General features: G+C 35.2%; 14 protein-coding genes, 1 long non-coding RNA gene and 1 pseudogene across 50 annotated transcripts; 6 read left to right on the top strand and 10 right to left on the bottom strand.

Moving 5' to 3' along the window:
- Positions 1-11,071: 11,071 nt before the first annotated feature.
- LOC109149245 (protein FAR-RED IMPAIRED RESPONSE 1-like) lies at positions 11,072-12,748 on the bottom strand. The gene is made up of 3 exons (XM_019296905.1): positions 12,546-12,748; positions 11,867-12,179; positions 11,072-11,773 (listed from the first exon to the last, which is right to left on the bottom strand). The coding sequence occupies exons 1-3, from the start codon at positions 12,746-12,748 to the stop codon at positions 11,072-11,074; spliced, it is 1,218 nt and encodes a 405-aa protein (XP_019152450.1).
- A 277-nt stretch (positions 12,749-13,025) lies between these two features.
- LOC109149244 (protein FAR1-RELATED SEQUENCE 5-like) lies at positions 13,026-14,007 on the bottom strand. The gene is made up of 2 exons (XM_019296904.1): positions 13,974-14,007; positions 13,026-13,618 (listed from the first exon to the last, which is right to left on the bottom strand). The coding sequence occupies exons 1-2, from the start codon at positions 14,005-14,007 to the stop codon at positions 13,026-13,028; spliced, it is 627 nt and encodes a 208-aa protein (XP_019152449.1).
- A 4,708-nt stretch (positions 14,008-18,715) lies between these two features.
- Positions 18,716-20,759, bottom strand: LOC109149617. 5 transcript variants are annotated; one of them, XM_019297488.1, is made up of 4 exons: positions 20,652-20,759; positions 20,131-20,294; positions 19,936-20,034; positions 18,716-19,104 (listed from the first exon to the last, which is right to left on the bottom strand). In XM_019297488.1, exons 1-4 carry the CDS (start codon positions 20,685-20,687, stop codon positions 19,101-19,103), a joined length of 303 nt encoding a protein of 100 aa, XP_019153033.1. In that variant the 5' UTR covers positions 20,688-20,759; the 3' UTR covers positions 18,716-19,100. The 5 variants fall into 5 exon arrangements, with proteins under 5 accessions (XP_019153033.1, XP_019153030.1, XP_019153031.1 ...); XM_019297485.1 differs by having other exon boundaries at positions 18,716-19,085; XM_019297486.1 differs by having other exon boundaries at positions 18,716-19,082.
- On the bottom strand, positions 20,736-26,997 carry LOC109149616 (annotated as a pseudogene).
- A 3,949-nt stretch (positions 26,998-30,946) lies between these two features.
- Positions 30,947-36,558, top strand: LOC109149615 (peptide chain release factor PrfB1, chloroplastic). Of its 2 annotated transcripts, none has more exons than XM_019297483.1 (7): positions 30,947-31,299; positions 31,555-31,620; positions 31,721-31,941; positions 33,058-33,261; positions 34,683-34,898; positions 35,457-35,643; positions 35,930-36,558. In XM_019297483.1, the coding sequence occupies exons 1-7, from the start codon at positions 31,059-31,061 to the stop codon at positions 36,229-36,231; spliced, it is 1,437 nt and encodes a 478-aa protein (XP_019153028.1). In that variant the 5' UTR covers positions 30,947-31,058; the 3' UTR covers positions 36,232-36,558. The 2 variants fall into 2 exon arrangements, with proteins under 2 accessions (XP_019153028.1, XP_019153029.1); XM_019297484.1 differs by having other exon boundaries at positions 30,949-31,310.
- LOC109149618 lies at positions 33,300-34,671 on the top strand. The gene is made up of 3 exons (XR_002048974.1): positions 33,300-33,555; positions 34,355-34,357; positions 34,438-34,671. It is a non-coding gene; the product is annotated as an uncharacterized LOC109149618 (long non-coding RNA).
- A 493-nt stretch (positions 36,559-37,051) lies between the features above and the next one.
- LOC109149269 (U11/U12 small nuclear ribonucleoprotein 25 kDa protein) lies at positions 37,052-41,190 on the top strand. Of its 24 annotated transcripts, none has more exons than XR_002048930.1 (8): positions 37,053-37,168; positions 38,528-38,573; positions 39,254-39,472; positions 39,553-39,658; positions 40,057-40,156; positions 40,557-40,652; positions 40,827-40,876; positions 40,986-41,190. XR_002048930.1 is itself a non-coding variant. In XM_019296944.1 (8 exons), exons 1-6 carry the CDS (start codon positions 37,163-37,165, stop codon positions 40,650-40,652), a joined length of 573 nt encoding a protein of 190 aa, XP_019152489.1. In that variant the 5' UTR covers positions 37,053-37,162; the 3' UTR covers positions 40,653-40,657; positions 40,845-40,876; positions 40,986-41,190. The 24 variants fall into 24 exon arrangements, 8 of the variants coding, with proteins under 8 accessions (XP_019152493.1, XP_019152489.1, XP_019152492.1 ...); XR_002048938.1 differs by having other exon boundaries at positions 40,978-41,190; XR_002048937.1 differs by having other exon boundaries at positions 40,827-40,879.
- A 1,374-nt stretch (positions 41,191-42,564) lies between these two features.
- LOC109149271 (CRIB domain-containing protein RIC4-like) lies at positions 42,565-44,067 on the top strand. The gene is made up of 3 exons (XM_019296949.1): positions 42,565-42,796; positions 42,890-43,006; positions 43,554-44,067. Exons 1-3 carry the CDS (start codon positions 42,646-42,648, stop codon positions 43,808-43,810), a joined length of 525 nt encoding a protein of 174 aa, XP_019152494.1. The 5' UTR covers positions 42,565-42,645; the 3' UTR covers positions 43,811-44,067.
- Positions 44,068-44,412: 345 nt separating this feature from the next.
- Positions 44,413-56,959, bottom strand: LOC109149256 (sister chromatid cohesion 1 protein 4-like). Its single transcript, XM_019296916.1, has 15 exons — positions 56,153-56,959; positions 55,214-55,475; positions 53,728-53,825; positions 53,567-53,610; positions 51,951-51,997; positions 51,144-51,231; positions 50,134-51,019; positions 49,641-50,057; positions 49,366-49,507; positions 48,653-48,789; positions 46,530-47,611; positions 45,764-45,797; positions 45,511-45,622; positions 44,840-44,969; positions 44,413-44,721 (listed from the first exon to the last, which is right to left on the bottom strand). The coding sequence occupies exons 1-15, from the start codon at positions 56,274-56,276 to the stop codon at positions 44,623-44,625; spliced, it is 3,702 nt and encodes a 1,233-aa protein (XP_019152461.1). The 5' UTR covers positions 56,277-56,959; the 3' UTR covers positions 44,413-44,622.
- Positions 56,960-57,815: 856 nt separating this feature from the next.
- Positions 57,816-68,038, bottom strand: LOC109149255 (sister chromatid cohesion 1 protein 4-like). Of its 2 annotated transcripts, XM_019296915.1 has the most exons (16): positions 67,227-68,038; positions 66,347-66,608; positions 65,956-66,053; positions 65,793-65,836; positions 65,126-65,172; positions 64,270-64,357; positions 63,236-64,106; positions 62,719-63,162; positions 62,444-62,582; positions 61,756-61,892; positions 60,249-60,986; positions 59,905-60,146; positions 59,561-59,594; positions 59,231-59,339; positions 58,343-58,475; positions 57,816-58,240 (listed from the first exon to the last, which is right to left on the bottom strand). In XM_019296915.1, the coding sequence occupies exons 1-16, from the start codon at positions 67,348-67,350 to the stop codon at positions 58,142-58,144; spliced, it is 3,609 nt and encodes a 1,202-aa protein (XP_019152460.1). In that variant the 5' UTR covers positions 67,351-68,038; the 3' UTR covers positions 57,816-58,141. The 2 variants fall into 2 exon arrangements, with proteins under 2 accessions (XP_019152460.1, XP_019152458.1); XM_019296913.1 differs by having other exon boundaries at positions 59,905-60,986.
- Positions 68,039-72,547: 4,509 nt separating this feature from the next.
- On the bottom strand, positions 72,548-81,495 carry LOC109149257 (type II inositol polyphosphate 5-phosphatase 15-like). 2 transcript variants are annotated; one of them, XM_019296918.1, is made up of 11 exons: positions 80,505-81,495; positions 78,833-79,082; positions 77,512-78,307; positions 77,076-77,206; positions 75,262-75,346; positions 74,987-75,152; positions 74,844-74,884; positions 74,479-74,743; positions 74,235-74,358; positions 73,581-73,941; positions 72,548-73,258 (listed from the first exon to the last, which is right to left on the bottom strand). In XM_019296918.1, the coding sequence occupies exons 1-11, from the start codon at positions 81,403-81,405 to the stop codon at positions 72,902-72,904; spliced, it is 3,477 nt and encodes a 1,158-aa protein (XP_019152463.1). In that variant the 5' UTR covers positions 81,406-81,495; the 3' UTR covers positions 72,548-72,901. The 2 variants fall into 2 exon arrangements, with proteins under 2 accessions (XP_019152463.1, XP_019152462.1); XM_019296917.1 differs by having other exon boundaries at positions 74,844-75,152.
- Positions 81,496-86,330: 4,835 nt separating this feature from the next.
- LOC109149262 (beta-hexosaminidase 3) lies at positions 86,331-92,379 on the top strand. 4 transcript variants are annotated; one of them, XM_019296924.1, is made up of 15 exons: positions 86,331-86,441; positions 87,875-88,233; positions 89,170-89,244; positions 89,619-89,654; positions 89,738-89,849; positions 89,911-89,981; positions 90,051-90,181; positions 90,284-90,349; positions 90,619-90,719; positions 90,808-90,867; positions 90,950-90,983; positions 91,219-91,317; positions 91,389-91,448; positions 91,638-91,888; positions 92,085-92,379. In XM_019296924.1, the coding sequence occupies exons 2-15, from the start codon at positions 87,880-87,882 to the stop codon at positions 92,249-92,251; spliced, it is 1,617 nt and encodes a 538-aa protein (XP_019152469.1). In that variant the 5' UTR covers positions 86,331-86,441; positions 87,875-87,879; the 3' UTR covers positions 92,252-92,379. The 4 variants fall into 4 exon arrangements, with proteins under 4 accessions (XP_019152469.1, XP_019152468.1, XP_019152467.1 ...); XM_019296923.1 differs by lacking the exon at positions 86,331-86,441 and adding an exon at positions 87,504-87,663; XM_019296922.1 differs by lacking the exon at positions 86,331-86,441 and adding an exon at positions 87,521-87,659 and having other exon boundaries at positions 87,874-88,233.
- On the bottom strand, positions 92,380-96,838 carry LOC109149259 (endoglucanase 12). The gene is made up of 5 exons (XM_019296920.1): positions 96,421-96,838; positions 94,128-94,435; positions 93,453-94,050; positions 93,102-93,274; positions 92,380-92,868 (listed from the first exon to the last, which is right to left on the bottom strand). The coding sequence occupies exons 1-5, from the start codon at positions 96,836-96,838 to the stop codon at positions 92,467-92,469; spliced, it is 1,899 nt and encodes a 632-aa protein (XP_019152465.1). The 3' UTR covers positions 92,380-92,466.
- Positions 96,839-103,365: 6,527 nt separating this feature from the next.
- On the top strand, positions 103,366-105,276 carry LOC109149267 (LOB domain-containing protein 6). The gene is made up of 2 exons (XM_019296937.1): positions 103,366-103,935; positions 104,427-105,276. The coding sequence occupies exon 2, from the start codon at positions 104,445-104,447 to the stop codon at positions 105,123-105,125; it is 681 nt and encodes a 226-aa protein (XP_019152482.1). The 5' UTR covers positions 103,366-103,935; positions 104,427-104,444; the 3' UTR covers positions 105,126-105,276.
- An 8,896-nt stretch (positions 105,277-114,172) lies between these two features.
- On the bottom strand, positions 114,173-117,194 carry LOC109149263 (mediator of DNA damage checkpoint protein 1-like). 2 transcript variants are annotated; one of them, XM_019296927.1, is made up of 5 exons: positions 116,664-117,194; positions 116,503-116,563; positions 116,169-116,283; positions 114,927-115,757; positions 114,173-114,300 (listed from the first exon to the last, which is right to left on the bottom strand). In XM_019296927.1, the coding sequence occupies exons 1-5, from the start codon at positions 116,815-116,817 to the stop codon at positions 114,181-114,183; spliced, it is 1,281 nt and encodes a 426-aa protein (XP_019152472.1). In that variant the 5' UTR covers positions 116,818-117,194; the 3' UTR covers positions 114,173-114,180. The 2 variants fall into 2 exon arrangements, with proteins under 2 accessions (XP_019152472.1, XP_019152473.1); XM_019296928.1 differs by having other exon boundaries at positions 116,503-116,557.
- Positions 117,195-117,511: 317 nt separating this feature from the next.
- On the bottom strand, positions 117,512-120,342 carry LOC109149268 (ycf20-like protein). 2 transcript variants are annotated; one of them, XM_019296939.1, is made up of 4 exons: positions 120,067-120,342; positions 119,904-119,967; positions 118,310-118,545; positions 117,512-118,148 (listed from the first exon to the last, which is right to left on the bottom strand). In XM_019296939.1, the coding sequence occupies exons 3-4, from the start codon at positions 118,477-118,479 to the stop codon at positions 117,692-117,694; spliced, it is 627 nt and encodes a 208-aa protein (XP_019152484.1). In that variant the 5' UTR covers positions 118,480-118,545; positions 119,904-119,967; positions 120,067-120,342; the 3' UTR covers positions 117,512-117,691. The 2 variants fall into 2 exon arrangements, with proteins under 2 accessions (XP_019152484.1, XP_019152483.1); XM_019296938.1 differs by having other exon boundaries at positions 118,310-118,515.
- Positions 120,343-120,897: the final 555 nt, after the last annotated feature.

Genomic DNA, 120,897 nt, shown 5'->3' with positions numbered 1-120,897 from the left:
GGTATTAATTGTATTGGGACAAGTCAATATAATAAATGTGGAAAAGCCTTTATCAATCATCATTATATCATGAACCATGGTACACATTGTAAGATTAATCACCGATATACATGTTCATTTTTTGTATACCAAAGATTCATTTTTTATGTACTACATGTACGTTATATTGTTAGAATGTTTATTTTTAGTGTACTGAATATTCATTTCTAATATAATATTTAAAAATGAATCTTTAATATATTAAAAATAGACACTTATTAGTATTTCACCTTATTCTGTGAATCATGATCCACAATATAATTTTCTGCCTTTAAGTTTATATCAGGTAAATCACGAGCTCGACCTTATTGAGTACAAGCCAATAAGTTTGAAGAGCATTAGATTTATAGCAAATAAAGTAACAAAACCCATCCCCAACCGAAGCGGCGTTAACAAAAATTAAATTCATCATGAATTTTAGATATAAAAATCATGTTCAATTGACTTAATTACTATTTTTGAAGCAAGTCTTTCTTATATTATTGTTCCCAAAAGGTTGAATTCCCAAGGGCCCATACACCTCGGCCCGACAGAGCAGTTAAAAAGATGTAAATCATGATCACTCAGCTGAACACAGAAGCTAGACATTTGCTTACTGCGCATAATGAACCCCGTAACTTACCTCCCCTCATTTTGAGAAGTTGCTCCCGAATTGTCGTTAGTGAGGCTCGATCCTACAAGTGTTTCCTATATTATTTAACATAGTAATGGGCAAGTTTAGACGTTCTAATTTCTAATCAATAATTACTAATTTATGGATAGTTTAATTACTATTTTATTAGTAATTTATGGATAGTTTATTACGACACGTATTACATTATGTCATAATATTTGTTGTTTAAATAGTATTTTATTGGAAATATAAAATATAAAAATATCAACGACTCATAAAATGGTTTATCCATTATGTTGCAGAACATTGTGTGTGGACCGTCGAAACGGCATTTGTTTTTATTTATAGTATAATTATTACGATGTATCTTATGTAGTGATCCGATGAATGCTGCGTTGAAGCACTATGGTTGAAGCACATTGAAGTGGGCACGTCAAATTTATCTTTTTTACTCGGATAAGCAAATTATATAGTCCGTTTATATTAGCCAGCTCTAGCCTGCTTTAACCTTTTTTCTTTTTCTTTTTGAGTTCAACTTTTGATTGATGATTCATAATTATTTAATTTATAATTTAATAATTATTGATATTGAAGTTTAAATATATTTATTTGTTTATTTATTCAATGACCTAATCTTATTGATTGTTGTGTGCCTCGTACGTGCACACCAGTCAAATACAATATAAATATTAATACTAAAAATAGAACACTTCTAAAAATAAATGTTCATTTATATCTTTTTTAAGTGACGAAGAAAATATCATAGCGTGTGTGTGTTAGGTAAAAAAAGAATTGAGATGTTCTAGAAAGATCGACCTTGTGTGACAGACTCGATTGAGATGTTGATAATAATCAAACTCGTAACATTTTACTACGAAAATCATTCTTCCACTTTTTTGGGCACAATTCATTTATTTGAACTTTATTTACATGTAATTCTTTTAAAGTATTCATAATATCTAAGATATATAAATAACAAGCTAAGGAAACATGCATGCATATTGTGGTTAGGGTAACGTGCGGAATGCTGCACACTCAAACTCCCCCCCCCCCCCCCCCCCCCCCCCCCTCTCTCTCTCTATCTATCTATCTATCTATATATATATATATATTAGTTTTTTTAGTCTAAACAAATTGAATTGTCTCGGATTTAAAGAGGCATTCAAGTCACCATCTAATCTAAACATATAAAAATTTTCACCACCATTTATGTTGTTGAACTATTGAGTAACTGTGATTTACATTATCTCAAATACTTTACCGGGGTGGGGTTGGAGATTCAAACTTTTGGGAAGGAATAAAATTAAAAACATTAAGAAAAGCAACAAAAGTATCCGAATAAATTGCATAATGCTCCATTCAATTAAGTTTAGATTTCCCCCGAATTTTTATTCTTTTATATATGAAACTTAAAAATGTCTTTCAAAACGCAAATGGGAAATGCCAAAAAATAAAATTATTTGTATTAAACATTATATGAAATTATATTCCAAATATATTTTAGCATTCAAAAATATATTTGGAATATAATTGTCACAACTTGCTCTTTCTTTTTTCTTTTTTTCCCACAACTTGTTCTTCATATTCATTAATTATCTCTTATTAATTTAATTTTACCGCCAGTTACTATCTCAACCTAAACCATCCAACCCATCAATTATGTTTCTAGTTTAAGAAAGCTGTTTGATCCTGTAATTGCCATTTGACTCAGCATTCAATTATTTACTTCTTTAAAAAAAATCATAAATAAAAAATATAATTATATTGTGCATGGAACATGCTGCAGAGTGCCAAACTATTGAACTAACATGCGCACCAAAATGAAAAGAAAGTCGTTTCAGACTGCGCGGAAATAAGAAATGTGAAACCGAAACGCATATTAAAATATAGAAATGAGATGCGGGCCGGGGAAAATGTATAAATATTAAAAATTGTAAGCATGTATTTATACGGCTGTCTTTAGTTATTATCTACCTAGAAATTTCATTATTCTAACACATAAAATACATTATACATTATTCTAACTTATAAAATATTTTTACCCAAAAAATTCCATTGTTCTAATACATATAAAGTACATTATTTTAACACATAAAGTATAATATTTTAACTCATAAAATACATTATCTTATCCTAAACTATTCATTATTCTAACACGCGTGTAAAATAAGATTTTTTTTTTTAAATATTAAAATAACGTTATTTAGCTATGTGGATCGTGATCCACACAATAATTTGCCCGCATAGGGTGTCCCCACCACAAATTATGCCATGGAATCGTGTTCACCGAGAATGGTGAACACAAGGCAAAACGATGTCGTTTTTAGGCCAAAAAAAAAAAATTTCGCGGATGTGGAGTTAACGGCGCGCGTTTGATCAAATTATGAATTTTCTGTTATGAGATTATGAATTTTATGAAAGTTCATAATCTCATAACAGAAAATTCATAATCGCATAACAGAAAATTCATAATCTCACAACTGAAAATTCATAATCTCATAACAGAAAATTCATAATCTTATAACAGAAAATTCATAATCTCATGGTTCCAAAGTGAATGTGTAGGCATGGTTCCAAAGTGAATGTGCAGGCATGGATTCATAATTTATGAATGTCCGTGATTTCGGACGGGAATATGTAGGCATGGTTCCAAAGTGAATGTGCAGGCATGAATTCATAATTTATGAATGTCCGAAATTATGAATGTAATGAAAATTCATAATCTCATAACTGAAAATTCATAATCTCATAACAGAAAATTCATAATCTTATAACAGAAAATTCATAATCTCATGGTTCCAAAGTGAATGTGTACGCATGGTTCCAAAGTGAATGTGCAGCCATGGATTCATAATTTATGAATGTCCGTGATTTCGGATGGGAATGTGTAGGCATGGTTCCAAAGTGAATGTGCAGGCATGAATTCATAATTTATGAATGTCCAAAATCTTTGTTCACCTCAAATTAAAATGAAACCGCAAAATGTGAAAATAAAGAAGAAAAGTCACGCAATTAATTATATAAAAAAAAAAAAAAAAAAAAAAAGAAGAAGAAGAAGATAACGGTGTACTAACACCGTTAGAACCGTGTTCACCATGAATGGTGAACACGGTTCCATGGCATAACGTCTGGTGTCCCCACTCCTACGACATGATACATGTCATGGGCCCTAAATGGGCTGCGGAAAGCCCAACACCGCGCCGCCCCTCAACTATGCACGCTCATTATTCTGGACCACCATAATGATAAAGGAAAATAGTAATTAGGTCCTCTAATTTTTTGATAAAAAATTAATTAGACCATCAAACTTTAAAAAGTTTCAAAGTTTTCATTAAGTACTATAGTTAGTTATTTTGAATTTTTTATGCATAAGGCCCATTCGCTAGTAATTCAGTTGTTATGCCATGGAACCGTGTTCACCATGGTTGGTGAACACGGTTCCATACGACACCGTTTAGAGTGAGTGGGACTAACGGTGCCCGTAAGTGGCACCGTTAACTCCCACCACTCACATTTTTTTTTTTTTTTTAAATTAAACGCGCCATAGCGTTTCAGCTTCTCCACTACGCCATTTCACTTCCTCTCCATGCAACCTCCATCGCTCTGCTCTCTGGAACACCACTCTCGAGCTCTCTTCTATCGCTTCATCTTCCCCAGCCATTTCCTTCGATCACTCTCAAACACTCTGCTCCACAGCCATTCACCTCTGCTCTCGGATTCCTCGTTCTCGCATTTGTAAAACAAAATTTGACGTTCTCACGTAGCTATCAAAGGATACAGCCTCTCCATTGCTCATTCTCAACGTTCCTTCACTTGTATTACAGGTATTTTCGTGTTTATGATTTAGGGTATTTGTATTCTGTGTACATATTTCGAAATTTTGAAATGGGGTTTTGAATGTAATGTTATGAGCTTATGAATGTATATCTGTAGCATTATATACGTGTAGATTAACCATTATGAATTGATTCGTATATGGTTTTTACTGCTGTTTATTCACTTTCTATGCAAGCTTTGAATGTCCATAACGTCCATTCACTTATGTATTTTATGTCATGCAAATATGTATTTTATGTCATGCAAATATGTATTTTCTGTGTGAGATTATGAATTTTCTATTGTGCCTATGAAATTACATTTTTGCTGTTATGAACTTTCTTATATGTGGTTATGTATTTTCTGTTAGAGATTATGAATTTTCTCGTAGGAGAGTATGAATTCTGTATTGTGAGTTGTCAATTTTATGTTCTGTAGTTATGAATTTTCTATGTTGCAGTTATGAACTTTCTGTTTTGGAGTTATGAATTTTCTGTCCTGAGGTTATGAATTTTCTTTGTGAGATATTATGAATTGTATGTTACTATACTATCAATTATATGTGACTGTTATTGATGGACAATATGGAATTATGGATTTTCTCATATGAGATTATGGATTCTGATCTATATTGCAGTTATGAACTTTCTGTTCTAAGGTTATGAATTTTCTGTTCTGGTATTATGAATTTTCTTTGTGAAATTATGAATTTTATGTTACTATATTACCAATTATGTGTAACTGTTATTGAAGGACATTATATTCTTTTCGGTAGAGCATGGCTGGATTTATTCGGCACTCCCCATCCCCCCTCTACTGAAATAAGGAATATATTTTCCTTCCATCAATCTATATTATATGTTGTATATGAGTTACTTGCTTTCTAACGTTTTTAATAAAAGCAATGGACACTGCTCAACGAAGGACAACACGCTCACAAACAAAGGCAGTCTTGAGCTCTCAAGCTGCAGAACCATCACAACCCTCACAGACGGCGGCTGAACACAACACTGCAGTCACCCCTACAACAAAAAGCAAGAGAAAACGAACAACACGGGCTGTACTTGACTCACAGGCTGCTCAACCATCCCAGCAGCACTCTGATGACCTGCTCGAGCAAGAAGTTATTAGAGAAAAGAGGTCAAAGCAAATAAATGACAGACATAGGGGCAACACAGACATTGGAGGTGATTGTGCAGAGGGGAGTTCTACTCCCTACTTCAGCACACGGATGGGACCAAAGACCATGTTTAGGCTTGTACAACAACTACTGCCAGAACAAAAACAAGCTGTCCGTGATATTGGATTTGGAGCCCTGTTGGACCTTCAATTGTGCGCAAATGAGTCACAATTAGTTCAGTATTTGATAGCCAACTTTGAGGTTTTCCAAACACATTTCAAGCTGGAGAACGACAAGCTCACAGTTGATGAAGAGGACGTTGAGTACACTCTTGGCATTCCAAGAGGAGAAAAGAAGGTTGTTGAGGCCCCAAAATATGATGAACAGGGGACACCAGAATACAGGGCTCTCTTGAAAAGCTGGAGGGAACGGTGGAATATTAAGCTTGGTTCCCCAGTCACTACCCAGATGGGAGATGTCATAGTTCAGAGGGGAGATTCTGGAGATGACTTTAAGAGAGACTTCATGGTCTTGACTGTTTCGTGCATGATGAGGGGATTTCAGAACCGCTACTGCAACAACAGAATCCTCAACTCCTTGATTAATGTTGATGAGATAAAGGAGTACAACTGGTGTGGCTACACCTACAACTCTCTGATCAAGTCCATCGAGCAGTACAGGAAGAAAAGTAATAGCTTCTTTACTGGACCAATGACATTCATATTGGTAAGCTCTAGCTCCACTTATGAATCTTATGATATTCAGATTGTAGATTATATGTGTTAGATTATGAATTTTCCTCTATGTGATTATGAATTTTTCTCTATGTGATTATGAACTTTCCTCTATGTCTCAGATTATGAATCTTCCTTTATCTGATTATGAATTTTCCTTTATGTGATTATGAGTTTTCCTATATGTGATTATGAATTTAGAGTATGTGCTTATGTATTTTATGCTATTCAGATTTTATGAGAATTATGTGTCAGATTATGAATTTTCCTTTGCCAGTTTATGAACTTTCATTTACCAGTTTATGAACTTTCCTTTACCAGTTTATGAATTTTCCTCTATGTGATTATGAATTTTCCTCTATGTCTCAGATTATGAATCTTCCTTTATCCGATTATGAATCTTCCTTTATGTGATTATGAATGTTCCTTTATGTAATTATGAATTTTCCTTGTTATCATTATGAATGTTCTTATAGTATTATGCAATAATGAATCTCATAATAGAAAGTTCATAATTGCATAACATAAAATCCATAATATGATAGTTGAATATAATGTTCATATGGATTATGAATTTTCTATTATGATATTATGAATTTTCTGTAGTGTAATTATGAATTCTGTGATTATAACTTTTTTATTTTACCTTTTTGTTCAACATTGTAGCTATTCTACTTTGATCGGGTCCAATTCAAAGGAATGAGCATTCAAAGAACATATCCAAGCATTACTGCATGGACAAGTAAACTTGCACGGCAAAGGGTTTCCGCTGAGAAAAGGTCGGGCGGATATGGTAAAGGGAAAGTTATCCCTCGTATTGCAAAGCCTACTGCTGATTGTATCGCTTCTACTTCCGCCCAACCAGTCCCAACCATCTCTGTGCCGCCGTCTAGTGTTGATAGGGTCACGCGGGTTCTACAACGCCTTGCTGCTGATGTCTTGGAATTCGGTGAGGCTATGGCTGAAGTTGGCAGACAAAACGCACCGGTGGATGTTATGAAGGCCGCATTTTCTGGAATTTCCACCATGATTGGCGTTGCAAGCACAATAGAAAGACCACCAACTCCAACCTCCTCTCAACTAGACGACATCTTCTTTGGCCAAGAGTCTTTCACAAAGGCTGTTGATGCCTTGGTTGAAGCCTTCCATAAGACCAATCGGCAAATGGAGATTGACCCTCCCTCATTTGATTTAGGGATCTCTTATACCCCGGCACCATTGGTTGATGAACCACGTGAGCAAAGTGCAATGGATGAAGATGAATTGGATGCCCTTGTTGAGAACATTGTGAAAGACACTCCCGGTGCTGCTGATGCTGCTACACTCTCCACTACTCCTACCGCTATCCCTGCTACAACCCCTGCTGATACGCTTGGTGCTACGGCTGTTTCTTCCCCTGCTGCTTTCCCTGCTCCTACGCATGTTCCTACCACTGCTGCTACCCCTACTGCTTCATCTTCTGAAGCATATGCTGCTACCCCTGCTACATCAAGTTCTGAAAGACGAGAAATAACTCCATTGATCAAGGTTCCATTCGCCAGAGATGTCCCTGATGCTGCTAATACTTCTACGCCTGCTGCTACACTACCTGCTACCCTCGACGATATTGATAGGTAAACTAATTAGAATATGAAATTGTGTTATGAACTTTCTGATATTATATTATGACTTTTCTTCTGAAATATTATTAATTTTCACATATGAGATTATGAGTTTTCTATTATGAGTATTAAATTACATTTTTGATATTATGAACTTTCTGATATGCAGTTATGTATTTTCTGTTCTGTATTTATGAATTTTATGTACTGCAGTTATGAACTTTCTAACCTGAAATTGTGCAACTATGATGATATTAACTATCTTCGTGTGTTTACAGTGCATTTCTGGACAGTGAATCTGATGTCGAGGATGTCACCAGGCGAAAGAGACCAGTCCGGAAATACAAAAACATCCCGTTAAACTTGAGATCACCTTTTTGGACAAAGAATGTGCCATTTGTCCATAATGCCAGTGTGACCGAGAGGGCCGTATCAAACTACGCCTTCATGGATGTTTCTACAGATCATCCAGTGGAGTATGTTTGACTCTAACCATTTAGAAAACTTTTTATTTTCATTTATATTTCACATTTACAACCATATATTAATTTATTTACCTATTTATCAAAATTTTTTGTTCATGTAGTGAAACTCTGTTTATCTTTGATGATTTCTCAATGACAAGAGGAGATTTCCACACCCTCCGAAGCGGTGAAATTTTTAACACATTCATAGATGTATGGGCGTTAAGGCTTACACTCCTCAACACAAAACGGGCGTTGGGGAAGCCAAAGTGCATCTATTTTAGCACGTTGGTACATGTAAGTTAATAACAACAATTTTTACTCTGCTCACTTCTGAATCTCCTGTTAAACCATTCTGTATTTTATGTCATGTAAATATGTATTTTATATTTGTGATTATGAATTTTCTATTGTGAGTTTATAAAGATACATTTTTGATATTATGAACTTTCTGATGTGAGATTATGTATTTTCTGTGTGAAATTATGAATTTTCCCATATGGCATTATGAATTTTCTATTTGTGAGTTATGAAATTACAACTTTGATATTATGAATTTTCAGTTCTGTGGTTATGTATTTTCTTTGTAATATTATGGATTTTAAGTATTTTCTGTGTGTGATTATGAATTTTCTCATATCATATTATGAATTTTCTATTGTGAGTTTATGAAGTTACATTTTTGATATTATGAACTTTCTAATGTGAGATTATGAATTTTCCCATATGGCATTATGAATTTTCTATTGTGAGTTATGAAATTACAACTTTGATATTATGAATTTTCTGTTTTGTTGTTATGTATTTTCTTTGTAATATTATGGATTTTATGTTATGATATCATGAATTACGTATGACTGCCATTACATATTGCACAACTTATCATTGATACGTATTTTTTTCCCCTTAGCTTCAACTCGACCCATCTGAACAGTGGATAAAGAATCTTCCGCTTCAAAAGCGGAAGGATAATTTCAATGAGCGATTACAGTATGAGATTTCAAAATTTGAAAATCTTGATGTCAATGATGCTGATTTGGTAATTTATAATTACCCACCTTCAACATTTATTCATTAATTACATATTTCTTCTCTATTCTAACTACTTCTTTTGATGTTAGCTATTTTTCCCCGTGCTTCGACACGAACACTACTTTGTTCTCTGCATCAACACCATCTCAAAAAGTGTTGAAATCATTGACAACAAGATGTTGCCGAAGGGTGTTACTGAAGCTGACAAGTATGAAGATTGCCCAAATCTACTGGTAACTTAACCTTAAACTTGACCTTTCAAACGTTTGTTATACATTTCATGTGAATCATAATCACACTAGTTTCATTTTTGTCCAGATGAATGCTTTGAAAGAGTACTTGACTGCAGAAAAATCCCCCCTACTCCGTAAGATACAAAACCTTCCTGTATCATACTTGGCCATTCCTTGGAAGGAGCTTGACAATGTCATTGATTGTGGCATATATGTCATGCGACACATGGAGTCCTACAAGGGGAATGTTCAAGATTGGGACAGTGGATTCAAGATAGGCACCCATGTAAACGTAAGAGTATAAGATATATTAATTTCAACTTAGATTTGCTTTTTTTTTTTTTTTTTTTTTGTTTTGTTTTTTAACATCTTTTTATTTTTTTTTTTTGAAGGCTGACTTCATTTGGGAGCTTAGAGCTAAATACGCATCAAACATTATCACATGGGGTAGGAACACTGAAAGATTGCGAGTTACGAAGGCAGCCAAGGATCTCTCAAAGAAGAAGTGAAACTATACCGCTTTTTGGTGTTTGAATATGTTGTGAACATGAAGCAAATCTTGACTGTTGATATTTTGTAATGTGCACAGATATTTTGCACCTATGAATACACAATCTATTGCTCTTAGTTCAGATTACATGTGGATCATGTAGAGTTTATGAATTTTCAACTACCATATTATGAATTTTCTATTATGCAATTATGAACTTTCTTTTATGAGATTATGAATGTATACGTGTTAGCTATAACTGAAATTCATTGTTACATAGATTAAAATAACATTCATAATGACAACAAGGAAAATTCATAATCACATAAAGTAACATCCATAATCAAATAACGGAAAATTCATAATCTGACACATAATTCTCATAAAATCTGAATAGCATAAAATACATAAGCACGTACTCTAAATTCATAATCACATATGGGAAAATTCATAATCACATAAAGGAAAATTCATAATCAGATAAAGGAAGATTCATAATCTGAGACATAGAGGAAACTTCATAATCACATAGAGGAAAATTCATAAACTGGTAAAGGAAAGTTCATAAACTGGTAAATGAAAGTTCATAAACTGGCAAAAGGAAAATTCATAATCTGACACATAATTCTCATAAAATCTGAATAGCATAAAATACATAAGCACATACTCTAAATTCATAATCACATATAGGAAAATTCATAATCACATAAAGGAAGATTCATAATCAGATAAAGGAAGATTCATAATCTGAGACATAGAGGAAAATTTATAATCACATAGAGGAAAATTCATAAACTGGTAAAGGAAAGTTCATAAACTGGTAAATGAAAGTTCATAAACTGGCAAAGGAAAATTCATAATCTGACACATAATTCTCAACCTATATCTAAAAATCATAAAATTCATAAGTACATACTGTTAACATGATCTCAGTCTATAGCTACATCGTGGTCTACATTCTTATTAAAATGAACAAATTGTGAACCCCCGGTGCTTGGATGTACAAGATATCCATCACGAGCAATCTCTGAAATATTTTCCAAGACCAATGATTGGACAGAGCCCTTTGTAATTGAAGCAAGCTTGTTTGCAGCGCTCTTTCTTCCCCTTGCTGCATTGTACTTCTTCTCAATAACACTACTACTCCTTTTATTTCTCACACCTTTACCCCTCCGGCTTGAGGGGTCTTGGACAATACCACTTGACGAAGACACAGCACCCTCCTCAGTGTTCACATCCCCAATCTCAGCTTCAATGTTTTTCCTTGCATTCTCAACGGCTTCATCACATAATTGTCTAGCAACACTGTTATCTTGGCTAGAAACAATAAGCCTTTGAAATTTCCTACTAATCTCAACAGCCCAAATTGAAGAAGGGACACCACCATTATAAAACACAGATGCAATGTCCACGTTTGTACGCTCAACAGCCTTTTTAGTCCATCTTTTTAGAATGTATTTATCGGGAATACTGGAAACACAGTGCACATGAAGTATACGTAAGCAGTGGCAGCAAAGTATTCCCAATTCTGAAAACAGCTTGCAACTACAACATATATCCAAATTGATTGCCTTAAAGGTTACTTCATGCCTTATGATATCTATGTCTGGTCGCCACACGTGATACTTGCACTTACAACCATCGTTCAACACCATTTCTTGATAACAAGAGCTACCTTTCATAAATTGTTCCTCGAACAAAAAATATATCTCAATTGTATAAACCTCTCTAGCATGTGAAAGGAGTTTCACATGATCCAACATCATGGCGGGTACTCCTTGAGAACACCGGAAATCCTCGCCATTTTCCTTACTTCTCCATTCAGATATAACACTCACAAATGATGAATAAAAATCACATAAACCAGCAGTCTTGGACAGCCTCCTAGAAATTGCATGATTTGTGCTTTCACTCCTTTGCGAAGATAAAATACCCCCGGAGAAATAATCCTTGTTGAACGCTGGACACCACTTCTCCCTACAGTCATAAAGCTTCTCTAGCCATGTATTCTTATGACAATTATATTTTGTAACCATCCTGAAAAGGTTAAAACACATGTTTATTACACATATTCTGAAAATTCATAATCTCATATTACAAAGTTCATAATCATGTAACAGAAAATACATAATGACATAACAGAAAATACATAATTGAATACTGTGAATTCATAATCTCATATTACAAAGTTCATAAATCATATAACAGAAAATACATAATGACATAACAGAAAATACATAATGACATAACAGGAAATCCAGAATTGTATAACTGTGAATTCATAATCTCATATTAGAAAATTCATAAATCATATAACAGAAAATACATAATGACATAACAGAAAATCCATAATGACATGACAGAAAATTCAGAATTATATAATGTAAATTCATAATAACATACCTTGTCCAGTAAACCTCAAATTCAGCTTCAGTCTCGGTGTATTTCAACACACAATTAAACATATCCAGAAAATCCTTATGATTCCTCAATGCCTTAATATGCTTCTTCGAATTCTCACCAATATGCCATATGCAAAGACGGTGGCGTGATGTAGGAAACACCATGGAAATGCCAGCAGCCATAGCTGAACATTGATCCGTCATGATAGTCTGTGGACACTTGCCATCCATGGATCTTAAAAACGCTCTAAACAACCACGCAAATGACTCTATCCTCTCATTCATCAAAAAACCACAACCAAACATTACATTCATGCAATGATGGTTCATCCCTACAAAAGGACCACAAATCATATCATATTTGTTAGTGCGGTATGTTGTATCATGCACTAACAGATCACCAAACACCTCATAATCCCTTCTCATTTGACCATCCCTCCAAAAAAAACTACACAATCTTCCATCCAAATCAACTTCGAAATCAAAAAAAGAAATCAGCCTCATTAGATTGCCTCCTCCTGAATATCTCAACCAAAGAATTTGAATCCGATCCATCCAAACACTTCAAACTCACAGAAGCCATTGAATTGTAAGCATCGCGGTTGGTAAAGCCAACCAATGGAGAGCCCCCTGACTGATGTTTCAAAAACCTCATACCATCCGCCAATGCAACACCACTACTCTTCATGTCTTTTAAATATTCAAGCTGATTGTTTCCCACTCTTCTATGCGACCGAAGCAGATGACTCTTGCCAAATGAACATAACTCGTGATTGTGCTCTTTCAAGTGTTTTGTAACTGTCCACATCCCATCACCCCCCACATCAAACTGAACAAATGCACCACATCCAGTCCTCATATCAATCTTTGAATAAAGCTTAACACCACTGTTTGGTTTCTGCTTATACCCAGCCTTAGCACAGAAGAACCTCTTCATCTGAATTGACTTAGTAGATGCCTTATAACGTTGTTGGCCTTTCCTCACACTAAAACCAACTCTGTATGCATATCCATTATATAACTCAAAAGCTTCGTCAACATTTCTTACTACAACACCCACCAAGTCTTCATCAACTGCAATTGCAACAAAAATATAACCACACCTATACCAACTACTAAACTATGAATGTGGATTTCACCTATAATGAATGTAATATGCTACACTATAGAATTCATAATCTCATGTGAGAACATTCATAATCACAAAGAATAAAATTCATAACATCATATAAGAAAGTTCATAACAAAAACCGGATATCAATAACATTTGTGACATTATGAGCATTCAAAGTTGCATAGATACTCATGGCATTAAATGCATAACCTCATAACATAAAATTCATAACCTCATATGGAAAATTCATAATAACATAACGGAAAATTCATAACCTCAAACTGTAAATTCATAACGTGAACAGATTATTAATACCAATCACAACATTCAATTTGCATATAATCACCATGAATCAGTACCTACACCTACAAGAAACAACATTCATGATACACCAACTAATAAAAAGAACCTGGACTTGAAGACGAGCCATCAATGTCAATGTTTAACTCTGCTTGATCATTGCTTATTGAATCACCAACACAATCTTCATTCACTGAGTATATGCAAGCAGTGTAACACACCAGTTAATATGTTATGGACATATTACTATTACATTATGAATATTCATATCACATGCATGAACAGAGTATCAAAATTCATAACTCTGTAACAGAAAATACATAATTGCATTTTGTAAAATTCATAACAGAAACATGGAACTAATACACATTTACGGCCATTATGAACATTCAAACTGCATAGATACTGAACAAATATCAATAAAAATAACTAAATCTTCAACAATCCATGATCTCATAAATCAAACGAAATCAAACGCATAAAATCAAACGCAACCTGGAATCGCAGAAATCATATCGGTTGAATCTTCTCCTCGAACCATCGTCTCCTCCATCACGAATAGGAAAGAATCGCGAATGTCGGATCACAATTGCCTTCAGCGATTTGCGAATAGGAAATAATCAAACGCAAAGAGTTGTCTGATCATAACTGCCTTCCTAACGCCGTTAATAGAACAGTGTTTTTTTTTTTTTTTTTTTAAACGACGCCAAAAACGACGTCGTTTGGAAGCGTGTTCACCAAGCATGGTGAGCACGTTTCCACGGCATAATTTGCGCTAGTAATTAGTAAATACGGAGTAGAAATTTTATCAATTATATTGGTTAAATTATTTTTAAAATTTTAAATTTTTTAATAATTTCCTAATCCATCACCTTCCTGTCATGTTCGTCGCTGTTTTTCTTAGATATGAAGAAAGATCACGGTCTGTGATTATCAGCAGCAGTGAACAGTGATCGGCGATCATCAGACGACTATGTAAACAAAAATCATGTTAAGTCGTCGTAATTTTATCAATAACTTATTAGTTATTGATAAACATGGTTTAGATGGACGATTTTATTGAGTTTGCATGTTTAATTTGAACTTTTTAAAGTTTGATGGCTTTAATGGATGACATATTAAGCCTGGGCCAATAAAGTAAATGGATCATGAAAGTCTAAGAAGGATACTCAGAGCAACTTAAGATTTTAATAAGGATTGAACTTAGTATTTATAATGTAACGAAGATTAGGGCTTATCATGTAACAGCGACTCCCAATATGAGGTACTCTATGCTTTATAATCCTTGTAGAGTTTTTAATCCAACATATGTATAAATAGATGAGAAAAGGCAAGCATTCCCTAGTAATACAACACATATATTCTCGTTATTCTAATGGTTGTGTTGGTCAGTCGTTGACTACCTAAAAGTCATAAAATCAATAGGCTTAATTGTGTTTTCATCAAAAGTTGGAAGGTCTATTTGACAAATTTTCCTAATAATAATATACTACTAATAACAACAGCAATAACAACAATAATTATAATGATAATAATACTAATAATCAATGTATTATTATTATTATTATTATTATTATTATTATTATTATTATTATTGTGGGGACTGACCTAACACAAGGTTCGCTACCAAATGTGCACAGTTAACTGTCTAACTAACTTGGTTGCTGGGTGGAAGCAGAAATTTTAATCAAACATTGTAATTTTAGCAAGGTTCAATTCGATTTAGTGAGCAGGATGGGTCTTCTTGAAAGCAAAACAAAAATCTGGCAGCCATATAATTGAAATGCAACTGCTCCAACAAACAAGTGTTTGATGAAGCTTTAATTATTTGTGGGCAATGAACCAAATCCCTCCCACATTATTCAACATCAAGAGAATTATGTTGAACAACTCACGTTTCATTGTTTCAAGAAGCCAAGACAAGACACGTAACCCGCTCGCGGATTGGGATTATCTCCTAATTATATTTCTTATTAACTAAAAGAATTGCCAAAGTACTTTGTCATCTAGTGTCACTAAGTTGTTCTTTTATATGAGAAGTTGTGACTTCAAGTCTTAGTGAAGGCGAATATTGCATTGTAATAAAGTCAATTATACATATTATTATTTTTTTGGACACTTTTATATATGGCTCATTTGGTTCACGGAATAGGTCTGAAATGCCATAACATTCCCAGTAATAGGCCTATTCGGCAACATTTGTATTCCCAGGAATAATATTCCTAGTAATAGCCTATTCCCTCAAGTAAGATAATAGCTATTACCTGGCCCCCTGGTATTAACCTATTCCGGAGTCCTCAGGAATAAAATTTTTATTTTATTTTCTTTACCCTTTTGTTTAACCTAAACATTAAACGCTATCTTTGTCATGATTTTTTCTATTTTAACTAAGGCATTTGTGTCTCTTCATATTTTCTTTTGTTATTTTTCCTGTTTCAACCGGTTTAATTAGTTTATGACTTTACTAAAAACCGATTGAAAAATATGGTTACTAAAAATCATAGGTTACCTAAAGTTCTAAATCAATTAAACTGAAAATATAACAAAAGACAAAAATGTCCTTACTAAAAATATGAAAAGGACTGAAAGTATCCAAAAAAAAAAAAAAAAAAAAAAAGTCTATGATGTTAAAGGGCAAAAACAATAGTGTGAGACTAAATTTGGAATTATCTCCAAAGACATGAGACCTTTGGTGAAATTAACTCTTAACTAAAATTATGAAAATTTAGCTAAAAATATTGTGATTCAACAACATAAATTTATAATTTTTGGAATACAGATTTGATCCTTACATGTAAAACAAAACAAATAACGATCTCACAGGGCCGTTCCAATAAAAATTGGGGTCCTGTGCAATATTTTAATTTGGACCCCTTTTTCAATTAATTTTTATATATAAATAATAATTGTTCAAAAAGTTGTTTTCAAAAATTTAAAATATAAATATTGTATAAAAAATTCATCTAAAATTTCATTTAAAAAGTGACATGCGTCGTGCACATTTAGACGCAAAATCATCCACCAAGCTTTTGATATCAACTTCTTCGAAAATGTCATTTTCAATAGAGATTAAAGCTAATCCATTCAGTTTCTCTTGCAACATACTTGATCGTATATGTCAAATAAAAGCAAATCATTTGGTTTATCACTGTGACCAACATCATCTAAACAATTATCAACATTCTTATTATTTTCATTGTCACAGTGATACCTGTCATCGTTGCGCACATTATCATTTAAATTCTTTCCAATATCACAATCATCTTGATCTTCTATATGAAGATTAGCATCTAACAATTTTTCCTTGACATCATCTTTTTGCTCATCTATTTGAGTTTTTTGTTGTAATAAAATTTTTAAGAGCCCCCTTTTGAGATTGAGTTAGTTGTTCAATTCTTTTTTTCTTTTTACGCTTCTCAAACTCAAATGAATATTTTCTAGAAGACATAAAATCCTAAGGAAAAAATAAAAATTTATTTAGAAACTCTATGAATAAATAATTAATCAAGAAACAAATTCTTGAATATATTATTATGAAATCAGAATTATTAAGTCATGTAAATAAAACAATAAACAAGAACTGTAAAATAATACGTAATTTTAATTACCTATCAAGAGAATTGAAGAACTTGAGAGTTTGAGAATTGGAGAATCAGTATCACACGAGTAGAATCTGTCGTCTTTCCCAAATTTGAATTACCTAATCTAGTTCAAATACACAAACATTCAAATTCAAAAAAAAATTCAATATTTGAATTAATTCAAATACCTAGAATTCACAAATAGCACCCTCAAATTAAAAGAATAAAAGGTCAAATACCTAAGCTGCTAGGCAGTGTTGTAGTTTAGTCTGTTGTGAGTCTCGTCTCTTCCGCAGTTTGTCTTTCCAACTTTCTGTTTGTGTACTTTAGAATTTAGATTAGGCTAATATAGGTTATATAGTAATATTTAATAGGTTATAGGTATTTCGTGTGTTAAAAGAAAGGTTACGATGTGTATGTGGGCTTTGGTTTTTAAAAGAAAGGTTCATGAACTTTGCCACTGTGGGCTTTGGTTACAGTGTGTATATATGCTATGTTTTTTTTTTTAATTAAGGGGCCCCCAAAATTTTGGGGGCCCTGGGCAGACATGCCCAGGGACGGCCCTGCGATCTCAGTGTTATCACAACCAGATACAACAGGGATAAATGCACACATAATACGCGGTACAACTTCAAAAGTTTTTTAATTGTGCCTAATGTATAAGGTACTAGTGTTAATCGTCACCTTAAATGTATTATAAGTTCGATTCCTATCACAATCATTGAGCATTTGAGTTTGGTTAAATTCATTGTGTGCATAAATATATAGTTTGATGTTAAATCATGAAATTAGATTGACTCAATTTACTTTCTCAAGTTTGGGAACAGATTTATGGAATTCGGGAATAGCCCAGTGAAGTCGATTTTTTTTTTTTTTTTAAGTTAAACCACGAGATATCCTGAGCAGATCCTAATTGAACGAGACACCTTTAAGTTCGTACCATACTCAGACTACAGAAACGGGTTACACAATTACATGTGTTTTTAGGACCATTGCATCCTGCACATTCTAATTTGTGTTCAGAGCATTGGTAATAAGTAGCATCAGTTTACAATCAGAACATGAGCTATTCAAAGTTCAAACTACTTCCCTCACCACAGCAGAAAATAGGATAAATATAATGACAAATAAACTCCAACAACATTGACAGAAATTCCATGCAGAAGAACATCTTCATTACTGCACAAATGATGTTTTTTATTTTAAATATGGAATGTTGACCAATGAGTTCCAAGGAAACAGTCACAAAAGAGGAGCTTGTGGAAGACAACAAATATACAGAGAAATCAGATTTGTCACAATAGAGAAAGCATATACAACTCACGTTTGTAAGTCATTCTCTACTCAGTCTTCAAGACTCCCCGGAGTTGATTAAAGTTTGCGATACAAATCAAAGGGTATCGTTCGTTGAGTTTCCCACCTGATGCAGATATACACCTCGATGAAATTCAGAAAAAGCAGTTGCTTCTGAGTAGTACTGGTCCCGAGAACTCTTTGAAGTTTTTCATCAAGTGGTATGCTCGTCCTGGAGTCAACAAGGCTCCTGCTGAAAGACTAGGTCTCAACTGCAAGTGATCAAACTAGTGGGATGAAAATAACCGGGAAAGTATAGTGCACTCATAAGCATATCATTATATGCAATACAACTGCAAGACAGATAGTTCGGACATCATCATAAGACTCCCGCACTTATATAAAAAACGGGAGCAAGAAAAAGTCATTACTTCAGAGCAAGTGAAAATTACATATTTAGTCTATCGCTTGATGATCATTTATTCCGTATGACCTAATTTCTCCCTAAAGCAAAAGAAGCAACAGCAGGTGTTTTTCGATCTCTAGGTTAGAATGAAAACAAGCAAAAGAAGCACGGAAGGCACTTTACTCGGAAGACAACTCCATCAATTACCAATCCTTCACTAAACAATAGAGCATTACATCAAGTTATGAAATACTGCGGTAATAAAAAAAGTTTGCAAGTTTTATATAGCAAAGGTGATTCAAGCCACATGCCAAAATTTGTTGGCCGGTACTTTCATATTGCCATCTGACATGACAACTCATTCACGAGCAGTTCTTAGCTCTTTGAACCAAATCAAGTTGCAAAAAGTCAATTATGTCTATAAAGGGTATTAACTCACAGTATTCAATCTACAGTATCAAAAGTACTACCTGACTCGGGAAAGAAAATATCATCTCATTCAGTACATAGTTGAATTGAAAAGCCCACATCATGAAGAACATACAGTGTTCTATGACAAAAGGATAAATCTTAATCTATAGAATAGGCATAACATGATTACAAACGTTTACAATATGTGATTAAATAGGATTTGGATATTGAATTGGAATAAGGGTGCTAGCTCGCAATTTAACCATCAGCTGTAATACATATGTACCTTGGAGCGGCCAACCATCCGGCACATGCTATCCAAAAATGGCCTAAAAGCAACCAGGATCCAACACATGCTGTCCAATCATCCAATCCAAGACCCAAACTTTGAAAATGATGGTTAATCATCAATATTTTATTCTTAGGTAACTATTAAGAGCATGCCTTTTTAAGAAACTTACAGCATTATATTCAAAATTACCTATACACAGTTTTGGTAATTTCCAGCTTAAGGGATAGACCGGTCTGATCTTCATATAGGAAATGTCCATGTTCCACAAACTTTCTACTAAGGAGCTTCTCTTCTTTGTTGACTTCTGGAATCACCAGAATATCCTTCATAGAAGTCTTGCAGAGAATACCTTTCTGCCAAAGTAAGAATAAGACAAACCAAAATAGAGAATAGAATTCCAGCTTATCAAAATGCTATTCATTCGTACAAAGGATGGCAACTAATAATGCTGACAATTCTTAAAGGCTGCAGAGGTTAAATTTTTAAAGAAAACAGAATGATAAAGAACAAAGATAGGCACAGGTAGAAAATTAACTGACAGATTCAAGCTTGTATTTGTATAAGCAGGAGACAGGAGAAATTGATTCGCATTAGAAAAAGGGCTTTTAAAATAGACGAGACAATCGTGGTTGATTTCACCAAAGCATGGGGCGGGTTGTAAGGTTTCCACATCATTACGGTATAGGGAAACAAGGCATGCGCAACTTTACCTCTGTTTCCAGAGACTTTCCATGACTTGAACCCATGGTCTAACAGTCAACAGGTGAGCACTTGGCCACTACACCAACCCAAACTTTTCATGGTCGATTTCACCAAGTGCAATAATATATGAAGATTTATACAAGGCACCAAAGTCAACATTGTCAAGTGAAATGCATTTTCAGCACAGAATGACTTTAACTGAATTCTGTACATTTCCAGCAATGGAAATGAATTTACAGGCAACTGTTTTAATTCTTAAAAAGTTTGAAGATGGTGAAGCTGACTGTATATGAGGGAAAAGTCATTCTTCTGTTTCAATGTTATTATCACCAGATGGCAGTCGCCTGGGGTTTGTGGAGCCTGCATCAACAAGCCCTTCTGAAGACAAAGTCAAAGCACCAGTTCCTGATGATGAACCCAACAAAAACTGACCAGCAGGAGCATCAGTTGAAGGTGATGGAGAGAGACTGTAAGCAAAAACTCCCATTGGGTGATCAAACTTGCAACTTGGACCAAACTTGCAGATCCCATATCGGGAGTAGAAAATACAAATTGGTTCTCCCTACAAAACACAGACAATGAAATAAAAGATCCTATTTTGGGCTTGTCCAACTCCATTATTGGATTTTTATAAGTCTAGATATAAAGGGCATAGCAGGAACAATTAACCCAATCATCTTTTGCCTAGTAACTATTGAATACGGAGTATTACTAATACTTATCAGCAATTTCAAAATTTGTACTTATACTTTATGTTGAATATGAGCTCAAATTGGGGAGGGAAAAAGAAAAGAGGAAAAAAGAACAGATTTACGCTTACGCCCAAAAAAATGTTCTGGTGCATAATTTGGAAAGTAAACAAAACCTAGATAAGGTTAACTCTACTTACCAGCCAAGCATGCCAAATATAAGGGCACAAACTTATGTGGGATTCAGAATCAACAAACAACAAAATTGTTGTTTTTGCTCATGTTACAGTTGGAGCATGCTTTATTGGTTATAGATTAAAGGGAAGTGCTTTTTTAGTTAAACCTTTAGATAAAATACAAGGTACTACTAAGGTAGGTTTATGGGAAAACCCAGAAGCACAGCAGCAAGGACAAACTACTAATGAAAGAGTCTAGCAATGATCCCTTATAGGTATCTTGTATAGCTGCTACTCTTTACCTCCTTGAAATTTAAAAAAAAAAAAAAAAAAACAAAACAAAACAAAACAAAACAAAAGACAAAAGACAAAAGACAAAAAACAAAAACAAAAACAAAAAAAAAAAAAAAAAACAAAAAAAAAAAAAAAAAAAAAAAAACAAATAAATAAATGAAGCATCTTGCAAAGCCAAGATCAAAGCAAACCTTTACTCCTTCCAAAGATCCAATACAGGGTGTACAGATCAACATTGCCAAATAAAATTAATGCCCATGATAAAATGTTTCCACATTCAAGAAAATTATCCACAAGCAACATAAACATCCCACAAGGAGAACCAAAATCAGAACAGACATCTAAAAAAGCACACAAGAGCTATTTGCAGACTGTTACAGACACATTATAGAAGGAAATCATATTAAGAGCTTCAAAACTACTTCAAAAATATATATAGAAGTTTGTTCAACTAGTTTATTGTTGAGACACACACCAAATAAAATCAAGACAAATAGAGATTAACTTACTGGGCGTAGGGGAAGCCCAATAGGACTCAGCATACAATCAGGAGGAGGAATCAGTCTTTCCCTCGGATGATGGAACCTACAAACTGAACCAAACTTGCAGTCTCCAGTCTTCATGTAGAACTGGCATTCTGGTTGGCCAGGCCGTTCAGGGAAGACATTCTCTCTCTGCAAAGAATAATACTCCACAGGTAAAGAACCAGGCACTATACGAAAAATTGATCCCTTGAGATATCATGGCTGTTACCTCAATTGCACGAGAGGTTCCATAAACCTGACTGCTTCCTGCTGTTAATTTCTGGCCTTCAGCGGAAGAAACTGAACCGAGCTGACCCTAAAAAATAGCCATCAAATAAGAAATTAAAATTTATATATTCCAATAATTTTCACATACCTCATATGAAATGAGACAGAAGCCCATGAGTATAAGGGCATGAAAGAAACTAATTTGGTTGAAAATGCTGGTAACAAGTGGAGACTTTCACAGACAATTGAGGTGTTCCTACATAACAGCCAACTTTGACAGAGCGCTTTGTTCAATTGGTAATGATCTTCTCAAAAATATTGCAACATTACAACATAAAGCTCAACACAAGCTTTAATCATTTTAGATGCCAGTTGACAGCCACAATACATGAAGCAGTAAGACATAACGCATCCTTCGACTGGCTATGATTTGAGGTCACTACTCCAGTATTCATAGAGAACCTCTTCATTTGAAAACATAAGTAGTCTTCTATCCTATCTTTCCATTTAATCCATAGAGCATCTATCATATGTCTACCATAAGTCTGCAACTTTACCCAGTTGAAATTTATAACTACTTAACTCAGTATCACCAATGCTTGCATAATATAAACTACTGCTAGGTTGAAGTCACATCCCAAAGGACCACCAAAATATCTAGCCTTTCTTATTCCTCTTTTCTTAACCTATATAAAGGATATATGGAGCTTGGAGCCTAGTAGCAACATTACATAGTGACTCTTTTACTCTGAAATAAATTAATAATAATAATAATAATAATAATAATAATAATAATAATAATAATAATAATAATAATAATAATAATAATAAAAGAAGCCATAAACCTATTCAATCAGGAGAAGCATAATCAAGAAAAGAAATTTTGAACCATTCAGCAAAAAGCAACCAAAGTAAAAGCTCACACTATATGCATATCCTGGAACTGATACCATGCCCTGAGGCACCATCAAGGGTGAGTAATTTGAAGGGCCTTGCCAACGTGGACTGGTAATAAAAGAAGGTCTTGACAGTGGATATGATAGCTGACCAGGACTAGTTGGGGAACGGACAGGTGGATAAACAGGAGAACCATGTAGAGATACCATCATACTAGATGGCTGAGGATGGTGATATTTACAAGTGCCTCCAAACTTGCATTGTCCAGTTCTCATATAATAGGCACATTCAGTCTCATTCTGCATCAATAACAAAAAGGCAATACCATAATGTTAACTTTTCATACATAAATTATATGTCAAGACAATAGCATCCTTCCGACATATCAAGCTAGTGGCATACACTTCACGCCCTAAGTGCATGGAAGATTCCTAAAAGTGTAATATAGTAGTGGGTTAAAGTGTTTATCAATATTGTGGTGTTTCTTATGATCAGCAGTCATCATTAAAAGAAAAAAAATGAATTAAATAATGAGTTGCTCTCATGTGAGTATGCTGAAATATATTTTTTTTAAATTTAGTAGCCCACGGGACATTTTGGCATTTCTTTGACTTGTTTCACTTATATTGAATTCTGGTAAATAATTTAGCCAATAAAAGAGCAAATAGAAGACCAACCGGGCGAAGTGGATAGCCCAAGACATTTAGAGCAACTCTTCCAGCAATACCAGCTTTCTCTCTAGGATGGTTAAACTTGCACGTAATTCCAAACTTGCAAGTTCCAGTCTTCAAGTAATACTGAGCAGCAGTCCAAATAGTTATTGCAAGTTAAATATAATTTATTAAAGCTGTGGTCTCCAGCAAAGCTAGAACCTTATTGAGCCATTAAATAGCTGATAAAATACATGATTCAGGTCCTGGTTCATGATATATGCAAAATTGTCTGTCTGGTTAGCCAAATAGCATAAAAACAGACATGAACTTGGGATTCGATACCTGGCATTCAGGTTGCCCTACTCTTTCTGGATATTCACCTATCATCCTTGCAGTGGCAATGGCCTGCATTTGATCCTTTGTAAGTCCACCAATTTCCCAAGTAGAAATTAAATAATACAAGCATATATAATAAACAGTATATGGAGACTGAAAACTAGAATACTAGTAAATCTATAACACATTAACATGAAAACAGATATGCAACTAACATACAACAGAAATCACAAACATAATAATAAGAGTATAAATTCCAAAAAATGGTACAAGTACATGCCTAACAGAGAGGGGTGTCGTTTCAGAAGATTTCACATCAATATATGATGATACATGCTGGGGCCATGATTATTTAGGAAGTCTTATTTTATTACTATTGCATTACATAGTTTAGATATTTAGAAACTACTAAATAGTTATTTAACTTATTACTTTTGGTCTTTGAATTAGTTTAGGTAGTTTAATCATTTAGAAACTACCAAATAATTAATCATTCTTAGTTTAGGAATCTTTGTAATCAACCCTATAAAAGGGAGTATTATTTAGAATAATGGCACGCAGAAATTCAATCCCAAAAAGGGTCTAAGAGAGTTTTGGGTCTCAAGCAAACCTAATGTTTTCTTCTTTTCCTTTTCCAACTATTATTCTTTGTTCATTTTTGCTTATGTTTTCTTGACCATGGCGAGAGAACATAACATATGCTCATTCCATCTAACTCACGTGCAAAAAATGGAAGTTTAGTTACACATGTCAATCTTATAGGGCATCAAATGTTCAATTATGTTTATTGTGTTTTCATCAAGAGCCCATTGCCATTTGTCACTGAAAAATCCTTGATTGATATGGCCTAAATTCATGACAATGACAGTTGCAGTTTACTCAACACTGCAGATAGAGAGGTAATGGTACAATGATACCTATATGTGGATTAAACTTGTGAAAATTCTTCTTTTTCTACTTTTGGGACTCCTAGCATAAGCCCCAAGTATGACAGTCATACAAATGGAAAGTAAACTTTCTAGTGGCCCCTTTAGCCTATTTATTTATTTGCATTTGCTTTAGATAGGTAGCCCTTACCAGTCTCCTATCAGGAGGATGATTAAATCGGCAAGTTGTTCCAAATCTACAAAGACCAGTTCTCATGTAGTAGGAACAATCTGGTTCACCATCACGGACAGGATATTGTGCAGACTCCATTGGTTGCCTTGATGTCAAGTCTATTTGCCACAAGGTTTCTGACATACCAAAAGATTAGTAATTAATTTAGCATCAACTATAACAATAATGTAATAGATATTGTTTCAAATTAAATGAACTCACTTCTATAAATTTCTTAAAAATCTTGTAAGCTCTACATCTTTTAAAATCAACTACCATGGATATTACTCTTATCTAAGGATTTACAAAATAAACTCATAACCAATACAAGAAACCTAATTCAACTGCAAAAAGATTGCAAATACATTAAATTTCAAAAATTAAAAGCAACAAGGAGTTCCTCATTTAAATTAGTAAAGTGTTGAGGTTCAAGCAAGTGGCAGAAAATCTGGGAAGTTTGCATTTATAGTAGAAAACATAATTACCATGAAACAAAAAGGAAAAAAAGAAAAGCTCTTGCATTCATAGAGAAATTTTCCTTTAAATTTCAGAGCTGTCCTGTGCGCTTCCTATGCGATTCAGAAAAGAGATTTGCATTGGATCCATAGAATGCTTATATCATGTTCAAATTCTTTAGTGCAGTAAGGCTATCATTCCTGTACGGATTTTTATTATTTTTTTTCTATGGACTCGAAAAGAAAACAACAACAACAACAATATTTAAAAGACAATGATAAAAGCATGTTATTTTTCTAAATACGGAGTATAAAAATATAAACTTTACAATGGGAACAAAACACTGACATCAATCTCGGGAAATATCAAGCAGCAATCTCTCTCAGTCTCTCTCCCCCCTTTATTTAACCCCGGTTCTCGATAAGCAACGAAATCCGCGTGGATTTATACTGAAATTACAAGAGTGTCATCAACTTTCAGCTCTAATCTCACCTCTCAAAAGGAAAAAACACGCACGCAGTAGAGAGAGAGAGAGAGAGGAGAAGGCACCTTGGTCGAGGGATGAAGAAAAAGATGAAGGTCCTTCGCTGACAGACTCCCGGGAAACAGAAATTCCGGCAGCATCAAAATCCATCATATGGAAGAGCATGAAGGTGATTGGGATGAGGAGAGGAGGAGGGGGAGAGGCGCTCCTTCTTCCATCAGCAACACCGCAAACACGCCGGAATTTCCATTGATCCCGGCACCACCACCAAACGCTGCCCCGGTCCCCTTGATCAAATGTTGCTAGCAAGGAGACGAGAAGAAGGAAAGGGAAACAGAAGCAGAACGACAAAATAGGGGGAAAATGGAAAAGAAAAGAAAAATTGAGAGAGAGAGAAGAAGCGTTCTCTCCTCACCACACAAAACCAGGGGAGAGAGAGAGAGAGAGTGAGTGTGAAAGATAGAGAGAAGATGAAAGAGAAGAGAATCAAAGCCAACCATCCACTCCCAAACAGACACACTTTCAGAGAGAGAGAGAGAGAGAGAGAGAGAGAGAGTTCACTATTTTTACCCTCACCCCTGCGTCACAACGCCCAAGTGCCCAACGCTCTTCGTCACGCCACTCGCGCGCGTATCTCGCCCCGCCACCTTCCCTTTTCGGATCCGGGTCATTGTACATGAAAAAAGGAAAACTAGTTAAATGTGTGAATTCCATTTTTGGTCTTACTATTATAGGGGTGTTTCCAATTTTAGTCCACCTTAATTTTTTTTGTCATTTTATAACCATTATTATTGAATGTGTTCCACTTTTAGTCCCACCGTTAGTATTTCCATCAAGAAGCCGTGTAATCTAGGGGTATTTTGACATTTCTTCTCATCCAAGACTATGTTAGACTAAAGAAATGAGAACATTAAACCTAAAACCTAAGAAACCTTGCCGGCCCATGTTGGAACGAACGAAACGATGTAGCTTTGGTTTCCCATTCTCGTTGTTCGAAGAGCCATATTCGAATATCGGAGGAGGAGGACGAAGCGCCTAGATTAAAAGAGAAGAGACAAACATAAAAAGACTAAAATACCCTTTGATTATACGGCTTCTTGACGGAAATATTAACGGTGGACTAAAAGTGGAACACATTTAATAACAGTGGCTGTAAAGTGGCAAAAAAAATTAAAGTGGACTGAAATTGGAAACGCCCCTATAACAGTATGACCAAAAATGGAATTCACTCTAGTTAAATTATGCAATTGGGTTTCTTAAATAAAAAAAAAAACTAATTTAGCAGATTATTTCTTTAAAAATTTGATATGTGTTTTTTTAAATATATTTATTAGAAATTAAGAAAATAACAAATTTAAAAAAATTATTAAAAAAAAAATTACAGCACAGGTTGTCCTCGTCGGACAACTAATGTTGTCCAAGCACCACGACAGCGATGGCCGTCTAGAACGAGGGCACCGGAGGTTTGAGATGGCAATAGCCGCCATCTTCTAGATCTGAACCTCTTGATCATTGTTATTGTGATCACTATTAAGCTATTGTGTCAAGACTTGCAATCAAAATAGGGATTACAATCTACTAAAAATATGTCAATTGTGGATAAAGTTGGTATTTTGTATACGCGCTTGCTATGGGTGCTTCAAATAGGGCAGTCAAAGAGTGTTTCAACATTCTGTCGACACAATTAGTAGAGCATTTCACGTTGTTTTGAAAGCAATCCTATCACAATTGCTTTCAAAACATCATGAAATGCTCTACGTGGTGGTGGAACAAACAAACATGACCCTAAGATAAACGAAGAACCAGTTACCCGTGCCAACACATGAGCCACATGATTCGCTGACCGCTTGACACGGCGAACGGACACGTTCCTAATGTCACTAGCAATATCACGACATTGCTTTACAATCAAACCTGTATACGAAAGGTCTAACAAGTACAAATTAAAACTAGTACAAAAATTAAGGCAATATGTTTTAATAACTAAATTAACAAAAAGACAATACTTTAACCAAGAAAGAGCTTCCTTCACCGTCATGGATTCAGCCAACAGAGGGTCGCGATCACAGTTTAGACGAGCAACGTAAGCAACCACAAACTGTCTAGCATGATTTCGCACAATTGCACCAAATCCTACTCCATTCGCAAAAATTGCAGCGTCAAGTAAATAAACTAAGTTGATCTAAACTTTTTTCAAGTAAAAAATGTAACTTCCCATACTTCAAATTGTCATGAAAGTTTAAACTTTATTAACTATAAAACAATTTCAATGTAAAGATAAAATCTGTAATCACATAAGTAATTATTATAATGATATATTTAAAACAGCAGTCTTAAATTATATTATAATATACTTTATTGTTATTTATACCTCAATCATTTGTGCTAATTTAAGTAAATCATACCGAGACAGAGCTCAGAAGTGCACAAAGCTTATTTAGTCACAAACAACATTAATGTTTACTTAGAAAGTTAGGATGATAACAACGTTTTACTAGCCACAAAACTAACTTTTATCGTCTGATAAAGAAAGAAAGTAAAAACGTGACACTACACCGCATGTCAGTACATATAATCATATATGCATCATAGAACAGCCTCATGTTTCTGGATTATTCCATGAAATCATCCACAGTTAATGTACAAAGACTTCTCTGATGACAACTACAATCAGGCTAGCTAGCACTTCCAATAGAATATAATTACAAAAAAAAAAACAAAAACAAAAACAAAAAACAAAATCTCTGTATGTTGGGGTGTAGTAAAATTTATTAATTAAATTAATATAATTTTATTAAAATCATAAAGTGAATAATCGGTTTTCTATGGATTATACTGCAAGGCAGCGGCAAATTACACACCATTATAGACAATAAAAATTAAAACAAAGCAACAGCAACCCATCAGGCAAATTGATCAGACTATTAGTTTAGTAACAAACAAATTTGAAATTTGACTCTCAGTAGACTTAATTGGTTTGAAGACATATTTGACTATTTTCCAAATGATACTAATGAAAATGTTTATGCCATCAAAGTGAAATTTTGTTATAATATCTATTCTTTATCCCTATCTCTATCTCTATCTCTATCTATGTTAAAGCAAAATGGAATAGGTGAAAATTTCCCCGCCCAACAAAAACGACGGCGTTTTAATCGAAGTTTTTAAAGGTTTGACCGTTAATCGAACCGAACTTTGTATTACCGAATTAACGGAAATGTTTTTTTTTTTTTGGATTAATCGGCCAATTACAAGTTTTTTAAGCTAAAATTTTAAATTTTTAAAATAATACCCATAATAATAAATTCAATTAAAATAATACCTATAATAATAAATCAATAAGAAAATATACAAACACAATACCATAACAATACTATAAACATAAAAACACAAATTATAAAGTCCAAACATCATATATATTTAATTATTTATATATCTATATTTAAAATTTTATAAAGTCCAAACATCATATATATTTAATTATTTATATATCTATATTTTAAATTTCAATTGACCGATAGTTTCAAACTAAATTAACCGTTAATAAAATTTTTACAAATCCTTTAATCATTAATCGAAGGGAGGAAAAATGACACTTTTTTCCCCTGAGTTATATACTTATAGTACTTTTCCCCCCTCAATTATTCAAGTGGCTGTTTTTCCCCCTAAAATGTTAAATGGACATATTTACCCTTAAAATAAATATTTTATTTATTTTTCTTCTCCAACAAATTATGACCATAATTTGGTTCAAACCAAATAAACAATATAGCAACCAAACCGAAATATTCCAATTACAATTTAGAATCGAAACTCGATATTTAGAGTTTATTAAAATTCCGGAACAGACGATTCATGTTCCGAACTGAAAAAATAAAATACATTTATTGTTGAATTTAGACTATTTTAAAATAAAAATAAAATTTTAAAATAAAAACGGTTCAAAATCGCGAGTCGGGTCTGGAACCGCCGGTTCACGGTTCAGAATCCAATTTTTTTGATTCATAACTTTAATAAATTGAAATCCAAATATTGGGTTCTAGATCTGAATCATAACCGAAAACTTTTAATTCGATTGCTATAGTGTCCGATTCAGTTCGAACCGAATCGTGGCCATCCCTACGTATACGCAATAATTTGTTGGAGAAATACAATAAATAAAATGTTTATTTTAAGGGTATAAATGTCAATTTAATATATTAGGGGAAAAAACCACCACTTTTAGAATAATTGAAGGGGCTAATGTGCTTACCTAAATAATTGAGGGGAAAAAAGTACTATAAGTATATAACTCAGCGGGAAAAAGTGCTATTTTCCCTTAATCGAATAAAAAATTTTCAATTAAAGAATGATTAATCAAATTTTAACCAAAATTTACACACCCCTACATTTCCTATTGTTATTTATGATATAAATATAAATCTGGCTATGGGTACTGTAATTTTAATATGGTACGGAGTAATTCATTTTGTCATTCAAGTAAAAAAAAAGGTGGATTGTTATCCATTTTCACTCCTAGCGAGTAGCGTCTATGTGTGGTCTGCATATACTAATCTCCTTGCCGAGAGCTTCCGCCGGTGATGGATAGTATGGTGGTGCACAGTTTAGCACCGCCGCATGTGCGGCCGCCGGTCTATGACTTCAGAAGAGGCCCTTTCGCTAAAACTACAAACGTAAAAACATCTTCCAACAGCGTTATACAATTGCATCATTCCCAATTTCACTTCAATTCACAGAAACCACTATTCATTGGTCCCAGCAACGATTCCGGTTGTTCTTCCAGTTCCGCGCTCTATTCCAATGTTTCTTCTCCAACTGCTCGTAAGTATCTTGTGAATTTTCTCTATAATCTGCTGCTTCAATTAATTAACTGAATTTTATTTCATTACAATTATGTTTAGTTTGACAGTATAGACTATAGAGCTCATAAAAAAACACAAATTACCATATTAATTTTCAGTTGTGTAATGGATGCATCATTAGGTCTTCTTCTTCTTCTTCTTCTTCTTCTTCTTTATTATTACTAGTTCAATATTAATTTTGTATGGAATAATGTGATGTATGGTTCAAATGAAGGTGCGACACCTGAGGTGGATGCAGTCAGCAGCAGTGAAACAGGGACAAGGGAATGGGCTATGCAAGGTAGCTACGCTATTCCAACTACCTTATCTGTATAATTGTTCTATTTACATGTGTTGTGATCTACTAGTATGTCTCAAATGCTTTGATGGTTGGATAACAGATTTCTATATTTTGAGAAAGGATGTCGAGGTTGTCTCACAACGAGTCGAAGAAATTAGGGCTGCTGCGGGGCTGCAGCAACTGGAAGAAGACATTGCAGCTCTAGAAGCAGCAGCAGCAGATACCGCTCTCTGGGACGATCGTGCTAGAGCTCAACAGACACTTCAGGGTTTGACTGATGCCAAAGAAAAATTAAAGCTTCTCAATGACTTCATGACACAGGTTTGAACTTCTCATCCCTTTGCTCTGTCAATTCTAACTGAAGTACCGTAACTTCATACTGAGCAAGGACATAGCTGCATGGTTTCCGTCCAAAACATAAGGAAACCTACAGTTGAACTGTGTCAAAAGAACACTTCAATGTGATCAATGCTTAATCCTGGTGCAAAACTCCTTATGCTTGTACACTCAATTGAATTTGCTCTGGTTCACACCAACGTTTGATGTCCTTGCAGAAGAACATAGTACATAAAATAGGACCTATTCAATGTCAATGGCTTTATTTATGCAATGTAACTTTTTTCTTGCTCTTATCCGTACCTTTATAAATTACGGAGTATTTGACCATCTATTTCTGCTTATAAATGGTATGCAAATTATGTTGAGAAATGGATAAAGATCAGCTAAGTATTTTTCTTCCAGTAAGGTTTCGTTGGCAACATAGACAATGGTTAAGTATGAAAAGGTCCCTACTTCTTTACACCAAGTGCAAACGATAGTAGGATTCCTTCTAGGGATTTATATCTTGCTTCGATCTGTCTACTTATTTTGGTAAGGAAAATTTGCATTTTACAGAAACCAATATCCATAATTTTGACACTTCAAAAAAAAAAAAATATCCATAATTTTGAGAGCAAAATATGGTCTCCTGGGATCTTTCTGTTTCCTTGTTTCACCTACCAGACCCCTAAAACTTGGAAATAAACAGTTCATGACACTTCAAAACATTAAATATCGGATTGACAACACATAAGAAAATGAGTGCAAGGATAAGTTATATGGTAGTGGAGGTGGGTGTTATCAACTAGTCAGCAAGTAAATTGGGTGTAGTATAGGATAGATTGGACTGTCTCATTCAAGACTGGATCTGTGTGGTATGCCGTTGTGGAAATATTTTGGAGATTAGCAGCACTGAAGTGACAATATTTGTCTTGTGGAAATATTTTCAATATTGAATGCATCAATCATATATCTTCTTCTTTTCATAAGTCTCACTCTATCTATCTGTACAGGTTTATGGGGCTTTTTGCTGATGAATTTGGATATAATATTTTAGTAGCTTGATTTATGCAGTGGAACTCATAGATTATGTTAAATTTGAATTTTTCACATCTGCAGGTTGGTGATGCAGAAACAATAATTAACCTTACTGAGGAGATGGACTCCATTGATACAGGGCTTCTTGAAGAAGCTGCTGGTATAATTAAGGAATTGAACAAAGCGTTGGATCTTTTTGAGCTGACTCAGCTTCTATCTGGGCCCTACGATAAAGAAGGTGCTGTTATTACCATTACAGCTGGTGCAGGGGGCACTGATGCACAGGTAATATACTAATACTGAATGTCATGTAAGGGCTTCAATTTTCAATTTTCAAGTTTTTTTTTTTTTTTTTTTTTTTTTTTTTTTTTAAATTGTTATTTTTTATTGGATTCTATAAATTAACTGGACCTAGTTGACAACAGGTTTGTAATTAGCTTCAAATTAATTGTTTATCTCTTGCTACAAACCGTAACTTAATGAAGAAAAGCACACCTATGAACTGACAGTATTCGGATTCATCATAGCGCCTAGTCTCCTACCAAGTGGAAATATAAACAACCATCTCCATCACTAAAAGTTATAGAACATTGTAACAGGGTTGAGCATTGTATGTTTCCTTGCGTACCATCACACATCAACATCAAATAAATTGTGGGATTAGGTTATTTTCAATCCAATGTCTTTCTTTCTTTTCAGGTATTCAGTTCATGAATTTCAGCCATAGTTCACCAAAAAGAAAATTTCCCAATGCACTTAAACATCTATTACCTGGAAATGTCAAATGTGTACATGGTTTAGTGAGCAATTAAGATATTAGTATGTTGTAAATCATTGTGAAAGGGAATCATTTTGAGAGAAGACATAGAGAAGACATCTTTGTATTTCTTCATAACTGTGTATATCATCAACTAACAATGAGCTAACAAAAACTGGATGGCATTCACAAGGGACTGAAGGAACACATCAGTTAAGGGCCTGTTCTGTGATGGGAAAATACTCAAAACGAACTGTCTTTCTTTATGAAACCTCTATTTTCTAGTTTTCCACTCCAATATAGGAAGTTGAAAAAAAAACCCTAAAAAGTCAATTTCCTTATTCCCTTAGTAAGTGAGTTGCATTATTCTGTCTGTTTTCCAAAATGGAAAGTTTCATGTGAACCACCAGCCCACATCTTACCACCATTTTTGTTACTGCTCAGCTCACCCAACTAGCATTGCCACTCCACCCACCACATTTCTCAACTACCATCACTGCACTTATATTTTTACAACTCAAGAGAATGCTTTCTGGTTTTCTGATGGAAAATTAAAACTGTAAAAGGAAAACAGAAAGCATTTTCCACTACTAAGCAAGCCCCAACTTGACTGTCTTGGAGATAGTTCTGTTCGAGTGACCCAATTCTTTATTAAAAGTATATCGCAAGTGTCTTTATATGGGAGCATACTTATTACCTCCCAGGTAGCCTGCCACTTCAAAAAGTAGTTACTACAACTGTTATGCATGACTTGGGATTTCCAAGTTAATATCTTTGAGGATCCTCCTTCAGGTCCAATTTTAATCAGTATTGCATGCAATTTGTTCTTTTTATAGTGTATCATGTCAGAATTTTGATTTGAATAGATGTGGTCTATCGTTTTTAGATAAAAGATTGATGATATAATTCTTGTTTTGCTTTGTGAATATTTTGATGAATTCCAGTGCAGGATTGGGCTGACATGCTTCTCAGGATGTATGTGAGATGGGGAGAGAAGCAGCGGTACAGAACCAAAGTAGTTGAGAAGTCTCCTGGAGAAGAGGCTGGGATTAAATCAGCTACAGTTGAAGTTGAAGGTCGATATGCATATGGTTATTTATCTGGAGAGAAAGGAACCCATAGAATTGTGCGACAATCTCCTTTCAATGCTAAAGGCCTTCGCCAGGTAACCATAGTGTGTTAATTCTCGGTATCCTTGTTAACTAAAATGTACGGACTGACATTGTTGATGTGTTTGGTAATTTTTTCGAACTAGTACCCTGTACATGTTAGGATCCTGTATAATAACAGAGTTAAAAATTTACATCTTTAGTTTCTGTGTCAGTTCAAAGCTTTACATTTTGCATCATATCCTGCATTATCACCAGCTACGGGCAAGCATTTAATGTACCTTTCATTATATGAATCCCCTGTTTTACTGTTGCTATAGTAACAAATGCACATCACAGGAATTTTCAAGGCCAAACTTTCACTCCTGAACTGTCACTAATTTCATTCTTTCTTCCTCTCATCCCCCCTTTATAGATTTTGTTTAAGAGCTCATTAACTGTCTGTTTATGAATGTTTTTTTTCCCTTCTGTCCCTTCCTTGCCTCACTTCTTCTGCACTTCATTTTTTCTCTTTCGTTGAAGAGGTTGGCGATTGGGGTGCTCTCCCGTTCTCCTTTAAAAAAATTTCATGTCAGATCATTGGATCAACTGTAACTCATGTTGGTTCTCTGCAGACAAGCTTCTCTGGTGTCGAGGTCATGCCTCTTCTTCCCGAGGACTCAACAGATGTCGAAATACCAGATGAAGACTTGGATATCAGTTTTACCAGAGCAGGCGGGAAAGGAGGTCAAAATGTTAACAAGGTTGAAACAGCAGTGCGCATTACACATATCCCCACTGGTGTAGCCGTCCGTTGTACAGGTTTGCTCCACAAAACTTCTCTTTTCACTAATTATGATTCCATATACCCTTCTCTACTGCTCTGTAAAAGAAGAGATGTAATTACCATGTCCCTGTCGGGATCTTTCCATAATATGCCATTTTAATGATCTGATCACGTATCTTGTGAAATTTAAAATGCTGAACTTCTTCAGAAGCTATTCTGCAATTCCCAATAATTACTCCGTAGATCTTTTGGTAGCCAAACTATCTCCTCTCTCTTTGATCTGGTCTCTTGATTGAATTAACTATTGATCTTGTCATGCAGAAGAGAGAACACAACTAGCGAACAAGATAAAGGCTCTGAGCCGATTGAAAGCCAAACTGCTAGTCATAGCCGAGGAACAAAGAGCGTCTGAAATAAAGCAAATAAGAGGGGATGCGGTGAAGGCAGAGTGGGGGCAACAAATACGGAACTACGTGTTTCATCCTTACAAGCTGGTGAAAGATGTTCGGACCGGGTATGAAACTTCAGACATCACTTCTGTAATGGATGGGGAGCTAGATCCCTTCATTAGATCCTTCCTCAAGTACAAGTACAGCATGTCAATGTCCTCTGGTGGAGAATAGATTCTGTGCAAAGTTGAGTAGTCTCATCAGTCATTAGTACTCCCCAAAAATCCACCAAAATGGGGATGCCATGGAAGTTTTGGTGTATCAATCAATTGCAGTGTGATGAAATAACAATTTATATATAATAGGGAAATCTGCCATTTGTTGTGTGTTCATGGTGAGATTTCACCCACTCACGACCTGACCCCTTTGATCGATGTTCTCAAAAGAAAAACTTATGTCAATTGCATTTTACTTACTAAAATTACTTCTTGTTTGGGATAATTTCAATTAAGTTGGTCATACTGTTAAGTTTAGTAACCACAAAGTTACAAGTTGAATTTTTAATAGGAAGTTTCTTGATTTAAACCGGTCAATTATGAATTATTTAAGTTGATTTATGTCTTTGTGGTCTTTTATGGATTAGGATTGCAAGGCAGGATAATCACCTTCAGCTTTTAAGTAGTAACTAATAAGTGTAGCAGTAAAACTTTTATAACATGTTTTGAGCTTATTAGAAAAAGAAAAGAGAAGGAAAAAATTGGTTACATAAAAAAATAGATTAAAAAGTGTACTATTACTCTAATAACAAATTTTCCTTGCAAAATGTCAGAATATTTTCTTTTTGGTGGAAAAATGTCAGAATATTTAGTCAGTGGCATCGATATGTATTAAAAAAATTTATTTTGATTAGTTTTTGAAAATAACAAAACAACTCAATAATTTAAGACATTTGATAAGTAGATAATTTAATTGCACGAAAACAATTTGGGTGATATTCTGAGCGAGGGTGGGTTTGTAATTTCACATACCTTTATATAAGTGGTTTAAGAAAAAGCTTTCTCTTGCTTCATCCAGCTCTATGAACGACGTTACTAGCTCAAGCTATTGTGGGTGATTACCCAACTTGCATACACATCCTAGAGAAGAAGCTCGAAGAGCTCCTAATATGGAGGTATCAAATCTTGTGTTCATATTCTTATGTATATATGCACAATTTTATTTTATTTTTTGTTTGCTTTTGATTTTGTTTCGGCAGAATTGAGTTATTTTTTGGTGTTTCCCATTAGGTGGGGATGATTTTGGAGTGTCTCAATTTCTGGAATTGATTTCTATTTCATTTTTCAGTAGTTCATATCTCCAATTAGTGCCGGTTGAATGTGTTTATGGAGATTTGAAACCTGATGATTATATCGAGTAACTGAATGAGCAGAGAAAATCCTTGAGATTTCAAAGTTTATTATAATATGTCAAGCATTTCGATTTTGAGATCCGTTTGAGTTTTTGGTGGGACTTGGCAATACGCTTGTTGAGCATTCCAAACTCCAGCTACACACACTTTAATCTCCCAATCATCCCTGTTAGGAAGTTGTAATTCATTCTTAGAGATTAAAAAAAAAAAAAAACTAATCTATCAATACTTGGAAAATGGATTGAATTGTTTCAGCAGGTCTATTGTACAGTATATAGGTAATTTTTTATTTATTTTTGTGTGTGTCTGTGTGTGTGTTTTTGAACAGTTAGGAATTTGATTAGTCTTTTCATAAATTTTTAATAAACACCGCATAATTAATTGCAGTTCTCTACAAACAATAAGATATGAAAATCGATTAAGATTTTAATTTTTACCTTCTTGCAATTACTAGTGATCTGATAATAACTCGCTTCGTTTAAGTTTCTTATAACTTACCTTCTCCCAAAAGGTTGAACCCCCAACCCCAAGGGCCCCCACACCCTGGCCCGACAGAGCATTTGGGAAGACTCAATGGCTCAACAGACAGGGCCAAATGCCGGTGCGTTCAAGGGATTTGTCCACTTTGGGCATAATCCCCACACTGCCGCGCCGAGGTTCGAACCTTGGTCTCTTCTCCCAAATACTGTCTACTGAACCATTGAGCTAAGCCCGTGCGGGCTTCTTATAACTTATCTATTTCTGTGATTCGTAATTGTTGTTGTCATTTCAAATGCTGATGGACTATAAGGATTAAAAGAGTTGTTCCAATGTGTGCACTGAATGTTGCAAAAATAGACTCAGTTTCTCTCTGCTTCAAGTTTTTAAATATTTATATATGATATGATGTCAACTGCTTGTTGTTTGGTTCTCGCTGACATTTTATTATGGTTTTTGGGTTTTCTGTTGCATGCTGTATACTCTGAGTGCTGCCCCTTGGTATTTTTTAATGACATTTTATTCTTTAAAAAAATCATTTCTGGTTTTTATTGGTTAACACTGCCTTTGATCTAAATTTGGATTTGTTCTGGTTGATACCCCCCTTGGTGCCTTGTTGAATATATTTGGTGTTTTTTCATGCAGCATGTCTCTTCATTGGAGCCCTCTACAGAGACTAAAAAAAGTGAAGGTAATTTTTTTTTTAAAAAAAAATTATTTTTAATTTTTATAATTAAAATGAAGGAGCACAGTTAATCACTGCATTCGCCTCGAGTTTGATAGATCTTAAATAAATTTTTTCTATTGTGTAGTTGGTTTGGAAGAAAGTTTATGATTTTCTTTGAGATGTTCATATGTATTGAGCATTCTGGTGCATTAAACTCGTAGTATTCACCTGCTTCTTACCATTTTGATCTGTTAGCTCACACATTTCCTTCTTGTGGTAGTGTTTATATAGCCTAGTGAGAGTTGCTTTGATTATCTTGTGCTTTGAGCAATCAAACTAACTACCCATTTCCCTATTACAATCACATCAACGAGGTCAAACATATGAAATGGAGAAAGTTACTTTTGCTGTGAACGACACTGATTCACATGTTAAACATTTATCTGGGATTTTCTATTAATCTGGGAATTCAGGTAGAAGGAACTTGGAGAAAACTGGGTGAACGACAAAGGAGCTGAGTTAAAACTAGATTCCTTTGATAACTTTGAAGAGAATCTTGCATAAATATATTAATATAGGCAGATATATAGACACACACATATAAGCACATACACATACATAAACATATATATATGTGTGCTTTTATTCTTTGTCAGATATATAAACATATATACATATATGTGTGTGCTTTTATTCATTGTCAGATGATACAAAGACAAAGGATGCCACTGTTGCATCGGAGTATCACAGTAGCAGCATGAAGAAGGCAAGGTTACATTCGACACTAGGTGCTCTTCTTAATGATCCCATACTTGCCGATGTTCCGAAGAAACCATCACTTTCTGATGTAGACACTCTTATAAGCTTGGAACTTGGAAGTGCCATGCGCATTACCATCCTTAAGTTGGACAACACCTCAATTGGTACTTAAGATCTCTCCATTGTCAGCCTCTCATATGCATTGAATGATGGATTTATAAATGAATTCCTGTGTGATTTGAAGATGTGGCTGTATTGAATTCTGCAACGGTCAAAGACTTAAAACAAGCAGTTAGGAAGAAAATTGAAGAAATGGAGGATTCCAAGATGGGCCATCGTCACATTTCTTGGTATGTGGTGTAGAATTGCACAGCACCATCATATGCAAATTGATGTTGATTTACTGTCTGCTCATAATTCATTTTAAGAGAGCCCATTCTTATCTTTCTGCATATTTTCCTATTTGACCATATATTCTTATTTTGAAAAACATCAGACATACTGTTTTTTTTTTTTTTTTTTTTTTTTTTTTTTTTTTTTTTTTTTTTTTGTGGGAGTGCCTTTCTTTAGTTGAATTTCTTTCATCTGTATGTTACCCTCTTGTGGATTCAGCAAGTATCTTGTTTTTGTGATACATCAATCATACTCAAGGCCTAGTAGATGCTTGATGGTTACATTGATCCATGATATTTTAGTGTGCTTTTAACCGTTTTTACTTACCCAGAGATTTATTATTCTTGAATTGCAGGAAGCATGTCTGGGAAAATTTTTGCTTCTTATATCATAATGAGAAGCTGCTTGATGATGGTGCTAAACTTCAGGACTATGGTGTAAGGAACAATTGTGAGGTATTTTACTTTTTTTTTTTTGAGGAAGTGAGGTATTTTACTTAAAAACTCATAATAATCACTTTGGATAATGGATATATATAAACTTCTGCCAGTGGAACACAATTTTCTATTTTATTTTAACAAAATGTATCTTTTTATTTCTACTGTAATAGTCAAAGCTTTACTTTTTGCCAGCATTTCTCCTATCCAAAGGATTAACCCTGCGTAGTTGATTTGATTTAGTGGTTAAGTTTCTGGTCATGAATACAAAATCCTGGGATGAAATCTTACTGCCACATCCATTTGGGCCTAAGCATGCCATTTTCCCCACAAAATGGAAAAGAGGATAAATAATACTCGTAATAAACAATGAAAGGTTTACCAGCTTTTGCTTTGGGTAACACTTGATGATTTACAGGTGCAATTTATTCCCTACATTAAGTCGAGGGCCTCACAACGACATTCTAGGGGTAGAAAACACCGCTTCTTTCATGGTCTGAACAGAGTTGGGTGAACTCGGTACTGTTTCTCTGATTTGTTAATTTTATCCATAAGTGTGGCTAGATCACTCCCTTTCTGGGAGAAAACTTTGCTGTAAGGGCACACTCAGCTCTCTGGAAGTCTTGAATTATTATTTCTTATTACACCACATTGCTAGACATTGTTTTAGGATTTTAATAAACTTTGCACTTCTTGTTTATGATAGGCGGGCTGATAATGGAATCACGCTGGCCACAGGTAGTAAAGAAACGTAATACTGTGTTTTTACTATTCTACGTGCAATATTATTGTTTCTCAGTTTGGTTGCTTTTGCCAACTGATTAATTCTTGGGCTCTAATTTCACAGAATCCATGCAAGTTAGCACCAATTTTGAAGTTTGGAAAATAGAGAATGGGTCTTGTGAAATCCACCCTTGATGCCTAATCATACCTGCTTTCTCTATATTTTCTGAATTCTATAGCTGTTGTATGTATAAGACACTAGAGTTAACTCTGAAGGACTAAAAGCAGAAAAACTTCTCTTTATTCTTTACTAGGTGGTGTTTGTTCTATATCAATCCTGTGACCGCCATTTGAAATGGTAACAAAAGTGTCTCACACTACATAGTAATTGGTGCCTACACTATTTACTTAGAATCCCATTTATATAGAAATATAAAATTATTGATTGGGTACAGAGAATGGGACGGGTCTGAGCTCTCAAAACTTGTACTAGCAGCTTGGTTAACATTAGACAAGCAGTTTTAGTCAAGTTAAAAGAAACAAGTGTAGATCAACTATCGAAATTGTTCAATCTAACATTAGACTGATATAATCATAATTTCTTTTTACGAATCGCCAAACCACTCAACATTTTCGGTTTGATTATACAGTCCAAAAATGTTTTGGTCATTTTTTTTTTAAAAAAAAAAAACTTAAATTCACAAAATCCTTGTGGTCTGTTGATTAACCAGGTGGTCCAGGTCTACCAACAAAGCTATAATCGTTTGATAACAGTCGATTTTAGTTAGGTAGGTTATGATCATGGGTGAAAAAAATTGCTAGGCACTCCTTGCCCGTCCTTGGGCGCTGTAAATGTCCGTATATTTTTTATTTTTAAAAAATGTATTTTTTTTTAAGATTGATAATTATAAACTATTTAATACTTTAATAATTAATATTAAAATATTAAATATTAACATAAAAAAATAGAGTTTGAATAATTTAAGGTTATTCTACTACATCGTTTTGAGTGAAATAACTCATTTTAAAAAGAAGAAAATGATTAGCACGGCCGTCTAAACCATCGATAATGATAATATGCTAGGTGACCGGTCAGTGCCTATGCAGGATTTTGCAACACTGGTTATGATTTTTTTTTTTTTTTTTGAAAAAACACTGGTTATGATTTAGTTGGTTGATTATAAGATTTCAAAAAAATACCCTACATAGGTGTTGTTGGTGTAAATTACCTTATATTAGTGACCCCAACATATGATTGTCGGGGTTTCTATATGAAATACACAAATATAATATGAGAACCATTAAACAGAAAAGAAATCTCTGAGTATGTTGCAAAATAATAATAATAATAATAATAATAATAATGATCTCTGAGTAGCTCCTAATTGAAGTAAAATAAAATATGTAATGAGTTTTCTTTAAAAACACACCTGGCCGTTGAAATAAAATTTGATTTTTTTTTATGAATTAAATAAAATTTGATTTAGTTTTGGATAAAACTTAAAGTGGACAGACCACTAACCAGAATGAAAGGGAAAGCAACAAATACAATTAATCCTAATTCCCAAGACAGAATAGGGGAGAGGTGAGTGCAGAGTGGTTCCTGCGGGATCCACATCCACCGTACCTAACCACTGTTTGGTATAAAATACAACAGAAATCGGTAACTTATCTTCTAAGACCAGTAACTAACACGCACCGCACCATCTTATTTATTATTTACGTACATATATGATATATGCCAACTCCCCCTCCCTCCATTCCCATCAGACAGCGTAAGAAGGATGAGAGAGAGGCTGGAAAGATGTGTACTTCTTCCCTTTTCTCTGGGATGCATCTCCGAGTCCAGTGTTGTGGTTCGTCGTCCAGACTGCCACATCAAGAGATCATCAGACCCCCAACTCTCACCCCCCTACCATTTAACAACTCCTACAAGTCTCTCTCTCTCTCTCTCTCTCTCTCTCTCTCTCTCTCTCTCTCAGCCTGTCATTCTTGAAAATTTAATCTTTCTGGTACTATTGCATGCAGGGACCAAAGAAGGGAGGGAGAAAGAGGACGAAGAAGAAGATGATGATGAAGATGTGCAGTCACTGCCCAGGTTTCAGAGACTCTTTAAGAATTTCAAGAACTTCTCTCAGTTACTCTGTAAGTTGAAGTTAGCCATTACTACAATATATCATCATCAAATATTATGATTTTCAACTTTTTTTTTTTGGTCACATTTAATTATTTTGACCAAATTATGCATCATATTTCCAGCTCCTCAAAGATTTTGGGAAAAACACATTGTATGATTTTGATTATTTTGGAACTAGAAATATTATGATGCATCTTATTTTCTACCAAAAATTTGATTGGATGGATTATATGTGACACAAATAATATTCTTGAACTAAGCATGAAAGTGACCTAATAATTATAGGATCAAAATTCAAAAGTGAGGAAGATCGAATGCACAGCAGTAATAAATATGAAATCTCTATTTACAAGTTGTGAATTTCGGATGACTAATTATAAAATCTCTAATGGAGATTAAATATTGAAAATCTCTAAGAGGCTGTTTGGCAAAAATTTTCTGACAATTTTGAAAAGATGAAAGTTTATTACTATGTTTGAAAGTTGAATCAATTAGAGACGCGATTCGTTAATATTATGGAGTATCTATTAACTGTTCCAGCATTTGATTAAGCAGTGTACAAGGAAGAGGACGACGAAATTGGAGATGAGGAAATACCGATAATGGAAGGCGGAGGCGGCATGGAAATCGGATTCCCAACCGATGTGAAGCACGTAACTCATATCGGCTTTGACGGCGCTGCAACTTCCATACTCTCCGTGAACTGGAGGCAGCCGACCGCCGACGTCGACTTCTTCAGCACCGGAAATGATTCTCCTCATCCTCCTCCGGCCGTCGCAATGGTGGCTGCGCCTGGTGGTACGGCGGCATGAGGGTTATACTATTGAATATTGATAATGAGAATACACTACCCTCGAGCAACGCTCCCGGATTCCTTTGCCGGAAGAAGTTAATCGATCGATCTCCTCAACTGTCTATTATACCAATGCCAAATCTGTAAACTGTTATTAACCTCCCCATGGCTTATTGATTGATAGATGGATGAACTCATCACTTTCCCCATTTGGTTTCGTGTTTTTAGTGTAATAACTAAAATTTCCCCCCAAAAAAATGACTGTATTTTCCCTTAAGACAAGTTTCCTCCATATATATAGAGAAGAAAGTCTAAAGGCTGGTGGACACTGCACAATACAATCTCATATACTTTTTGAATTATACCACACATTATTGATAATATTTTCAATAATGTTTGATACAATCATAAATTTCATTGCCCTCATCTCCAGAACCCTCACATCCCGACTGACAAGATAATGAATAGATAAATCATACAGATTCAACGGCTCATTAAGTGAAAAAATGGGTCAATCAATGCTGGGAACCCACCACATTGAGTATAACTTTCAGAAAGTTTCCAATCTGAAATGAAGAAGCTGATACACATTAAAATGTTAGATGTAGGATCAACACAAACTGCAGAAAACACTGAACTTTTAGAGGCTATATACATAGACCTTATATATAAATAAAGTACATGTTACAACCAAGTGCCATTATCATCTGTATTATATTAGCTACTCTTCTACACAATTTAACTCGAAAAAGAAATGAACAAAAAGAAAAGCTACCATGTATGTGAAACGCTTTCCTACTTTATATGCTTTTTCCTATTCCAACATCAGATTCAGAAATCTGATTTCATGAGCGGCATTCGAGGCTGTATAGTAATATTGTCAAAGGGAATCACCTGCTCTACATGGATGTAATCTTTCGTTTTAAGAACCTGGATAAAAGCTAATGAGTTAGTAGAGAGGAACAAATTGTAAGTCGCCAATAAGTAAGAAATAGACGAGATAATAAAGGATATGGGGAAATGGTTGATTCAAGAAATTTGAACATACCAAAGCTTCAAAAAACATCCTTGATGCCTCCTTGCGTTTTTTACCAACCAGAAGACTATCCATTGAAAGAGCGTTCCTTCCATATTCTGCTTCCTTTGTAAGAACAGTCTGGAGAAACTTCGCGACAGCTCTAAAAGACACATCAAGTTAACAAATTAATCGGTTTTTTTTTTTTTTGGCACAAAAAAGAATACTAGTATCACTACTAATCACTCAGTGTATAGCCCAGGTAACAGAGAGAAAGAAGAATGCAGGTGAAGGCCCCATTGGCTCAGGTTATGGAAACAGTACAAATAAGTGTATATGGCAAAGCTAAAATGCAAGGATTTTTCAGAGACAACTCCAAAGCATTCTGTGTACTATAGTGATTAGAGGGCTTTCAACATGCATAGTAATTTTATTTACAAAATTTGATCACTGAGGTCTGAGGTATGAAATTGGCCTGATGAATCAATGATTTTATAACTTTAAACTAAGAACATAATATACTGCAACTTTTATTTTAAATAAAAAAGAAAAGAGAAGTTTTGCAACCATGTAAGAGTATTCAAAAACTAAGGAAACAAAATGCATCACACATCAAATTATTATTAATGTCTGGTCTTTTCAGTTAGTCTGAAGAAAAACAAAAATCATAAGCATCAGAGAATAATATATCAGGTTCCAAGTACCTAGTACGGGTAGACCATCCACTGTTATCAGCGAAACGAGTTCCTTCAGAATCAGGAATATAGTCATCAGCTGCTTCAGTTTCGTCCTCATCATCATCAACATTTAGGAACTCTGCATATCAAGAAAACAAACATCAAGGACACAAAATAAAGAAAGGCTGAAAGGAGAAGGCAACGATGAGGAATTTTAATTCCAAGTACTAGGAACAGTAGCACAAGACAAAAAAAAAAAAAAAAAAAAAAAAAAAAAAACCTGTGTCATTCATAGCAGCTGTATAATCTGAAACCTGTATGAAGAAGCCAACAAAAAAACGAAACCATGTAAAAATCAAAGGCAATGCTATGAAGAAGCGAACAAACAAACAAAGAAACCAAGAGAAAACCAAATGCATTACTCCAAGGCAATTGAACCAGAAATAACTGCTTTGCCTCTTTCTGATGGGAAAGTGCATTAAAGAATGTAAGGTAGAATTATTCATTGAGTAACAGGGAGTACAGGAATGCAAACAAAAACTTTTCCGCATTACTATAAACCAGAACACAGTAGGCACACTTCCTTGGTTAACAAGCTTGAACATTATAGATCCTTGAATCTCAGGAAAATCTTTTGCATTTCAACTAGGGAGGCCAGACAATTTTCTTCTGACACAACATACATTTGAAACTAAGCACTCAACAGTCCACAGCTTGCAGTTAACTAAGCCTCAATTGTCCAGCCAAGAGCAGCTCTTCATGGACATTATTGGGGAAGATCTTTGTAATATAAGGTAAACTTAAAGAGTGAAATTTAAATCAGTGGATATTCTTTTGAACTACTGCCAGGTGACTGGTTTAGCTCTTTCAAAGAATAGTATACCTATGGGTATATCTCAACACTTCCACAACACTGTCATTTTCAATTTCAATCAATTTTCATAGGCAAGGGAAGAACAGTAAATTTAACCTAGCCCCAAGAGGGAAAATGAACTGGAATGCTGAAGAATGACTATTGAAAGAACTTAAAATGAAGTTGAACTTACATTTGGATCACGCACCTCAACACCAGAGGCTTCCACATCAAACATGCTTTGAAGATAAGTTTCCTGTTGAGAAGGAACTCCTCCAGCATCTATGGTAGCATCTAGCAGAGTCATGTGATCATCTGCTGAATATAATGAGTCTACTGTTGGCAGTTCACCCCAAATATCATTACTAGTCAAGTTTTGAGAGTCATATTCTACATTAGTTGTCACTTCAACTGCAGGATCAACTTGGGCAGTTTCTGACAGTGGTCTGCCCCCTATTCTAGGTTCACTTTCAATTTCTACATTATCAACAGTGTTCTGTTCTGGAAAATCAATAGCACTGAGTAGTTTATCATTGCTCAAATCCATCATTGTGACATCTTGACCACTCATTACATGATCAGTTGATGCCAGAGATGCATCTATAAGCACAGGAGCATCCATCTCTTTCGACTCATCACAAGAATCTGTAATAAGAAGGCCAGTCGACTCATTGTTTCCATTGCCTAAAGCATCACCACTGGGGAATGGCAAACATACTCCAGCTGAAGAAGCAGAATTTGCTGCACCAGCAAGTGAAATGTTTGTTTCCTCATTGCCTGTTGCAACTGCATTTTCTGACAGCTCAACTTGAGTGGTATGAGCTTCTGCTACACTAGCTTTGGTACCCATTAGCATTTGGGTGGCATCATTATTATCTAAATCTAGGTCATAGCTTTCAACCTGCTTGTCTCTAGCAAGAACAGCTTCTACATTACAACCATCTCCTATTTCAAAAGGTTTGTCACTGCCTTCAGTCCAGTTTTCTGTTGTGACTTCTGGCCCATTTAACTTGTTAGTAATTTGTATGTCCAAGTTCTCACTATTTCCATCATTTACAGACGTTTCCTTGTCAGTTACATTTTCGAAAGATGTACCAGTTACATCATTTTGTAACACTTTGATTCCTTCCAAGTTCTCACTATTTCCATCATTTACAGACGTTTCCTTGTCAGTTACATTTTCGAAAGATGTACCAGTTACATCATTTTGTAACACCTTGATTCCTGTCAGATCAAATGATTGCTTGTTCAAGCATACCAACTTCACTGAGACACCTAAAAAAGGACAAGAAAATTTGTATCATCTTTTCAGAAAATATATTTACAGAGTGCATTACAAAAAAATAAACAGCAGATATTGGACAAATTAGCCTATAAGCCTCCCTGTTAATCCTAGTATGGTTTGGGTTACATTCAACACCTGGGAAAGAAATGGATCTATTTTAGTTAGGATTTAATTTGTATAGATAAGTTTTAGAGGGGTTGTTTGAATACCAAAACTAAGTGAATTTCTCTGTACATGGGGTTGCAACTCCTTTCTCTGTTACAAATTTACTTGTCAAAAAAAACTAAAAATAAAATAAAAATAAAGGAAAAAAAATCCATTTCCAGTCAATGAGAAGTATCAGGATAAATTAGAGCTGAACCCGTTCTAGTTTGTAAAGCTACACTCAATCATATAGTGCTTCAGGTGTACTAGGACATCCTCCTGTATCTGATCAAATTTTTTTTTATCATGCATGTATTGCCTTGTACCAGTAATGCTACTTGGTTAACTGAACTGGAAGAAAAAATATTGAAATTATACCTAAAGTGCCATTTACAAAAATGCAATCATTCAATAATAAGAATGCCAATTAACAGTACTGGAATACTTAATTTGGGAAGCCCTATTGCAGTTGGTTTTCATAGCCATTTGGACTCTATTTACTACAATATTTGGCATATTTAGAAATTTCCACATATGTGAGGACCCATTTTTGTGGTGTATCAAGTTATATTGGTGATTAGAGAAAAGGCTAGTGAGGGTGTTCTATTGCTGTTTGAAAAACTAAGGTACTGCATTTAACAGTAGTTTCGCAAACTAGGGAGGATTTCTATCAATGTTATCCCAATTTTAAGAAGATGATAAGTCAGCCATGACTACAGTCCTGGAGAAAATTTGCAAGGGCTACACAGAGAGTTAGAGAAATAAATAAACAAGAATGCATACCAGAACTTAACAACAAACACAATTTACAAATATGGACAAAGATCCATATTAATTGATAGAGATGAAAGCAATAAAAGGAGTCATATGCCTTATAGTTAACTCACCAGTTAGTACTGGCTCACTGAAAACATCATCTTCCAATAGCTGTTTCTGGATCACAGAAATTTCTTGACATGTACAAGGAGCTCTCTTGCGTACACGACGTATGTCTTCAGTATTTGTCAGTTGCTGCCTTATAGTACTGTAAAGAAACAATTTATGTATTTTGTTATTAATCCTAGTGGCCAACCTTAATCCATGTTAGTTCTTGAATTTTGGTCATAAAATTCATTGTAGAAAAATAGTTAGAATACTTTAAGAAAACCCCAATGAATAATGTGGCTATTTCAGCTACTGTGAATTTGTTTGACAATAGAAACTTAGCATCAGCAATGGGAAATCCCACCCATTCTATGCATACAGGTAAAGCAGATCAAGTATAGAATCAAGTGAAGATAGTCAAGGAAATAATTAAATTGAATAGAAAATAAAGGACAAATCTTTGATGAAGCATTTCATGCACACAGTTTAATCTAGATTGAAGCATTTTATGATTAGAGAAAGAAATGATAGCCATGCTTCACATTGTAGACAATTATATATATATATATATATATATATATATATATATATATATATATATATATATATTTCATATCCTTGGTGAATTGAATGTCCTAATTTGACTAGGAACAATAGTAGAAGAAAATTGCTAATTGTACTGTAAGCATAAAGTTAATCACAATTATGCATTAATGTCACAAAAAATGAAACATACTCGCCATGCAAGACCATGTTGTCATCCATAAGCACCTTCCTCTTAGAAGTACTAGCCCGAGGAGCAATGCGTGGACGTTTGCTAGATGTAATCTCACAAGGTGGAGTAGGCTTGAGTTTCAGAGCTGAAGATCTTTTCCCGGCTGTAATGTTACAACATGCATTACAAGAGAACAAGATTTTAACCAAAGTCCAATCATGTGCAGTTGAGTGCTTAAGCTAAACACTAGCATAAACCCAATTAAAAGAAAAGCGAAACATAGAAACACTGCTTACCTAGTATGGAAGACAACAAATCATCATCATCAGGAATAAATCCTGTGGTTCTAATGGAATGGGCCATCCTTGATGATTCAAACGAGTTTAGACTTTGCTCTGTTAAAGTGCTTTCAGTGTAACTACGTTTTCGTCCTGAAAAGAGATTATTAGATTCAGCAGCGTCACTTTCATTGACCTTGGTCAACTCCCCTGGTGTAGCCTCCTCTAGAACACTTCTAGATAAATCAACAAGCCCTCCTGGCACTGAAAGCAATTTCTCAGGGGCTGCCAGATCATGAGCAGAGCTGCACAGATTCTCCACTTGATCATTTGATGTAAGACAAACTGCATGATTGTCTTCACATGAAGAAGGTATTTTCATGTGATTGTCCTCAGAGATTTGTTCTACATTATCAGTTGAATGGCACACTTCACCTAGAAAATTGTGGGAACAAGTCACTAGGCAATAAAATTTCCTATAAGAATTAAATGCATTAACTGACTGACAAACCTCTGAAAGTTGTGGATGGCACAGAAGCACATGATGTCTCCTCTCTACAAGTTTCGGGAGCACAGAGACCAGAAACATCAGATGGCAACCTGGACTCGAGAACTGGATCATGACATGGTATTGAAGCATTGGCCTGGCTCACCTGAGTGTCACATGATTTAAGAATGTGAATTTCAGAAGATGTTAAATCACTGGACTTAATTTGTTCCTGACAAGTTATAGATTCCTGTACATTAAGTGATGTCTGATCACTTTGCAGAATATTTTCTGAAACTGAAAGGTCAACACTTGTCAAACCAGGAGCACTTTCTTCCATACTAATACCATTGGGTATTGGACCATCTTCATGAAAGCCACCATCAGAAGAAACATCAACCTTTTCATGATTGAAAATCCCATTCTGCAAGTGCTCCTCTCTTTGTAGATCATCAGATGCATTAATAGTCTTATGATTCTTATCAGTTAATTCCAACACAGATGAGTTGACAGCATTAACTGTATCAACAGGAACAGAAGGTGTTCCAGATGCTAAAGTATTATCATCAGATGATGCACAATAATTTGAGATTCCAGGAGGTGGAAATTGCCCATGTCCTGAATGGAAACCATTCTCCTCAGAAGGGACATCTCCACTGGGATTTGTGTCACTGTGCAAAGACAAATTCCCCTGAAGGCTACTGCCATCATGAACATCAAGTCCTTGAGAAATACTTCCCAAATTTTCTTTCATGTCTGATTCTGTTAAATGCTGACATTCTGGTTCCAGAAGATCATCGCATGCCGAGGTCTCTTGAACATTAGATAAATTTGGCTCTTCCACCAATCCTGGTGTGTCAGGGGCCTGAGCATACTCCATAAAATCAGCATCTCCATCAGCACCATCTATCTGCTCAAGAAAGAAAAACCTTTAACTAGATGCAAGAGGAGAAAAAAATATATATTAAAATGCATCAAGCAAATGGGAAAAGGCAGCCATTTTATATTTCAAGTAACTCCACAGGTCCAATTACCATGCACTCTGAGTTTGCAGCCAAAGCATCATTAAGTTCATCTTGCTTCAGAGGAGTCATTGGTTCAGCAGATGCTTGAGGATCAGTACTAAAATCAGAAAAGAAAGGAAAACAAAAGATGACATCAAAAATGTGTATACTAGCAATTACAGTAGCATTAAATGAATCAGAAAATGCCTTGTAAACTTAATTTCGTAATGAATGGCAACAAATAATAGAATATGATATTGACCAGGACACCAATGACCTTCCTTATTCATACGACAATGGATTTAACTCATTTAAATGAGTACAGAAGAAAACAGCTTCCAAGAAAGGACAGAAGTACAGAGCTAGGTAGCTAAAAGGTGCAATTATTGTAATGCTAATACATATTGAAAAAGGTCACATAAAATATCAATAGAACACCATTGCATATTATGTCATTTAACAATTATAAATTTCAATACCATACTGGATTATAAGTTTATAACAACTCTGGTTATTGATTGCAATGACGTAAACCGAGTCACTAAAGTCTTGTCAAGAGCAACATACTTAGTGCTTTTTCCAGTCCTTATACCATAAAATATTGCAATGCTTAGTTTGCCCCAGCTTGCAGAATTAAAAAGCCAGGACCATCAACGGATGCTAGAAAGGCATTGGCATGGCAAATGTCTACCCCTCCCAAAAAAAATCATGGGGGCAAAAAGAATGTAGTATAGGCATGATCTAATAGATAACATTAGATTATTAAAAACCTTATATTATTATATTTTGCTGAGACGGTGAGAGGTTTTAGAAATTTAATAGTAACATGAGATTAACCTTGGACCAGCATCTCCTGTAGCAGCAAACTTGTCCAAAAGTAATTCCTGTATCCCAAAAATATTTAATCAGAAAAAAAAAAAAAAAAAAAAAAAAAAAAAAAAACAAAACAAAACAAAACAAAACAAAATAGGATGGCAATGTAAAGTGTGTATCTAGGGTGAGGATGTATGCTAGAAGAGAGGAGTAATATATTACACCAACCAATATCCAAGTATAATGGATTGTCCATAGGGATGACACCACAAGGAAAAAAAAAACCCTTAGTAAATGTCTACATTTACAATTATGCATTTATGATTGTTAACTATGGGTGTATTCAGTGCAATTTCAAATGCTAGTGCTTTAGACATTTAAGCTCAATTTTTCAGTATTTGTAGTACACTAGTACTGGAGTTATGATTGTTAACTATGGGTGTATTCAGTGCACTTTCAAATGCTAGTGCTTTAGACATTTAAGCTCAATTTTTCAGTATTTGTAGTACTGGAGTATCCTTTGTAAGAGGAACATTGCAGACCTCAAAGCATGAACCAGTAGAAATGTGTTGGCAATCTAACATGCAAGTACGCAACTTCAACTATCTTTTCAAAGAACTCTTCTAGTGGTTGAGCAACTCCATAAGTATTGTTACTCAAAAAGGTAGCACTAGTTCAATAGGGAAATTGGCGAAAATAGGAACAATTCATTAGGCGCAGACAAAAATAGGATGATTTTGAAACATGCGCAATTTTAGGCAAAACTAGTTTGAGTTAAACTTTCTCAGGAACATTTTCCCAAATGCATTTGATGCTTTTTTCAAATTGCATTTTCAGCTTTTTTGGAAAAATGAAATAAAGCAAAAAGTTTGGCCCAGAATGTAAACATTCAAAATATACTGTATTATGTATTTAGAATTTAATTTTTGCTTTTTATTGCCCAACGCATTTACAAAATGCATTTGGCACAAGGGGAAGATTTCCTATGTTGCTGCTTTGGAAACATCACAATACGCAGGCATATGGAAACATTTCCTCTATTATTAATGCCACCGAAATGTCTAGGCAAATAATGTCCTCAGAGAGGGCGGTACAGCAGCATTGGAGATTATCGTCGGCTAGCAGCAGCAGTTTAAGATTCTTGAATCCCGAGAGAATTGTCAACAAGAGTGTAATTGTGTGTGGTTGGAGATGTACTGAGGAAGCCGAGTAGGGTGTATGTTATGTGGAGTTCTTCTTTTCTTTTCTTTTTGAGCCAAACGCATTTGGTAAACACATTTGACATTTAAAAAAAAAAAAAAAAAAAAAAAAAGTATTTTAGATATTTAAGTTTTGGGTCAAACGCATTTGGGAAATGCGTATAGCCTTATTTTATGTTTCTAAAAAATGCCTGAGATGGGATTTTCAAAAAACATTAGAAAAGTTTGACTCACACATTTCCCAAAATAGTTGTCTAAAATTGTCTAGGTTTTGAGATCTTACTATTCTTTTTCCGGGCCTAATGAATTGTTCCTTTAAAAAAAAAAAAAAAATCCCAATTAGATAACAATAATAAGAATAACAACAACAACAATAATAATAACAACATCAACAGTAATATGAAAGAGATGAAAAATCAAATATAATTAATTACATATTACCTCATCAAGGTCCAAACCTGAAGTGTCACCGTCACCGAACCTCTCTGAGAAGAAAGCATCAAAGTTTTATTAACAAGCTGCTCAAGGACAAATGCACAACCATCATAGAGAAACGGCCATAAATATGTCTTTGCCATGTCTCATGTTAAAGTAGTACATACCATCCAGACCAAATTTAGAAGTGGAGTAAGTGACACCCTCCATCGTATCTTGTAGCGTGATCTGCTCCCTTGAACTCACATGATGATCTACATAGTTACTGCACAAATTGAGAATTGAATGAAGATGTTTGTACACCCTATTGAAAATGCAATAGTACTGTGAAGCACTCAATGGTTCTAGTTCACTGATGTTATAACTCAGGCACATATTCTAAACTTTAAAAAAAAAAAAAAAAAAAAAAAAATCATTGAGCACTGTTAGAATCTAAGATTGGCCGAGATCACTCAATTGGGTTGTAATGCACATCACATTAAAAGCATGGTTGAAAAATTCACTAGCCGCTCATCGGGCGCTCGGGTGGCGCCGAGTGCCTAGGGTGCCTAGGCGGCGATTAATCCGCACCTAGGGACCTGTGTATTTTTTATTTAAAAATTTGTTTAAATTTTTTAAGACTTGAGAATTATAAACTATTTAATAATATAATAGCTAATACTAAAATATTAAATATTAACCTAAAAATATCTAAAGTTTGAACAATTTAGGGTCATTTCGCTCAAAATAATGTCGTTTTGAGTGAAATAACTCATTTAAAAACGAAGGGAATAATAGCTAATCGGCCGACTAGGCGGCCTAGTCAGTGCCTATGAGGCCGCCTAGCCGGCCATCCGCCTAGACCACCGATTATGGTGATACGTTAGGTAGCTAGCCAGCGCCTAGCGCCTAGGCACCGATTAATCGGTGCTTAGGCGGGATTTTTGCAACGCTGGCGTTTCTCTTAATTAGCTAGCCTGATGTTTTGCAACACTAATTTTTTGCAACACTGATGTTTAAAAGAATTCGATCAATTAGCTAGTTTAACACATGACTTAATAAGCCCATATGTTTCTCTTATTTTTCAATGTGGAACTCTTAACACTCCTCCTATAGTGGACAATTAGGCAATTTTGAATCAAACTGGTTGACCACTTGCAATTGGGTTGGACCCTCTCCTAAAAGGAAAGCTTTGGATGCCACCAATACAATAAACAACCGGGTGAACTCAAAGTGAACCGAACAAACTTGGGATTGGACCCTCTCCCTAAAACGGAAGCTTGGACACCACCAATACTATAGACAGATAATTGGGTGAACACAGAGTGGACCAAACAAGCTCTGATACGATGTTAGAATCTAATATTGGGTCAAGGTCACCCAACTGGGCTATAATGCACATGGGTCAAACACACTAAAAGATTGAATCCAATCAATTAGCTAGTCTAACCCATAGCCTTATAAACCCCTATATTTCTCTTATTTTTAATGTGGACTCTTAACAAGCCCCAATGGATTTAATAATTCCTTCATATCTAAAGTCTAAGCAATAAAACAGGGTTTGAACAATAGCTAAATTAACAGCCATCACACAGCAGCAACATTGATTTCTGCTCATCTTTTTGTGAAATTTAAACAAAAATATCATGGAAAAGCAAATATCTTGGAACAAACCCTTGAAAAATGTCATTGTCAGGCAGTTCAAAATCATCAAGTTCAAAAGTCTCTGGCAATGTGATAGAGTGATATGGTGCCTTTGATTCTTCCGGGGGTAAATCCACAGCAGTTGAGCGAAAAGCTTGTTTTACCTTGAGCAAAGCTTCGCTACAATCATCAAAAAGGTAGTTCACCTTTCTAGAGTATATCCTCACAACGCCAAGCAAAAGATGGCTAGATAAACGGAGAGCGATAGGAACATCAGGAAAAAGAATAGAGTCTGTTGAGAATGAAGAAGTACAAGTAAGCATCAACGAAGAGAGAATGTTAGCAAAAAAAATTTTTAAAAAAATGGATAGAACGTCTCTGCATATACGGAGTATGAAAATACAAACAAAACAAAGCCAATTTGGAGCCTGATAGCAATAAAGGAATAATAAAATGAAGCCATATAGAGAAACAGAAAATATCAGTTTTCCCGAATACTTGATACCATAAATGAAAATTGTTTCATTTCCTCAATTAAAAAAGAAGACTTGAATATTGAGCATCATTGCATAGTCACCACCAATCTTCATGCTTTGAGATTGATAATCATATAATTTACCATAGTTAAAGAGTCAATAAATGTTATTTGATTCAAAAGCATGCCTGATACCAAGACCCTAGTCTTCTATGTATGATAAAAGCCAATCTGCACTTGAGTGAAGCACTATAGTAATGCAGCCAAATACCAAGCAGGGTGGTGGACCAAGCAACAGCCTCCCTCAAAAAAGGGGGAAATAAGAAGTGGCAACATGTCATAATTAAATAATGTCTATCAATTTCTATGCATCTCAGTTATCGGTAACAAACTACACCAGGTACTCTTTGGGAGAAACAGAACTCCTAATCCCAAAAGAAGACCACAAGATTAATTGGGAAAAGAGCAGAATAAAACAGCATATTGAAACTGACCTACAGAGTCGCCGATATCGGTATCAGCAACCTGATTCTTTCGGAGCTTCCTCTCCAAATGTGCAGCGATCCATATGGTTCCCAAAGGCCCCTTTTTTGCCAGGATAAACTGCGAATAAAACATTTCGTCTTTCTTTCTAATTCACTGCCCTATTGAAGAACTCTACAACAACAACAACTTCAACAGCTTCTCTATCGGTACATATATACAAAGAAATATCTAATTCTCACAAGAACGCCTGAATTTAAACCCTAGAGCTCAAAACTCCCAAAAGTCGTAGCTCAAAAACCCAGCTTTTTCCCCCCAACAAGTTCAATCTGGCCCGGGGCATGAAATGAATATCACCAGAACCCCCATATCCAACTTCAATCCACTGCAACTATCAGCTTTAATGTGCTCTGTCACGAATAGCGCGCTCAAATTCTAAAGATAGGGTTTTTAGAGCTAAAACTCATTGAAACCAAATTCCCCAGCTGCCACTGACGAATGTAAACCAGAATCTTTGCTCCAAAGGCTTCTTGAACCGGGAAATTAACGGCACAAACACGTTTACGCCATTTCCGAGCTGAGATCCAGCCGCAAATCAACTGTTTATACGACTATAAGATAAGATTAGTTGTAGTCTTGGAGACAGACAGAAAGGAGGAAGAGGTAGTTAGTACTGGGAAGTGACAGAAGAACTACAGAGACGAGATTTGGGCGTTAAACGGGAATTTTTAATTTGGGAATCGAAGGCGAAGAAGCGCCATGGTTTCAAATGTCAAAATTTTCCATTTTTCCCTACACTGTTGCGAGATTTGGAAGAGTGTAATCCAGGTGCACATACGTTATTCCCTTTTAGCCGTCGGATTACCTAGCCACGGACCAGATTTTACATCCACGTCAGCTTGAAGGGCGTGTATGGTAGTTCAGTAGACTTTTGTGTTCTACACTTCTAACTCAAACATCCATCATACTGTCACTTTAACAATTCACAATACACTTATCAAATGACTCAAACATCCAACCTTATTATTACATTATAAATATAACAATAACAATTTTAGAACACAATCAACTATTTTAAAATTGACTCAAGCAATTTGTAAATTGTAAATATAACAATTTTAGAACACAATCAACTAGTTAAAACAAATTTAGTGTAAATTGTAAATATAACAATTTTAGAACACAATCAACTAGTTTAAACAAATTTAGACTTATTTAGACCTTGAAGTAAAATAGTTAGCCTATAAACCAATTTTGACTTATTTGACCATTATTAACTTTTTGATTTGGTTAAGAAATTAATATAAATATTTGATTAATTAGCTTTTGTAACTCTAAAATATTAAAAATCAAAAAATTACTCAAAACAACTTTTTCAGAAAAAAATAAAAATTATATCAAACAGCTATCAACTAACAACTAATTTACCAAACACCTTTCTACAACAATCTAATGTTATCAACTAGTTATACACTCTAATTAACACAATCAGCTAACAGCCCTTGAAACAAACAAAATCACCCATTTAAAAAAAAAAAAAAAAAAAAAAAAACAAACACGACAATCACCTTACAAATAAAGGCTATATACAATGTAAAACACTAAAACATAAAATCATTCGAACTCAGGGCTCCAAAGTCCTAACTCAACCTAGCAGTCTAACAATCAAGCAGCAGAAAAGTTTCCATTTGAAATTAGAAAGGCATAGTTCATAGTTCATAGAATTGGCATGGATTGCGTAAGGCGTAATTTTACAGGTTATATACATATAAATAGTATTACAATCTCAAGTGTCACTATCACCTGCATTAAATGAGCTACTCTACACTATTTAACTGGGAAAAAAAAAAAAAAAAAATGGGAACACCGCCATCCCAACCACCCTCTCCCTCCAAACAAAACAAAAGCTATCAACCATGTGATGAACTGAGAACGTAACTCAGATAAAGTACAGTCGTGATTTTCCCTACTTTACATGTTTCTCCTACTTTGATGTCTGTTCAAAAGTCTGATTTCATAAGCTGCCCTCGAGGCTTTATAGTAATATCATTGAAGGGAATCGGCTGCTCTACGTGGACGAAATCTTTTGTTTTGAGAACCTATTCAAATGCATCAATGGGTGTGTCAGTCCATAGGAAAACATAAGTGCATGGCTACGGGAGATTTTATCAAATCCAACTAGAATAGTTAACATAACATACCAAAGCTTCAAAAAACATCCTCGATGCCTCCTTACGTGTTTTGCCAACCAAAAGACTGTCTATGGAAAGAGGAGCCTTCCTTCCATATTCTGTTTCCTTGGTAAAAACAGTCTGGAGATACTTCGCAACAGCTCTAAGAAAGACACACAGAGACAGAGTTAACGACTTAAACAAGATTTTATTATACTAAAAAATTTACTAGCCCCTTCCAGTATCTCTGCCATAAAGAGGAAAGCGTCGAATCAGTCAACATATAGCTCATGTAATAGAAGGAAAGCATGTAGCAAAAGGGTCCCTGGCATAAGGATAAAGATTAAAGCTAGGGCATTTAAACGAAGAGTTCATATGGTGGGTGTTGTTTACTACTTCTCAGGAAGCTGTAATTAGTTCGTCAATTATTATTAAATTTGATCTTTGATTGTTCTTGAATTAATTATACGCTCAGCAGATCAAAACTATCATTAGATAAATTCAAGCCATTGACATCAACTATCACATCATTCAGTAGCACTAGGTTTCAGGAGATTGAGATCTATATACAGTTACACTCATCCAGTCATATCAAGTGATCCTCAAGATTAGACTCTTGAGATTTGAGAACTAAAGGGTTTTCCACATTCTTACTGAATTTATTTACAAAATTTGACCAATACAAGAGAAGAACAGAACCTGATGATTTCATAGTGTTCAAGTAAACACACAACTCATGTTATTAAAAAAAAATAATAATAATATAATAAAGGCTTCCCAAAAATGTAAGGATAATTCAAGAACAATGAAATGAAAATTTAAGAAATGCACCACCCATTTTTAAGGCCTCACACACCAGTTAGTCTGAAGACAGAAATGAAAGCATAAGTATCTCAAAATATGTGAGGTTCCAAATACCTAGTACGGGAAGACCATCCACTGTTATCAGCTATACGTGCTCCTTCAGTGTCAGGCATATAGTCATCAGCTGCTTCATCCTCATCATCATCATCAACATTTAGGAACTCTGAAAAAAAAAAAAAGGCATGTCATGTATCTATAAAAGCAGGACGCCTTACTGAACAAAGCATCAAACTACCCTCGTAATAATCTTTTGATTTTCAGCACGAAGCTGTACTTCGTGGAGAAGAAAGATAGCCCCGCCCCACCCAAAAAAAAAAGAAGGTATTTAGCAAGGAACTTTAACTCTAATTACTAGAAACAGTAGCAATTGAGACAAGAACAAACCTGTGTCATTCACAGCACCAAAATAATTAGAAGCCTGCAGCAAGAAGCCAACAAGAAAATTAGCAAGCCATGATCATTAGAACAAAATGAAAATTGATAATCAAAGAAATGTTTCCAAGATAATTGAATCAGAAATAGCAGCTGCTATTGTGCATGGATAAATGAAAAGAGATGGGAGTTATATATATCAATGGGGCATAAAACCACAAGTTTATGTATCAATGTTTTGAATCTCTATCAATTTTCATTGGCAATGGAAGAGCTAGTGTCAAGAGGGAGAAGGAACCAAGTGGAATGCTGAGAATAATGAAATTTAATGAAGTCAAAGTGAAGCATGAACTTACATCTGGATCATGAAGCTCAGTACCACAGACTTCTGCATCAAACATGCTTGGGAGAGGAGTTTCCTCTTGAAATGGAATTTCTCCACCATCTATGGCAAAATCTAAAACAGGCACTTGAGTTCCAGCTGAATAAGAAGAGTCTAGAGCAGGCTGTTCACCACAGATACCATTAGTCAAGACCCGAGGGTCATATTCTACATCTCTGATATCTTCATAAGTTTTGACTTCAACTGCAGCATCAACTTGGGCTGCTTCGAATAAAACACTGCTCTCTGCTCTAGGTTCACTATCAATTGCCGTAATATCAACAGTGTTATCTTCTTTGACTTCAACTGCAGCATCAACTTGGGCTGCTTCGAATAAAACACTGCCCTCTGCTCTAGGTTCACTATCAATTGCCGTAATATCAACAGTGTTATCTTCTTGGAGTTCACTAGCATTAAGTTTATCATTGCTCATATCTGTCATTGCAACATCTTGATCACCCACATGATCAGTTGACATGCAAAATACATCCATTAGCATAGGAGCATCCAGGTCTTTGGACTCATCACAAGGAGCAGCAATAAGAAGCCCAGTTGAATTGTCACCTACATCACCCAAAGCCCCATTGTTAGGGTATAACGACCCTACTCCTGCTGGAACACTGTTTTCTGCATCATCAAGTGAAATGTTTGTTTTTTCAACGGCATTTTCTGAAGGCTCAAGTTGAGAAGCATTAGCTTCTTCTACACTGGCAGTGGTGCTCATCGGAATCTGAGTAGCATTCTCATTATCATCTAAAGTGAAGTTGTAGCTTTCGCCTTGCTTGTTCTCGACCAGGACAGCTTTTACATTGTCATCATCTCCTGTTACTGAAGGTTCATCACTACCTTCTATACCATTTTCTCTTGTGAGATCTGGTCCACTGAACTTGTCAGCAATTTGGGTGTCCAAGTTCTTACTGTTTTCATCATTCACAGAGGTTCCCGTTGGGTCAGTTGCACTTACAAAAGGTGTACCACTTTGATCATTTTGTAAGACCTTGATCCCCACCAGATCAAATGTTTGCTTGTGCAAACAACCTAACTCCATTGAGACACCTTAAAAAATAATGGGAAAAGAAAAAAAAGAAAAAACCCACCTCAGCTTTTCAGAATGTATCTACATTCTCTTAAGAAGAGACTAAGCATCATAATAACATTGGAAAAAGATACCTATATAGCCCAAATTTCCTGGGTATGCTATAACACCACTTCCGTATATACATTAACTGGAACACAAACTTCTAAAATTATGTCCAGAGTGCATTTGTATGATAAGACAAAATTAATGATGCTCCTAAACTGAACCAGACACATACTGTGGGGGTGTGCAGGGTAGGCAATAACAGTTTGGATATGAACATTGGTCTTTATAGTCGGGGCTCTATTTATTTTAGAATGTCCCATGCAAGCACAACTCTTTTTTTTGTGGCTTATCAAGGTATATGTTGGAGATTTACCAGTCTACAATGCATGGAATTCCCTCAAATACAATCTTCAATTATCAGACAGCACAATGCTGAATGGATAAGAAAACAGCGAATGGGAGGTTTTTTGCTGTTTGAAACCCAATAAATGATTCACAGAAGTTCTATAGCAATTTTAAATAGGAATATTTGGCAATGTGTAATGACAACTGCTTCAGAGAGCATATGCATAAACCATACTGGAACACCGAACACAAATCAGAATGCAGAAGAATGCATATCGGAATTTTAAAAAAGAGAGAGAAACTTGCACACATTTTATTCATATTGACAATGTCAGTGAAAAGTTATAAAGATGCTTAAACAGGAAGGCAGTCAGAATTTCTGCAAAGTTAACTCACCAGTTAATATTGATTCACTGAAAATTTCATCTTCCATTAACTGTTTCAGGATTACAGAGATTTCAGGGCATGTACAAGGAGCTCTCTTGCGTACACGACGTATGTCTTGAGTGTCTGTCAGTTGTTGCCTTATAGTACTGTAAAAAAGTAACGATGTGTTTCGTTATTAGTTGAAGTTTAAAGGTCATGTTCAATCCATATTTACTGAAATGTAGTCAAAGAATTCATCATAGAATATTAGCTGGAATACATATATAAGTAAATTAACAATATGCTACTTCAGCCACCAAATTAATACACACATGCATACACAATTACACAAAGCTTTAGCGACCTGTTCACCCATCGATTCAACGGATGCAAGCAATAACAGGTAGATCATAGAAAGTGACGTTAGTCAAGATAATAAAATTGAACAAGAAAGCAAACAATGATTCTTTGGTATATTCTACAATCCTAAAGTTGCAATGCATTCCCTGCATACAGTCGAGTATAATTTTAAAGCATTTGGTGATTAAAGAAACTAATGGTCATATTTCTCATTATAAACAAAATTAAAAGATATTTCATCAATTGCAAATTGAATACCCGAGTTTGAATTGGAACAGAAACTAAGATATCTGATAACCTCATAACCATAATTGTAGGCATTTTGCTAGTAATAACCATCATAGAAAATGAAACATACTCTCCGTGCAAAACCATGGTTTCATCCATAAGCACCTTCCTCTTCAGAGTACTAGTCCGAGCAAAGCGGGCGCGTTTGACTGATGTTATCTCAAAAGGAGGAGTAGGCTTAAGTTTCAGGGCTGAAGATCTTTTCCCAACTGAAATGTTGCAAACAAATATTTCAACAAAAACATTCTAGTTATTAATAAATAGAAATACAAGTGAACATAATTTATTCTCCAGTAGAGCAACTATGCAAATGCTTGCAAACAGGAACAGAAAAACTGAGCATACCAAGTATGGAAGACAACAAATCATCATCATCTGGAACAAATTCTGTGGTTTGGGAATGCATCATCCTTAATGAGTCAAATGAGTTCAGACTTTGCTCTGTCAGTGTGCTTTCAGTGTAACTGCGTTTTCTTCCCGATACGAGTTTACTAGAATTACGGGCATCAGTTTCATTTATCCTGCCCGAGTCCCCTGGTGTATCCTCCACTAGAACACCCCTAGGTATTTCAACAACCCCTCCTGGTACTGAAAGCAATTTCTCAGGCGCTGGCAGATCAGGAAATGTAGAGTTACATAGATTCTCCAGTGGGCAATCTCCAGAAATGACTTCATCCACTTGAACATTTGATTTCTGGCTAGTCTGATTGTCTTCATGTGAAGTAGGTACCTTCATGTGATTCTCATCTGAGATTTGTTCTAAATTGTCACTTGAAGGGTATTTTTCACCTAGAAAATTTATGGCCATAAGTCACTAGAAAACAAGAATTTCCTAAGTAAATACATTAACCAACTCTCAAACCTGGGACAGTAGAAGGATCTGAAGCATGTAATGTCTCTTGAGAATTTTCAGGATGATAGAGGCCAAAACCATCAGATGGTAACTCAGGATCAAGACGTTCACAACATGGTATTGATGTATCAGACTGGTCCTGAGCATTGCACGGCTTAAGGATGTGAATTTGGGCAGATGCCATTGTATTGCCAGAATTACTTTGCTCCTGACAAGTTTCTGACTCCTGTATATTGGGTGATGTTGGATTGCTTTGTGTAACACCTACTAAAGGCGGAAGGTCAATGCTTGTCAAACCAGGAGAAATGTGAGCATTTTCTTCCAAAGTAGTTCCAATGGGACTTGGGCAACCTTCATGAACGCCAACATGTGAAGAAATGTTAACCTTGTCATTGCTGGAAATCTGATTCTCAACGTTTTCCTCCCCTATGTGGTCATCAGATGCTTTAGCAGACTCATCAGTTAATTCCGGCAAAGGTGCATTAACTGGATCAACAGGAGCAGATGCTCCAGATGCTAAAGCATGATCATCAGATGGCACACATCCAAAAACTACTTCGGGAGGAGGGAACTGTTCATTTCCCGAATGGCAGCCATTCTCCTCAGAAGGTAAATCAAGAACTGCATCAGGATTTGCATCATTGGGTGAAGGCATATGGCCCTGAAGACTACTCCCATCATGAACATCAGCTCCTTCAGAAATATTTTGCAAACCTTCTTTCATGACTGACTCAGTTAAATGCTGATCTTCAGTCTCCAGATGGTCATCACATGCTGACGTCTCTTGAATATTAGACAAATTTGGCTCTTCTGCTAATCCAGGGGTGCATGGCGCCTGAGCATACTCCATAAAATCAGCATCTCCTTCAGCACCATCAATCTGATCATAATAAAAATAAATAAACAAAACCCTTCAATTATTCAACAGGAATGTTTGTTGAAAACACCTAGAAGACTTATGAAAATAAATTGTTCATTATGCAACAAGCAAAATAAAAGAGGCAGCCATTTTAAGTTTCAAATAACTCTACATGTCCAATTACCATGCTCTCAGAGTTTGCAGCCATAACATCATGAAGTTCATCTTGCTTCAGAGGTGTCATTGGTTCAACAGATGGTTGAGGGTCACCACTAGAATCAGTAAAAAAAAAAAAAAAAAGGCGTCATAAAAATTTCATGTTAAGCTGATTCTTTACTAGTACTAGTAAGAAGATGAATAAATGGCATGTAAACTTCACTTTGTAGATAAATGGCAGCTTATGATAGATAATGGTCTTGATGAGGACACTGAAGAACTTCTACATTCACACAACAGATTTAAAGGTGTACAGATGTGTTTTTATGAAGAAGACAAGACCGGTAAGCAATGAATATCCAAGTATCATGACTCATGGTGCAAGAAATTTAGCTGTTGAGCAAACTCCAAACAGAGCTCTAGTGTGAATGAATCATGTGATTCAGCAATTCAACTCCAATACCACACTGGATTATGCCAACTCTGGACACAGATCACAGTGATCTTTACTAAGTTGAGAAAGAATTATTGAGACCAACATATTAGTATTTATTTCAGTCATATACTTTGCAATGGTATGTTAGCCCCAGTTTACAGAATACAAAAGCCAGTGCTATCTATAGAGGTCAGAAATTCATTGTTGACAGCTAGAACATATACCATGAATCATGATGGAAAAGCACAAAAGTACTACCACATAACAAACTGATAGTCTTAGATAGTGGCTTCATTAAAAGAAGCACTTAAGTGTAGTCCATACTCCATATGAAAAACTATAGTACAGGTATGGTCTAACAGATGACATTAGATGGTATGTAGGAAGAAGAGGGAGGAGGGTGGGGAATCAAGGGTTGTTGGAGAATTGAGAGTAATCTGAGACTAACCTCACACTGGCATCTCCTGTAGCAGCAACCTTGTCCAAAAATAATTCCTGTTTCCAAAAGATTTAATCAAGATGGAGAACAAAAAAAAAAAAAAAAAAACAAAAAAAACAAAAACAAAAGAAAAATAACAAGGACTTCTCTGGTGGTTGGGCAAGAAAAAAAAAAAAAAATATATATATATATATATATATATATATATACACACACACACACACTAGTATTTTTTTTATGCGCGATGCGCAAAAAATAGGTGACCAATATTAGTACTTTATATTAAAATTTTAAATTTATTTAGATTTTAGATATTTAAATTATTGTAAATAATAACTAATGTATAACTCCAATATGTTTTCAAAAAAAAACATATAACTCCAATATATAATGTGTATATACTATTATTATTGAAGAAGATAAGAAAATATATGGTGGATGCATGTGCATGGTAGCAATAGTGGAAAAGATAACGGAAGTTATAACGGTAGGGGTATGTTTGTCCAAAATATAGTAAAGTACAACTTTTATAGCATAATGTAAAAAAAAAAAAAAAAAAAAAAAAAAAAAAAAAAAAAAAAAAAAAAAACTTAACGGAAAAAAGGGACATAAATGAAGGGTATAACATTCATTCACACTTATTATGTTTTTAGATATGAATGTTATCAGATATTACCTCTTCAAGGTCTAAACCTGAAGTATCACCATCACCAAACCTTTCTGCAAAGAAATCATCAGATTTTTATTAATGAAGTAAAATACAGAATACAGATGCATAAGCACCATGAAAAAAAAATGCCATAAATAAGACATTGTGTTTATCGTTATGTACTACATACCATCTAATCCAAATTTAGATGTGGAGTAAGCAACACCCTCCAAAGTATCTTGGAGGGTGATCTGCTCCCTTGAGCTCACATGATGATCAACATAGTTACTGCACAAATAGAGAACAGACTGAAATTTTAAGTACACAGTATTGGAAAATACAGATGTACTAAGAAACACTTTATGATCGCTGGCAGTAAACACCAGAGGTCCTGGTTTACTGATATTAGTGCAACAAAAGAAGATACTGAAGCAAACATACAAACATCTTAGGCACATATTTTAAACCCTGAAATAACTCATTGAGCACATAATGCATTCAGAGTTCAGACCATTCTTTCATGTCTAAGCTACAACAATAACTTAAAACTATTGTTGAAAGACAAATATTCTGAAACCAACCCCTGAAAAATGTCATTGTCTGGAAGTTCAAAATCATCAAGTTCAAAAGTCTCTGGCAATGTGATAGAGTGGTATGGCGCCTTAGACTCTTCTGGGGGTAAATCCACAGCAGTTGAGCGAAAGGCTTGTTTTACCTTGAGCAAAGCCTCACTACAATCATCAAAAAGGTAGTTCACCTTTCTAGAGTATATCCTCACAACTCCGAGTAGAAGATGGCTAGATAAACGGAGGGCAATTGGAACATCAGGAAAAAGAATTGAGTCTGTTGAGAATTAACGGCATAAGTCAGTTTCAAGTGAGTGATAATGTTGGCATATATCAGCAAAGAAAATTAACATGATAAAGCAAAATCAAAGTCTCACAAAATCAGAAAGAATATATCTGCATCTGAAGAAGAAGAATGAAGCAACGCCAATTTGGAGCCAAAGCAGAAACAAAACCTTATTTGTACATTCACGTATAGCCATATTTCAGCAAAGTGAAGCCATATTGAAGTCAATAGAAAGACTAGAAAGTTGGACAAAACATTGATTTTCCTCACTACTTGATAGATCAAACAGAAGTGGTGCCATGTGTCCTTCAGAAAAGGAAAACAAATAACAAAGACTTGAACATCCAAAATTGGTCCATTTTCACCACCAAATCCGGATTCTAATATGTCATTGAATGAGCATTTAATATGCAAGAGTTAAATGTTTAATTCATCTGTAAAACAAGTATGAGTTGCCCATCACAAGCTTAAAAGCAATCAATTCAGGCAACCCTATCCTAAACTAATCTCTGCAATCTTTATTTCACGGGGGTAAAAGAAGAGAGAGAGAACAAAAATCACAAAATTGAATGGTAAAAAAGCAGAAGGAAACATAAAATGGAAACTGACCTACAGAAACGCCAATATCAGTATCAGCAACCTGATTCTTTCGAAGCTTTCTCTCCAAATGTGCAGCTATCCATATGGTTCCTAAAGGTCCCTTCTTTGCCAGTATAAACTGTGAATAGAACATTTTTATTCTCTTTCTATTTCACTACCTCACCAAGCAACTCGTACAACAACAACAAGAACAACAACAAATTCTTCTCTTTATTGATACATATATACACGTAAAACTCTAATTCTCACTCTGCAGCCCAAAACAATCACAAACACCCAAACTCAAACGCTGAGAATCAAAAACCCTAGCTTTTTTCCTCAACCACTTCAATCAGGACCAGGGCACAAAACGAACATCAAAATAAATCCCATATCCAACTCCAATCCCAGTCCAGCTACGACCTCTAGTGTATCCCCCCACAAACAACTAGCTCAAATACTAAAGTTAGGGTTTTACAGGTAAGATTCATCAAACTTTGCAATTGACGAAACTCAAAACCCCTAATTGGCGCTTCAACCCCTTCGGAAATCGAAATCAGAACGCAGCAAACACGCGGACCACTCCTCTCCCAGCTGAGATCGAGCTACACCCTCTCCCAGCAAATGAACTTCGACACGCTTGTATACGCAGAGACGGAGAGAGAAACTGGCGGCCGGTACGGCGAGGACGAGTGGTGATTGCTACGAAGAAGAAGAAGAAGAAGAAGCGCAGAGATTTTGCTGGGAAAGCTCAAAGATTTTGTTAGAGTGATGACTTCTTGCTTACTGAATTTTGATTTTGGGAGTGAAAGCGCCTTCTTCGTTTCCAATGTTAAAAATTTTCGGGAAACGTGAGATTTGCAAAGAGAGGAATCCGGGTGCACCTCTGTCGCTCAATATACACCGTTGGATCGTATAGCAACGGATGAGATTGGGGATAAAAGTCAGCGTCACGACACGAAGTGAACCCGGATCACGGGGTCAGGAGCTGATCGAGTTCTATATTTATCACTCCGTATATCCTTTTTTTACCCCCTTGTAATTAATTTTTTTGGAAACAAATTACTCATTATTTTTCTGTCTCACTGTCAAATTTATAATTTATTGATTAAATTTATTTTTTATTATTTTTAAATATAAATTTTTTGAAATGTACAGATTCCTTACAAGAAAATATCAATCATGCTACTATTAATTAACTATATAATGAATATTGAATAATAACAAATGAGTTAATACCCAAAATTGTCCTCGACTATAGTAGTTTTTCTCAATTTTGTCCTAAACGACTTTGGTGACCTAATATCGTCCCAGACTTTTGTGTTTCGCTCAATTTAATCCCAGACTTTTGTATTTTTGCTCAATTTAGTCCTTCATTTGTTATTCTGTCCATTTGGTGTTAAATAAATAGACAATTCAGTAATTTTAATATTGGCATCTCTTTACTCATAGACATGTGAACTGCGAAATCCTTTTTTTTTTACGAATTACTCCCAGAATTACTCCTAAAACTGCGAATATAAAATTTGATTTGCAGGTCCGGGAGTAATTCGTACAAGAAAGAGGAATTTCGTACTTCACAAGTTGAAAGTAAAAAGAGATCAATATTGACATTACTGAATTGTCCCTTTATTTAACACCAATTTGACGGAATAACAAATGGAGGACTAAATTGAGCAAAACACAAAAGTCTGGGACGATATTAGGTCACCAAAGTCGTTTAGGACGAAATTGAGAAAAATCACTATAGTCGAGGACGATTTTGGGTATTAACTCAATAACAAATGTACCATCGCATTACATAATAGTTGGCTTGTATTTTAATAGTACAAAACTTAATATTATAAATAATTAAATTGTACATAACTTTACTCCAACATTATTAACCAAATCATATATATATATATATATATATATATATATATATATATATATATATATATATAATGATTATATTATTGTATCGATAATAATTTTGTTGTGACATTCTTAATTAGATAAATATAATACTAATCCTATACTCACTTTTTTTCTTCTTCTTCTTCTTCTTCTTTTGTTTATCATTTTTACAATCCTAATATCATTATCATGGTATCGAATAAAAATAAAAACTCCAAAATAAACACATTTCAATTTTAATCAACAATTCTTTATTTATATCTATAACTTTTTTCATTTTTTTTTACCTTTTTTTTGTTTGCAAAATTGACACGTGTATAAGTTTTGTCAAAAAATAACCCAAATTGATTTCTTGATTTATTTTAGTTTATGTTAGTATTAGGGTTATAAACGAGCCGAGCCGAGCTCGAGCCTGGGTAGGTTCGAGCTCGAGATCGCTAAAGGATCCTCCGCTTGAGCTCGAGTTCGAGCTTGATCTCAGAGCAAGTGATCCTCACAGTCGTGCTATCACTAACAAATTAACAATAATAATAATTAATTAATGAATAAAAGTAATTACCGACGGCGGCGATGGTGACCTGGAGATCTGGACTCTGGTGGCGTGGAGCAATTACCGCGACGGCGCCTGGAGCAATTACCAACGGCGGTCTGGATTGTTGAGGTGGCGTGGCATGGCGGTCTGGACTCGCGACGGCGGCCTAGAGGTGGCGACACACGACGGCGGCGACGAGTCTTTACAGTCGACGAAGTCTCTCTAAAGTCTGAGTCGCGACAGCAGTTTGTAAGATTAGAAATCTTTTAGGGTTGGGGTAAGAAATCTTTTAGAGATTTTCACTATTTAAAGTTTTAATTTCTAATTTCTAATTGTTATTTTTATATATTATAATTATATTATAGTATACTATATTACATTACATTATATTATATATATATATATATATATATATATATATATATATATATATATATTATACGGCTCGGCTCGGCTCGACTCGAGCTCGATTTTGACTGAGCTCGAGCCGAGCCGCTCGTGAACGGCTCAAAGGACGGCTAAACTCATTTACACCCCTAGTTAGTATTATTATTCATTCCCAACAATAAATTGTTAGTAGTATCATTTTACCATCCATATATATACACTTAGATTTTATATGTGCGATTCATAATAATATATCTCTAATATTAATACTCAATGTTAAAATATTAATTATATTAAAATATTTTTTAAAAATAATAGTATATATGCTTTAAAAATGTATAGTTGTAGAGATAATATTATATTAAAAGTATAGTTGATAATTCGAGTAATGATTATGGTATGATAAATTACTAAATATAATTATGAGAACATTTAACTAAAATATATATGAAATCAAACTTATGTATTATATTACTCTAATATATAATGTATACATATATTGTTACCATTGAATAATATATAATAAAAGATATTATATATGCATATACATGGTAATAATAATAAGAAAATATAACAAAAATTATAACGGTATGAATATTTTTGTGCAAACACATTTATAGTACAACTCTTATAACATAATGTATACAAAAATTAACATAAAAATGGACATAAATTGAGAATATATTATGAATTGAAATTTATTATGTTTTTAAATTTAGATAAATATGCACACATGATGTATGCATGTTATACCACTCAACATATTAAACTATTAAAACGTTAAAATTAATATCAACTAAAAAATTACAGTCTGTTATCTAAATTTATAAATCATTTTATTTGAACAAAAATAATCTTGTTATCTAAATTTATATATCATTTTATTACAACAAAATAATTTTATATATTATCTCAATTACACTAACAAGCACTGTCCGTACAACACTTTTCATCATCCAAACTTATTAAGGAGTATTTTGTTGTTGATGGTAACGGGGTGGGGACCCCCCCCCCCCCCCCACCCCCCAAACCCAATGTACAATGGTATAAATAATATTTTTTTTGGTGTTGAATAAAGTGAAGTATGGCCAAATTTGAAAGTTAGTTAATATTGTATTATAAAAGATCAAACCCCACCCCTCCAATGTACAATGGTATAAATAATATTTTTTTGGTGTTGAATAAAGTGAAGTATGGCCAAATTTGAAAGTTAGTTAATATTGTATTATAAAAGATCAAAATTGACATAAAATGCAACATTACACGTTTTGTCATAATGTTAAAGTGTGTTTGGTTTGATTAGATTTGAGAATATGAGTCCACATGGGTAGTTTAATTGTGCATTAAAGAAATTTATCATAAGAGATCAAATATTGAGTTTTACGAGCATATTTTAAAAATAATAGAGTTTTTTGTACGTTTTGAACAAAAGTATAGTATCTGTTGATCGGTTGAGCCAACATAATTTATCGATCCACAATTATGTTGATGTGACTAGGGTGAGCGATTCCACCCATTTGTCACAATATTTGAGAGTATGGAAATTATTGAATATGTGCTCTTTTTTATTTACTAAGATTTGTCCCTTTTTTTTTTATTGAAATATACTATACTTTATAATTTATATTGAGTAATAATTAAAATTGACAATAACTAACATTTATAATTAGTGTCATTTCTTATGGTTGATATATTACGATCATAAATTTACATGTGATCGGGTTACATGTTTTAACAAGTCATGGTTGTCAACCATTTTATGGTGGCACAACAATTACAATATGTGGCAATGTCAATTTGTCAATTGTATGCTAATTTTACAAAGTATTGTTTGGCAATTAGCAATTTAGTGGATATTGGAGGGGAAATGCACAACCAAATTGGTTGAACAGTTAGATTGGTAACCATAATATTTAAAGTTTGACTCTCTGTGGGATCTTGCTATTGGTCTTATTAGTTTGAGTCGGTGAGAGCCTATGAATAATTTCAAAATTGTTGATTACAATAATCAATAATCAATAATATAACAATATTAAAATGAATACAATAATCAATATAACAATATTAAAATGAATACAATAATCAATTTTGTTTCTTTCAATTTTATATTATTGATTATTGTAAACCCTAAACCCACTAGCAAAACAATTTCATTTTAATTATTGATTATTGTAATATTGTTATATTTATTTATATTTTTACAAAATTGTATCATTACATTATAGATTCATAGACTTTTATTTGATTGCACCAATCAATCTTCCGTTTAAACTTTTTAGTTATGGGATTGTTTACTGGTTAAATCCACTCATAGCTTATCAATTCAAATTAGGAAGACCGCTAAGGTCGCTTCCGTTGCAAATTGAAGGGTAAATCCTATCCATAACTGATCGACTCAAACTAAATGAACCAATATGTTGTTCCCGTTGAGTAAAATTTGTAACTTTATGATTATCAAATCAATAGCTCCATCAACTTCGCTAAGATTATTGAATTGGCAAGAGGAAAAGTAATATGAGGTCGAGATCGAGTCTTCACACACCGTAACCAACCGGAGGTTAACACTATATTTAAAAGAAAATAACAAACAAACAAAAAGATTGAAAATTGAAGCAGTCCAGACATCAGGTTTGCTGTTAGCCTGTTATCAGACAACTAGAAATTTACATATTTAAAACTGATGCCGGCTGGAAGTCTAAAATGCTAATACTATACACAATAAATTTGGAATTTGTTATTTGTATAACAAAACAGGCTTAAAAGAATGGGCATGTCCAAGGAGAACAGCCTAAAAAAATAGACTTGTTGAAAATTGTTCTAGTATGAGATTGATTCTCTGGCAGTTATTTATATGGACAGGCTTGGCTTGTACCTCCTCCGGACTGCTTCAAGGGCTGTGTATACTCTTAAGGTGGTCAAAAACATCAGATGAAGAGCCAAGATGCTGAATATCAGAGCGGTGGAGGAGATTTGCGGGGAGATTGTTAGAGTTGCTGGGTTTTTTACTCCGATGAACAGTCTTGCCTAGGAAGCAGTGACGAACGCGGATACGGTGGCATTTCATCTCCGTGGTGCAGCTGCCGCGGACCTGGACTACCAATATGATTTCCTTGTCCCTGGCGTCTTCACACCAACAGTTTTGCGGGATACCATCGACAAACTCCTCTATCGTTTGGAAATCCTTGTGATGAACCATGACCTCGGTAATATGATTTGGTTCAATAATCCCAGCCACTGGACTTACCTGTAGATAACATTAACATTTTAACATTAACTCCTAGATGGTAAAGACAATAGAGGTTCATAGCTTAATTCAAGAAACAGGGAACTTCAATTTTGTCAAATTAAGTAAGATCATGACTGAGCAATGTTACAAGGAGGTCTAGAGAATCCATACAGGCCACCTTCCTGTGTTCAAACCATGTAAAAGTGACAGAAGGAAGTGCTTAAGCAAATTTGGTGGTATGGGTAATTTATTGAAGATTGTATAGGATCAAGAATCCAAAACCCGTAAATTTTATGAAAGGAATTGTCTTTGTTTAATACTTAAATTGCAAGAAGTTTACCTCAAGCCACCGGGGGAAACCAAAAGAACCTCTTGGACGATGATCATACGCTTGCCCGTCATCCCTAACAGTGGTCTCGCCTTCACAGATAATCTCAAATAGAGCTTTGCCCTTCCCACACTTATTTGTAATGCGCAAGATGGATGCATCCATGTTTTGGAGGATTATGTTGTTTGTACTGACAATTACCTCTGGAACTTTATATAGTTCTTTGAGCATTGACTTGATCTTCTCATTAGATCTAATGATTTCTCCAAATTCTTGCCTCCTCACTGACTCGTCTACCCGGGCAATCTGAACACCGAATATGCACCGCACAGGTTTGTGGTCACTGTCTGTCACATCCATGCAAGCTTCATACCTAGTTCAAAGATTAATCCTTAAATCAAAATAGAAGCTAAATATACAAAGTAATGCGTGGTTCTGCATATGACAAACACAGGGCCAAGAGTGGAAAAGGAATGATGAGAAGTAGAGAACACAGATCACACTCAAATGATGAAAGATAAACTGAGAACCACCCCATTCGAGAAACCAAAAATAAAATAAAAAATAGATATATAATGAAATAAATAACTGATTACTTGTACAGTTAGTGTGATTCCCTAAATATTGATTTGAATGTTCTAACATGGTAATTCATAGAAAACTCACTGCAAAATTGAAGATACTACAGGACAATCTAAGCTGCACGTGGTAACTGAACTGGGACGGCTATCACGGTACAAAATTCTGTCACACCAGGCAGGAATACGCTTCTTTTCCCCAGAATCATACCCTGTAGAGAAATTCCAACCAGTCCAGAAATTCAGGTACAACCAAGGATTAGTGAAGGAGTTAAAATTAAAACAATAGAGAAAACTAATTAATATCAAATAGAACTTATACATCGACATACCAGCTAAACCAGGTTGGTGCTTTTCAAATTTATATGTGGGAGGAAACCTGATAACTGCCTCACGCATTCCTTGGAAGACATTACCAGCTTCCATTTCTGTATGCAACTGATCCCTCTCTTTTAGCCAGTCAAAGCACCTCTGAGAAATAAAATCCCTTGCTTCATCATAAGATATTCCATCAAGACGATAGTTGAAGTCACCCAGAAAGACAACCATATCTGCTTCGGATAGTTCTGGTAGAGCGTCTAAAGAGTTAGCTGCTCCCTGTTAAAATGTATGTCAATGTTTTCATTGATGGCCAGATGATGACAACAGTAATAGGTAATGCAATACTAAGCCATGGTCATGGCATGAATTTACATACGTTTGCACCACGAAGCATTTGAACTGCAGATGAGACACTGGCTGCAATAGAAAGGACCAATAGCAAGCGACAACCATAAACACGCCAGATTAAAAACATCGACAAGGCAAGCAAAGAATATGAAAATAGGTATGGCACTATACCAGCAGCAGCATTGGGAAAGTTAGATGGCCGACTGAAGACCATTGTTCGATATACGTGATCAAAATCAGCATTACGGCGACCAACAGCCTCCAAGTGTGCAGCGAAGTGGCAGTTCACAAAGCACATAACACGACCATACACCCTCATTCTCAAACCTACAGCTCCCTGTTAAAATGACCTTTAATTGATTACTACTTTAATAGCAATAACAGTTTGGACTTAAATTTTCCACGGTTAACTCTCTATTAGCCACCAAAAAGGAAAACACATGTACCTTGTTCCCAATTGCACGTCCAAAACCACAAGGAACTGCTGCAACATCAACATCCCCAACATGACGACTGACATTTCTTCTCACCCTGAACATATATCATTCACTATCAAATTTCAGGAACTCCTGAGCAATTGAGGCCCCAAAAAGATGAAGATAAATTCAACACAAGTCCATTGAAAAATTTAAACAATAGTTAACAAGGAATTCAAAATAATAGAAGTATCATGTATTTCTGATGTTGTAATATGCTAGTGATTTGGTCCACACTTTGCAAGGATTATTATCACTGTTTTGACATACCTTATATTAAAAATTCTTTACTTGGTTTTGGAGGTTCATTTTTTTACAGGATAAAGTAAAATATTTTTTTCTTCAAATGGGAAAATAAGAAACTGATAATAGTTCACAAGGATACAAATGAACACTTCACGAAAAAGTTACTCAATTTATTATAAGATACAAATATCATAAATTTATTTAAATTATTATTTGTAACTCCAATTATTACCAGTGGAATGTCAAAAGACGCATGCCACATGTTGCCAAAGTTGGATTCCATGTGGCGCACCAAATGTCCCAAAACTCTACACGTTCTTTCTGTTTTCATGTTTTGGGCTATGCACACACATATATGCATGTGGCAATATAAGCCTAATCATGGAAAATACCCAAAGCTTTGCAAGAATTCATAAGATTTTATCCCAAACTAAAACTTCATGTTACTTATAGCCAAATTGAGAAAGCAGCCAAACTTCTAGCTTGCTGATGTGACTGACTGTCCAGTTTGTGCTTTAAGTGGGTTTTGTTTACATGTCAATTTTCCCACCCATTTTAACTAGATTTGATTTAGAGAAAGAGTCAAAATCAAAACCTAAAGTAGGCTACCATCCTTCCTCAAATGGAACCACCATTCACCACCACCACAGTTGTAACACTTTAACCTAACCCCCACACCCAGGCTGCTACTACCATGACAAACCACCACCAGATATTTCCATAATTAAAGCCCATATCCTTGCCACTGCCACCACCACCACTAAGACTTCATTCGGATTTAATCAGACTAAACTTTACTTCAATGTATTCACTGCCAGAGAAGGCCCATTTAATTCTAGCAGCCTTAAGCTATTGAAACAAATCCAGAAGAGTAGCTAAAATGCATCATACTTAAACACACTTTCTCTATAAGTGATTTGCCAGAAAATTCATCCACCACTACTGGAGACAAGGGGGGCTTCAAATGATTCTCAACTTCATTTTTTATTAGCTACGTGTTTTATTCATATAAAGCCTCTATACAATGCTGCTGGAGAGGATTTTTTATTCTTAGGAAAATGATGCAAAAACAGATGGTGTGGTGGCGGCAGGGTGCCACTGTTTTGGTGGCTGGGTATGGTGGCGGTAGCCAGGTTATGCCTTGGAGGAGGTGATGGTGTAGAACTTTGATGAAGAATACATAAGTTCTGTCCTTTTGAATCTTTGATTTTAACCTTCACTTCAACAAAGTGCAAGTTCAGTGATGGTTTTTTTTTTTTTTTTGGGTTGCTCATATTACAACCAAATTAAAATAGTTAAAATCAGTGAAAAAAGAAGAAGCAGACTTTCCATATGAAACCAACTTTAAATGCAATTCGGTCACCCATTACCAAATTTGACAAACATCTCAATTTGGCTATACTTGTATAAAAGTTGAAACTTCGATAAAATTGTACAACCTTAACATTTGAAGATAACAGTAAATTCATGCAAGTTTTGCATATTTACTGTGATTAACACACACAGACATCACCTGCAAATTTGGTCATAGTACCTACCATACAGCAATAAGCAAGCCTGCCAGCTGCCTGGAGCCAACACGCACAAAAGTTGATCCTTCATCCAAAGTTTTCCCTATCATGTCCAACCACCATTGCCCAGCAGAACTTACATCAAGGCCTACCTGCATCTAAAAGGCATGGACGTACAAGGTTAACATTGTAACGCTAACAGTCCTCTAAAGCAACTCTCTCTCTCTCTCTCTCTCTAATGTATACACATATATACTGTGTGTGTGTGTGTGAAGGAAAGTCATGGTAAATGCATGAATGAAGAATAATATTGACAACCATAAGATCTTTATATTGACTTAATAATTCTATTTAGTTCAGAAAGGCAAATGCAAACAAAGGGGAGGTCTTGGGTGGAGCATACAATAGTTAGGAGATCAGGTAAAAGGAATCAAATACACGAGATTACAGGAGTGAATCTCACTGTTTCTTTAGCAGCAGACATTGCAAGAAAACCAGCACCCATCTCCAGTTCCTGCATCCCAATAACAACAATACCAGCTTCTGCAGCTGCAGAACCTAGCCACGATATGAGTGAGTCATGAGATGCTCTTTCTTGTCCAACATTCCATGTACCAGCCAATATTTTCAGATCTTCTATCCTTGTATATAAAAAGTCCTTCTCAGACAACTCTGAATGCAATAGACCATCAATTTGTCCTGGAGATAATATACTCCACCCACGTATACCACCGTGATTGGCCAAGGTGAAAACATAGCCATCTGCAATACCCAAACCTATAATTGGACTCCCATGAGCTAACCATTCTCCAAGTGATTTACCATTAAGATCCAATACCTGGACAGTACCACTAGCATATCCTACCCATATTCGTGATCCAAACGTACAAAAGCATTGAACAGAAGAAGTATGGTACTGAACTTCATGCACACGATTCCCATTTCCATCCCATTGGACAAGTAATCCATTAGCACACCCAGTCCAAATCATTCCATCAATTGTTTTGACCAATGCTTCAGTTCTCCGATAATCATCACCAAAACCTCCTTTTACTGCAACTCTACGAACAGCATCAGCTGCTCCCAAAATAGCATTACGCGATCGCTGAAAGAAACTAATGGAGGTCTGTGATTTCTCCTTCTTTGATACAATCTTCATCCTCAACTCTTCTTCCACTATAGGATCTTGGACTGCTGAGATGTTTTCAATCTGGCCATCTATGTTGAAGACTTTCAATAACTCCCAAGTCCGAGCATCCCTACACAGTACCAACAAATTATTATATGATTAGCAGAAAGAATAGTAAGTAACACAAAAGGAATAATGATGATAAGAAAATCGGTATTAGAATTTGCCTTAAACAGTTTCATTTCATCTTGAGTAAACCACTAAATTTTAATGTTCCAATAACATCCATGGAATCATCTTAGAAATGACTCATGTAAAAACCTTTCACCTACAAGGCTACAACTACAAAATTAGTGAGATCTTAAATGTGGATGCAGCTATAGATCTGTTACCAATAATTCACATGAAATAATGCCAAAAATCCATGCACACTAAAATGCCATGTCTAAGCCTATCATGAGTGCATATGCATTTAGACCTTGAGTATTAAATCTCAGGAATAAAAATATCTCTTCATAGATAGATGCTCCAAGTGTTAAAAAAAAAAAAAAAAAAAAACAGTGCAAAAGACAATGAAGAAAGCCTAATCAAATAATTTACCTAGAAGTTACTTAGTTTTACTTATCAAAAAGAAATTTTCCTAGAAGGTACTTACCATAATGCAAAAGAAAGGTAGCCAGCAGTCCATACTTTCGCACCAGAACGATCAGACACCATATATCTGACATCAGCAGAGAATATACTATTGCCATTAAGTGTAACTTGGTTCCTAGTATCCACATATGACCTCTCTATTAATAAAGGAGCCATGTGGCGTTCCTCTGCTGTTAGAGAAAATGATTTCTCAATTGCTTCCCAAGTCCAGATCTTGATAGCACCCCCCTCAGATCCAGACCATAAATCACCTAGAAGAAATTAAAAGTTTCATCAAATCAGCAATAATGCCATCCGCTTTAGTTAGTGTTAATAACCATTTTCTATTCTATGCTTGTTTCACTTATTTCCTCTATCCATTTTAAAAATTTAATCCAGCACACAGCAAGAAAAAATAAAGACAATTATGCATGCTAACCTATAAAGGAGGAATATATATAACCATATCGATTTACCCAATAAACAAAAAGGAAAAAATGGAAGATCTTCTATTCAAAGAAAAAGTCTCAACTAGAGAAGTGAAACAAATAAGCAACTACCAAAATCGGAAATGTTACAAGTTTGTGAATTTATGGGTGAACTACAAGAGTTTGTCTTGAAATGAAAAATAAAAGGCACTCCAAAGTAGCATTTACTCTGAATATCATTCAATAATATTTTAAATGACCATGAAATATATCAAGATAATGAGCTTCAGTAAAAGGCAAGTCTTGAAGCTTTGCTTGATCTGACATCCCTCTTTGTCCATACATGAATTTTTCCAATATGATTAGTATCCAAAAGTGTTATTTTGGTCATGTCCAAGTCATGGAAGAAAGAAAAATAACAAATAGGCAGCTACCATCACACCACTCAATAGCCCACTATCCAGAAGGGCCATTTCCAAGTCACAGAAGAAAGAAAAGCAGTAAATATGCACCTAGCATCACTAATCAATGTCTCGTTATAGTGGGTTGACATTTTTCATGAAAAATATAATAATATTTTTTTTTATATTAGTAAAGATCAAGGTGAGACAAATAAGATAAGATAAGATAAATTGTTTGATATGATCAAGGCACTCAAACCACATACAAAATACTCATAATAAACACCTACTAATCTACTATGCTAAAGAGACAAAGACCTGGTGGTCAAGTGGCATACCCATGTAACTTTAAGCCGGAGGCCAGAAGTTTGGTTCTCAGCCTCTTAGATGTACCACAAATAATAAAAACGTACTATAGTGGGTTGACATTTTTCATGGGTCAGACCGTCAGAGAGTGATTGGTTTCGGCCACAGCTTGGATAATTGATGGCAAATTGACACCCAGTTAATGCTAACAGACTGTTTGGCTATCCAGGAATGTAAGAAGAATATAAAAGGAACTTTTGATCAGGTTAATGAATACTGATCACCTAATGTCATTGTTGCAGGTTCAGCTATGGCAAACTAAGTTCACACTCTTGTTACTACAATATTACCAGAAATGGGTTCTAACAAGTTGTTTCATGTAACTCAATAACAAAACTAAAACCTCAAGTATATACAGCATGTTTAACAGAGTTGCGAGAAAAGCTGCAGGCAAAATAGTTCTAAGCAATGTCCAATTTCAAATGCTGCAACAATCCAAAGTTCAAACAGATTAGATTATTACAGTGGGAGAATGGATGAGGGAAGATTGAAACCTTACCATACGAAGTCATGACCATAGAGAGAACCGGACCACGATGTGCCCGCCACGATAGTACTTCCGCAAACTTCCCCTGATTTCCACCTGCGTCGTCCATTTTCCAGCACCGGATTCTGCCATCTTTATGTCCACTCCACACGACCCGGTTTCCAGCATCTCCTACCAGGCACAGCGTGGGAGGGGTCTGCACTGATTCACAGAACGGTGCGGCATCGTTGTCCAAGTCCTCATCAGGAGCTACACCATAAATATCCGTTAAGTTCCAAACACGAACCCCGCATTCCGACCCGGCCCACAGCTGAGATCCGTCGTCCGTGCAAACAATATTCCGCAAAAACCGCCCAATTTGGGTTTCTCTCAACGGATGAGGCCTCAACTCAATGGACGGCGGCCTGTCCGAATGAACCGCTGCGCGGAGCGGGAGCTTGAATATGCCCCTGCCACCACCTCGGCCTGCAAATTCAGGCAGAGGCTGGTGCTGATTAGTGCCGGTGTTGTTGCGGTTGTTGAATGAGGCGGAGCCCGCCGGCGAAGATAGCTTCCGGTCGAGGAACTGGATCATGTAATCGAGGCGTTTCTGAGTAGCGTCGTTTTGGCGGTTTAACTCCTCCTCCTCCTCCTCGTCGGACGAGGAGTCGTAGAACCGGTCAAAGATCTTCGGCGTCCTTTGAGTCTCGTCGAGGCCGAAATTGCGATTGTTGCTACGCCCGTCCTCGCTGCCATCGTCGGAGGCGGGACTCAGTAGCGGCGGCGGCGGCGTCGAAGGCGGAGAGAAAATGAAGTCCTGGCTGAACGGGTTGAAATCACTGTTCTCGCCGGCGGCAGGGGTACTGGTAGCACCAGCAGCCCTAGTTAATGGTGCGAAAAAGTCGCCGTCGTCATCTTCGATCCGGCTATCCATTCTGTTGTGGCAGGAATCTAGCTAGCCAGAAATGAGAGAGATTTTGGGGCTTTGAACTTTGAAGTGAGAGATTTTCTGATGAATTTTTATTTATTTTTTTAATTACTGAGTAAACATTTAAAAAAAAAAAAAAAAACAAAAAAACAAATAATTTCAGTTTTAATAAGCAGCGGAATTAAAATGGAAAAAAAGAATTTTAGGGACACATGTAAGGTAACTGTCATCAGCTGGGTTGTCGACTTGTCGTTTTACCCGCCACAATGAAAACCATAACTCCAATAAGTGCGGTTTTTGTTACGTATGGGTCAACCTTCAATTAAATTAGTAGGATACGGAGTACTTGATTAGTGGTTCGATATTTATGAGAGGAGATAAAGGTTTGAACTCCGATAATAGTAGTGTGAAGATTATGTTTAAATTAGACAAATTTTTCATGCGTATCAGTATTTGGTTATGTTCGAGTTATTGAGTCACCGTAAGGATTACGTTGAAAGTAGACAGATTCTTTGTGCGCACCAGCATTTGTCTATGACTCTAAGTCATTGAGTCACCATGATGATTGTGTTCAAAGTGACAGATTCATTATGCGCACCAGCATTTGGTCATGTCTGCTGAGTCATTGAGTCACCGTGAGAATTATATTCAAAGTGGGCAGATCCCTTGTGTGCGGTAACATTTGGCCATGTCTGCTAAGCCATTGAGTTACCGTGAAGATTATGTTCAAAGTGGGCATATCCCCTGTGCGCACCAGCATTTGGCACGGTCTAATGAGTCATTGAGTCACCGTGATTTACATCCTCCCAAATACTGTATTGAACTGATTAACTATGAGCAACTTAAGTTTTTTTTTTTTTTTTTTTTTTCATACCAAAAGCCAATGATCTAATCATTTGCTTTTGATTACGGATGGATGCGTCTTTTACACTCAGCCATATATCCATATTTGAACAACTTAAGTTAATTTACTTTATTACAGTCATTTGTTAGTTAAGGTTACAAAGCATATTTCATTCAAACACATTTTTGGGTAGTGATTATGATTTTTTTTTTTTTTTAAATCGAAGTGTTGGTTACATATGATGTTGGCAAAGTATAAATTTTAAATATTAATTTAATCCAATTAACTTGTGATTGAATAACTAATTAACTAACTTGTGATTTTATGAAATTCTACAAAATTCTAGTCATTTTAGGATGTACATAATTTGCTCTAGACAAGTATTTTTTGAAAATTAATAATAATGGACAAGTTACATCATGTTGGCTATGGCACACTAATAAGCACAACACGTTGATATGATTAGCATTTTCTATACTCTTCTTTTCCAATTGACTACAATGTTTCTCCACTTATGCATGTACCTTTAGTCCTTTACTAAGAAATGCGATAGTGATATTTGAATTAATATTTATGACGTATGAATCATTCTTAAAGAACTCTTACTTTTAATTTCAAAAGTCATATTAACTTCAAAGTATTAATTCAAAGAAAAATAGAATTTTTCGATTTATGACTTTCGGATGTCATTTTTCAGATTTTCAAATATATAGGTACTCAAAGAAAATGAAGTAAATTGAAAATATTAATTGTGGTCAACGGAAAAATGTTCAATTTGACGAAAAATATATTGTTCTTTTTGTTGTCTATAGACATTTTCTAAATTTGTTTATTTGATGTCTCTCTCCCTTTTTTTGAATACTTATGTCTCTCTTCCTGTTTAAGTTCGTTTCCGCATTATTATCATTACCAGCATCACACCACATCATCACCACCACCACCACACGACAACCACCATAATTATCGTCACCAACACCACCTCATATTATTATTATAATGGAAAATGTCAAACAAGCCCCTAAATTTTACCTGAAAAGTCAAATAGGTACCTAAGTTTTAAAAAGTAAAATTACACCCATTAACATGTCAAATTGAAGTAATGAAGTCCAAGAACCGGTAAATGACTTGTTATTGCAGATCATTTCAATTCAAGCATCAATCCGACGAAAATCCGTCAACCGCGGCCATCGCCGGTTTCCATCTACCAGAGAAGGCGACCAACTGGCTACCTTCCATCGGGGAAGGTGACCAACTGGTCGCCTTCTCCGGTGAATGCGACTTTTTGGTCGATGGCAATGTTTTCTGGTCAGATTTCTTTGGACAACAACAACAAATATAGTCAACGGTATAAATTTACCGGTAACCTTTTGGTTACCGGTAAATTTGACCCAAAAAAAAAAAAAAAAGAAGCATGTTTGATGATTTAATTGCACTTTTTTAAAGTTGAGGTGCCTAATTGATTTTTGGTGTAAAATTTACGGGCCTATTATAATAATAATAATAATAATAATAATAATAATAATAATAATAATAATAATAATAATAATAATAATAATAATAATAATAATAATAACAAATAGAGTTAATTCCATTTTTTGTCCTAGATTTATATATAGGTGGCAATAATCCATTTTTAGTTCTTATATTTCAGAACATCCATCTTTGGTCCTAGTATTATTGTGGTCTGACCATTTTAGTCATCCGTCAATAAAATCATGAAATATCATTAAATACAATATTATTTCGATCATTTTTATACAAAGTGGATTAACCGACTATATTTTTATTTTTATTTTTTTTTGAAAAAAATCATAATTGAAAACTCAAATGCCCTTATATTTTACGAAATTAAACGGGTTTGTTGATGGAGGACCAAAAGTGGTCATGCCACAATAATACGATGACCAAAGAATGATGGTTTGAAAAAAAAAAAGGACTAAAAGTGAAATGCCAACTATAAATCTAGCTACAAAAATGAAATTAAATCTAACAAATAATATGTTCATTTTTAAAAAAATGAACCAAATAGAAAAATATATTTCTTAATTTTTAGCTATACATGAAAAATAATTTTATGACATTCAACCAAATACTAAAAAATTAAAATATTTTTCAAAAAATAGTCATTTTTTAAAAATTATTTCAAAAAAATATTTGAGGGTTTTCAAATGAATCCAGTAGAAAAAATGTTGTATTTTAACTTTTAACCAAACACCTAAAAATGTTTTTTTGTTTGTTTGTTTGTTTGTTTTTTGTTTGTTTGTTTGTTTTTTTTTTTTTACAGAATATTTTCTGTATTTCCAAACAGTCCTTACTCAAACACGTATACCAAACCGTTAAGATGGGCCATATTGGACCTAATTCAGAATGGGCATTGACTTAATAAGTATGGTAAAAATGTTAGTTTTTTTTTTTTTTTTTTTTTTTTTTTTTTTTTTTGTGTGGCTTTATTGGATATGTGCCAGCCCAATTCCTAACGAAGGCCCATAAGAAATCAACATATAAGCTCAATTTATGAAATTTCAGTTTTACTTTATTATTTTGCTATTATTATACGCACAAAACACAAAGTAAGTGTTTAATATTATTATTCAATATTATATTTATGGTTATATTTAAATATTTTGTTAATAAATAATAAGTAAATAAAGTCTCAAGTTGCATAATATTATATTACAATAATTAATTATTTTCATAATGTTTATATTCACATTGAAAAAAAGAAAATGATAATTGAAAAAAATTGAGTTACATAAGTAATATGCAAAGTTATAAAAACACTATATATAGTCATTTTAAGGCTGCAGTATTATTTATATTTAGTCAATGATTTTTTTTTTTGAGAAAGAATAATTAATTCATTAAATCATGAATAAGAGTGTTCACAAGGAAAGATGGAGGAGAATCAAACCATTCCCCGCAACCTGATACAGAAAAGGCCTCCCTAGCAACATCATGGGCAGCACTATTCGCATATCGCTTCACACAGTAGAATTCAACATCTAAACTTTAATGTCCTCAATTAAAAAACCAAAACTAGAATTAAAAGACAGTGATCGCAAAGCATTAAACACGGTTTGACAGTCTGTTTCCACATCAACATCTCCCAAATGGTTAGTCATTGATTTTAGTATTCATTCTTTCCAAATGGTTGAACCTCAACCCTAAGGGCCTTCCACACTCCAGTCCGACAAAGTATCTAGGAGGATGTAAATCATGATAACTCAATTGAACACGAACCACAGAGGCTAGACCTTTGCTCACTGCGCAATATAACAACAGATCTAATTATATCTATGTAAGGACAACTTTTTGGGTGATGAGAGAAATCTGCAACCATTATCAGAGAGTAAATCTTGTATTGTGATTCTAGTAAGTAAATGACCACGATGAGATAAATGCATAAGTTATATATAGTTGACCGACTCAAACAAAAAAGGTAAATATATATTTCCTGTTGAGAATCGAACTTAGAATCTTATAGTTACCAAATCAACAAACTTGGTTGAAGTTGTACCTAGGACATTTATCCAATAAATGCTCGCATGGGCAGCTCAGTAGGTCACATGGGTGAAGTTTGAGAACAATGACCCGGATTTGAGTCTCACCAGAGCAATCTCTCAAAGTGAGGGGACTCATTGTGCACAGTAAACAAATATCTAGCCTCTGTGTTCAGCTGAGTTACCATGATTTAAATTCTTCCAGATGCTCTGTCGAGCCTGAACATAGGGCCCCTTGAGGGTAAAGATTTAACCTTTTAAGAACAATTTTTATCCATGTATCGTACAACATTTAAAGTATATTATATATATTTAGCGCTCAAAAAAAAAAAAAAAAAAACAGACAAGATAACACTACAAAATTATGGTGACCCATACATTTTTTTATATTTGTTTTTTTGGGGGGTTAAAATAATTCAGCAGACCTCAGCCGCTGTTAAATTGGTGCTCTAAATTAAGTCGTTGCGGTGGTTAGTCAGTTGGGGCAGCGCGGCTCAACAACATTGGCGCCTTTTCATTAGTTAATGTAACTACTATTTTTGACACTTATTGAGCCGCGATTACAATATTCCATTTGTCTTGGGATATCCTCGCCTCCTTGCTCATCACCAATCACCAGGCCAAATCATTCCGACCACCTCCTCCGATCTTCCCTTGAGATATCCTCGCAAAGGAAGCGGGGAGGACATACACTTCATGTAATCTACTTTTTTTCTATTCCATTTTACTCCATTAATTTGTCATTTCAGCTCCTTTTCAAATTATTTTCTTATAATTTATGGATCAATTCACAAGATAATGATGTTGGAGGGATTATTGAATACTTAGCTTACTGGTTAAAATAAAAAATGGGTGCTGTTATGATCAGGAGAAACAGAGTTAAACGATTAATTTAAGATAACTATATAACTTGTTTCATAATCACGATTCTCAAAATTCGATAATATCAACTTTTTGTTTGTGAAACATTACGTGAATAAGACCAACTTGCTTACAATGGAAGTTTTATTCAAGATAGATCCTATGATTTGCTTTTCTTTGCCTCTTTTTTTTTTTTTTTCCTAAACAAAAGTCTTATTAAATTAAAAGTTACAAATATGTTTGTAGCTTTTCATTTAGAAACTCGCAATCTAGTAGCATATTTGCATTTTTGATTGCAGAATTTCTGTGAGTTACACTGTCGAGTTAACTTAAAAGTTATACCATTGCAGAATTTCTTTATTGTAGCTTAAAAGTTACACCATCGAGTAATTGCTGCGAGTGACTGAAAATATGACATTGCATAATTTGTATAATATTACTGAGTTGGTTGAGAGTAGTGTATAGTATGAGCAATTGGGTTATATGATTGTTCTTCCAAAAGGCTGAACCCTAATCCTAAGGGCCCCCACACTCTGACCTGAGCAATTGTATTAATTATATGGTTATATGGTGGTAATGAGTATAAATGCATGGAGCCCAGAGGGGAAATGGGAGTCATGTCTGATCCCACCAATCAATTATATTAATTATGATGATGTTATAATATATATATTCATTAATGATATCTTTAACCATTAGTAAACCGGCCATAATGGCGTTAGTTATTCTCATTTATCTGCAACAAAAAGGAGCAGAGAGAGAGAAAGAATCATTTGTCGGTTTCCTGCGAAGACAATCGCTACATTTTACTTTGTTTACGTACCCAGAAAGCGCACTTTGCATATATATATTTATTGCAGTCTTACACAGTTACACTAACATGTAAGCCACCTACTCCTTCACAATTATTTGTCCCATTTTTTTCTTCAGGGTGGTTCACCTATAAAGCCTGCCAGGCTGCCACCCCTTTTTATCTATATGTATCTGTATATCTCTACATTTATCCCTTTATCTTCGAGATTTTTTGGGTTCTGCAGAGACTGCCATCTTTTACTATTGGTATGTTTGTTTCGGTTTCTTGAAATGGGCAATGAATAAATGCTTTCTTCTTTGCTGTTATTTGCTGGGTATTTAAGGTTCAGTTTCAGAAATGCTTTTTTTTTTTTTTCTTGCTGTTTTAGGAAGCATTTTTTCTTGGGTGCCATGAAAAGGGCACTGTTAAAATTGTGTAAAAATTGAATCTTTATTGTGTGGTTTGATTTGTTTGTAGAATACATGATGGTGGTCGCTGCTGATTTACTGGGCAAGGCTGGGTTTTGGGCGATTGGGTTTTGTTTGATTGTGGTATCAGCTGCTGCTGCTTCTGGTGGTGCCAATGAGCGATTGAATATATGGCCCATGCCCAAATATGTGAGCCATGGCCACCATAGACTGTATTTGAGCGATGGGTTTGAGCTCAAGACTAATGGGAGCACCTATTTGGATGGTTCTGGGGTTCTCAAGGATGGATTCTCTAGGATACTTGAGGTTATCAGAGGAACCCATGCTGTTAATGGCAGTGTTGCTGGTTTTAACCAGTCTCACGTCCTTAAGGGGATCCATGTGGTTGTTCTTTCAGCCAGTGATGAGGTACAGCTTCTGGCCTATGCCCACTTCACCTGGTGTGGGGAGGTGTAGTTTTACTTGCCCACAAAAGGCGAAATCCTTAGCCCCGGGCTCCCACATCTCAGTTCGACATGATCTGTGGAGGTGGTAAATCACAGTGACTTAGCTGTTCATTAGGTGGGAGGAACAGTGCCTGGTGCCCACAAGGAGCTCACCGCATTGGGTGTAACTCCCACACTGCGGTGGCTAGGCTTGATCTTGTGTCCTTGCCCACAATCTGTCATCAGGGACCAAAGGCAAAATCCTTAATCCCATGCCTCCGCATCTCAGTCCGACCAGTGCCTGGTGCCCAAAAGGAGCTCACCGCATTGGGTGTAACTCCCACACTGCGGTGGCTAGGCTTGATCTTGTGTCCTTGCCCACAATTTGCCACCGGGGACCAAAGGCGAAATCCTTAGTCCCAGGGCCCGAGATCTCGGTCCGATATGATTTGTGGATGTGGTAAATCACAGTGACTTAGCAGTTCATTATGTGGGAGGACCAGTGCCTGGTGCCCACAAGGAGCCCACTGTATTGGGTGTAACTCCCACACTGCGGCTGCCAGGCTTGATCTTGTGTCCTTGCCCACAATCTGCCACCGGGGACCAAAGGCGAAATCCTTAGTCCCGGGCCCCACATCTTGGTCCGACATGATTTGTGGAGGTGGTAAATCACGGTGACTCAGCGGCCCATTAGGTGGGGGACAGTGCTTGGTGCTCACAAGGAGCCCACTGCATCAGGTGTGACTCCCACATTGTGGCTGCCAGGCTTGATCTTGGGTCCTTGCCCACAATCTGCCACCTGGGACCAACTGATCTACCCGTGAGGGTGGGCGGGAGGGAGGCGTTTTGCTTGTTAGGTCATAGGTGGAGTTGTTTTAGTGTTTATGCTCTGAACTAAATAGCATCATATGCAATGCAGCTGCAGCATGGCATCGACGAGTCCTACCACTTGACTGTACCCGATATTGGAAGTTCGCTATATGCATATCTCAGGGTGGGTGTCACCAGGTTTGTTGCATTCGTAGATTAACACCATTGGTGATCTCCATTTAGGAGACTTCCATAGTTCCATGCCTTGCTTAAGTGCAACCTGTGACACCACTATCCTATTTATGCCCTTTGTGATTAAGTTTTGGCAAGTGGGCTGTGTTTGGAAATGATGGAGTTCTTTCTATTGACTGAAACTCTACTGCAAAGATAGAACCATAGTTTTGGGAATAATGCATTATATTTGACTGATAGGAAGAGATGGATACAAAGTGGCAAAAGAATACACACATAATTTCCCTGTGAACTTGTTTAATGCATAAAATTTGGTTAAGTGTACTTCAAAAGCTTAAATTTCTGAGCATTGTAGTTCTGATGCAGGCACAAACAGTTTACGGAGCCTTGCACGGGTTGGAGGTTTAGTGTTTTCTCTATCTCCCTAAGAGACGTTACTTTTTTTTTTTGAGTACTACTGACTCAGTTACTTTGTTGTGTCACAGACGTTTAGTCAAATTTGCCAGTTCGACTTCACATCCAGAGCTTTCGAAGTTCGTCAAGTACCATGGACTGTTTTGGATCAGCCTCGGTTTCCCTATCGAGGGCTTCTAATCGGTGAGATTCTTTTGCTACTGCTTAGCATTTCAAAGAGTCTAACACCCTTTGCATGATGCAGATACGGCCCGACATTATCTTCCACTTCCAGTAATAAAGAAAGTTATTGATTCCATGACATACTCAAAACTGGTATGTAACATTTTTTTCGATTGCAGATATCTCGTGACCACATATTAATCAAAGCTCTGTTTTGTATAGAATGTATTGCATTGGCACATTGTGGATACACAATCTTTCCCACTCGAGATACCTTCATATCCAAAACTGTGGAATGGTGCTTATTCTAGTTCAGAGCGGTACACAACAGGTGACGCTACTGAGATTGTAAGGCAAGTTATTTCGATCTTCTGATCTATTTGTCTTATCTCTTAGCTTTTCCGGTAAAACTTTGTCTTTACTACATCGTCCTAATTCAAACGTAAGAGTTGCAGATATGCACAAAGGCGGGGAATCAATGTATTGGCTGAAATTGACGTTCCAGGACATGCACAATCATGGTAAAAAAAATTAAAAAATTGAAGCATGCGCTTCATCTCAACTAAAAACCTAAGCTGATAGTTGAGCGGACCATAGTCGCTTATAGGGTGACGTAGAGATTCGAACTCTGATACCAAATTGAAGCATGTGCTCCATCTCAACTAAAAGCCTAAGCTGATAGTTGGATTGCACATTAATGGTTATATGCTCAACAATGGCAACAAGGCATAAGGCTATAGAACGTGCAAATTGTATATGGCTAAGTGGCTAACGCTTGTCTACATTTTAGGGGTGTTGGGTATCCTACATTATGGCCATCAAGAGATTGTCAACATCCATTAGATGTAACCAGTAATTTCACCTTCAAAGTAATAAATGGAATTCTCTCAGGTAATTTTTCCCGCTTCATGGCAAATTTTCACTAGTAGAATAGACATAAACAATGAGAAATTGACTTGTTAAAAATTTTCTATCTCAGATTTCAGTAAGATCTTCAAATACAAATTTGTTCATCTCGGGGGAGATGAAGTGAATACAAGTGAGTTTTATGTTCAGGGTTTTTGGCTTTACAGATCAAGAATAGAATTTACTGAACCACGCGATTTTGGTTTTAACTGCAGCTTGCTGGACATCGACTCCTCGTATAGAGAAGTGGTAACAATCCTAAACTTCTCGAGTTCCTTTAACAAACAAATTTAGGGAAACGGGTGATGGAACGTGACAGTTGAGGATATACACAGTTTACACACTCGTTATCTGCCATTTTTCAGTTAGCTTCTAAATTTTTTCGAGTATAGGCTACAGCTTGGTGAGCTTTAGCGTTTCCGTGTGGTCTGAGTTATTGCGTTTTATCTGACACGAGGAATTTGAAATTTGGTATACCTGTCAGGTTAAAGACACGCCATTTCGATGGACAACAGGCATACCAATATTTTGTCTTGCAAGCACAGAAGATAGCTCTATCTCATGGATATGAAATTATAAACTGGCAAGACTGCTAAAACTTTGTAAATTTTAAGGTTTTTTCTCGTGTTTATAATTCGTGTTCAAAATGTGCAGGGAAGAGACCTTCAACAATTTTGGCAACAAGTTGAGTCGCAAAACTGTTGTCCATAACTGGTATGCCCCCTTTCTAACTCTCGCTTTAAACAGAACAAGCGTAATCCTGATAATGTAGGACAGGGCTCATGGATTGAGATCGGTTCTCTCAGATCATCTCTCCCCGATATAGTATCCATTCCAAAAATTTAAGATCGGTCTGGAGCTCTTATTAACAAGGATCAATCTTAAATCTAACGTTTCCAACAGGCTCGGGGGTGGTCTGGCTCAGCAAGTGGTTGCAGCTGGACTGCGGTGCATTGTGAGCAACCAGGACAGATGGTATTTGGATCACTTAGATGCTCCGTGGGATGGTTTTTACTCGAACGAGCCACTGGATAACATCACAGACCCAAAGCACCAGGCGCTGGTTCTTGGCGGGGAAGTATGCATGTGGGGAGAGAACATTGATGCTTCAGATATCGAGCAAACCATATGGCCCCGTGCTGCAGCTGCTGCAGGTATTCTTTTCCTCGCCTCACGCCTAAAATCTCTGCACAATTCCACACCCACCCCCCCCCCCCCCCCCAACCCTCGTACCACACTTTTTTTTTTGAATGTCACTGACTCTATTACAATGTAGTATTTGTTCATACATACTTTCTCAACCTAAAATGTGCTAATTAACTCGTGTTTTGATGATGTTGGTGGATAAAGAGAGGCTGTGGACTTCGTCTGAGAACCTCCCGGATGATCCAAATAAAGTTGCGGGAAGGCTGGCACACTTCAGGTGTTTGTTGAACCAACGAGGTGTGGCTGCAGCGCCACTGGTCGGATCTGGGCGAGGTGCCCCGGAACAGCCAGGATCTTGCCATTTGCAGTAGTGGTAGTTAGGTCTGTCATTTTTAATTTTTGTCTGTTGGTTCCAACACTCTAACTGAATAAACGACCTTGCACCACATATGTACTAGGGAACTGTCCATAATCAATTGAAATTTGAAAAGCACTTGGGAAAAAAAAACCGTTTTCTCTATTGTCTCATTATTCCAAACCCACTTCATTTTTGTACACAAAAAAAAAAATGCTAGAGCTACACAGTTCAGGGTTTCCACGGCGGTGGCGGGGGCGGATTCGCCGGGTAAAGCGGCGGAATGTTGGAGAAGATGGAGTTCTTGTCGACCCCGGAGGGGCCGGTGGTGGTAAGGGACACCAGCGCCGCCACCAAGCCTGCATTTCCGGCCAACGTCAGCTCTGTAAAGCCGAAACTGGTGCGGGAATCTTGGAACTGATCAAACCGGTTGGGGCCTCCGACCATGGCGCCTGTGATGTTGTTTGGATTAGGTTTTTTGGTGTCTCGCCATTTCCATCCGCCGGTGCACGAGTACTTGATCCTGTTGTTCGGTGTCGATGCGCCGCGGTGATGAACGTGCCTGGGAAACCTGCTCCCATAGCCCACCACGTAGCTGAACTTCAATGGATTCTCGCCTAAAATATAATTAATCTGCGTTTTCCAAACAAGCAAAATAAACCACAAATTAATCATTCCCACTACTTCCAAATTTCCAATGCAAGGCGTTAAATGTTTGAAGTGATGAGAGAAATTGCAGTTACTATTATCCAAGTTTGATCGGCTCAAACTAAATCAAGAATGTGTGATTACAAGTTAACAGTCTGACTAATTTGGCTGGTTGCAGAAATTAATGTTCTTGATTGTTAAGATATAAGTTAAGAAACCTGGGAAATCGCAAAACCCTGAAGAACATCCAAGGGTATAAAGTAAGGACCACAATTCATGCCTGGAACATCTGTCACTTCCATGTAATCAGCAAACAGAGATGCCAAGAACGCTGCATTCACTACATACTGCAGAGGTTGCCCCTGCCCATGGTTCAACTGTATCAGCCCCCCTGCAAATCAAATCATTCCCCCTTTTAACATCACCATATTCACCATAAATAACGAGCAAAACAACAGTCATTATCCAAGAATTTACATGAGTTAAACCTCACATTGCAATCTAGCCTAGCTGACTGACTTAAACCAAAAAGATCAGTAAACTCGAATCAAAAGAAAATGAAAAATTACCTTTAGTGAAGTTGAAGACATGAAATTGTTGCAAGTAAGAGCACATGGTTAGAGTAGTGACATTGTGATAGCTCTGCAACATTTCTTCATAGGGATAACCCGGATTCAAAACTATCCTCAACCTAGTCAAGAGCAGCATAGCCCCGGGCAGCTTGTTATCCCAGCTAAAGACACTCAAATCCGGGATAACTACCAACGCATTTGCGTTCTTAGCCATTTCAGGATTAGTCGCCAGCGAAATGTAGCTATTATTCCCGGTGGCATAGTACAACCAAACGGCGCTCCACATGAACTCGTCAAAGTAGCTGGTGGAGTTATAGTACGTCTCGATGTACGGATTTCCGCGGCTGTACGGCGTTCTTTTGCCTCTGTCCCTGGCAAATGCGTACACGGTTTCCGCACCTTTAGCTAGCTTGGCGGAGTATACGGCGTTGTCGCGGAACACGATGGAAGCTGCCGCTAACGCCGCCGCCATTTCTCCGGCAAGGTCCGGCCCGGAGAATGCTGTTTGGACTGGGCGTGGATACGCCATGTCCTCCGGCCGTTGCCAGCAGTAATGATCGTCCGGTGTTTTTGAACCGTTTGTGGACCCACCGACCTACAATTAAACCAATAATTTTTTTTCCGATATTTAATTCGATTTATTTGAAACTCCGACTGAAAAATTAGGTTTACCTGGCTGTAAATTTTGTCGATTGTGGAGGCGGAGGAGTTGAAAGTTCGGAGGAGGTAATCGGTGCCCCACCGGATGAGGTCCCGGACGTGATCATACTCTCCGGCGGCTCGAAACTTGTGCTCATACTCAATCACACTCCAGCTCAGCATCGTCATCGCGAACGACATCGGAAAATGGAACTTAGTGTTGTCTCCGGCGTCATAGTAGCCTCCGATCAGCCCTCCCTTGACGTCCGTGAGTTTGGATCCGTCGCCCAGCCCGGAATCCCTTCGCCACGGAATGCCATTGTTTTTTGGCAGCTTTCCAGCTACAATAACATCATGTAATCAACGTATACGTCACAATTGCAAAAGCCATATATGCACGCATTTCACTTCTTAAGATATTAAAAAAAAAAAAAAAAAACCTAGATTTAGCTCACTGATTCAATGAGCAGTGTATTTAAGAAGAGAATAAAATTTAAACATTGGAAGTGACAGTGTGAAATTATATTTAAAGTGGACAGATTTTTTGTGTGCACTATATTTGTGACAATATATGTCAAGTTTTAAAATTTGAGAGAAAATATTTACACTATTAATAATTCAGGATGAGATTAATAATTGACATATTTATAGATGCATAAATTATAATTTTTTGTAATTTAAAACAATAAATACACTAAGATCAAAATTTTACCAGTAAAATACCATTAAAAATTTGAAATAATTTTATACGATGTCATTATTATTATTATTATTATTTAATTAGTGGGTAGATTATAGTCCTTTTATTTACATCAGCATTTAATTTATTACTATCTATTTTCCTAAAGTCAAACCAATGCTTATGCATTATCTTAACAAACTAATGCTAACTGCTAAGACTCGACGACATGAAAGCGATGCAGGCATGCAGCCCAAAAGATTTTTCCTTTTTAAATTTGATTTACTTGAAAACTCAAAGCCACCCCTTAAAAGTGAGCTTTGCGTATAATCTATCTTCTTACTTTAGCCGCCAGACTTTTTCTCCTAAATGGTTGAATCTCCAAATTCAAAGCAACCTTACACTCTGGAATCCAACAGAGCATTTGAGACGATTTAAATCACGATAACTTAATAGCTCAACAGATAAAGTTAAATGCTAGTCACTTCCGCTGTTGAAGTTTAAACATTGGTCTCTTCTCTCAAATATTGTCTACTGAATCAGTGGGCTAAGCTCCGTGTGGACACTAAAAAGAACCCTGTTGTTACTAACCAACTCGACTAGAGTTCTAAAATTTTTATTTTTAATTTGTTTGACATGGTAAATATAATAATAATAATTTTTTTTAAAAAAAAAAATAGTGATATGATATTCTAGATATGTAATTTTACCTCAAAAGAAGTATAATACTCCGTGGTAAGTTTGACGTGTTCAAGTGGGGCCCGATACCATCATAGAACATGCAAAATTCAAATAAGGTGTAGAGTGCGTGTTTGGTACCTTTAGCCGGCGGGAATCCGCAGATCGCCGAAACAAACAGCACCCACGGCGATCAACGTGAATGGTAAAGAGCAAAAGTTGGTAAAATCAAACAAACATTAATTTTCTACTATATATGGAACATTAGACCAAGTAAAAAATCTACCTTGACTTGGTAAGTCCTAATTTTACCAACCAGATTCCACGTAAGTCCTACGTTGATGCATGAATGAATTGAATAGTGAGTACCCAACATTTATCATGCTTTCATAATGTTATTATTAATGCCATTGTTGGAATAATAATTTTGATTTGACTCGGTAATAAGAATAATATCTGAGTTGTAACGTTAGATAATAATTCTTTATTTGACCGAGTAACATTTTGGTTGTTATGTGTTGAATCTAGCTAATTAAGAATTATGATTTCTTTTCACTTTTGGACCCCGACTAATAAGATATTTATCTGGAATGAAGATTTTTTCCACTTTTGATCGCTCGGCTATGGTATTTCTTCTAAATAATAATTGTTATCATATTTAGTCAATCAACTATGATACATCTCCTAAATAATCCCTAACTATCAAGATTTTTAATTTTGGTACGTGCTACCATTCAATTTCTTCTCCATTTTGATTCCTCATTCAATTTTTAAGTCAACTTTTCAGTAGTACCTTTGGTCCCTGGTTTTTATTTTTCATTTCGAGTTCTACTTGACTAGTTGAATATTTTCTTTTTGATACCCACAATTGAATGAGGGACCAAATGTATAGTCACGCATCAAAATTAAAAATCTTAGAGGGTATTAGTGTTGAAAAGTAAAAATAGGGTTGGGGGGAGGGGTACGTACATTTTTGAGCGTTGAAGAAGAGGAGGGCCTTGTGGAGGGCAAGGGAGTAATTATCGGGCGGCGGAGGGCGGGGGTGGTGCTTGGGCAAAGCTTTGGCGATGATGGTGGGGAGGGCGACGACGAGGAAGGTGACGACGATTCCCCAGAAGGTATACTTGAGGGCCTTCTTGCTGCAGACGATGCACCCCAAGTCAACGTACTTGTTCTTCTTCCGCTCCGGCGGCCCCAGCAGCCAGCTCTGCTGCGTCTCGTCCAGGTGGTTCCTGGCGGCGCCGGCGCCGGCGTAGTGGTGCTGCTGCGTCGCCGACGCCCTGTCCCACTCCGCCGTGTTCCGGCTCGCCCGCTCGTAATCCTCCGACGTCGACGACTCCCCGTTCTGGATCTCCAACGGCCCTCCCCACTGATGCCCTGAATGCATTCTTTTCTATATATTCTTCTTAATTATTTCTCTTCTATTGATCGATTGATTATTTCAATTCGCTCCGATCTCTACCGTTTCAGAATCTTGGAAAATGCATGTGAAAATCCACTCATTTTCCAAGACCAAGACGAATTGAAGAGGGATAGACTGAGACTTATATATATATATAGAATTAATTTCACTTTTGGTCCCACGACTTTTGATGTTCTATCACTTTTGGTGCACAACTTTAAAAATTTTTAATTTTGGTGCCTAACTTTGTTATTTTTATCAGTCTTGGTCCTTTCGGCCAAATTGACAGCGAAATGTTACTGGATTTTATATTGTTAGGGGTAAATCGTCATCCCAAGGAAACATTTTCAATATCTAAACAAAATCACTGTAAAATCATATCTATAGGTGTTTGACGATGAAAATAATGGGGAAGACGGGCAGAAACCAGACAGATCTATGGGATTTATAGTTTCGACCATTGACAAACTCTTCTTTTCCTCTTAATATGATTTTTCTTTTGTTTAAATATTGAAGATCTTTCCATGAGATGACGATTTTGCCCCTAAAATATAAAATCCGGAAATATTTTATTGTCAATTTGGCTGGAAGGACCAAAATTGGTAAAAATAACAAAGTTAGGCACCAAAATTGAAAAAATTTAAAGTTGTGCACCAAAAATGATATGAACTCAAAAGTCGTGGGACCAAAAGTGAAATTAATTCTATATATATATAAGAAGAAGAAGAATATATATTTATATATTTGCTGAGTTACCATGATTTAATATACTCGGTTGAACCGCGTAAAAGCCAGTAGGGTTGGAGATTTAATCTTTTGGGAGTGGTCCTAATATAATGACGAAAAATAGTTCTTTTATTTTGAATTAAATATATACCTTATTTATTGTGACAAATTAAAGTTAACCTTCATAATCTTTTATATCTATTTAATTTCTTATATTACATCAATATTATTATTTATTATCATAAATTAATTGGCTAAAACTAGTGATTAAAAAAAAAAAAGGAGAATTGAAGTAACGTAACATATTTTGGGGAATGAACAATTAATGTATTTTAGTTTTTTTTTTTCCCGATATCTTATTAAAGATTGGATTTATAATCTTTTGTTTTTAGTGATGAGAGAACCGTTGTCACTATCCGAAAGTGTCGTTAGGTGAATCACGCATTGTGAAATTTATAATCTTTTAGAGGTGTTTACTTCATAGCTAGTAATATTAGAACATTAGTAGGATAATGTGAATATGGTTATTTTATATAATTAAGGTAATTCTATTAGCTAAAATAATTTCACACTTTATGAACTAAACACTATATATTAATATAAAGTCACATGATAGTCACTCGACCAAAAAGTTCCAAGACGTAATTGTGTGTCTACATGTAATGTACCATTAGAAATTGGTGCAAATATGCTCAGTTTGATCTATAGACTAAATGATAAAACCGAGGAATATATAGGTTTATAAACATATTTTTCCTACCTTAAATGAGAAAGGGAATACTTATATACTAGGTTGTAACTTGAGTAAATTATAAGATATTATTAGATATTCTACTAAAATAAATTAGGAAACTAATTAATATATACACAATTTACTGTTGTATTTTATTCTAAGCAAGTATATCTTGGATGTACGTTAACCAATGACAATGAAGAAAATAAGTTTTTAGCCCCAACATATACTATTTGATACTATAAGATCCGGCCACATGCATAATATTAAAGGTTTACTCTATATAAATAATCGTTTTTTAAAACACGTTATATTATTTTCTAAACTATCTTATATATTTATTTTCTAATTCCACAATACATATTTATTTTATCTTATGGTAATTTGAGATACTGGTATTTAAATTATTGAGTTACCTTCATACTTTGAGTTACATATATATTAATGGGAGTTTTTACAATATTTTCATATTTAATTGATATTTTATATATTAAACAAACAAAAAAATCATATGAGAACATTTATTTTGCATCACACATCACTTTTGTTTAGGGACCTTTAAAAATTGTAATATATTCTTATTTATGTTTAAAAAAAAAAAGGAAAATAGTAGAGAAAAACTGTATATTCATGAAAATTTGGATGGTAAATGAGTGGGTGTAGTTCAAAACCTTGGTTCAAAAACGTTTGTTTTGGAAATATTAAATTGATCAAGCTCCATTTCACTCGACATCAAAAGTTGACTTTGAAGACTTAATTAATTGGCAATTGTAATTTTTGATTTTTTTTTTTTAAAGAACAAAACTCCAATTTTAGAGTTTTTTTTTTTTTTTTTTTTTTTTTTTTTTTAGTACTACTAACTCTGTTAACTTATAATGTAGTATCTATTCATAACTACTTTCTCAATCAAGCACAAAGAGTCAACATCATTCCGAATTCTGTCTGGAGAGTTTTATTTCAACTTAATTATTATTACCCATTGGAAAACGGAAAACCTCCTTAAAATCTTAATCCATCTGGGGAAGTTTCAAGTTTCAACCCGCAGCCTCATTTATTTAGACTTTGACCACATCATTATCTATCGTTGGATCACAGTTGGAATCGTCCGTGTAATAGAATGCATGCTTTCTAAGTTTGAACCCTAACTAACCGCTCCTATTATGGAGAAATAGGTAATTTACGGAATGTGTCTCTAACTGATTTATGATTTTTTAAATATTTGTATATTAGTATGCATAACAAAATCAAATATATACATGTAACAAGGTCAATAGTACTAAAAAAAAAGTCAAATTCATATATCATTTTTTGGTCTTTGATAGGATTTGATCAGACCTTGAACATGACATGTTTTCTAATGATTAATGATAGTTAGCGCCAAACCTTTAGCTGTATAATTGCATTAACAATTCACTTTAAATTATCACAAATTTTTTTCCATTTTAGGTACATATCCATTTCGAAAACTAGAAAATATATTTGGTTTGAATTACTTTTCAGCTAATGAAATATAAAATTCAAATACTTAAATCCATATATAAATATCAATGCATGTGGTGACAATGGTATTGTGAAGTAGTAGTATTTGGGGAGGGTATGATGCGGGCAAGTTTGTAAAAATTTGTGATAGTAATAATCATATGTCAAGAAAAACATTCAAAAATAATAATACATTTGAATAAAACACAAATTCAACCATAGGCCCAACTTATATTGAAAATCACGGCCCACTTGTTTCGAAAATGTAGTTTATTTTTGTAACGTACAAATGTACAATACAGGATATCCCTTGTTTTGGTGGCAAAATATATTGTGGACCGTGGTCCACAATGTATTGTAATTTATGTATTAAAACTGTGACGTTTCTTTTAATGAAAAGAAACAGTACCTATTTCGTACCATTCCGCATGCAAAAATAATTTTGATTGTATAACATATTCAATTTCATTTTGTATACATTGCAGTTTCATTTCAACACAATTACAATTTTATTTCGACATAATTACAGTTTCATTCCTTATTATACACTCAAATATGTGAAACAGTTATTCAGTTTCATTTTATATACACTATAGTTTTATTACAACACAATTATATTATCATTTCGATAAAACTACAATTTCATTGCACAATATACACTCAAATACGTGAAATGTTATTCAGTTTCATTTTATATACACTGTAGTTTCATTTCAACACAACTACAATATCATTTTTATATAACTACAGTTTCGCTGGACAATATACACTCAAATATGTGAAATTGACACTCAAATATGTGGAATTGTTATTCAATTTCATTTTGTATACACTGTAGTTTTATTTCAACACAACTACAGTTTCATTTCAATTCATTAACAATTTCATTATAATATAAAAATAATACGTGAGAAGTATTAGTTTAGATACATTGTAGTTTCATTTGGTAATTATTGATTTTCTTTTTGTTTGTTTTTTTTATAAAGGACATTACACAGTAAATTTATTAAAGATTTCTTTAACTTCGGTGTAAAAATCACATATATTGTGACAATGTTAAAATAGTAAGTCTAAGTGCATCTTTAATAGTGATTATTTTGATGTGATTTTTGAAGAGTTTTTGTAGGTGTGATTAGAAAAGAGAAAATGAGAGGAAATAAACAATGGAGAAAAAAAGTTAAATTAAAAAAAAAACAGTCAAAGCTTTAATTAACGCGCCCAGTTAGCGCGTGCACTGCACGCGCCAGGCTGGGCGCTAGTTGGGCTTCACGCAATCTTGACTGCAAATCTTTATTTAATATGATGGTCCCCACCAATTGACAAAATCCCCCAAATAAGAAAACCAACCCAACTCTTCTCTTTTATTCACCATGACATTTTTTTCCTTAAATACCGTGAATAATCCCCTATTGGGGATTTGGGGTTGCTTTAAGGCATTCTAATATTCAGTGTAGAAAAGCGGACACCTTTCATTCTTGTGAAAGTTAAAACAAAATGTAAATACTATTCAACAACAGCAACGGCAACAATATAATAATAAAACCATAATTCTAATAAGCTTTAGAACAAGCCTTAAAAAACTTAACAGTACAAAGTTAAAACATTATTTAATTTCTCGAAGCTTAATATGCTTTGATGAATCTTAACTAATGATATAATTTATGCCTGGTCACCTATTTTAAAGTATAATTAGAGTAACGAGTTTCTTGTTCACAGGGTAGGTTTTTATTTTTATTGTATTACCGTTATAGAAAAGTATGCAGAGTGTAATTAGAGTAACGAGTTTCTTGTTCACAGGGTAGGTTTTTATTTTTATTGTATTACCGTTATAGAAAAGTATGCAGTCGTTATTCAAAAGTGTGTTCTAAGGGAATCGCGCATTGTAATGAGCTAAATCAGTTTAGGTTATTTATAATAGACTAGTTTAAAATCAGAAAGGCCAAAGACGGCTTCTACATTGAGTCGAATTTGGAACCTTAGCAAGATAGGGATTTATTGTTAAAATATGTGCAAACTTATATATTGGTCATGTTTGGTAACACAGTTAGCTTATTAGTCAATTTTGACTTATTTGATCACTATTAACTGTTTGATTTGGTTAAACAATCAATATGAGTGTTTGATTAGTTAGCTTTTTGTAACAGCTTATTTTCTAAAATGCTAAAATTTAAAAAAACTGTTTTGAACAGCTTTTTCGATCAGTTTTTTTTTTTGATAAAGTAGTCATTGTGCATGTAATCAGCTATCAATTAACAACTAATTTACGAAAATACTCTTCCACAATCAACTAATGCATGTTATCGATCAATTAGTCAAACCCACTAACCAATCAGCTAATATCAAACACCCCCATTATGTAGCACTTACTACCTATTTAGTACTCTTTCTGTGTTTAATTTTATATGTCTTGTTTATTATTCATAGTCAAATGAATACTTTCTTCTTTGCTTATTTTGATTAATATTTTCTAATTATTTTTAAATTTAATTTTTAAAATATTTAATAATATTTTTACTATAATTTCTAAATATATAAATTTTTATATAATGATACTAAATATAACATTATAAAAAATTAAACTAAAAATAACTTTAGTCAATTCTCATTAATCATCATACGAGTAATAATAATATAATTATGGTTGATATTTATGTAATGTGGAGAAGAAAAAGCAATTTAGTTGCTGTACCTCAAACATCGCTATATTCTTATGACAGTCTAATTCTATACCTCATCATTAATGGTCTGTGTACCCCTTCTCTCTATATACAGTTACAAGTGTAATTCAAACTAAAACATAAAGCGTGTCTCGACTCACATTATAATTGCATTTGACAACACGAATCCCTATAAATGTATTTAAATCAACAAATACGACAGATTATCATAATCATAAAGCTGATCAAATTACAATAATTAGTGTAAAGTTGTGCGAACTACTCACAATATAAGCATTGCTCCACTTTATTCACGAACGGTATAGTATGGGCTTAGCTCCCACAAGAATTAGCACTCACCTAATAACGTATGAAATAATCACGTTCCTCTATTTATAATAATTAAAGATTGAAAATGTAATTAAAAAAATAAAGTGACAATTATGTAATTATAATAGTGTATTTAGAAACGCGTCATGATACATCTAATGATATATACACATTAGTGCATTATAATATATATCTTCAGTGGACTATCAAGTTATACGTGAGTGTATTATCAAGTATTTTTATTTAAATAAAAAAAAAAACTTAAGTGATCTCAGTTTCGATGGACTAATCCTAAATCCACAGAATTCTGCCTCTATCGCCAATAAGAAGGTAAATCGCGACTCTGCCCTAGGCTAGAACCATTGCAAAAGTAAATTAGGTAAATTGCGAGTCGCGCATTCAACCCACTGGTTAGATCCTAAACCCTTACTGTCACTTCTCGTCATGACCTTTAAGTCAGACGACGAACTAACTATGCTTTGCGTTTTAATTTAATTTTCACCAATTATATATGAATGAATATATGTATGTATGTATATATAGAGTGCAGGCAGTGCAGTGCAGTGCACCCCCACCCACCTCACTCAAATTGGGCTGCGATTTCTCGGCTTGATTTCCCCCTTAGCCTTAGCCTCTGGTGTTGGGCGATTTCTCCTCATCATCCCTTCGGCCCCCTTTTTCTATCAGATCAGATTAAAACACACACATATATACATACATACATACATCAGATCAGAAGGGTAAAAAAAAAACGAGAAAAGTTTTGGCTGGCAGCCCTAATTATACGCCTTCACTTCCGCAGCGCTCTTCTAGTCACCATCTTTATATGCTTTCAATCTCCCTCTCCCCCTTTCCGCCCTTTACATATGGAACCTAAAGATTGCTTCCCTTTTCACACTCTCATCTCCATTACTCTCTGCATTTCTCTCTCATCTTTCTACCCTAAACACCAGGCGTAGTTGAACCAACTGAAAACGTACACGCCGGAATTGAACAGCTGAGATCTCCGCCGTCCCCGACTCCATTTCCGCCGTACCTCTCTCTCTCTCTCTGTGTAAACCGAAAATATATATAAATTAAATTTATTAAAAGCTGCTTGAACGAAAAGGTTTGACCCAACGGTTCGAGAAGGAGGCGGCACGAAAAACTTTGAAAAGGTAATAATATTCTTACCCCTTCTTCAGCTACTTTTACCATAATTTGATTCAACTGTTATAGAAACTTATAATTTTTTTAGCATTATCGATTCTATTACAAGATTGTATTATAACTGAGTTTTTCACAATTTTTTTACCAAATTTTATCAGTAGTAGTGCTAGTAGTAGCTAGCTAGTAATGCGATTTTTTTTTTTTTTTTTTTGAATTTGGAGATGAACATCGTGAAGAGTGATATTATTACCAGTACGTACTACTATAATTAAAAAAGTAATTTAAAGCTCTTACTTTCATACTTTCACGAGATCCAATCCATAATCACCGCTTTCATCTCTTTAATTCCTTTTCCAACTTCCTGCACTAAATAAAATAATATATACTTGGATAATCAATATTAAGGTGGTGTGATGAAAAGTAAAATGATTTTATGAGAGTCGGTGTATAATGTTTGGTTGTTTTTTTAAATATGGTTTGGATTTTGGATTTTTTTTAGGTGGATCGGATCGGATCGATGGCGTCGTCGTCTTCGTCGAACTCGCCGTGCGCGGCCTGCAAGTTTCTGCGGCGGAAGTGCCAGCCGGAGTGCGTGTTCGCGCCGTATTTCCCGCCGGATCAGCCGCAGAAGTTCGCGAGCGTGCACAAGGTGTTCGGCGCGAGCAACGTGACGAAGCTGCTGAACGAGCTGCAGCCGCACCAGCGGGAGGACGCGGTGAACTCGCTGGCGTACGAGGCGGACATGCGGCTGCGCGACCCCGTCTACGGCTGCGTCGGCGTCATCTCGCTGCTGCAGCACCAGCTCCGGCAGCTCCAGATGGACCTCAGCTGCGCCAAATCCGAGCTCTCCAAGTACCAAAGCCACCTCGGAGTCGGCTCCACCACCCACAACCTCATAGCGGCGGCCGCAGCCGCCGCCGCCGCCCACCACCACCACCACCAGCAACAGAACAACCTAGGGTTCAACTTGATGGGCGGCGGCGCCGGAGGCGGAGGCAGCGCCGGCGCACGTGAGCACCACCAACATCAATTCTTCCCTAGAGACCAACAACAACCCTACTTGATCAATAATTACGAGCCCAGCAGCCTTCTAGCCATGAACATGAACGTCTCCGCCAGCATTGGACCCTTGAGTCAGTTCCAGCCGCCGAGGGCCGCCGGCGCTGACGGCCGGCGTACTCCCGTCGAGCCATCTTAGAGCAAAAAACATACTCTCATCGTCATTATAGTTAAGGTAAAATTAATATTAATTAGATGGTGAATTATTGATGATATGATCCGATGATGTTTATTTCATTTTCTATCCATTGTTATGAGCTGAGACCAAATTAAATTAAATACTACTACTAAATTGCACTACTGTTAGCTAATTAAACTTTTGAAACATTATATTTACTAATCAAACTTTAAACACTAAGTTTAAGGTATGGTTTCTAATGATTTAGGTGTACTAGCTATTTTGTTTGATATATAGTACCTCACAACTCTTCATCATTTAGGGTTTTTGAAGAAATCCTTAATTAATAGTTATTGGTTAGATGGAGTCATTTTTATTTTGTTTTGGAGCATTAGGGTTTTCAATTTTACATTTATATGGTTCCCAAATAATCTCAAGAATATAATAATAATAAAATAATACTATGCATATTCTGAACTGGACAAATTGTGACATGTTTCGTTTGACTATCTGTCAAATAAAAAGTCGATCACTTGATTTGATAGGTACTTGATCAAAATATATCGAGATGGGCAAAATTTGTCCTTCAATTTCAAGATATCTTATATAGGTTTCTTATTATATATTACATGCGTCTATCTCTATGCATTGTGTTCATTGCTACTTTGAGATTATTTATTTCAACACCAATTAAACAAAAATGTCATTTGTATCAAAATTTACATTTGTTGATAATATGGGGCTCATGTTAATTAGTGTTTTAAACCTCGGTATAAATATTGCTTACTTGTGAATTCACTAATTTGATTGTAAATTAGTCACAAATGAAATCAAGTTAGCCGAGTGTATATTCTAGTGTAAGTAACATTATCCTACCAAACTTTTTTTTTTTTCGTGACAAGAAAGATTCACAGTCACTATTCGAAAGTGTACAGATTAAATCTCGCCTTGTGACCTTATTACTTGTCAAAGGACCACAATCATCCTTCAAAACTTGTCTAGCATGATGACATAAATGCTGGTAATACTACACCAATCTGATCAAAGGTTAAAAATAACTGAATGGCAATTCCAGATCTATATATATATATATATATATATATATATATATATATATATATATATATATATATATATAATGGTTGAGTTGTACCAGGTATGGTTAAAAGTGATCGAAGAATTGAAGAAGAACATTCATATCAAAGCACAGTGAAAACGAACAAATAGCATAGGTGCAGGCAGGGGATATATGCAAACACAGAAAGAGGAAAAAGAGAAGTTTGACTGCATATACTAGGCATGAATGAATGTCATATATACATACAAACCCTAAAAAAAAAAACTAACAGTAGGCTGAGGGAGAGAGAGAGAGAGAGGAGAGAGGGGTTGTGACAGCAGGCATTAAATAGGAGGGCAGTGAAGTTTCAAAATCAAGTTGGGAGAATAGAAGGAAAAAATGAAAAAAAAAAAAAAAAAGGGTAAGAGAGAGAGAGAGAGAGAAAGAGATGACAATGATGGTGTACTTGCGGAGATGCAATGATGACCTTTTAACTTGGCTTTAAATGGGAGGCCAGCCCTGTGGGTCTTCTTCCTTCACCACCTGACATCTTTGATAGCTGCTTCCTCTTTGTCCTCTTCAATACTGCCCTTCCCTACCACCATCCCTACACCCCCCTAATTATCCATCATGCATGCTTCTATTTAATATTAATTATTTGCCTATCTAATCTAATGCTCAATTTATTAATATTTAATGCATTAATCATAACTATATACATATCGCACAGGAGGTACACTTCATGGTTTGACCAAAATTATATAATCGCATATATTGTCCATTAACATAACTATATAATGTGTGTTAGAAGTGATTACGAGTGGATTATTAAAAACTAAATCAGTGAGTCAGAAAAGAAATGAGCTTGAAATTTCTTAAGCATAAAATTGACCCAAAGATCAGAGGGGGTCGGTCTTGTCTTAACATGGTCGCCCTGAGGCTCCATAGAGGAAGCCTTGGCCCAGCCCTAGGGTTTGACCACATCTAATTTGTGTTAGTTATATTTCACTTTATTACATTTGTAGGCAAGCTTGTACAGTTGTATGTTTAATTTTCGACTTTGGTTATGTTCAATTAACTAATATATTTAAATTTAACTTATTGGTGAGTGACCTAATATAATAATTCAATCTCGTGGACATAGACTACTTTTGATTTTTAGAAATTTGGATTATAGATGTGGAAGTGGTTTAGAAATTTTAGTTTTGACACAATTAATGAAAATTAAATATAATTTTACAAAAACATAAACTCACCCTAGCTACTAATCATATTATATGCACAACTACTCATTCCATTTAGCACAAATCATTAACCAATTCAAAAAAAAAAAAAGAAAGTTTGCAGCAAAGGGCGTACGCAAGAGTGGCTGCCTCGACGTCAAGGTTGCAGAGGCACTGTGCATTAGGGAGGCACTAAGCTGGTTTAAAGGAACCGGGCTTGGAGAAGCGGATGTTGAAACTGATTCACAGCTTGTTTATTTTGCTTTAAAATCTTGTCCTTTTAATTCTGCATTTGGTTATATTATTCAAGATGTTAAAGAAGTTGCTACCGATATTTACGGAGCTAACTTCTGTTTTGTTAAGCGACTTGCAAACTGTACGGCTCATGACATTGCTAGGGAAGTCGTTTGATTTGTTTCTAATCGAGTCAGGTTGCGAGAAGTGGCTGGATAATCCCCTCCGTTATCTTGTTAATTGTCTTCTTTCTGATTCAAAGAATTAATTGATTATTCTAAAAAAAAAAAAAGGAAGTGAAAGTGATGGGAGAAGAGAAGAGAAGAGGGGAGGGGATATCCGATCCCATTCCCGACTGGAGCACGAGCTCCCAGAAGCCCTAATGGTGAAAAAAACGTCTTCTTGCTTTGCATTTATTTCGGGTTGTCCCTCTGACCATTTCTCCCCGCCCATCTGACATTTTCATTTTTCATTTTCATTTTATGCTTGGCTTAGCTAGCTACCACACACTCCATTTCTCCACCTCCATTACTTCTTCTATCTATCACATGCACCTAGCTACCTTCACTCCCATATATATATATATATATATATATATATATATATATATATGCCTCGAATTGTGATGTATGTACTGCTATTATAAAATAAAGGAATAATGTTCAAATTGGCCACTGGACGTAACCTAAAAATGTAATTAGATCATTGAACGAAAAAAAGTGCAATTAGGCTACTGAACATTCCAAAAACGTACAATTAGGCCATTGAACACTTCAAAAACGTGCAATTAGGTCACTGAACACTTCAAAGTATGCAATTCTACCGAATAGCAGGTTAACATTAATTTTAGCAAGTTACCTGCTTACGTGGAGTTGCCATTTTTAATAATTTTCAATAAATTTTAATAATAAATTTTTTTTAAAAAAAGAAAAAATAATAAAAATAAAATGAAAGTTTTTTTTTTTTAAAAAAAGTTATTATTAAAATTTATTAAAAATTATTAAAAATGTCAACTCAACTGCCACATAAGCACGTAACATACTAAAATTAATGGTAACCTGCTATCAGGTGAAATTGCATATATTTGGAGTGTTCAGTGGCCTAATTGCACTTTTTTTTTTCTTTTTCGTTCAGTGACCTAATTACATTTTCAGGTTACATTCAGTGACCATTTTGAACCTTAATTATTCCTAACATAAATATAATGTTTCTATTTGGTAAATGGCTGCTAGCTGATTGAGTTAATTAGATGGTATAACTAGTTGATAACATTAGATGATTGTAGAAATGTGTTTGGTAAATTAGCTTTTAGCTGATAGCTGTTTGGTATCATTTCTTTTCTCAAAAAACTAATTGAAAAAGTTACTTTGAGAAGTTTTGTAAATTTTAATATTTTAGAGTTACAAAAAAGTTAATTAATCAAACACTTATATTAATTCTTTAATCAAGTATCACTTGTATCAGTTATATTGTTTTAATTTATTTACAAGTACGTGATGAAATGGTGCATGTGCAGCTGCCTTAGCATGCTTGCTAGCTAGGGTTTACTGCACATTTATGAGAATAGCTCCTTGGCTATCTAGGTTTATGGTTAATTACATTTTAATTTAATAGTTGATATAAAATTTTAGTTTGAATTGAATATATAGTGTGTATTATGTTTTCGATATTATATATATATGATCTTTAGCCCCATTTAATATGATTTTGTGATGTTATTATCGTATTTGAATTAAAGCCGCCGCATATAATATCAAATGAGAACTTAGTGTATATCCTATTCAACATATATACACCAATACCTATCCATATTGTAAATGGCACTAGCTGTGCGATGAACTCAACCGAGAGGATGTACTTTTTGATACAAGAATCATGTTTTACCCACTCGATTACTCTATTGGGTGACGGCTCAAAGTGTCGATTACAGTATTCTGCTATATATCGAAATGTGTGACTCACTACTGCTACACAAATATAAGAAAATAAAGTTATAATTAATAGTAAATGTGTAACTTTTGATGTAATGATAATCATTTAATTGGTCTTAACAGACATCTTTTGAAACGATTACATAAAAATAGTTATAGTTGAAAATATTTGTATTTGCTACTTTCTAAAAAAAGTGATAAAATATGACATATCAAGGTCTAGAAATTTTCATAAAACACTAAACTAAGAATATTAATTGAACTATGTGGTCTAATGGTATCCGGGTTGGATTTCCATTTGGAAGATTATGAGTTCAAGCCTCAGTGGAGGCGTTATTGGTTTTTTGTGTTTTAATAGGTTGAGAAAGTATATGAACAGATACTACAATGTAATAGAGCCAGTAACTTTCAAAAAAAAAAAAAAGAATATTAATTGACAATAACTCAAAATAAAGTATATTAAAAAAAAAAAAAAAAAAAAAACAATGTGGGCACAAAAGTGACATGTACACATGCATACAAGTGATACATACAACATTTGTACATGGGATATGATATATATTATTAAAGCAAGATTTTACACACAAAAAGCAAGATTTCATATGGGATTTCTGGTTTGGCCTTTACTCAACCTTCCACTCCCTCCCTGACTGCTGCATTTATTGGACAATATAATGCCAACACCCCCATACATATACTCACATGCATACATACAATCTATACATACATACATAATAAAAAAAAAAAAAAAGAGTAGAATAAGAATATATATACTCTAGTCCCCTTTTTGTTTACTGGTCTGTTCTAAGTTATAAATATAAATATATACGTGAGTGAATTGACTATTCCTATTCCTGTGTTTTCTCCCTGAACACCCTATTCTCTTTTTCTGTCACCAAACACAATGACAGAAGGGTAGGAGAGTAGTATTTAGTAATGTTAAGGCTACTCCTTCCATTCCTCTTCTTGGAGTTTGGCACGCACGCTTCCCTACATAAATAAATATATATATATATATATATATTATTGTATGTATATGTAGAGAGAGAGAGAGAGAGAGAGAGAGGGGACTGAGAAAACAACAAATCAAAGGAACATCTCCTTATACATCTCATCCTTAATAATTACATGCCTTCTGTCCCCCTTGCTACTACTACCCATTTCGTACCACCCATTACTATGCTGCCCCACATATATGCTGCTATGCTGCTGTCAATTTTTTTATTTTATTTATTTATTTATTTTGGTTTGGTCAAAGTAATTGAGAATGGTGTTCAATTCTCCACATATAATTTTGTGTAAATAATTAAGATTAGTCTTAGGAGGCAGGGTAGATCTTTAGCAGTAAATGCAATCTTCTGCAGAGACCACTTTAATTTAATTAGGAATTATTGTAGGTTAACACAATTTTCACTAATAATGCTGTGTATATTACTATAGTCTAAGTTAAAATAATAATACTTCCTTTAACAATCCTATTGAGTCAAGGTGTGGGACCTTTTGAAGTCACAGATTTTACATTTTGTAGTCAAATTATCACATTGTCTTTGGCTCGATGAGCCATTGCCCTAATCTTTCTGTGCTCGGTCCTGACCTGATCACTAGTGCAAGACCCCGGGCACGAATACTTGGCATCCAAATTGATTCCAATAAGAAACTAGCTAGTCAGATACATCCTTATACGTGTATGTCTCTCCTTAGTTGACCTGATTACCGAGTGCATGGAGGCACGCGCGCGATCATGCCAACCACTCGACATGTGCCCCTTCAAATCCCCTATAAATACTCCGGGGAACACTTGTAAAGGGGGACCTTTTGGCAATTCCTGTATAGTTATACTTAGCTCGGGAACCTCTGACCTCAGGCCATAAACCGAGCTTAAGACCTTAAACCAACAAGCAAACCACATAAGGACCGAAGCCCGATCCGATCAAGTACTTCATACGTATTCGTAATATAAGCCCTGTATTTACTACATCACATCCTATATACAAATACATGTTTAATCTTATTTAAAAAAAATAAATAAAAATTACTATATACAACAATTATTAATTTAATTTTGAGAAAATTGCACTTTTCATCCCTAAGTTATAGAATAATTTGGAATTTGTCCCATGAGTGTTGATCATGCTGACTTTTCGTCCCTGAGTTATATATACTAAAATTGTAAATTTCGTTCCTAATGTTTTATTAGTAAATGGGCAAAAAGTGCAACGTCAATATAACTTAGGGACGAAAAGTTAGTATGACCAACACCTAAAGACAAATATTACAATTACCCTATAACTTAAGGACGAAAAGTACAATTTTTCTTTTAATTTTTATGTGTACTATCTTCTTTTAATTACGAGGTATGTACGACGGCTATTCATATAACCGTTGTATATATACTTTGGCCATTTATTTATTTATGATAACATTTAAGATATATATGACATATATTTTAGCCCACTCACTCCACCGCCATATATAATTATTATTGCTATTTTCTTTAAAATAAATATATACTGCGATTTTTGAAAAATCACCATATATATTTTTTATTTACTCTATACTTAAAAAATTGTTGTATATTTGTAAAAATAACTGTCGTAGTGTATACTTGCATTTTGTGGGGGCGGTTACACTCGAATTTTTTTTATTGATTACATTATTGTATTATAAAACATCATAAATTTTTTTTATCAAATTTATATTTGTATTGAGTGGAACAAGCTAAGCTATTTAATGATCCCCTTGACCTTTGTGGATTGATTTAATAAGTTAATGAAAGATATATAATTTATGAATTGAAGTAAATAATATATTGTTAGAGCCTGGATTGATTTCAATACCATGAGTCATGAGCTGAATGGTTTGAGTTCACCCCAAGCAAAGCTGGTGTGTTAGGTTACTTGGGTTTGCTTCCTGATTTGAGATTATAATATTTGAGTAGGTCAATTATCAAATATTATCGACTTTTATACAATTTACGCAATTGTACGGTCTAACCCATAAAAATTTCAAGACAAAGACTAATGGCGAATATATGCGTCACCCAAGGAGGGGAGTAGAGGGGAGATAGATCATGGGATCAAAGACTTGTATATATTATCTACTAGAGCTAGCGTAGCTAGAGTACGGAATAGATGTATATTATGTATAAATAATGAAATTTAACATTCTCGAGACATAAAAATATATTTTGATAGTAAAAATATTCTGATATGTCAATTCAAATTCTCGATCTATTTATTCTACACTTAATAAATTTATTATGAGATTTAGCATCATCAAATTTATTGTAATTCTCATGTCTAATCTTCACTAAAGTCTAGAAAAGTAGGTGTTGGGTGTGGTGCTTAGCTTGTGGATCCCAAGTTAAAGAAATGTGTCCTCTAGGAATTGAAGTTTGAGTAGCCCCAAACTAAAGAAGTCAACTCTTCTCAATTAAAGAATCCCATGCAAACCCTAGTTTAGGAACACTCCATGAATTGAATATCTGCAGAACTACCATGCATGCATGCATGCACCATATATATGCACCTTGGCAACCATATATTACAACTAAACCGTTTTTTAAATATATAATTAAGATCTCAAATTTATGTCATTAATCTTTAACATTAGGCATTATATTTTTTTTTTGAAAGGAAAACATTAGGCATTATATTTATTTTGGAGAATATTGTTGAATTAAGGGCTCCAAATGAACTGGGCCATGATCTAAGCAGATTTTTGGCCCAATTCATTTTCCAAAGGGTACAACCGTAAAATCATTTGTATGGTCCATACAACCGTATAATGTACATTTAGTATATTAAAAATGTACTTTTTGTCAAACATAGTCTTAAATTAATTGCCTAATTAGATGAAGTTAAGATGCATGTAGAACTGAGCCATTACAGTTGCAATGTAGAGTTTTACCTTCTTGTGAGGTGGCTCTTTAATTTGTAGGCACGAGTCTTCTCATGTAATGAAACGATAAATTTCTCATCAATTTTGTTAGATCGGGATGTGATGTCTTTGGAGCGATAAATTTTACTTTTTGTGGACATGTAATTTTTTTTTTTTTTTTTTAAAGTGTCCACTAATTTTTTGGTAGAAGAGATTAATTACATGTAATCGAACCCTTCAATCGGGGTTGCTAACAAAGCAAAAGAGTTGGTCGTAAAGTTAAGCTATGCATGGAAACAAAAGTTAAGTAATTTGAGTGTCTGATCTCAAATTCGAGACTTGTAACATGCATTACGTACACTAATATCGCCTATCTTGTCCCATTATTTTTATATTCAATTATTAAATTTGACGGGAAAATTAGTCAAAAGTAGCATTCAAAAAAAAAAAAAAAAGTCAAAAGTAAAGCAGAATATATGCAATGTTGTTAATAATAGAGTTAATAGTACTAAAAAAAAAATACAATGCTGTTAGATTATTGATATGAAATTAAAATAACCAATACCGTATTACACTTAATTACAGGCATGACACGAAGATAATTTGATTTTTATTTAATAAATATTATCGATTCAATTACAAGATAGTATATGTTCAATATACTTTTTTCATCTATTGTGTTTGTTGTACAACAGAGTCAATACCCCACCACTAGGTTTGATCATGTGATCTTCCCTAGTTGATATAAAAATTCATAAGAAGGTGTTACCATTAGAAGTGGGTCTACTGCTGATGCTGCTGCCCCTCATGTTTGACGTTGATTTTCTTGCCGTAGCCATCCCATTTTTATTGGACTCTATTTGCTTAATCTCCTGCGATTTCATTTCCAGTAATTATACATCTTATATTAATTATTAATACGGTATGAATTCGTAGAAATTTTTGAACTTGATTGTTTGCCAATACAATATTGTACCAATCACAACTATATATGTTATTCTTTTGTTGTATTACATACTGAATAACACCTAATACAACCATATATACATATATAAGATGTTCATAGTATTGATTTACAAAAATGTTTGTAAAAAAATCACAAGGAGGTGTGACCTTAACCGACAAAATATCACAAGAAAGTAAAACCAACCTAGATTTTCAGAATGGTAGGGATACGAACTTTGAGTGTGACCCTAGCCGACCACTCAGACCAAGAAGCTAATTTAAGATTTGGGTAACTCATGAAAAATCAAACTTAGAATCTTGTGGTTAATAAGCTAACTCAATTTTAATTTTCTGACTAGTAGATCATTCAGACCAAGAAGCTAAGGTTAATAGGTAACTATCATGAAAAGTCAAACTTAGAATCTTGTGATTAATAAGTCAATTTTGGGTTGGTCTAATATAACATATATACTCATTTTCATTGATGGGCAGGGTAGAAAAGTTAAGAATTTATATATATAGTTGGAGTAATTGATGGATGAAGTTTACCTACCATGTGTTTGAGAGCCATGTTGAGGGAATTTCTAGACATCATTCTTCCAAAACCAGAGCTCTCATTAATGGAGGAGCCGTTCATCAGTTTCCCAGCTTTGTTATCATTATTAATCCCTTCCTGGATTGAGGAAGCCTTTCTGGCGTTGAGAAACTTGTCCACCATTCTACTCCCCAAAACCTGCGGATTCCCATGTTGCATAATCCTAGTAACCTTGGCTTCTTTGTTTCCGTTTCCTTCACTAACCTGCGGTGTTTTCCGGCCACGACCCACACTCGGGGAGCACGACTGTCTCCTCGTCCGGGACACCGACGATGGTCTTTGATTTGGGATAATCGTTTGGATTTGTTGCTTGTGTTGATGATCTGAGCGTCCCCGGGCGGCTGAAACCGATCTGTCGGTCCTCAGATTCGGCGGCGTTTCATCGGAAAATCCAGGGAACTGGGCGGGGATCTTGGACCTCACCAGCGGCGAAACTCCTCTGCTTCTGGGCTGCTTATTATTGGTGCCCGGAGAAGAATCCATTGGACCCAAGGATTTCGACAGGTTGGAAGCCAACAGATTCAGGTTGCTTTCTTTGTTCTTGACAATGCCGGACTTTGCAGAAGAAACACTCGACGACGACAATGTTGTGTTCCATTTTTCACCGGCCACGGCGCCGTTGTTGGATTTGTTCAACTTAAGGTTCAGCGCTGCAGGCACAACTGATGATCTTGTAGAGCTCTTTCTATGAGGTGCTGCCAGATTTGCAGGAGAAATTTTTGTGGTTTTTGGACTTGGAGATGAGGATCTTGCTGGGATTGTTCTTGTGCCCTTTGAATTGTCTGAAAACTGGATGCAACTAAAACACTGTTATATATATATATATATATATATATATATATATATAGTGATATGGAAACTGAGCGTCAGCTATTACGAGAGAGTGTGTACGTGACTCTAGTCATTATTGAGGGTGTGCAGTATGCATGGTGTAAATCTTGTCTGACCCTACTATCCTAGCAGACAAAGAACTATAAGGAGGTATACTAGTCAAAGTTATTTATAACTGATCGGCTCAAACCAAGAAGGTCAATAAGTTACCCCAATTCTGAGTCGAACTTGTAACCTTGTGATTACCAAGTCAACAGCTTAATTAATTTGACTAGGGTTGTCCCAATGCTGTTAGATTTTGACTTCATGTAAATTATTTACTTAAATTTTAGAAAAAGGAAATGGCAAATAGAGAAAGAACATACACACCCTGGAAGGGAGAAGAGGCTGAACAATGGGCAATTCCCTTTGAATGAGTAAAGCTGGAGAGTTTGCTTCCATTTCCAGTGATGGAAATAATGGTGTTGCCGGAGGAGTTTTTAACCTAATTTCAAACACAAATTATAAGTTCGATTTTGGTTTTTTTCCAAACAAAATCTTGAGTTTAAACTTGTTGAATGAAGTAACAGCATCTAATGTTATTACTATTAATATCGGGAGTGTTAAGGATGTAATATTTACGGAGTATAAATATTGTGTAGTCTAATTATTAGTTTAGACTTTTAGTTAAGAATGAATATATTCGGAGTTGTGCACTACTTACCAGTCATAATCATTCTTTCTTCCAGATGTAACTCTGTACAGTCCATAGCCTCCTCCTGCATCTTTGAATCAAAATACAAGAACATCAACTGGCAATGAAATGAAACAACAAGTCAACAACCACAAATTCAAATTCTCTCTCTATGTATATATGAATCAAACCATTGGATTCAAGTTCTTCAGAAACCGGGAGAAGAAGGCTGGCGACCTCATCCTTTTCGTGCTTGTGCATCTCGCGAAACAGAACCAAAGATTCCTCGTCTAAGTCTTGTCTAACCACTTTCCTTGCTGCATTCGTGTTTCCTCTGTTCATCATCTTCCTCTGTTTTTGTTGTTACTTTGAATCTCAGGAAGAAAACAATCAAAATACTGTGGTGGATTAGTGGCTGTACTGGGAATCTGAGATAAGAAAACAGTGTTAAGTTAAGTCTCTCTGGGAACAGAAAGATTTGGTAACAATATTGTGTGAGTTGGCCGGCAGATTCTTTGGCTCAATCCAACAGCTTCAATACAATTTCATAGCTCTGAGACGGCAACACTCACTATTTCCCATACACTTGGCACTGCATGTTTTATTCTTCAACTATTTTGCTGGCTGGCCGTCTATGTATTTCATATTTTATACTTACTTTAGAGGGATTTGGTTCAAGAATATTATAACAGTTTAAGCTGCTGATAGTTGAATTGTATATTTATGTTTATATATTATATATATACTCAACATATACCTTCACGTGTGTGAACGGACAAATAACACATGAATCATAGTCTCTTTTTAGTGGGTGAGACAATAATTCTACTAGAAGCCTAAGCTGATATAGTTAGATTGCAAATTTAGGTTTATATATTATATGCTCAACAATCATGAATGTGCTTAACAAACATTTTTTTTCGTTAACCGAATCAAACACATAAAATGAGAGAAGTTATGAGTAATATTTTTTAACCACTAGAGATGCTCTAAGATCTCACATTCTAATGTTCTCTTGCTCACATAACCTGATGGCCCCTAATCCCTTAACTTTCCTGCAAATACTATTATTAAATTTAATTTAAAATAATGTTTTTACAGGGAAGAGAGGCAGAAGGTTTTGTCTATACAAGCTGGGGGTAGTGAAAGGTAAAAATTGAGACAGTAGTGTTACAAGCAATGATCAAAGGAGTCTATTAAAATGTGCCAGAAATTGAACTTAACTGCCTAGTTTGAAAGCATCTACAAAAAGGCCCAAGCAAACACCGGCTTTCCAATAGTTCACCATCCCTACCAGAGATTGCAGCCTCGCAGTAGGAAGAGAAGGCGGTTTTCTGTACATTAGCATACCAATTCCCTCAATTGCAGCAACCACTACCCCTGCTACTAATACATCCCAATCTCCTGTTTGTCCTAGGATTGTAGCCAATGCATTTGCGGTGTAGAAACCTAGGAGGAGCAGGAATACCTTCGTGGGAAAATTTTTCCTAGCAGAATTAAGTTTCTCCAAAAGCTGTCGACCTCCTGCACTGACTATCCTGCCCAGACGAGTCCCTCCTAGACCACGATTGTCATCATTGGAGCTATCTTGGTCACCATTACTAGGCACTGCACCTGTGTCCAGAGCAAATACTATACTCGAATCACGTCTTCTGGTCCAAGAACTGTTTAAAACACTTCACCCAAGAAAAAAATAGCATTGCAGGTCATTGCAGAAACAAGATTGCTTCATAGACAATAATATTGACACAGTGTAAGCTTAGTAAAATTTTTTGTTCATTTATCTTGAAGAAAGACGAGGAGAAGGAGAAGAGGCACATTTCAAATTCATAGTTACCTGGCTTTTAGAGAAGGCAACAATCTTTCTACAAGTTTTGAAGATCGTCCAGTTGGGTGATGTCTTGTAGTCCATTTCAGGATGGGAAGAGAACCTTTTGCGAATAGACGCGACTGTACAAAGAATTCATTCTCTGCTACTGAAAAAGTCTGCAACGTGATTGTTTCCATTCTAAATATCTTGAATTGCAAAGGATATGGAAGACACTGTGACACCAGCTAACGCTAATGAGAAAACTGGAGCAAAGTGGATAACTAATTAACTGATGCAAACAGCGAAACAAGTATACTTGGTACAACTTAGCTAACCTCAAACCAAAGGCCTAAATAATTAATACATTGTAAATAAAGACTCAGTAGCCTGCCACAAGGTAAAAGGAAATGAGAATATCATCACAAAAAGCTTCCATGACAAATTTGTAGTAGTAGTTTTTGCTAATAATTTATCCTAGCATCAATCTCAACTGCCCTGCTTGAAATTTCATATAGCCAGTAAAGTAAGACACCAACTTTCATATTATAAACTTTAGGCAAAAGGGGGATAGGTTTTTTGATATAGCAATTAAAGGGACCCTAAGAGGATCTACCTCCCAGCTGGTGGTGAATTATGAGCAAAAGAACAGACTAAAATCATTCTCACTTCAACTTGAATGATTGAGCAAAATGTAGGCTATGTAGCAAAATGTGTTCCATACTTTTTGATGAATTGTGTACCTTTGATATGGCTATAATGAGTTTCCGTTTACCAAATACTAGTTTTGGGATAGTAACGGAGAAAAGTTCACTAATCTGCTAATTTATGGTACAAACTACAAGGTGAATTTTGGCTCAAGAGAAATACTAAGATCTTTGGAGACTGCCCTGATTCGGACTACTCTAACTTAAGTCTTTACATATGTTAAGCAGGAATAGCAAGCTTATTTAGTGTAATTCATTTTTACACATATTTGAGCACTCCTCTTCAACCCGTGTAATTTTTCCTTTTTATTACTGAACTTCTTTCTCCCTTTCAACTGAAAAAATCAATAGGCCACCTGTTCAAACTAATTTACACACTGGTAGAAAATACTAGGGCTACAGTAATACAAAGTAGTACACTAATAGTGCTTACATCAAACAATTGGACCTATATGAATCCCAATCATGCTAGGATCCACACAACTAAAGAATTGCAAAAAAACACAATCTTTGGAATGGACAATTCTACTTAATAAGTAACCTTCCAACATTTGATACAAATATAGTATAACTGTATAAGAGACTGATAGTCACATCAGCCAGTAATAATAACAACAATCTCTGCCAAACAAACAAAAGAATGCAAAATGAAATTCCACAAGCTGGTATATAAAACAAAATTTCCATTAACGAACAAACAAAGCCAATTGGAATCTCTATTTGGTAACTATAAATGATAAATACTCAATATGGTGGAGCTGAATGTGAAATCAATTTTATTATAGAAAATTGATCGACCAGCTTTACTACAAACAAACTGGACAAAAGAAAAAACAAACAAAAAAACTAGATTCAAACACAACCGGTTGTGCTTAACAAAAATCATGCTCTAAAAACCACTACATCTAAATATATACCTGAGTGCTATTTAAGTGTCAAAACAATTTTTGAAAAATTGTAATGACTAAGCTTGTTTGATTCCTGCGGCAAAATGAGAATCACTTAAATAATTACTCAAAATTTTAAGAAAACAACTAGATAAATGAAAGCGGAATAGAAAGAATAGTAAATCCAGGATACCGTGCAAGTGAGAGGTCTTTGGAGAAAGTGCTCATTTCGGCCAGGAACACGCACGAATCAAAAGAATCTGGAAACGGAATATTACAGCAATGCTCTGCAAGTTTGAGAAAACTTCAGAAATAGGCGGAGGAATGAAACGGAGAAGTCGCGGCGGCGACGGTGGAGGCGGTGGAAGAAAGAAAGGCCGGCGAAGCGAGTCAAGGGAAAGGGAGGGAAGTGTTCCGGACTACAGTGAAGGGAGGGGATACGGATGAGATTTCATAATTGATTAATTGTTGAGCCACACGTGGAATTTTAACGCCTCATTTCTTTATTAATTTCACACTAATATTTAGGTGTACTCGCCCCAAAAGACATACATGAATTACTTTTTATTTCTGAATAATATGTCTATTATTTTCTTTCTTTTCATCCCTTATAAAATTTTTAGTTAATCCAATTTTGATTCCTCGACTATTATGTTTTATTATTATTATTATTATTATTATTTATTCTTAAGTTCAATTTGATTGGATTTACACATCTAGTTATTGAATTTTTTTTCTTATAAAAGATTAAAATAGAATTATTTTTAGCCAATTGCACGCAAAACATATTTTCAATAATTAAGAGATTAAATCCCTGTCAATTTTAAACTTAAAGAACTAATAGTGAAAAAAAAAAATAAGAATCAAAACTAAAATTACCTGTTATAATTTATAACAAAAGTTAATTATGATTTATAGATAAAATATACTATGAGGTCTAAAAATTTAAAATAAAAAATACTCCATATTAAATGCATTAAATTTCATATACCCCCTTATTAATCTACTCAAAAATTGTTTGTTT

The sequence above is a fragment of the Ipomoea nil genome, unplaced genomic scaffold (assembly GCF_001879475.1).
Source record: "Ipomoea nil cultivar Tokyo-kokei standard unplaced genomic scaffold, Asagao_1.1 scaffold2159, whole genome shotgun sequence".
Lineage (NCBI taxonomy): Eukaryota > Viridiplantae > Streptophyta > Magnoliopsida > Solanales > Convolvulaceae > Ipomoea > Ipomoea nil.
Note: the sequence above shows the minus strand (reverse complement) of the source record. Positions and strands in the feature narration are given on the sequence as shown.

Coding starts and splice junctions, on each gene's coding strand:
- LOC109149262 (XM_019296924.1), top strand. CDS start 87,880: ATGATGGTGGTCGCTGCTGATTTACTGGGCAAGGCTGGGTTTTGGGCG. Junction 90,984..91,218: donor ACTCCTCGTATAGAGAAGTG/GTAACAATCCTA, acceptor TATACCTGTCAG/GTTAAAGACACGCCATTTCG. Junction 91,889..92,084: donor CCGTGCTGCAGCTGCTGCAG/GTATTCTTTTCC, acceptor TGGTGGATAAAG/AGAGGCTGTGGACTTCGTCT.
- LOC109149615 (XM_019297483.1), top strand. CDS start 31,059: ATGGATAGTATGGTGGTGCACAGTTTAGCACCGCCGCATGTGCGGCCG. Junction 31,621..31,720: donor AAGGGAATGGGCTATGCAAG/GTAGCTACGCTA, acceptor GTTGGATAACAG/ATTTCTATATTTTGAGAAAG. Junction 34,899..35,456: donor ATGCTAAAGGCCTTCGCCAG/GTAACCATAGTG, acceptor GGTTCTCTGCAG/ACAAGCTTCTCTGGTGTCGA.
- LOC109149268 (XM_019296939.1), bottom strand. CDS start 118,479: ATGGAAACAATCACGTTGCAGACTTTTTCAGTAGCAGAGAATGAATTC. Junction 118,149..118,309: donor TTGCCTTCTCTAAAAGCCAG/GTAACTATGAAT, acceptor TCTTGGGTGAAG/TGTTTTAAACAGTTCTTGGA.
- LOC109149244 (XM_019296904.1), bottom strand. CDS start 14,007: ATGGTGATTATATGCAAATTGAATGTTGTGATTG. Junction 13,619..13,973: donor CAAATTGAATGTTGTGATTG/GTATTAATAATC, acceptor TTGCAATTGCAG/TTGATGAAGACTTGGTGGGT.
- LOC109149257 (XM_019296917.1), bottom strand. CDS start 81,405: ATGGATAGCCGGATCGAAGATGACGACGGCGACTTTTTCGCACCATTA. Junction 79,083..80,504: donor TATGGTCATGACTTCGTATG/GTAAGGTTTCAA, acceptor AATTTCTTCTAG/GTGATTTATGGTCTGGATCT. Junction 77,207..77,511: donor TGTCTGCTGCTAAAGAAACA/GTGAGATTCACT, acceptor CATGCCTTTTAG/ATGCAGGTAGGCCTTGATGT.
- LOC109149269 (XM_019296942.1), top strand. Junction 38,574..39,253: donor AGAGACTAAAAAAAGTGAAG/GTAATTTTTTTT, acceptor ATTCATTGTCAG/ATGATACAAAGACAAAGGAT. Junction 39,659..40,056: donor GGCCATCGTCACATTTCTTG/GTATGTGGTGTA, acceptor CTTGAATTGCAG/GAAGCATGTCTGGGAAAATT.
- LOC109149271 (XM_019296949.1), top strand. CDS start 42,646: ATGAGAGAGAGGCTGGAAAGATGTGTACTTCTTCCCTTTTCTCTGGGA. Junction 42,797..42,889: donor CCATTTAACAACTCCTACAA/GTCTCTCTCTCT, acceptor TATTGCATGCAG/GGACCAAAGAAGGGAGGGAG. Junction 43,007..43,553: donor GAACTTCTCTCAGTTACTCT/GTAAGTTGAAGT, acceptor TTGATTAAGCAG/TGTACAAGGAAGAGGACGAC.
- LOC109149263 (XM_019296927.1), bottom strand. CDS start 116,817: ATGATGAACAGAGGAAACACGAATGCAGCAAGGAAAGTGGTTAGACAA. Junction 115,758..116,168: donor AGCCTCTTCTCCCTTCCAGG/GTGTGTATGTTC, acceptor AGTTGCATCCAG/TTTTCAGACAATTCAAAGGG. Junction 114,301..114,926: donor ACATGGCTCTCAAACACATG/GTAGGTAAACTT, acceptor ATGAAATCGCAG/GAGATTAAGCAAATAGAGTC.
- LOC109149259 (XM_019296920.1), bottom strand. CDS start 96,838: ATGCATTCAGGGCATCAGTGGGGAGGGCCGTTGGAGATCCAGAACGGG. Junction 93,275..93,452: donor TGTCTTCAACTTCACTAAAG/GTAATTTTTCAT, acceptor TTTGATTTGCAG/GGGGGCTGATACAGTTGAAC. Junction 92,869..93,101: donor AGGGTTTTGCGATTTCCCAG/GTTTCTTAACTT, acceptor TGGAAAACGCAG/ATTAATTATATTTTAGGCGA.
- LOC109149256 (XM_019296916.1), bottom strand. CDS start 56,276: ATGTTTTATTCGCAGTTTATCCTGGCAAAAAAGGGGCCTTTGGGAACC. Junction 53,611..53,727: donor TTCTAAATTTGGTCTGGATG/GTATGTACTACT, acceptor CTTTCTTCTCAG/AGAGGTTCGGTGACGGTGAC. Junction 51,232..51,950: donor ACAGGAGATGCTGGTCCAAG/GTTAATCTCATG, acceptor TTCTGATTTTAG/TACTGATCCTCAAGCATCTG.
- LOC109149267 (XM_019296937.1), top strand. CDS start 104,445: ATGGCGTCGTCGTCTTCGTCGAACTCGCCGTGCGCGGCCTGCAAGTTT.
- LOC109149617 (XM_019297485.1), bottom strand. CDS start 20,687: ATGGGTTCAAGTCATGGAAAGTCTCTGGAAACAGAG. Junction 20,295..20,651: donor GAAAGTCTCTGGAAACAGAG/GTAAAGTTGCGC, acceptor TTACTTTGGCAG/AAAGGTATTCTCTGCAAGAC. Junction 19,086..19,935: donor GGATGGTTGGCCGCTCCAAG/GTACATATGTAT, acceptor CTAGTCTTTCAG/CAGGAGCCTTGTTGACTCCA.
- LOC109149255 (XM_019296913.1), bottom strand. CDS start 67,350: ATGTTCTATTCACAGTTTATACTGGCAAAGAAGGGACCTTTAGGAACC. Junction 66,609..67,226: donor TGATATTGGCGTTTCTGTAG/GTCAGTTTCCAT, acceptor AATTCTCAACAG/ACTCAATTCTTTTTCCTGAT. Junction 58,241..58,342: donor GGATGTTTTTTGAAGCTTTG/GTATGTTATGTT, acceptor GCATTTGAATAG/GTTCTCAAAACAAAAGATTT.
- LOC109149245 (XM_019296905.1), bottom strand. CDS start 12,748: ATGACGGATCAATGTTCAGCTATGGCTGCTGGCATTTCCATGGTGTTT. Junction 12,180..12,545: donor TTTGAGGTTTACTGGACAAG/GTATGTTATTAT, acceptor TAACCTTTTCAG/GATGGTTACAAAATATAATT. Junction 11,774..11,866: donor TCCTTTCACATGCTAGAGAG/GTTTATACAATT, acceptor GATGGTTGTAAG/TGCAAGTATCACGTGTGGCG.